At 33.6% G+C, this 123,380-nt stretch overlaps 3 protein-coding genes and 1 long non-coding RNA gene across 14 annotated transcripts; 3 read left to right on the top strand and 1 right to left on the bottom strand.

The window, feature by feature from the left end:
* Positions 1–19,045: 19,045 nt before the first annotated feature.
* Positions 19,046–71,637, top strand: LOC128235244 (uncharacterized protein PF3D7_1120000-like). 11 transcript variants are annotated; one of them, XR_008261163.1, is made up of 25 exons: positions 19,046–19,465; positions 29,369–29,432; positions 31,793–32,551; positions 33,478–33,540; positions 34,552–34,614; positions 36,862–36,924; positions 37,220–37,282; positions 38,134–38,196; positions 38,583–38,636; positions 39,761–39,823; positions 40,027–40,089; positions 41,419–41,472; positions 43,123–43,185; positions 43,546–43,608; positions 47,562–47,615; positions 48,534–48,596; positions 48,876–48,938; positions 54,653–54,715; positions 56,850–56,901; positions 67,697–67,767; positions 68,159–68,247; positions 68,679–68,754; positions 69,909–69,986; positions 70,220–70,334; positions 71,538–71,637. XR_008261163.1 is itself a non-coding variant. In XM_052950027.1 (21 exons), exons 3-21 carry the CDS (start codon positions 31,940–31,942, stop codon positions 63,131–63,133), a joined length of 1,707 nt encoding a protein of 568 aa, XP_052805987.1. In that variant the 5' UTR covers positions 19,046–19,465; positions 29,369–29,432; positions 31,793–31,939; the 3' UTR covers positions 63,134–63,257. The 11 variants fall into 11 exon arrangements, 9 of the variants coding, with proteins under 9 accessions (XP_052805987.1, XP_052805993.1, XP_052805988.1 ...); XM_052950027.1 differs by lacking the exons at positions 67,697–67,767; positions 68,159–68,247; positions 68,679–68,754; ... (1 more) ...; positions 70,220–70,334; positions 71,538–71,637 and adding exons at positions 57,247–57,356; positions 63,119–63,257; XM_052950033.1 differs by lacking the exons at positions 68,159–68,247; positions 68,679–68,754; positions 69,909–69,986; positions 70,220–70,334; positions 71,538–71,637 and having other exon boundaries at positions 56,830–56,901; positions 67,697–67,711.
* A 10,320-nt stretch (positions 71,638–81,957) lies between these two features.
* On the bottom strand, positions 81,958–86,633 carry LOC128233596 (uncharacterized). Its single transcript, XR_008260732.1, has 7 exons — positions 86,232–86,633; positions 85,828–85,898; positions 85,348–85,436; positions 84,841–84,916; positions 83,609–83,686; positions 83,261–83,375; positions 81,958–82,057 (listed from the first exon to the last, which is right to left on the bottom strand). It is a non-coding gene; the product is annotated as an uncharacterized LOC128233596 (long non-coding RNA).
* A 15,447-nt stretch (positions 86,634–102,080) lies between these two features.
* On the top strand, positions 102,081–107,525 carry LOC128235767 (uncharacterized). Its single transcript, XM_052950564.1, has 6 exons — positions 102,081–102,102; positions 104,359–104,365; positions 104,547–104,807; positions 105,188–105,340; positions 105,996–106,234; positions 107,467–107,525. The coding sequence occupies exons 1-6, from the start codon at positions 102,081–102,083 to the stop codon at positions 107,523–107,525; spliced, it is 741 nt and encodes a 246-aa protein (XP_052806524.1).
* Positions 107,526–116,822: 9,297 nt separating this feature from the next.
* Positions 116,823–118,693, top strand: LOC128235766 (uncharacterized). Its single transcript, XM_052950563.1, has 4 exons — positions 116,823–116,849; positions 117,218–117,383; positions 117,645–117,776; positions 117,903–118,693. The coding sequence occupies exons 1-4, from the start codon at positions 116,823–116,825 to the stop codon at positions 118,691–118,693; spliced, it is 1,116 nt and encodes a 371-aa protein (XP_052806523.1).
* The last annotated feature ends 4,687 nt before the right edge of the window (positions 118,694–123,380 follow it).

Genomic DNA, 123,380 nt, shown 5'->3' with positions numbered 1-123,380 from the left:
AGAACAACTTTTCAGTGAATTATAATACAAATGTGAAGTATAAACATCGCAAGGTTATTCCCTTCATATGTTACTCTTATACCTGAAAGTCATCCGGTTGATGCTTGAGTGTATAGTGATATCTTAGGAGTGGTTTGCTGATAATTTTGACAGCTTCTCACACAAGATACATTAAACACCATTAATGTACGTAATTGTTCCCATGAAGTTGGCCTTACACCCTTACATCAATTGCATCTATCTTCATCGTGTGAAACAAATTTACATATATTGTAAATTCTTTTTTTGTACATACCCAGTTCCAATAATCATGTACAAAAAAACTGTAATACCCGGTTTCGCCACTGGTTTTTAAATTTTCATTTTTTAATATCGAGGTTTTCATAGTATATCAGATCTACATTTATGCTCTCAGATATAACTAAATCATATAACTGTGATGACAAATAGCTATTAATACTTTTTTATGATAAGTGTTTAAACGATAGACATTAAATTATTTAACTGTAGTTTTTGAAACGCACTACATAGTTTTAGAACGTAACGTCATTTCGAAAATGACATCGTTGAGCTTAAGTCCAAACATAATTATAGTGAAGCATATCAAATCGGTGAAATATTTTGTTTGGTATGCAAACGATTATTGCAGGTACAAAGGACTTGTTAAATGAAGAAACGTTTAAAATATGTGAGGGAGAACAGGACGACTCAACGCAAAACATAAAATGGCTTTGTTTATTTGTGCGAAAAATGACGTTTAACAGTTGTATGACTTTATCTAATTGCTATATAACTTTCAACTTTTTTGCAAGAATATGTACAATCAAACACCTAAATCAGCCTAGTCTGCAAGTAAGAACATTTGTTAAGACGCTAATATTGATATGTATACATGTTATTATTTTTTAATGAAAATACTTTATAACCTTCTGTAAAAAAAGTGTTAGCTAAGGAAAAATGAAAAGATAAACAAAAAAGTAAAAGATGCTTCTGAATCGATTTGTACCGCTGCCATGACACCATCAAACGATTTGTAGTCCTGTGCTTAACAACATAGGCATAATAATTAACATTAAGTTGTTGCTAGTTCCCTTGATCACCTCAGCAACTCGAAGGTTGATTCGAAGCTTTCTTTTACTATTGCCTTATACAGATTCTCTTAAAAAATATCGCGAATTTCAGGTCGTTGAAATGCCCCATATCCAAAAAAGTTTCCTTAATATCATATTTTGTCGTAAATGGTGAAAAACAAAACTGGAAAGTGTTGTTTTTTTAAATTCAAAATTACTCCATCGACAAATAATTCACGAATGTTATCAAAGGCCATGTTTATTTTCGAATGAACGCTTTATGAATTATTTTTTTTTAAAGTTGTGTTTTTAAGTATCTCACAACGATAAAAGATGAACTGTCCATGTGACTTAAATTTAAAGTTAAACAAATCAATCGAATTGTTTTTGAGATCACCTTCGCCTTTCAAACCTTGACAACACATTTTTGAAAGATGTATATACGCTAGGTCAATGTCACAGAGTGAGAAATGTGTGCAGAAGGACAGGGGCTCGAACCCGGGAACCCTCGCTATCAGGGCGAGTGCTCTATCGTTGAGCTACCGGACCGCTTACACACCACTTCACCACATGTGTAGGTATCGGTACCGTGACATACTTTCCCGCAAGATGAAAATTCGTCCACGAATTGGACGAACACAAGTGCTAAGGAATATACATAATTAACACTGAAAGCACGTTATTCCTCGTTGGGCGCCGAATGTCACAGAGTGAGTGCAGCCAGATCGGGGCTCGAACACGGGACCCCCGCTATCAGGGCGAGTGCTCTACCTACTAAGCTACCAGATCTTGTAGGTATCGGTACCGTGACATAAATAAATTAATCGCTTTGCCCTTTGTAAACACATGAAAAACAGCCATGAAAAGTCCAAGAGCTAAAAGCTAAAACAATATTCAATAACATGTCGCAATAATGTATCATTGATATATAAACATTTTTAGTTTATATCGTTTATATCGCTAAAGCCAATTCAGTGCAATTTTCAGTAAGTGGGTGGAGTTCAATATGGTTTGTTATTTTAGGTTTATCTTTGCTGGAAGCTGCACGGAGTTCTTAAAGGTGCGGACAGTGGAGTTGACAGGGGTATAAAAGAGATGTGTGTACGTTCTAAAGGACTTTTAAAACAAACGTTTATGGTTGATTGTCCATGATTTTCCTTTTGTCACTGTTGTTGATTTTCTCTCTCTTAATGGCCTTATGTTGAAACATATCACGCGTGTAGTATAACATATTATAGAGCGTTGTTAACATATACCAATAATATCATATAAGGTTAACTATAGTTTATCTCGGGATAAAAAATATTGAATTTGAGACTATTGATTTTTAAATGTCCAGACTAGTTAGTTAAATAAGAAGGTAAAAGGAATGCAAAATGTCATAGTATATAAAATGAAATTTATATAGTGTACGCTCAGCAATTTCGGTAGCGATTTTCAATCAATTTCTTAATCAATAGAAACATATATACATGTAAACAATTATAATCATAAGTTGCTTTTGTCTATTGTGTAAAAATTTCTTTCGAAACTAAGCAATAATTTATCTCCTGTAATTTAACTCTCATACTTTTGTAAATATATATTTCAATTTAAGTTCAACCGGAAGAAATACTCACTTCAATGCAAACGTGTAATTTTGCACCGTTTCGATCTATAATGCTTGGCTGTCGACCTATATATATACAGTCTCGGATATAATCGTTCTATAATGTGTTTTTCAAATGTGAATTTGCCTTACGCATTAAAACTAATATAATTATGTTGTTTAAATTTCCAAACTAGCATTTTGTTATGACTTTGTAGTCACTTATCTTACGTATATGTAGTCCTTAAATATCATAATAATTTAAGTTAATTGATCGAAGTACTGCAGAATAAGATTTTGTTAGAATATGCATACTGGGACTAAGTGTAAGGGTGATTGCTCATACTTCACTGACAGTTCCAAGTCGGATACACTAATGTTTACAAATGACTATATTGTGATAGGTGTGCTGCACTGTTTGTTGTCTTTCAGCGTTATACATACTTTGCTTGGTATTTGTTTTTTCGTTGACCTGTATGCCTTTAAACACGGTATTGTCAACATGTACAGCTACTTGGCTGGTATTGATGTTTCCACTTTATCTTTTAAACGATTGCAAGTCAATGTAGAGGTAGCGTTAGCAATTTCACTTAATAAATAGCTTACTATTATGTAGATTTAAATAAAAGAGGCCAAATGGCTATAAAACAAGATAGAAAACAACAACAACAACAAAATCAAAACAACAACAACATTGCTAAGCATGCACTTTATCATAGTCTCTACCTTGTATCTTATTTTGTATTATAAACTGTGGTTTAGGTAGTGCTGTGAGTGCTTTTGTTAACATTCAAACCTGACTTTGCATTTCCTTTAAAAATTATAAATATATTTATTTTCAAGATCCCATTGTTTTGGCTTAACGGTTTCATATTATTGCCGGGTAACATTGTAAAACGTGGCATATCGTTAAATTGGAAACCCCAGGACAAACTTGCCCTCCATTTGGTGAATAAGGGAATAACTTTGTGAAGCATTGCGTACTCGTTATTGTACGTCCAGCCATAATTATGTTTGCCAAGTTTGCCCCTATGTTTCGTTTAGGAATCGTTTTCGAATCTTGGCAAACTCGTAAGTTGCTAAACCAAGGACAACGTTTCCTTACTTTCCTTTGAAAGGTTTCTATTATGACAATTTTCATACTCGCCACTGGCTAGACCTAGGCCAAGTTTGCCCTTGGTTTAGAGGTTAACATTGTGAGATATGCCGTTATAATTTCTTGATAAACCAGGACAAATTTGCTGATGTATTTGTTTTAGGGAATAACAGTGAAAGAACATGGTGAACATCGGTCCTTGCATTGCCAACAAGTGTCGTGCACTCATTTTGATTTAGGAGGTTAACATTGCGAGGTTTGTTTTACTCAAAATGGGCCACACCTAGTTTGCCGAGGCCGGGAATCGAACCAGCACTCGCTTCTCACCGAGGCGACCCTTGTTCGAATATCGTCTGTGTGCATGTGGGTTTGGTTAGTGGACAGCAAGGCGGACAAATGGGTTTCTCTGTATGCTAGGGTTTCCTGCACAACACCAACATCAAACTGTCAACGAGAGTGACTTAGTTATCTTCTTCATAATAGTCGTAAACTTTATTATAAAGCTCAAAGTTTAATTAGTTCGAGTGTGTCCTCATGTTTGTTGAAGAACGAGACATTGTAAAAGGTAGCATTATCGCTACTGGAAAAATACATTGGACACTGTTTGCTCTCATATTATTATCAGGGGTTAACATTCTGTAGCTTATGTTACTCGTTCCTAGCAAAAACAAGTATCTTAATAAAAATGTGCTGTCATTTTGATAAACTTCGGCTACTCGTTATAGGCTAAACCGAGTATAGTTAAAAGAAAACATTGTTGACATTGGCGCACCCAATACTGAGGGCAAAGGGCATGTTTGCCATTGTTTACGTAAAAAAAGAAAATTTGTGTACGTGTAGCTACTCTGATATTATGATACTGAAAGTGAGACAATCGTTCTTCAACAACTCAACGATTGCCTTAATGATATTGTGTTATGGATGACGGAGTTCAAACTAAAGATGAATAACAGTAAAACAGAAATAATTGTCTATGGGACACAGCAACAACTGTCCAAGTTGAACAACATAACCAGTGTTAACGTTGGTGGGATCGAAGTCAACTGTGTAGATACTGTTCGAGATTTGGGGGTACAGATGACCAGTACTCTGAGTTTTGATAAGCATATTTCAAGAAAGTGTCAAATAGCAAATCAATCAGAAAACATCTTACTCAGAAATCCGCAGAAATACTCGTTCATGGTCTGATACATTCACATCTGGACTTTTGCAATGGTCTATTCACTGGTATTCCAAGTTACCAACTGGACAAATTACAACGTGTACAGAATCATGCTGCACGCATTGTTACTGGTGCCACATACGAACAACCCAGTGTGGAGATTCTTAGATCTTTACACTGGCTTCCGATTCGTGCCAGAATTATGTTTAAAGTGATTGTGACTGTGTTTCGCGTTGTAAATGGCACAGCACATTCGAACCTTTGTGACATGTTTATTTCATCTAAAAACCAATACCGACAAAGACTGAGATCATCCTCGTCAAGTCATCTCTTTGACATTCCAACTACAAAAACTAAACTTGCTGATAGATCTCTAGCAGTTGTTGGACCTCAGTGGTGGAAATCATTACCAAATTATTTGAAGGACATTGCTAATGAAAAGCAGTTTAAGTCAAAACTAAAGACATACTTGTTTGGGCGGTTTAACAATTAGAATGTTGTGTAAATGACTATATCAAAGATACTAAACTCAAGAGTGACTATACGAAATGCTTTTAAAATCATATCTCATATAATATTTCTTTAATATCATTGCTAATTTTGTTTATGTATGTATGCGATGTTTTGTTCTGATATTGTACAGCGCAACCGAATATTTTATACATTTTTGCGCCATATAAATGCTTTGTATTTGTATTTGTATTTGTATTTGTACTCTTACTGTAAGCGGAGCTAATCTCACTGTTGAAACGGTAAGTGTAGTTAATCGCACATGTGAAACTGTACGTGTAGCTTATCTCACTTGTGAAACGGTAAATGTATCTTATCGCACATGTGAAAGTTGCATTTGAGTTTTAAACGTATACTTAACAACACATACTCGCATGACAATTTGGAAACATGACGATAAACCCATTATCAAAACGTTGACTGTTAGACCACGTCCAAAGCAGGACGTTATCAACGGGTTAAAACGTGTTATAAAACGTCGTATACTTAAATGTTTTTTTTTATATTTTAACTTTTACTCTTATTCTTGGTGTATTATTAGGTCATGGTCATGAAACAATGATAATACCAATAATTACAGCCATAACACTATACAAGGAAAGGGTTTGTTATTGTTACAAAGAAACAGTATGATTCTTAATACCATAATGTGCTGTATCCATTCCTTTTAACCGAATATAAACAAGTTTTAGTCTGTGTTTTACCTATGTATGAACCAGGTTGTTCTTGCGAAACTACGCCTTCAACAAAGGTATATATGTATATATTATGATCATAAAAGCAAGGTATTCACATGTGGTTACCTATCTTGGAATTATGACTGATAGGATATATATATACATTTGGTAAATACACCGCCCTATTATACCAATGAACGTTACGCATGATCGTTAAGAGTTGTTTTATTTGAACAAATAAGTCTGTGTTATACTTGAACCTATTTTCAAAACAATTGTTTAATTATTAAATATGTACAGACAGTAAGTTTATTTGACTCAAGAAATAAATTTGCAATAACATTTGAAACTGGCAAATACAGTTCAACTGAAAACCATGATCTAAAGATATGTCTACGAACGCTAGTTTGGAAGACATTAAAGAAATGCATCACTTTTACAAAATTCGTTTAAATGTACATCAGAATCCTGTTGGCTCGAGGTCGACTATACCGACATATAACTTCGAGTCATGAACATGTCGAAGCAAGCATACTGTAGACTATTTCATGAAGCGTTTGTGGTGATTTGTGGTATTTAAGTGATGTAACATCATTGTATCAGTTATGCTTCCGCTCAAACAACTACATGTACTGATTGGTTTTAAGTTAGTTTTAGTATAATATGACTATAAATCACAGTTTATAAAGTATTATATTAATTAAAAAGCGTATCAATCGATTTTTCCAGTATAATATCTAGCATATATTTAAAAAAAAATGTTTCTAATAAGAAATTTCACCAAGTTTCAAAAATGTATTCATATATATATATATATATATATATATATATATATATATATATATATATATATATATATATATATATATATATATATATATATAATATTTAACCAAATGCATTTAACTTGTATTTTCATGTATGATAAATATTAAACATTCTTTAATATTCTATGATATAAGTTATACTAATTATTTATCATACATAACATGTAAACTGTTGACTATACGCTCGTCCATATATTAGTTTATGCATTCTAATTTATTGTTTTATGCACGATTTTGGATGTTTTTGCATTGTACATTCAGTGTTATTTTTTATCATTGGTCATATTGCCCTTTATCTTACAAAAAAGCCGGGTAATTGTATACTATTTTATAATAATATTATTATTTTAGAGTTAAACGAAGTAGAAAAAAAATATTTATCCTTGTTTATAATGGAATAATACATATGTTACTATACATAATAACATTTTACTATAGAAATTCGTTCCCGCAATAATGATTCCGCCCGTGAGATTATAACGGCACGTCAGGGCGATTATGGCTTTATTGACTGACGAAGAGGAGAACGTGTACACTGACGTAATTTTCGTGAAAAATATAAATGACCGCCGTATACTTGGTAGGCAAACATTTAAACATTAAACGTTTTAAAGGGATTGAAATGAAACAATGGGTGCAATAATAGTGAAATTAGTTTTACCAATAATGAAACCTTCCGTGTTCCGTAACGAGTACTACCCAAAACCGGATGTTTACGTTCGATAGGGGTCATATAGCAGTGACACAAGGACATGTTTTGTTTAAACGTTTTGATTTTACTTATTTGCTGAGAAATAAGAATTATTCCAGGGAAATGGCTAGGGTCATTCAAGCCGAGATTCTTATGGAACTGCCACTGGCTTGATCGACCCTAGCTGTGCTCAACTATTGAAATGAACATCACAATCAGCCGATCTAAAACAGGAAATATTTGAAGAATGGTAAAATTACAGGCTTATTCTGAAAACACATATGAAAAGGTTTGTTATTTTGATTTCCAATCACTCGTTATTTTTCGCAGCTAATGCCATTCAAACTCATTGTGTTATTTCGCATTTATAAGACTTTCAGATACATGCTATTTATATTACATAAACTTAATTATTCCACAAAATCATGTTTTTAAATCCATTTGAAATCATTGACAAATGAAAAAAACATATGTATTATACAGGATAATTCATGATTGACCATGGCTTTTGGTTGATAATTGCTAAAGCCCTCGGGCAATTATTCCTTCCACTAGGGCAATTATCAACCAAAAGCCATGGTTAGCCATGTATTATCCTGGTGGCGTTTTATATTCACGAGTGATTTATGCGCACGAATATTTCGTGCGCATATGAATGTAAAGGCATCCAGTGCTGGGGAATGGATACTTTAACATCGATTCAATTGATTGTTAACTTTTTACAAGCATTGTTTTAGGTGAACGTTTTATGTTACTATGATATATTTGTTTTTACTTGTATACACAGAACAAAGAGGTGTAATTTACACTTGTATAACCTGATATAATACGTATACATGAACCGTATAAATGTTTTTTTATACATCATTGTTAAGGAGCTTATAGGTGATGAGGCCCGACATCTAGTCGTACAAATCCTGTAAATCGGCAGAGGTTTCTGAGTTTTTCCTAAAGGAGGGTTTTATCTCAGTTTTTCCTCGACTAGTCAACCTCATCCGTAAGGTCCATTTTTGCAAGCATGTTGTTACCTAGACATTATTTTTTTTATTTTGTAAGTATATGCTGTATCGGTTTCCCAAATCGCTCCACTGAGACTTCCAAAATAATCCAAATGGAGAGTTTTGATTTTGTTGTTTATATAGAAGGTAATAGGAATTCAATGTTATTCAGGGAAATGTCAACATAAATCTTGCTGTTAATATTTATAAAGTAAAATCAATTAAGGGACATATTTATACCGTTTTAAGGGTAATGCTGATGCCATTAAATACTTCACCACGTAAAACATCTTGCTGAGATCAAATAGTTGTGCGGTTTGCTTATGTGGTTTATATTGTACCCTGACTATGTATTTTGAAATAATTTGCGTCATTATGTGGGTGATGTCTTGAGCAAGTATTGTGTTGAATAAAGTATCGATCAAACTGAGAGTGTAATTTGCATACTTTGAATAAAGTATCGATCAAACCGAGAGTGTAATTTGCTTACATTGAATAAAGTATCAGTCAAACCGAGAGTGTAATTTGCTTACATTGAATAAAGTATCGATCAAACCGAGAGTGTAATGTGCATACATTAAATAAGTCTCAAATACATTGGGTGAAGTCTCGATCAAACAAAGAGGGAAATGTGCACACATTTAATAAAGTTTTGATCATACCGAGATCGTTTCGTGCATACATTGGAAGTAGTCTCGAGCCTAATGAAAGTGTTACGTGCATACATTGTATGAAGTCTTGATCAAACTGAGAGTGTTACATGCATACATTGGGTGTAGTCTCGATCCATTACGCGCATACATTGAATGCGATCTCGATGCAACATAGAGTATTACGCGCTGACATTGGATGAAGTATCGATCCAACCGTGGTGTAATGGATAAGTCGTTTACAACAGAGAACGAGCGTTGATTGAATGTTAATGACGTCATGCTTTAATTATGTATATTGTATAGGTAAACGCATATGTTTGTAAAGTTTAACAATCATTTAGGAGAGTGGGGGCTGTGAATGATTCAATACAGGAAACTCTTATATATCCTAGAAAAAATGGCTCTTTTTAAAGTCTATTGGTTTGATGCCGACACTTGAACGTGCGTGCTATGTTGTATGCTACCGTATAAAGCGCGTTCTATGATTTATTGAAGATCTTCTATGTACTATATTATGTATTTGTTTAACGTTCTGCCAAAAAAAAATGTGGAACCCAAACTGAGGGAACATAATGTTATAAGAAGTAAAGAGAAGTAACAATACTCCCGGAGTTTTTATTGTACTGTTATTAAAGGAAGCTCAATAAACTACATTCATGAGCCAATATGTTAAATCCATTAGAGACCCTGTTTTATTGTCGATGTTCTGAAAAGAATCGCCTACTTTCGGTTTACATTCTTGGCTTTATACTGTAAATGAACGTTACACTTTCGTTATACCGGTAACAAATTCGCGAACAAATTTGTCTTGCTCAAACAAACATTTTTAGTACAAACTATAACTAGCAACCCGGAACATCAAACACTTAAAATATAACCAAAACAAGTCAATATTTACAACAAAATATACTAGAAGCAGACAACACTTTTGTTTACGTATGAGCAATTGTTACTTTAAACTGGCTCAATAGTTAAACTTCGTAGTCGTTGATTTAATCGCACATGTTTCAGTATATTTAAAGAACTGGTGACAGTAAAACAGTAAGATACATAGAGTAAAATATGTGCTGAACGACACAGATACTGAAAAGTATTATATGTCACACCTTATGACTCCATAATTGTTCATGATCTATAAGAAGTAGTGCATTTGCGATTACTGTGAATCATTATTTAAGTTTATTTAAATATTCTTTTTGTTCTTTCGTTTCTTTTATATTCTAGTTCTCATTGCATTGAACAGCCCTATAAGAATTAATTTAATTATTCAAAATTTTAAAAACAAAATCACTTTCTAGGATCATGTAAAGGATCTGATAATACAGAATGTAGTCAAACATTGAAAGAGGTTGTTGTTTTTTAAATAAGACTTGTTGATAAAAAATATCACTTTCAATTATAAAATCATAATACAAAACTTTAAAATTGTGTTTGTTTTCATGCTTAATAATACGATTGAGTGCAATGGTGGGATACGTTGCTCAACAATATTTCGACGTCAAAAATGAAATATTTTCTAAATGTACTGAATATTGGTCAGCATTAAGTGCTAAGCTTTCTTTAATCATTTATACGAAATAAAATACCTTTCCGATGAAGTTTTGTGCAAACACCAGCTATCTTATAAGGCACCGTAATTTCTTTATATTCATCGTAAAACACGACATAAAATATTTAAATTTCATCGATAAAACATGCAGATTGCTATATATATGCACTGAAACAAGCGCAATCAATTTTTATTTTGATATTTGCACACAAAATAAAGATAAATTTAAAATATCAGAATAACTCGCATTTTTAACATTCATTTTGTTCGATTTCAAACGTACCCTTATTGTCTTCAACGTCATGATAAGTGTTGAACATCGACGTTATTGTTTATAATGAACTAACTAGCATATTCAATCACGTTAAACGTCTATGTACTGACTAATGATATTAATAATAAATAAATGATGATAATAATAATAATAATATTTACTAAACAATACAAATGCGCTCGTTAATTGTACACCGATTTTCAGAATTTTGACCAAAAAAAAATACATATTCATTTCAAAACACTACTTTATTCTGTTCATGCGAAGCAGTTTAACAACCTAGATTAATATTTAACTCAGAAAAATAAGATGATAAAGTCGTGATTGTTTTTGCCGATTTAACTAATCTGTAATCTGCACTACAGATAGTCAATCGCACCCGGAACGGTGGTACGCTAGACCTTATCTAACTCCTGGCAACATTTCATTGTGATATGTCCTGGTGATAGACAGTGGGCATCGTACATCTGAAAGGAAATCATTCATCATCATCGTCATCATCATCATCATCATCATCATCATCATCATCATCATCATCATCATCATCATCATCATCATCACCACCACCACCACCACAACCACCACCATCACCGCCACAACCACCACCAACAACATCATCACCACCACAACCACCACCACCACCAACAACAACAACAACACCAACAACAACAACAACAACATCATCAACATCATCATCACCACCACCACAACCACCACCACCATCATCATTATCATCATCATCATCATCATCATCATCATCACCACCACCACCACCACCACCACCAACAACAACAACAACATCATCATCATCATCATCATCACCATCGAGTTCCGGTTTTGTGATTACAAGCCTTGTGTCGTTTTCCAGTCGGCACTGTGTTGTCAGCCAGACATGACATGCATTCTTTATGAAGAATACTCCCGAGAACGTATTTTGTTTTTGATGTTATGTTAGTAAACGACAACTGTTCCGCGCACTTGCAGCATTTTTTTTTTCAATTCGTCTATTAAAATCTTTTACTCAACAACTCGTCTTTCATCCAGAAGGTCACGCTTGCATTTCTTACGAATCTGTACAAGCTTTTGCACCCGTTTCTTGGTGTTTTCTTTGGTGAACTTTCCATTTTTTGCGAATATTCATGTTGTCTGCATTTGTATTTTTATGACGCTGTTGCCGGGTTTATTAAGCAAGTGCACGGTTTCGACAAAACGCGAACTTGCTCACTCAGATTGCACGTATCGGACTCTTGATCAGATGGTCCCGGGTTTGATCCCCACTCGGAGCATCGTTTGATGATAGTTCTGGTTATCATCCAGGAATGTTAAATGGTTATGATTTCATGTATATGACATATCTTTATAAAGTTATGTAACATGTTTATGTATAGATGATCATCGCAAATTATAATAAATCTTACCTTTACCAATACGTATGCACGTGGATATGCATAATCGCCATCGTTCATACAACAGATACATTTATCAAACATGAATGCAAATCTATCAAAAACACATTTTGTTATAGAAAATCATATTTCTGTTGCATTTGCTTAATATTATTTTGACTTTTTTCTTAGTTATTGGACGACATTACAGTTTCTTTGCATTCCCTTTTCAAAATATCACAATTTAACGCCAGCATTACGACTACGTACATCAAAACAACGTTGAAGTCAGCAATGATAAAACAAACGTTTCTGAACAAATTGTTTAAAATTGGTTGCTTAGTTAGCCCGACAACACATATATGTTATTACATAACACGAAAGGCTAAATATCAGGCTACAAAATGTTAGAAAAAAATATAGGAAATGCCAGGCATTTAAGGAAGTTTTTTTCACTACAGGCCAGTCGTTGAACGTAAATAAACGTGCACAATTATGTAATGACACGCAGCTTATATTCTGCACATGAAATAAAAGACACATTTGTTGAAAATGCATATTGTAATAGTTATATGACTGTAGTAAGGCATCTTTACAGCAATTTTCATAACTTTATAATGACAAACGGCAGTTGAGTGACGCCAAATGTATCAAAATGGTAAAAAGGGGTATGGTGTTAGATAGCGTCTTTTTGCACTGACCGACGCCGCCGATATAAGTCGTTTTAGCAAAAATGAGAAAAACATGCCTGACACATAGTTCTGGCCAACTGTCAAAGAAGTTAAAAGAGATTTGATTTTAAACGTCAATTTTGACGGAGCAACGTATCCCATCACCTTAAGTTACGCCGCCTGATACAGTAAACACAAACGGACGAGCGTTGAGCACCCCATTATGATACTCTTGTTAAATAATTATATTACTTGTTTACCGTCCGTATGTTTTGTGACTTATACCATGTGCGCTTAATGATAAAATGCATATGTTTTTAAACCAGCAGAAATTGTGTTTTTTTGCATATATTGAAACAATATAGCATTTAACCTATGGGTTGTCTTCACGCAAAATATTCATGGAGTGAAATATAAAAATACAAATCTAGTACAGTTGGGTCACCGTATTGTACCATAAAGCTCTATTAATTCAGACTGTGGCGAAGAATTTCATATTTAACATACCTCATGTGTGAAAATAAATGCGGATTAAACTACTTTATGTCATGTCTTTCGATGCAATACGAAGTTATATCAGTGAATAAAATAAGGACTTTCAGAACTTCTTTACAATTACATTGTAGGTACTTCCTCTTAACAAAATCACGTCAGTTTTGAAGCACAAAATGTTGTCAAAACAATTAAAGATTGCATGAGGTTGCATAAGTTTAAATAAAAAATATATTTGGCAATAAACAACTTACCGTTTATTAGGAAAATGGTAATAATGTTATTTCAAACTTTTCATGAACATTGAAGCTAAATTTGCGAAATTTGCTTTCATTAAAACCGACGAAAACAACAGCTCGAATATAAATAGGATCAAATATATTTTTAAATACGATCTTTCAAAGGTTAGCTCAATAAATGCCCACGTAGTAATTGGGTTACGTACTAATGCCCTGTTTTAATTTAAAACTGCTTATTATTTGATGCATTAATAAACGTTCAAAAGTTAATGTTCATAAAAAGGTTTGCACAAACAAAAATGACTGAATTATAAACTATAAAAAATGCGTGAAGTGCGTCCGTTGGGTAGCGGCGGGAAAAAATCATTTTTAAAATGTTATTAAGAAAAAGAAATACTAATTAAAGCCCGAACTTTAATATCATTGTAGCATGCTCTTCAATTTCACGCTTGATCAAAGAAATAGTATAGTTTCACCGTTTGATCGGCACTCTTAAAAATATGTTTTTCTATGAAGCTCATGAAATAAATAACGATCTTACACTAAATTGAAAAAATATCCTTTATTTCACTGTCACAGTTGCTGTGCAATATAACATTGTTTAGCACTGCAGCAATGAATTCAAGGAGTTTCGAAAAATAAATAAACCGCAATGTAGCTCTGTTGTTTAAATGCCTTAAATCATTTCCCCCAGTGCTCGAATAAGCTTTACAAGTTATTGATTTTTATTGTTTTATTAAACGTTTGATTACATTATTATTGGATTGTATTCTGATATATAATGTAGAATGTAGACAGTTTTAAATAAGTCAGAATCAACTATATGTGTACAGAATAATCAGGTTTTTTTATTTGTACGTTGCATTTGAAACAAAGTTCAAATTATCATATAATACGTTGAAAGTATGAGTAACATGTATTTGTACATTATTGACGATACTATTTAACTAATATGACCCGCGAGTCCATCTTCCCAACATAAGTGTGGCCTCAGTTGTTACCTATTAAATAAACAGTGTCTGTATAGTTATAATCTACGGTGAATCTTTCAAAGTTGCGGATCACCTTCGCATTACGTTGAATACACAAATATATGTATTTAAATTATATTTTTAGAGGGTTGAAGAAATACGCTAAATACACACGGACCTTGAAAGCGGAACTGGCTGCCAAGGGCATCACAGAGGGAAGTATAGATCAGACAGAGAAGTTGGAAGAGACTTTCACTGTCAATGGTAGGTAACATTTATTTGTCTTTCCTGTTCGATATTCCATCTCTTCGTGAGAATGTTTTATATTCAAATATATACATTCTGGTTTTGTTTATCACACTCCATCGTTTTCTTACGACCATTCAATTTGCTTATTTGCCTATATTTAGTTTGGATTAGAAGTGGATGATTACTTAGGAATAGTAAATGTTAAATTTAGCTATTTATAACGGTATTTTCCTGTTTTATAATATGAATACTGTTTTAACTATCCAGAAAACGTAGTGTTTTAACAATGTCTTGAATTCGTTATTAATTGTGTTTTCCTTTATATCAATGATTACACGCAGTATTAGTTATAATCTTTACATATGACATGACAATATCGTTTAAACATACAATGGGTTTGTAAACAATTCATATTCGATGTCGATGTTAACCCAGTCAAAATAAATATTACAAAACATGTTATTGAAATGTTCCATCTGTTATACATGATTAATAATACCTGCATTCAGTTGCACTTTGGTTGTCTTGTTGTTGTTTTTGGTAATATTTTGTCGTCGGTAAAATCTTAAATTTCATGTCACAATAATTTTTCAATAATATAGGAACATTTTGTGTGTATATTGTGTAAATCCCTATAGCCAATGGAATGTTATTTTTCAGTATGTTGGTGGAAAATTATGCATGTACAATTATTATACCTTGGGTTGCAGTACACTCAATACGGTTTGTTTTTTCAGATCCATCTTTGCTCGAAGCTGCACTGAGTTCTTAAAAGTGCGGACAGTGGAGTCGATAGTAAAATCACAGAGCTGAATGTTTATCCTAAATTTCTTGAGAAACATAAGCAGCAGTTTTAAAATTTTGTAAAGATGCAATTCCATTTAAGTTTAACATGCAGTTGTAAAACACTTAGTGCAAAGGAGTAGATGTGTAATGTTACCTGATATCTGAAATGGTTTAAGGTATAAAGGTATATAGAGTTTCCTTGTGTTTATCGAACGTGTATAAGCTTAAACAATACTACTAATAAGTAACTTTCTTTTAAATAGCAAGTTAATATTCAGTTAATGAGTAATCTTACGTTAATATATATATATTCCTTTAATATTCTCATAGTTTTAGTTGATTTATCATAGTACTCTATAATACGATTATGGCAGAGCATGCATATAAGGACTTAGTGTAAGGACGTTACCTAAATAATCACTGACAGTGCCAAGGCGGTTACACAAGTGTTTACCAATGACTGTATTGTGTTATGTGTGTACTGTTTGTTGACATTCAGCGTTATACATAATTTGATTAAAAAGTTTAACCGTATGCCTTTAGACACAGTATTGGCTACATGGTGAACTACTGGGCTTGCCCTCCAGTGTCCATTATATTTGTGAAATGTAGAGATATCGGTAATCACTTTAATACGTAGTTTACTGAGGTGAAGGACAGCAGTCAATTTGCTAAAATACAAGATAAAAATAAAATAAAACAACATTTGAAAGCATGCAAGTTATAATTGTGTATACTTTGAATCTTAACTTGTCTTGTAAACTGTTGTTAAGGTAGTGCCATGAGGTGTTGGTCCGTTCTGTCCTTACATCACATAGTATCGTACTGTTGTAATAAATGTATTATAATTGTGCAATTATATGAATTATTAAAATTGATTTGTTTTCAATTTGTATAATTGTATTTCTACATTGTATTTGGAAAATAAAGACGAACATGCAGACCATGTAAACTCTCAAATTGACATTGCATTTCCTTTAATAAATATTTTAAATCTATTTTAATCCACTTTCTTATGTTTTACCCTTTATACAAATGGTTTCGCAATGCTGCAATTTCCAAGGTCGAAACTGCTCTATAATGTATAAAACTACAACATTGTGCAACATGGCGTACTCGTATTTGGCTGAATCTGCTTCTGCATGTGTTTGTTTTAGGCGGTAACACAGTGTTGTATGTCCAGTCACAAATGTGCACTCTAATTCAGCCATCATTTTGTTGGTGTAGAACGTGCAATGTCGAGTACTAGCGTACTCCTTAGCCATTAAACCGAAGACAACTTCCAAATGTTGCCTTTATTGGTTCCCATTATGACAATTGGCAAATTTGAAACTGGCTGATCCTATGACAGGTTTACCTTTGTTTTGTTTAAAGGTTAATAATATAAAGCATGTTGTTATCATTTCAGATAAACCATGACAATTTGCTTATATATTTGTTTTGTTTTTGTTTAATAGTGATATTTGGTGTTATCGCTCCTTGCTAAGCCCACGCTAATTATGCACTTATTTTGTTTTACGAGGTATCATCTTGAGTATTGTTTTACTCATGTTGCGCCATATGTTGTTTGCCTAGGCCGGGAGTCGAATCTGCACTCGCTTCTCACTTAAGCTCCAGTGTTCGATTATCATATATATACATGTTGCCTTTTTATAGGATTCGTTTGCCTACATAATTACGAGAGTAACATTTTGAAAATTGACGTACTCTTTAGTTGCTTAACCTTAGAAAAAATTGCCCTCATTTTTTTGTTTTACCGCGAAATATTGTAAAAATCGGCGTTATTGTTAAAGGCTGAACAAGTCGGCCCTCGTTTTGTGTGTAGAAGGTCACCGTGTCAAAGCGAGGTCGTAAACGGGATAATCTTGGACAATTCTGCCCTTGTATTTATTTTCGTTTAAGGGTGTAAGTTTGTGAAACTTGGTGTATTTGTCACAAGCTAAACATCAAGTTCGACTCATGTAGTTTGTCATAACTGTGGCTTCAAGGAAATAATAATGTGTACATTAGCGCACTCGTTATGAGTTGGCCTACAAGATAACAATTGTTTTGGTATCAGGGAGACGACAAATCAGAGTTTTTCCATATCACTAATGACATCTAAACATACTTGAAGTCGGATGATAAAACCGTGGCGTCAAGACATAATATACCATTATTACTACTTTTTAATTTTTTGTCTTGGAAAGAGCAAATTTTTGCAATTATATCTGCAAACCAACGATTTAAGTTTGCTGACAAAAATCAGATCGTAGATTTTCATATTTTTGTTCGAAAATTAATGTTTTATGGCTTAAACCGTTACTAACGGTTTAAGAAAAATGCACAAAACATCATTTTTTAACTTTATTTAAAATTCTTCGATCTATTTTATTTTGTCAGCAGTCTTATATAACTGTTTTCCATGGATTATCACCAAAATTGTTTAATAAAACAACTGCACAAAATCGTTATTCAGAGTCACTATATAACTTGCAAAGCCCATGGTAATAAGTTAAATATGAAATATTAGACGATTGTTTTATATAAACCTCAATAGCAATACTAACATAACAGAGAATTGTTTTGTATTGATCTAAGAGCTATATGCATGGTCCATATTTGCATAGTTACCTAACCTCAATGATAACATTCCTTCAATTTGCTTGCCTTGTCAAGTATTCTTTCATTCGGGCATATTTTTCATCATGTGATAGATCTAGTTCTTTTTAAATTAGAGCAAAATCCGTAAATAGCTTTATTCAACACTTAACGCTCATTCTTGGAAACATGGAACTAAGACGCTGCCACTACGAAAGCTTGAAGTATTATTGCCGGAAACGTTATAGTAAATGTTTAATGAATGACTAAGTGAAACTTACCAAGAGTTTATGGGACACGTTTACCAACTGTTTAAGGGACTCGCGCATGTTTATGGTACAGCACTTAGTTTTAGTTGAATGGTTCCAGCGTTGGATACTTTACTTACAACACTACTATCCTAATGATTTGCAACAATTAATTTAACAATGCATTTTATCTTTCGTCTGATAATTTTGATTTAAAGTAAAGTGTTCAACATAAAGCCATACAATATTTTATTACTGTACCTTTAAGAAGAAATGTTTAAACAAGGACGTTAATTGTTACGTGTCATATTGAAAACAACGATCTGAAATCCACTATTGAACATATACAATTCTGATGTAAAATAGTTTAATGTGAAAAGTTAAAATGTCATCAAAATAACTTCTACATTCGGATCATTTTTCATGTGTCAAGGAAGATGTTGATTTGTGTAAAGAGGCCACACAAATTAATTGTGATCAGGCTAATGATACGACCGCAGCTATAAATATAATAAGGGAGAAAAAGGATGACATAAAGCGCATGAAGGAAAAAGTTGATAAAAAAAATCTAAACAATTAATACCAATAAGGTAATAGGCAATAAAGAATTGGATCATTTGGAAATCAAACAGAAACAGAAAGTGAAAGATTCGAACAAAAGTTTCTGGCAGGGAACATGTACGGCTAACGACAAAAACAAAGACGAAAATTCACGGGGGAATGAGAGACCGAGTCAACAAATGCAAATGGTATGCCATGATTTTGATTACATCATCTTTATGTGAATGCCATGCATCTTACGATAGCGTGATCCATATTATATATGTATCCCATATTTATTTATTTATTTTTTTATTGTCCGATAGTTAATTTTGTAAATATATTGCTTGCTAACTCCGTTTACTGTTATGTTACAGTCTGCTTTAACATACTTTCCTTTCTTAAAGATGTGCCTATTGTGGTAGGAACTTTTGTTGACTAACAGGGTGTAAAGAAAGGTACAATACTCACTCTGCTAGCAACTTATCATTTACACCTAATCATTTTCATTTGTTTTTTTTACTCGCGATATTCGGTTTCGTCAATTACTAACGTAGAACGTCGAGTGTCTATGACATGAAAAGTTCCAATGTACGGTCGTATGCACAATGTCCTGAATGATTCATTGCAGCATAATTAAGTTCAATTTCCTACACTACTTACCAGAGCACACATGGTACACATAACGTTTAAGACAACGAACATAACAGAACTATCAACATATAGTGACTTTGCAAGAATTGGGTGATCGCCTATGCTGAGTCTGATTGTGTTTGGGTTCACGGTTATAATTTCATTTGTATTTCATACATGTAGCATATACATGAAGATAGTAATTCTATGTTTCGGTATTATTTCAATTTATTATTATATCAAAGAAGCAACGATGAAGCAGATCTTTAATAAAAAAGCGACATTCAAAACCCATATTAAGTATATCCACTTATAAGCATATATAAATATAACATCATTAAACATTAGACGTGTGTTTTCGGCGTCTGCATATTTTCCGCAATCGGCAAATATTTCTGATGTTGCTGTATTCCTTTTTTAGGTAGTATTTGCCTATAAAATTCAATTTAAAAACAATAGATTTATCTTTAAGTTCACTTAAATTTGTACATGTATATCGATGTGAGTACGCCTTTATCCAGACCTCTTTTTGATTAACAAAGTGATATTACATTATTTCTATAAATAAACAAATACATAGAACAACTTCAGAATAAATTTCCTTTGTGAATTTTACTTATTGTCATATTCATTTATTTAATTAGTTAATAATATTTCATAGTGGTTTATAAGGAGCTCCTACTAGGTTTAAATGGTATGATTAAGTGTTCCAAGCCATACCATTGTTTGTTGTCCCGTATGTCCAAGTGTAGCTAATTGTCTCTTAATGCTATATAAGCGAAAGTTGTGACTAAATATGAGTGGAAGTGCTTTAGATACACTCTTAACAGAATTCATCATCCAGACAACCCCTTGTCGTTCCCATTCTTTGGTTAAAGGGAAACTCTCGTAGGCCGATACTAAACTGCAGCATCCTTTACATTAATGCGCAATGCCAATAAGCTATGAAATCAAATAACAAAATGTTTATAATTTCGAAGATTTCTAGGTAATGAACAAGCTTCAATTTCATCAATGAAAAAAGCTTTAAAAAATATAAACAAATAACAAAAAAAACCATGGATAAATTGGAGATAAAAAAGTTTCGAACCTGAGCAAATATTGTCAACATTAGAGCTAAAGTTGATATCATACATAAAGGATCTATCACGTGTCATCAACTATTTTATGCAAAACACAGAATTCAGAAGGCGAGCCACAAACTTTTCCTCACACTTTATAAAAGTATTAGTATGTTTACTGTTCCTTCTGATGTAGTGATGTTGGTCATGATATGGAATTTCTGTCTCTAGATGTCATGACGTTGACATACGATCAGCTTGCTGTAAATCTGATGCAAATATGTAAGGGAACACCTTATGTTTACATAAAAACGTTGTATGTTAATGCGGTGTTTCTGTACCTATCGATCAAACATATAGGTATAATATATACTCTTCCATCATGCACGTAAAATACGCATCATTCTACTATTTTAAACATAAGTGTAGTTATACATTAAAACACTAAAAAAATCAAAAAAAAATCGATATCCAATATCAAAAACGCAGGAATTCATATAAAGGTATAGCTTTTTGCGATTGAAACAGAGATTGATACGGAGTTAGACCGTTAATTATCTGTTAAAACGTAATTTAATCACAACTTAACATGCCTTTAGCTTATTAAACACTTTATTATCTTGTTATCCTCGTGATCTTGCTCATTATATATGTATTTATATTTTCAGTGATAAATGTATTCATATGACAAATATGATGTTTTATGATGATATGGTGTGCTTTTTATTAGAACACCTGCATTTGTTACACACGTTTCTATAAAATTTGGATAATATGAATTTTGCCAAAATTAAGTAACCATTCTTACTATTTTATCTCTAGTTTTCTTTATGGCTCTCACTAGTCATTCTAAATTCGGTCGGTTAAATATAAGTTATCGAAAGAAAAAGTCACATTGTACCTTTCACATAAGGTTAAAGCGTAACAGTTGAAGTATACGTGTAGCGCAAGCAACAGCACTATGAAATTCATTAACACTTATTATGGTATAATTATGATATACTAACACAATCGTAAGCTATATATGTTTATACACAAATCACGGTCCAAAGGGATTGAGGTAAAAACGTTTAGGAAAGCCAATTATATCCAGTTACCCAGCATGACCCGCTTATGTCTACAACTCAACAAAGATCATCTCTGTTGTGTCTATAATAACAACAGTACCAAAACAGCTTATTGTTGCCTTATCTTTCGTTTGACAGAAAATTTAAGCTGTTGCTTAATTCAAGTTAACTTTTCTTCTTTAGATAATTACTTATATACGGTTAAAAATGGGCATACCTGGCCAAACATTTGGTAGCCAGCCGATATCCCTTCCTCGAGTATGAAACACTTCAAAAAGGCGGGTTGTGTATTGCATATTGACATGCACAGCAGGCGAGTCATGTATTAGTTAGCGGTGTTTTAGCGTGATAATTTGATATTGGTAATGATGAAGTATCAAACATGTTCGAATCGGTACGAAATATATACTGTTATAAAAACCTACCATAACTACACTCAATTATATATCAGTTCTGGGAAATAATTGAATACCTGTCACACCAGTATGAACAATTAAACTCCGACAAAGTGAACTTCCCTGACAAGCTAAGTGTTTTAAATACAACGGAAATGCGAAGGGAAATCAGGGGTGTGTGGTGTGTACTATTGATTAATTTCTCCGCTATACATCAAGACTATCGTGCATGTAAAATATATATTTTATTAAATGTGCCAGTTCACTTCAATATTTTCCATTATAATGTTTTAAATGAACCGTAGTGGACAATTTACTTTACAGATTATCATAAGGAGGTTAAATAAAGTGGGGTTTAACGATAAGTGTAGATCTTATCTCCTAACCAAACTGTTAATGGTAATCAGTCTTTCCTCTAGTGGGACCATGAAAACCCCGGAGTTCAATATTCAACGTGTTCAGTGAGTGATCTCTATGGGTTGTAGTGATCCTTTACAACAAAACCAAGGTGGAACTCTGCCTTTAGCTCTGCATAAGAACCAGAAGTGACCAGGAAACGCATGTGCAGCGATTCATTGCCAGCTGAACAACTGTTTCAACGAATTAACGAATTGTCTATTTTTAATGGCATATACTTGACATGTCCTCTGGTATATATTCCAGGCTGTGAATTGCTTGTTTCATTCAATTTATTTAACGAGTTTTCTCAAATTGGTGGTCTATATGGGGTGGTAGGTGTGCCTCACGCCATTCAAACAGCTTATTATAGATGGTACCCCGCCTCCTCCACGAGAATGTGCCACAGAAAGGATCGTGTGGCAATTTTTTACCGTCTCTGCGTGTTATTTTAGCTGAAGTGTGGTAAGTTGACGTGTCGTTCTGGGTGGTATTCTGAACCAGTTAAACTCGTTCAGCGAAAATTAATTCCCGTGATATGACTAAATAGAATAAGAAAACAATATGTCTAATAAGAATAATTTTTTCTAATAGCAGATGGATTCCTCAATTTTCTAAAAGAGGTAATCATGTTTTTACCATTTTGTAAGCAAATTTGAGAGTAAAATTTATTCAGCATCTTACGTGGTAGAATAAAATACAGACTTCAGCGAAATATTACTTTAGTTGAGAAGCTCCTTCAAACGCTTCAACTTCACAATGGATTTGTGGATATCTGAAGTAGATACTTCATCGACAATTTCCTAAACTTATGAAAACGGAAATACAGCCAATTCTTTACTTTGAAACACTTCATTATGTTGTTAGTCATACAGGATCCTGCTAGAAGCTGGTATGAAAATCGTACAGGTTCTTAGAACATTATCTAGACTAGATGTAGTTTCTAAGAACATCATAGAACAATCACAACGAAATTAAGCAATGTAAGGAAGTTTATGCGGAAGGTCTTCCATGTATTTGTGAAATTATAGAAAAAACATTTTTTATGAGATATTCGGTCGTATGTTGTCAAATCAATATATTTATAGCAAATGGGTCTAGATTAGGCATTAACAAAATATATACTGCTAAGTTATCTTTCGGTATTATAGTTTCAAACTCATGAAATATGTAAGCATTAAAGTAAGATGAATTCATCAGTTTATGTCCTCCGCCCGCTTCATTCTAGCATGTAGCAGACCCTGTCGTATCGATTGTATTTAGGATTGGTATTTTTAGCACCCCACCTACCTTCCACTAGTGAGTAAAACTCAAAATCATTAAAAATGCACTGATAACACAAAGCTTGATGCTCAGTATATATTTATATTTAATCTGAAGATACATCTTTGATACGTCAGATTTTATTTTCAGTATTCAGTGATTAAAAATATAATGGTTCATACAGGAGAGAAAAAAATCAATAAATTAACGAATTTATAGACTGTTTAATTGAAAACTGAAAGCGCTTTTTATTGCAATAAAACATCCGTTAATAATTCTGTATAGTTACGTCAAGAAACACAGGTCGTTAATATATTCATTAGCGTCATACGTATACGCAACTGCTACGTCTGAGTCTCATGAAGGTCGGTTTTATGGTAAGTTTAATCCGATCAAATTGAAGTTTTAATTATTATTATTATTATTATTATTATTATTATTATTATTATTATTATTATTATTATTATTATTATTCATGTATACAGTCGAAGAGGTCCAATAGATCTGACAGCGGATAAGCCCGCCTCTTTGAGTTTCTTATACACCTTTACTTTTTCCCAAACCTGCGTATCAATATATTATGATAAAAAGAGTATGCGCGGCACGCGGATTTTTTTTTTAAATATTTGGTATGCAGGTTCGAAATCAGTTTGATAGTATTTGTTGCACAGGATTTGGGTTGAAGAAAATCGAAACATATTGGTACGCTAGAGGGGGTGGGGAACACATCACATACACAATTTAAATTATCAACATTAATATTAATGATAGATGGAAGCTTTATATGTCATAAACTAAACGTTATTATTTTGTTATGTAATTTCATTTACATGGAAATCATTCTTTAATTACATCATAAAAATTGCAAATGGTTATATCATTCGAATATCCTGTTCACTATCTTATCCTTGACAAATATACATTGGTCCCTTTTGTCAATAGTTGTGACAATTGAAATAAACATCGAAAACATATTCTACACAAGGTATATGCAAATTAACAAAAATCTTACGTGAAATCTTAACAATTTAAGACAAAAGAACATCTTCACCTGATGCGAATTTGTCACAGGTTAGATATTGTCGTGGTTTTTTATAAGAAGTACAAACATATTAAATTGTTAGAACACTAACTATAAACGATATACATATAATGGCAAAATGAAATGCAAGTTAATTCACATATTATTAAAAAAAATGGTAAAATTATTTACAGATAATCAAAATAGTCAATCGAAAGAATATGTTCACCCTGTAGAGCAACGGAATATCCATGATGTGTTGTTCAAAATTCTTTAACGGAGCATCACGACAATATTTAACCGGTTCGAAGTTATGAATATATCATACAAAATATAACATTGCAAAACACGTACTTTTCAACGAAATAGATATATAATAATAATACAAGGGACTATTTATCGATATTCATCAAAGGTTTTTAACGAGTACATTCACCTTGGATAGAAACGAAATATCTTGCGTTTCAGAAAACGCCTAATGTCCGTATTAAAATATCCAATAATGTAAGGGTTGATACTTGTATTGACCATATACGACCTGAAAAGCACTCTCTGCCAAACAGGTACCTCATCCGATTCCCCAACATTTGTTGTAATCAATAGAGTTAAGCAAGGAACGTAAGATACAACATTTGTTGTAATCAATAGAGTTAAGCAGGGAACGTATGATCCAACATTTGTTGTAATCAATAGAGTTAAGCAAGGAACGTACGATACAACATTTGTTGTAATCAATAGAGTTAAGCAAGGAACGTACGAAACAACATTTGTTGTAATCAATAGAGTTAAGCAGGGAACGTACGATTACATTTGTTGTAATCAATAGAGTTAAGCAAGGAACGTACGATACAACATTTGGTGTAATCAATAGAGTTAAGCAGGGAACGTATGATACAACATTTGGTGTAATCAATAGAGTAAAGCAGGGAACGTACGATACAACATTTGGTGTAATCAATAGAGTTAAGCAGGGAACGTATGATACAACATTTGGTGTAATCAATAGAGTAAAGCAGGGAACGTACAATACAACATTTGTTGTAATCAATAGAGTTAAGCAAGGAACGTACGATACAACATTTGTTGTAATCAATAGAGTTAAGCAGGGAACGTATGATCCAACATTTGTTGTAATTAATAGAGTTAAGCAAGGAACGTTCGATTCAACATTTGTTGTAATCACTGGAGTTAAGCAGGGAACGTATGATCCAAAATTTGTTGTAATCAATAGAGTAAGGCAAGGAACGTACGATAAAACATTTGTTGTAATCAATAGAGTAAAGCAAGAAACGTACGATACAATATTTGTTGTAATCAATAGAGTAAAGAAAGGAACGTATGATCCAACATTTGTTGTAATCAATAGAGTTAAGCAGGGAACGTACGATACAACAGAGGCGACTGTTATCCAGCACATCATTTTTGTAATCAATTGTTGAATGATCCTGTTCTTGTTCATTATTTCCTTCCACTTTGTTGTCACTGTTTTGAGATGGTAGCTCATCTATGGGCTGTTTGTACATGTCCAGTGTGGACGTATCTAATTCAAATATGTTGCCATCGCTTTGTGGTATCGTTTTTTCCACCCTTAGCTCTAAACTTGTAGCTTTCTCAATGGAAACGTCTGTTCTTCCAGCAGGGAAGGAATGCATGGTCATTTTATACATGACCTTGGGTTTCTTGAAAAGCATCCAGTATATCAAGCAGTCCATATGTCTAGCAGTTAGGTGAATCGTGTAAATGAGGGCATTTGTATTGAAAGTCACACACCTAATAAAGATTTATCTTAGAATGGAAGCCGTCCAGCAGTAAGGTCGATCGTGTAAATGAGGGCATTTGTATTAAAAGTCACACACGTAATAGAGAGTTACTTTAGAATGAAAGCCGTATAGCAGTTAGGTGGATCGTGTAAATGAGAGCATTTGTATTGAAAGTCACACACTTAATAGAGATTTATCTTAGAATAAAAGCCGTCTAGCAGTTAGGTGGATCGTGTAAATGAGGGCATTTGTATTGAAAGTCACACTTAATAGATATTTATCTTAGAATGAAAGCCGTCTCGCAGTTAGGTGGAACGTGTAAATGAGGGCATTTGTATTGAAAGTACCACACTTAATAGAGATATATCTTAGAATGAAAGCCGTCGAGCAGTTAGGTGGATCGTGTAAATGAGGCTTTCTTTATTAATGTGGCGAAAATATTTTACACTGTAGACATTGATTATATGTGTTTGTTTCAATAGTTTAAAATAAAAATAATTAAAAGTAAAACTGATGTACCTTTTCACAATATATTTAAGCTATTCAAATCGTACCAAAATAACTTAAACTCCATAGTTTAATGTTCTTTGTTACGTTTTAAAGCCTCACTTCAATAAATTGTCTTGAGTAGTATTGTAAAACCTCAGTCATATGAAACTTTCTTGCGTAACTGTGTTACGCCTCAGTTTTATAAAACAGTTTGCAAAGTTTCTACAAACATCTCTTTCGTAACATTCCAAAGCATCAGACATATTCAACGATCACGTTTGACGTTTTAAAGCTACTCTTTGATGACAATGGCATGTGTAAGGTTCTAAAGTCCCACATCTAGGAGTCTTTACCTATGAATTACTCTCCTGCTTCGCCTCATTTCATTAATGCCTAATCACACGAAATAAAGCTATATTGCTGCATTAGGTAATAAAGTACCTATTCTTTAAAACGTTCATACATAACGTTTCAAATCTCAGTATAATATTTAAAATGACGTTACTTACTAAACCGCAGACACATTAAACTTATCGTCGTTTCTTTCTAAAGCATAAGTAATATGAAACATCACTGCTTAACATTTGAAAGTTCTCATTCTTTCAAACTCTCTTGCTCGCTGTTCTTAAGCCTCAGTTTTATAAACTGTTCCTGCATGGGGTTCTCGAACCCTCAGTTCTGTGAACATGACCTTCGTAACATTCTAAAGCTTTAGTTCTACTAACAGATTGTAGCTTGTCGACTCACTTCGATAGCGTAAATGGCGTTAACTACATAGAACGTTAATTGTACGTTTTTAACGTAACTTTAATTATGTATATTGTATAAGTCAACGCATATTTGTATTATGTTTAACAATAATGTAAGACACTGGGGTCTGTAAAATGATTCAGTATACGACACTAGTATATCGTAGAAAACAATCCTTATATTTACAGTTCATTGGTTTGACACTTGATGGTGCGTGCTAACTTGTAGACTCCAATACGGTATTTCTACATTATGAAACGATAGAAGATCACAGTAAACATTTTAGCATCACCAATCATTTAATTTTTTTTTTTCAGGTTTTAAAATACACTTGTTTTCAGTAATTAAAATTTTCTGTTAAATGCATTTTTTAAGTAGTTAAAGCTTTACCATTAAAAATTCATGAATGTTATGCACTTGTATGTATTGATTTTGAATCAGAGTGTCACTTTCAATGAATTAAACTAGAAATGTACATTGTCGACTTTCAGAAAATACGTCTACTTTCGGTTTATATTCTTGGCTTTTTGCTGTAAATGAAAGTTACACTTTCGATGTACCGGTAACAAATTCGTCAACATGCTGTGTAACTCACACTTGTATAATACAAACTATAACTAACAATACCGTACAATCTAACACTAAAAATAGTACGAAAAAACAGGTCAATATTTACTGCAGGATAGACTAGAAGCAGGCAACACTTTTGTTTACGTAGGAGCAAGTATTACTTCCCTATGTGGGGAGCTGTTCGATCAATAATGTAGTAGCGGCGTTACTGATGAGTGACAAGTATAAAACGCATGATTATTTAAACTTGTCGTGCTATCAAAATGTAAACTTGTAAGACTTTTAACGTGTCCGTGTTTCATGACTGTCTATATTTTGACGTTTGAACATCGTGTAATGTATATGACTTTTGACCATAACTTGTGATAATGTAATGGGCATCATTCTCAGAGGAAAACTTGTACATTTGTTATGGCCGACCAAGAAGAAACACACACAAGAATAAACCCTTCGTTTGGGACAAACTGCTTCTCTCTACACGCAAGGAACAGGCGATTTGGGTTATGATTTTGTATCTTTGCCAGATACAGGATTACATCTGCTGCTGTTGAGTTGTCATTTATAGAATACTTGTGATCAGTATTTCAGATTTATATATGTTTGTGTTTCGACCATCCCAAAGACAAAACGTAAAAGCGAGAATCGAAAAAAAGATTTATAAATATTAAACAAAAAAAAATTATGATTTCATTTCTTTTCATTTTCAGAACAAGTGCAAATTATTGTCGAACGTTCAAAACTGGATCAAACGCGAGGACAATTGAGTTCAAGGTTAATATGTCACATCTACATTTGCCGTCCATAGCACTGTGTTCTGACAGTTAAATGAGTAATGCTACCAAGAATGAAATAGTGCTTCAGATATTATGGCTATTTTGAAGCTCGATTGCCTGAATTTCAACATACAATGTTTCGATTCATTGTCATCAAGAAAAGCATTATAGTTATTTCCACCAGACACATATTCATTAAAATTGTAGTCTATTTGTTTTCATCGGAGGCATTTGCTGTTTCTTGTTCCATTCTTTTCCGTCTTCAGACGTTTTCTCACGAAGCGAAAAATTACTTAGAATAATCAAAACATGAATCCTTCAAAATAAACAAATAATACATCTTAGTTCTTACTTTTTGTGATCTATATCTTAAGGACATACATTGAACATACATTGAACTCACTAAGCCTTTGTAAAATATTTAAAAGCATTCCTTTAACGTCAAGTAGACACTCATCATTCTCTCTTACCCATACTGTTGACTGCTTTCTCAGCAATTGACCTCAGTTGTTTAAATTGATATGCGTGCATGTGTTAAACCGTAAGAATGTTTGTCAATAGGTTTAAAAAAATATCTTAGTGTTGCAATGTTTGGATACATGTGTGTTTAAACGATATCAAATAAGTGTTTTAAGCGTGTATTTTTTATCAAAAAGATCTGAATTAAACAAGGAATTAATTTACTTCTGATTATAATGCACGTTGGATTTCCTCGGTCTTCCCCGGAGATTTAAGGGTTATTACAATTAAGAAATCCATTCAAATCATTTGTTTATAACCTTTTAAATTCAAACTTAAATATATTTCACTAAGCTGTGACAACTAAAGTGACTTTGGCTTACGTTGGGATTATAGTGATAAATTTTTGTTATATTTACTAAGATAGATGCAGAAGCATTAGTTTCGGGTATGCACAGTAATTAGGGTATATCCTTCTCATCTCCGGACGACCCGATCTCGATTTCTGGCCGGACCTAGCCTAACAATTGGGTTATCTTCTGATACTCCGGATTCCCACAGAACACAAACAACTCTCGCATAGCATCGTGCTAATGAAAGAGAATAATACAATTTTGTTGAATATGTGCAAGTTTTACTACACATATCGTTGGTTTGAGCCTCAGTAGGGGAACATTCTCGCATCTCAAGAAATACGTATTACTGGTTTCTGACAGGAAATAAACTATTCATATCGGCGTACATGTGTAAAAAAAATATATAGAATATTAAGTAAGTTAACTGTTTCTGTTCAGTTAATATAGTTAGTATCATGTTAAAAAACTTCTGCCCCTTGTCAAACGCATGGGAAACTAAATGTTTAAATAATAACATTGTATGTTTACTCTTGTTTTTCTGTACATCTCAATCTGAAATATATTTTTATGTATAATACCCTTCCACTATGCACATTTCACACGTATCATTCTTATATCTTGATACATTGGCGTAGCTTAACAAAAGTATGAAAGAATCGATCGTTAAAAAATACAATGTTTAAAACGCCTAAATCCCTATAACGTCCTTTTTTAGTAGTTTGCGCTTGAATCAATTGCTACGAAGTAAAATTGTTAATAATCGGTTTAAACGTTATCTCATCGACAGCTTAACATAAATTTATAATCTTTATTATATTGTTCAAAATCCCGGGAATGCAAATTAAGCATAAGTGATACGCGATTGTAAGAGCTATTGAGTCAAGTGGATAACAATCTGTTTGGTCAAGATTTCCGAAGCTGGGCTATGCTGTAAATCTGCCGAGCCCTATGTTCTTGGTGTTTATATCGGTTTGGCCGTCAAGTGTCGGTGAGGTTAGTTTTAGCAGTACACACAATACATTGAGTTTGAAGCAAATATGTCTCTGCAATCCCAGATCGATGCCGATGTAATGTGTGTATCAGAACGTCTATGACTTGTGCCGGTCGTCTCCTGTAAATTTTCAAAGCGCCTCTAAAACCCCGATGACGGGAACACTAGCTATCCGTGTAATTACTTTACGAAACGCAATGCTTCCTATGTCATGCACTGATACTTCGTCACTTATTATTCGCTCCATACTGCTTGCAATGCTCTGAGGGTAACTTCAGCGCTTGCAACAGTTGAACCGTACCATGCCATTGTCTTCCTATTAACTAGTATACATGAAGAGTATATTTACATTAGTTGTGATTGCTAAATCATCTAAACAATACACGATAAAGGCTACTTGCTTTCTGTACTACACTTACATCAGTAATGAATAAAACATCAAAACAAATGTCATCGGTCATAACTTATCTCAAAACAACAAGTCTATTTCTATACAGTTCCTTTTTGTTATTCTGGTGACCTTGCTTATCATAAATGTATTTCTATTTTCAGTGATAAAGGTACTCATATGAAGATCAAGTTATACAAGTGAAATAATTAACTGACAAATGGTCATATATTCATCCCACAAATAAAACTTGCGCATTTAAAAACGTTTTAACTTCATTCCTTTTATCTTAAACTGCATTTGCAAATGACATGGCATCAAATCAGACTCAGTGTGAAATGTGCTGTAATGAAAATGCAGTCGGATATTGCAAAACCTGTGGGAACATTGGTGAAACGTGTGTTGAAATTCATAAGACAGGAAGAGCATTCAAAATCCACATTCTTAACATGTATGAAAAGGATGGGTGCAATCCAAGGAGCATTTTGTGTGATATCATACAGGCGATGTGTACACACCATCCGACTGAAAGAACGGCATTATTTTGTAAAACTCATGAAACTTTGATATGTGGTAGATGTCTACAATCCGATCATGTTTCATCATGCGGTGGATATGATGTTGATATGTGTAAAGATGCCACACATATTAATTGTGATCCGGCTAATGATACGACCGAAGCTTTATATATAATAAGAGATATTGCAGGTGACATTAAGCAAATGAAGGAAGAGATTGATCAAAGAATTGAAACAAATAATACCAACGTGGTAAAAGGCAATAAAGAATTGGATTCTTTGGAAATTAAACTAAAAGGAAAAATTAAAGATTCCAAAAGAGGTTTTAGTCAGGAAATATGTACGACTAACGACTTTAACCTAGACGCAAACTCATTGGGAAGTGCGAGTCAAGAAATGCAAATGGTATGTCATAGTATTGATTATAGCATCGTAACGTGAATACTTTGTATAATACAATATCGATATCTCATTTTAAAAGAGCAATGTATTGGAGATGGATTATAGTTATCGTCTTAAATTTAATCCGTTGTGCACTGTCTGTCCATATCCACACTACCTAAAGCATTTATCGACATAAATATCAATGGAATTTTTCTCTTCAATAACAGTAACAAAAATATGCACATGTACAATAAGTGTTTCCTGTGCTTCCTAAAACTGCCATTGATCATTTTGCCGTTTTTGACAACAACGATCACAAATCAATGTTATTCTCGATATCCAAACACGTAGCGAAACCCATTGTTCACACTATATGTTCCTCAACAAGCACATTTTTTGCAATAATTTCTATTTTCTCAATTAGCACATTCTTCAAAAATTTAATATAAACTTTCACAGAAATAGTTTAATTTGGCTCAGATTACTGGTGATTTTTACATATGATTAAGTATTTCGAACCTAAAATAGAACCTTAAATGTGAACTTGATCTTAAGGATTGAGCATAGGTTTTGAATGCAAAATACCACGCGTAACTGTGGACCAAAGGATAGTGCTACCAGTTGCAACCCTCTCACGTTAAGTGCCGATGTGGAAAATGATATGATATTCATGCAATAAGTAAATACGCCAGAATGCATCACTTTTTAATCAATGTTATTATTACATAACTGTGTAAAACTAAGTAGTTCCTTATCATGATCGCTTCTATGATGGAATCGTTCAACCGGCAAATCCACTGTTCACCTACCAACGCTTTAAACAAACAAAGTTTAACATTTTATTTTCGTTTAAAATTAATGAAAACATGTCGTAAAACAGGTTCAAAACAAGACACTTTGGTTAGAATTTTTAACTATTAATTGATCATATCATTATACTTTTCCAGACGCGTAATGAACTCATCGAAGCATTTATTAAAGCGAAACTGGACGCAGAAAAAGCAGAAATAGTGAGTAGATTAGAGAACAAGAATTTAACTTTAGAGTTGTAGATACACATGGCGTAGACGTCTTGCTATGTCAAAAAAAAACAGGGGTTTCTCTCCTAACTTAATACTTTTGTAATAATCGATTAAATCAGTACTATGGATGCATATATATGTTATTTTATCCAACATTTCAAAAATGTTTTTAAAGGAATTTGATGTTCATGAAAACTACGCACACTACTTGTTTCGAACACATATTGACGTCATTAGACGTGAGCTACAGAAAGCTCACGTTTATAAATGATTCTCAGAAACGTGGTATGGATTTTTTTCTTTTTTTCTTTGCGTTTTACTAATGATATAAGTGTTATCTGTCACAAAGTCTGGTAGGATCAAAACCATGTATATATAAATATATATATATATATATATATATATATATATATATATATATATATATATATATATATTAAATAACCTAAGGGCTGTTAGTGGTCTAGTTTTTTATAATTGTCTGCCTCTCATCAAAGAGGTCGTGATTTCGATCCCCAACTAGGGTTTCTCTTTGATGGCATCTCATAAAGGACACTACTGGTTTATGCCCAGGAAACGGACTCGAGAATAATTCTTTAAGATTTCGTCACATTCCAGTTAAAAAGATTAGTATATACTAATCACTCACGCATTTACATACAAACCATGTTATGCCGTGTGCTCGGTCTTCAGATTATCTGGTTACAACAATAATCAAAGAACCAAAAGGTCAATGCACTTTTTTTCTTTTCTTTACATTAATGTGTTTCAGACCGTTTATCATCTATACATATGCATACACGGGCCCAGACTATATGTATAATCTCGATTAACCTTAACCTGAATTTATTTATTATTATAAACAACAGTTCAAAGAAACATACATTGGTAATTATTATCTCATTTTCGGCTTTTTGCCTCCCTGTTTGTCTGTAATCAATGATTATAAGTGAAAAGCTAACTTTCCTTTTAAGAATGTCTTAAAACTTTTGATTGCAGGCACGAAAGAGACTCGAAAAAGAATCACTGCAAGCAAAACAGAGCTTAGAAAAGACTGAAAAGGTAGGATCAATAGTAAACAAACGGAAAATATGAAAAATACAATGATCCATTTAAAAATGCTAAATGTCACAACAGTATTTATCTTATTTAGAATTGTTAGATGTGGTATAATTAAGTAAATCTAACTAGAAACCAGGTTTTGTATATGAGTAATAAAGAAATATAGCCAATCAAATTCTTGTATGAGTGAAAAAATAGCAGCCTAAAGTAATTGGGCGATAACCATTTTTATATTGTAAGATACACTGAACTTAACCTATACCACACGCCCCTCAAACGCAATTCGAAGTTAGCTATTCACAAGAGCAACGTTCTCCTCAACTTTCAACACTATCCATCAATTCTAAAATAAGTAATTGTGCGGATAACATTTTTCTCTATTTTTAGTATTTGTGACATCGACCTTGACCTGCCGACCCCTCCCCAACACCTCAAAAGTTATCCCAATCTAGCTTTTCTCATAAGCTTCTTATAATCAAACTTCCATTAACATTCATCCGTTCTTATAAAAGTTAGTAGGTATAAAACATTTTTATTTCATTTATAGTAACAGTGACCATGACTTTGACCAACCCTAAACAGCAATACAAAGCTTGCTCTTCACATAATTAACCTATTAACCCGTCTTTCATTACAGTACATCCATTCTTACTTAAGCCTATGTTTAGGAACAGTGACCTTGACCTTGCCCGAACCCTGTCAAAAATCACGATTGCAAAAGCTCTTCACCTCTGCTTCCTACACAACCAACTTCATCACTATGCATTAACTATTATTTAAGTAATTCGGCAGAAACCTTTTTTATTTTCTAAGTTTGACTGTGACCTTGGCCCTTATCCCATAAAAGGCTTTTTAAAGCAGGTTATTTATATGAGCTACTAACACTACAACTTCCATTACTAAATTCATTAGCTTAAGTAATTTGGAGAAAAAAACATTATTCTTATTTAAGTGACAGCGTCGATGATGACCTCTCAAAACATTCCCAAGCTAGTTCTTCAAATAACATAACTACACGCCATTTTCCTCACTATCCCATCAAAAGCAATCACAAGCTAGCAATTCATATAAGCTATCTACACACAACTTATATTAATATCCATCAATTTTTTACTTAAGTTGATAGCTGAAAACATTTGTTTTTCTTTTGTTGGTAACACTAAACTTGACATTGACTCCATCCCCCTCAAGCTAGCTAGCTCTTCACATAAGCTAGCTACATATTAACCTTCATTACTTTCCATCAGTACTTGCTTAAGGGTTTGGGCCGAAACCAATGTTTTTGCCATTTTTCATTTAATAGTAGCATTGGCCTTGACCCCTCCCCCTATTCCAAACAGTCCCAAGCTAGCACTACATATAAGCTACCTACTCACTAACTTTCACTTCTATCAGTATCAATTTTTACTTAAGTTATTGGTCGGAAATCACTTTTTTACTTTTAGTTTCCTTTACCTTGACATTGACCTCAGCTCCCTCAAAAGCAATCTCAGTCTAGCTCTTTACATACGAATCCTCCAAACCATTCAGCAGCATTACCTTCCAATTATAACTGAAGTTAATGGAAAGAAACCATAATTTATATTAAGAAACACTGACATTGACGCACTCCCCCCTGAAAAGCAATCTAATACTAACTCTTTCAATATGCTTCCTATATAGCAAGCTTCATTACAATACATCAATACTAGCTTAAGTTTTAAGACGAAAACCATTTAGTTCTATCTTTTTATTAACAGTCACACTGGCATTGATCTCGACCCCTTCAAAAACAATCTTAAGATAGCTCTTAACAAAAAGTACCTACTTACTAACTTTCACTGCTATCCATCAATTCTAACCTAAGTTATATGGTTGAAACAAGTGTTTAGTTTTAGTTTCACTGACCTGAGCCTCCTTTACCAATATTAAGCTAGCTTTTTACATAAGCTTCAAACACAACAACTTTAACAAATATTATAATAATAGCTTACGTTTTGGTCGGAATTATTTTTTTAGTATTTTTTTTTTTCAAATTATATCTATTTTTATTAACAATGACTCTAATTGCCAACAAAAAAAAACAGAAATAAAAATGACATATTAAACTCTGTAAATATTTACTTGTTCTTTTCTTTCGATACTGGTTTCATTTTCTGAGCATGTTAATACTTATAAGGAAATGTTTTGACGACACGCTCAAATAGAAAGTCCTCATTTATACTTATAGCGTTTGTAAGAAAATACCCAACCCTCCTACTTTTTCAGACAAGGAAGGAGCTGTGTGACGAGCTAAAACATGTGAAACATGACCTTGAGACGCCCGAAAAGGTGTTGTATTTTACGAGCATATCGATTCAACTTCCCACAGATAATTACAGGGCTATATATATATATATATATATATATATATATAATATATATATATATATATATATATATATATATATATATATATATATATTAAAGGTCCAGTAAAACACTCATTGATCCTGGCATATAGCAAATGTGTGTTGTTGTGTAAGTATTCATTTCAATGCATTAATAGCTCGTATGTGATTTACAATTCAATCATTTTTAACATTGGTCTATATGTTTAAACAAAATTTCGCCTATTCCATTTCAGACAAGAAATAAGTACGACCGAGAGTTACTGCAATCAAAGAATGTTATAGAACAATGTGAAAAGGTAAGAGGTCAAGGATACGTAGTAATATTGTATGTGTATAAGTAGATACATTTCAAAATGAAAATTTTAGTTTAAATTCAACAAATTGTAATATTCTCTACGCTTTGATGCATATTTATAAATGTTAATTGACATTCTCAATATATAATGCTCAATTCAAAAACCTTTACCACTGTAGTATATTTTACGCTAAAATATTTTTTTCTATGTGAAACAAAATACATTATTCAAAATGAATTTTAGATTACTGTATTAATATCAAATAACTTTAATGAAAATGTTAGGGAAAATTAGTATGATAAAGACCCGTTATATGTACCACCATACTTTTTGATTTGAAAATATCATTATATTAAACTTATTAAATATTATCAAAATAAACCTTAAAATATGCTTTTCTTTGTAGAACACAATAAATAATTTGAAATGATTTTTTTTATTACTGAAGTCATGTCAAATAACTTAAATGAAAACTATCAGCGAAATATGTATATGATATTGACCCTTAAAAACTTAACGCAGTAGATTTGATTTTATATGTTGATATTGTCCCGTAGTACGAGTACCTGAGAAAAACGAGATAAAAACACGGTAATGGAGCCTTTTTGATGTATACTTGTAATTGCATTGAAATATTTAGATATAAGATGTAACACAAAAGTAATGTTAACATGTTAACAGACGAGGCAGGAACTGTGTGATCATCTGAAACTAGTGAAAAAATACCTAGATACATCAGTTCACTTGCTATCATTTAACATTGTACTGTGTTTAGCTGTAATTGTTTAGAAAATCTAGTGATCGACCTCCATACAGATGTAAGATGTAATACAGTTTGAATACGTTTACAGACAAGGCAGGAACTGTGTAATGAACTGAAACTAGTGAAACAAGACCTGGAAAATTCAGAAAAGGTGAGACCTTACACATTTTTGAATTTTATCGTAGAGATTTAAAGGCAGAGACGTGTTAACAATTCACTTTAGTCCTCGCTATCAAACAAATGCCTAGGGATACTTATAATATGATGATAAAAAGTCAATTTATATATGCCATTTTTATATAATCACTTATTAAATCAAAACTTTAAGAAACACATTCAATTAATAGCAACACAATGGAAACAACATGATTTACAAGGGTAAACAATTTTACTTGGTTTTGAACTACAGTCTTCATAAATTATTATATGACACTAGACTTTCAACTAAATTGGTAAATTTATAGATTATTCATTTATCAAGTAAACATTACTCACACAGATACCATATGCATGTTACAATATAATTTGCTTCTTCAGACTAGGAAGCAACATTGTGATGAGCTAAAACAAGAGATTGATACTTCGGAAAAGGTGAGACCTTTTACAAATTGGTTAAACGTTTTATCTGATAGATGTATCGATATGAAACTTTAAACATAGTATTTATGAAAACAGAGAAGGAAAAACAATTATTATAGTTATCAAACGTTTCACATGAGAAAATAAATTGCTTTAAAATTTTTGAAGTTTACTTGATCTTGATAATTTTCTTAATACTTATTATATATATTATTTCATTATAAAATCAGAAATGATGTTTTATATCACAATCAATATTAATGTTATTATATTTATGATTCTTGTAATTAAAACAGGTTTAGTTTTTAATAGGGAATATTTCTATTTAATTTACATACAGGTTGTAAATAATATGTCGTTCGAAATTGGCACGTTAATACTTTATAACTTCGAACATTTCGACGTTTCAACTTTTCATATATTATCGATGATTAAGAATGGTAATGACTTATTCTTTTTTGTATAAATGTTTTCAAATCACACTATCTGGCCTTATTTGCTCAGATTTTAAACAATCTAACAACTATTTTGTGAAAACAATATGATAATGATTAGAATCATGTACAATGAACGTGGCAATTTTACATATGAACCGTTTTGTTGTTTTTGAATGACAAAAAAACGTGCATTAGTAGAATGACCACGCACCTGTTCACATCAACCAATAACATAAATGCAATTAATCCTCGTGCAAGAACCAGTGGTGAGATTCTGTCATTCACGACAAAAATGGAATTAACTATCGTTGACTGCTGCACTGTTCACAGCATTTACGGGTGGGTAAAGATTTTCACATCACATGAAGATGTTCTGGTCGATTGTTTTGACAGTGTCAATATTATGCAGAGTGATGGGACTCTATGGGCGAGTGGTTGTTGGGGTCGGTTGTCGGCGGACTATTGATTAGATACTAAAACATTAATTGTGCTCTTCCTCTCACATTTGAGAAAAGAAAAAGTCCGTTTTCGCGGTCACATGACCAACTGATTGTAGATCACGTGGTCTACTATCTTATCATAAACTAAAATTTACACGGCACCTTGTTATTGGACCGATTTGTATGCAAGTGACAGGATAATATGTATTATCGTAATTCATACTGATTACTAATGTACTAATTTCATACATGTTTACAGACAAGACAGTCACTGCGTGATGAGCTGAAACAAGTCAAACATGACCTTGAGACGTCCGAAAAGGTGTTGTATTTTACGAGCATGTCGATTCATCTTCCCATAGATAATTACAGGGCTATATATATATATTACAGGTCCAGTAAATCGCTTTTATTTATCTTGGCATATAGCAAATGTTTGATGTTGTGTAAGTATTCATTTAAATGCATAAATAACTCGTATGTCATTTACATGTTTAAACTTAAGTTTCGCCTATACCATTTCAGACAAGAAATACGTACAACAAAGAGTTACTGCAATCAAAGAATTTCATAGAGCAATGTGAAATGGTAAGAGCTCAAGGATACGTAGTAGTATTGTATGTGTATGAGTAGATACATTTCAAACTGAAAATTATAGCTTAAATTCAACAAATTAAAATATTCTCTACGATTTGATGCATATTTTAAAGTTGCTAATTGGCAATTATAAATGGTAATTGACATTCTCAATATATTATGCTCAATTTTAAAACCTTTCCCACTGTAGTTTATTCTACGCTAAAATATTATTTTTCTATGTGAAAGAAAATACATTATTCAATATGAATTTTAGATTACTGAATTAATATCAAATAACTTTACTGGAAATGTTAGGGGATATTAATATGATATTGACCCGTCATATGTACTATTAGATTTGAAATTATCATTATTTTATGCTAAATATTAAATCTTATTATTGAAATATACGTTAAAGATAAACTTTTCTTTGTAGAACACAATAATTTTCAATTAATATTTATTACTGAAGTCATATCGGATAGCTTAAATGAAAAGTGTAAGGCAAATATGTTGTGTATGATATTGACCCTTAAAATCTTAACGAAGTAGATTTGATTTTATATGTTTGTATTTTTCCCGTAGAACCTGAGAAAAAAACGAAAAAAAAAAAAAAAACGATAATGAAACGTTTATGATGTATACTTGTAATTGCAATGACATATTTAGATATAAAAGGTAATACAAATGTTTACATGTTAACAGACGAGGCAGGAACTGTGTGATCATATGAAACTAGTGAAACAAGACCTAGATAATTTAGATCACTACGGATTATTTGACATTGTACAGTATTTAGCTGTAATTGTTTAGAAAATCTGGTATTCGGCCTTCATACAGATGTAGTATGTAATACAGTAATACGTTTACAGACAAGGCAGGAACTGTGTAATGAGCCAAGACCTAGATGATTCAGAAAAGTTGAGACTTTACATGACCATTTTTTTTTAATTTGTTAAGGCAACGAACGTGTTAAACATTTACCATAGTCATTGCTATCAAACAATTGCCTAGGGATAATTATAATATGATAATATTAAGTCAATAAATACATTCCATTTTTATAAAATCACATAATTAAAACTTCTAATTTTAGGTCTCGTCTTCAAACCCTTTAATATAGGAATCACATTCAATTAATAGCAAGGCAACGGCAACAATATGATTTACAAGGGATAGCATTCCTCACAATTGTACTTGATTTTAAGGATAGTCTTCAGAGAGTATTCCAAGCCACTGGACTTTCAACTAAAGTGTTAAATGTATAAATTATTCATTTTAAAGTAATCATTCCTCACAACGATACCATAAATATGTTACAATATATTTGTTTATCAGACCAGAGAGCAACAAAGTGATAAGCTGAAACAAGAGCTGGATATTTCGGAAAAGGTGAGACTTTTTACAGAATGTTTAAACGTTTTATCTTATAGATGTATAAAGATGAAACTTTAAACATAGTATTTCTGTTAATTATTTTTAGAGAAAAGAAAAACAATAGTTATGGAACGTTTTTAAATGAGAAAATAAATGTCTTTATTTTATTTTCGAAATTTACTTGATCTTGATAATTTTCTAAATACTTATTATATATATTCTATAAATCTATTATCACAAATGACTTTTTATATCACAATGAATATTAATGTTATTATATTTATGTTTCTTATTATTAAAAAAGGTTAAGATTTTTATACGGAATATTTCTATTTAATTTCCATACAGGTTGCAAATAATATATCGTTCGAAATTGGCACGTTTACACTTTATAAATACGATCATTTTGACGTTTCATTTTTTCACATATTATCCAGTTTTAAGAACTGTAATGACTTGTTTTTTCTTTGAATTAAATTTTTCAAATCACGCTTTCTTGCCTTATTTGCTGAAATATTAAACAATCTTACAGATAATTTGTGAAAATAATCTGATAATCATCAAAATCATTTACAATGAACGTGGCAATTTTACATATGAACCGTACTGAAGGTGAAGGTGAATAAAGTTTGTAATTTTGTTGTTTTTGAATGACAAAACATGTATATTAGTAGAATGCACCTGATCACATCAACCAATAACATATCTGCACGAACCACGTGCAATAACCAGTCATCATAAATGACGGCTTAAGATTATAAGTATCTTCCATGGCCGAGAGTGTAAGATAGGTTCATTCCGACCCGAGCGTAGGGTGTTTTGCGGAAACAAGGTTTACCGATGGGATGAACCTATCTGACACGAGCGGCTATAGTAGATGCTTTTTCTCCCACCTCAGGTAAACAAAATTAAGTAAAAATGTTTTGTTTTTTTTGCCGGAACTCTTTTGTGCTTAGTGAAAATAATTGCGAACGGATTTGCATTAATTCGTGGTTGTCATGGATATTCGCGCAGTGATTCAGAGTATGTAAATGGTCTGATCGGTCTTTAAATAGTTCTAAGAAGAGTGAAACATTATTTCTTGAAAGATGCGTGAAAACTGTTTTCTGGTGACATTTGAAGCGAGAAATAATAAGCTCGCGTTCTAAATATTGCCACCAGACAAGGTTTTCATGATGCGCTACAAACGGCAGTCTTTAACAAGGGAGGTTATTACAATGTGGTGACCATTAAAAGAAGTTCCATACGGGCATTTTATCTTCGCCCGTGGGCGAGATAATAATTTCTAGCATGGTTAAATTAATGGATCTACTAATCTGAGGTGGGAGAAAATTCGTTCTTCCTTATCCTTCCAAACGCACAAAAATGAATATAGTCTATCATACAAACAACACGTGTAAAAAACCCACAATAGCTCTACCTTTTACTGTTTGGTGAGCTAAAATAAAGTGAAGCAAGACCTTGGCAATGTCAAAAAGGGGAGACCTTTAATAAACATGCACATATTTACAATGATGTCACACAGCATATGTTATGTATGGCAATGTGTAAAGATTTATATTCAAATAAATACATGAATATCTTTTTGGAAAAAAAACGTTGGGAAGTGTCTTCGTGAATTGTTTTCGATATTTTCAAACATCATTTTCGCCTTTTTGCTTACAGAGAAGAAAAACGTTCGAAAAAGAGTTACTGCAAGCGAAGGTGGTCATAGAACAATCTGAAAAGGTAAGAGCTATAATATCCGTAGCAATGCTATATGTCATATCAGTACATGAAATTGAATAATTAGAGAGTACAATTTTAACATTTGAAAAAAATCGCAAACATTTCATACATAGTTTAATGTATTGATGTTAAATGATGTGATCATTTGTATTCAGTTAAAAAAAAAATTGAATGTACAATGTAACCATTGTCACTGTTGGTTTGTATGTTCCGTTATTTAAGGCGATTATACAATCTGAGAACGATGCGTTAAATAGCACAGTATTTGAAAGTATACGATCTTTAGTTGCAATTGTATAGCATTTTAGTAATCGTCTCACATACAGATGTAAAATGTAATAAATGTTTATACGTAAACAGACAAGGCAGAAACTGTGTGATGAGCTGGAACGAGTAAAAAAAGACCTTGATAATTCAGAAAAGGTGAGGAATATTAAATACATGTTCTTGAAAATAGGAACAAACTAACAGGGAGTGCACGTGAAGTAAATCATTAAATGTATCGCTGGATATTTATCAAATAAATAGCGGTTCGTTAGGGGATCTTAACACTGCAGTGCAATACGGCCGTATTTCGCTCTTCTGACGTCACATCATAACAAGTATCGTTGCGCAATGTTAAAATGAGGTCATAAAACAAAATAGTGCGTTGTTAAAATGGCATTTATTATGAAAACGTGTTGCTTTAAAGTTATTTAACCAGTAATGTATATAATACAAGGGTTATTAGTACTGCATTAAGATCCAGAATGTCGTATTCGAATACAACCTCCCGGATCCAAACGCAGTACAAATAACCCTATTATACCTAATTTGTATGACACTTCGTACACACGCGTTCATCGATTGATAAACGCAATTGCCGAAAGGCAGTTCATTTAAGGAATGGAACTTAAAGTGTAAATATATGGAGATGTGCATTAAGGTTGGTGCAAGCATTTCTGTTTCTTGTATGGTAGATATTAACTTTGAAAATATGTTTCCCACAAGTTAATATTTCGGAACAATTGAGACCTTGTTTGTATCTTTAAAAGTCTCTAAAATTCGTTTAGCGTGTCCTCAAATCTGTGGAAGATGGAATTGTTAATTTCGAATAAATACTTAAACGTAAAGGTATGGTTACATAATTATGTTTGTTTCGAAGCGGAACGTTGGTTATTTGTTTAATTGTTTGTGGTGTTTGATCGCAAAGATACTGTTGCAAGCTACCGATTATTTGAAGTATTTTAACACATAACTATTGCATTGCCCTGCGTCATTAAGTGGAATCCAACCAATTTCAATCAAACATCTGTGATTAGAAACTAATCGTGTTAACACGAATACAACGCTAGCAGCTTAATTTTACACTTTGTCTAATTATTCCTTCTCATAGACGGCACAATTATATCAAACTAAAATGAATATGCAAGCAAAGGTCGCAGAAACGTGGTGTATACTTTGTTACTAAGCGTTTTTCTACCAAAGGTATATTTTAACAACCTCATTGACCCAAGCCATTTAGAGACTGTTCGGGCCATGTTTTATATGCTGTTAACCAAGGACCTTTAAAGTGGCAAAGTGTTTAAAGTTTTCAACAAAGTTAATCAAAGTGCCGTCAAACATAATAATTGGTAGTAATTGATTGCATAGCGTTAAAAACTTCAGTCTTTAGGAGAAATAACAGTAAAAACAATTGTTTTTTACCAATTTAAAGTCTTTTTGAAATATCTATTTAGTGTATATTAAAAAAAAACGGTTAGCAAGCTATCATCTGCAATAAGTCGCGTTGAACTTACAAGGGAGTCGGCAATGACATTAACATAAATAAGGAAAGGTAATGGACGGATTACAGACCCTTGAGGTACAAAAGCACTGACATTGCTAACTTCAGATAACGTTAGTCACAAAATTACTATTTGCGACCTTTACGACAAATAATGAGCAATTCAATTGTTTACATTGTGTTGAATGCCATATTCTTGTATTTTGAAAATAACACCTGTATGCCATAATATGTCAAAAGTTTCGCAAAGCTCACGGAAGACCATGCATCTATAACATTAGAAGTAAAAGTTTCAAATGACGAAATTTAAGTGAAGGACCAATCAGTTGTCATAATCAGATGTTTTAAAAGTTGATTATCTCCTCTTTTATAATTTTAAACAGTTCGAGTGTTAGTGTTTTCAGGATCAGAACTACCTTTAATGAAAAGGTACGTTTCAAAATGATAGCTTATTTAGCTATGGGTGTTTAAAATATCGACTTCTAATGAAGCCGTCACCCTGGTTGGTGTTGAAATTATATTTTGCATAGCAGTAATTGCTTGAATGTCGCTAAATTTGTGATTCCTTGAATAAAGTTGATCTTCATTTAAATCAACAAGGAGAATACTTTTATAACATTTATCGCTTATATGTTCCACAGCTACGCTCCCAAAATTCAACATATTAATGTGGAGGTAACGCGAATTAATTTCCATCAATCTTACAAAAGTAATTCGTCGGAAAATATTTTTCTACTTTTAGTAACACTGACCTTGATCTCAGCACCCTCAAAGGCAATCCCAAGCTAGATCTTCACATAGGCTACCTACACAACAACAATCACTACTTATCCATCGATACTAGCTTATATATTTGGGGGGAAATCAATGTTTCTGCCATTCTTTATTTGTTAGTAACAGTGACCTTGACCTTGACCCCGCCCACCTCAAACGGAGTTCCAATCTAGCTCTCCACATAATCAATCTTTCATTGCTATCCATCAATGCTAGCTCAAGTTGTCTAGCGAAAACAAAAACTTGGCGAAAGGATACCCGTCAGTCCGCCCAACGAAATCCCCAATCTTATAACTAAGTTTTCATTTAATTCCTAGTTAAATAGTTAGTTATGCAAAATGTATAAGCTAAAGATCTATTAAATATGGTTTGACATTTCATGACCATCAGCTTGAGGTATAACGTTTATTTTTTGAACAAAAATGCCCGAAATGGTTAATCAAACTATGGTCTAGAATGTGAGAGTGGTCTAGTGGTATAAATATCCACATCTCATTCAAAATATTGTTGGTACCTTCCAAAGTCCAAACCTTTTGAAATGAGCATGCCAATCAAACAGACAGGCTTAAAATATAATAAATGTCAACACTTTAGATGAGTATTTGATTATTTCCTGTGATATTTAGCGTCTACTGAACCTTGCTAGAAAGGTTTTAATAACACGTCAGCTAAAATAGTTGGTGTCCAGTTACAATCGTTTGAAATATAGTTTTAGCTCTACTCAAATAAAAAGAAACAATCATTATAAAATGATTTTACCAGACGTGCATTTTTTTTGTTAAAGAGTATGAAAATGTAAACATTGTTATACCACGATACTAAACAAGTTTCCTCACAATATCTGATGCCCAATTCAAGTTATGAAGCAGAAACCATTTTTCTATTTTAGTAACAGTGACCTTGACCTTGGCCCCACCAGCCCCAATATCGAACTTGACTTGTATCTTCTGATGTTACACCTGTGTACCAAAAAATGTTCAAATCTGTCAAGCCTTTCAATGAGTTATCGTCCGGGAACCATTTTTCTATTTTTAGTAACAGTGATCTTGACCCCACCTGCCCCAATATCGAACTTGATCTTTATCTTCTGATGTTACACCTGAGTGCCAAAAATTGTTCAAATCCGTTTAGCCTTTCATGAGTTATCGTCCAGAAACCGTTTTTCTTTTTTTAGTAACAGTGACCTTGACCTTGGCCCCACCAGCCCCAATATCGAACTTGACCTGTATCTTCTGCTGTTACACCTGTGTACCAAAAAAAAATTCAAATCTGTCTAGCCTTTCATGAGTTATCGTCCGGAAACCATGATAACCGACCGACCGACCGACCGACCGACAGACCGACCGACCGACCGACCGACCGACCGACAAGCTCCCTCCTATATACCCCCTCAAACTTCGTTTGTGGGGGTATAATAAACATACATAAAGCACTCAGCTATGACTCGAGTCGCCTATGAAAAGTAAGAAATAAAAAAATTGAACTCCAGAAATGTGCGCTTGTCATTTTTGTCGATATATTTTTCAAGGCACGATATTCGAGTATATGTATCTGAGTATATATATATAAAAATAAGCAGACTTGCCTTCTTAACGCTCAAAAATAAAACAACTGTAAGTTATGCTGATAACGTGTGTTTCAACATAACCAATCCTTCTATTTTGTAGACAAGGAAGGAACTATTATATAAAGTCAATTTATATATGCCATTTTTATGTAAAGTCATTGCCATTGGTCCATGTGCTGTGATCACATAATTAAAACTACTAATTTTAGGTAGACATTGCTCACACAGATACCATATGCATGTTACAATAATTATAAATTGCTTCTTCAGACCAGGAAACAACAATGTGATGAGCTGAAACAAGAGCTTTATACTTCGGAAAAGGTGAGACTTTTTACAAAATAGTTAAACGCTTTATCTTATAGATGTATAAAGATGAAAATTTAAACATAGTATTTATGTTGATAGAGAAGAGAAAAACAATAGTTATGAAACGTTTTAACATGAGAAAATAAATGGCTGAAATTGTTTTGAAATTTGCTTGGTCTTGATAATTTTCTTAATACTTATTACAGATATTCTTTAATTCTATAATCACAAATGCCGTTTTATATCACAATGAATACATAGTTATATATTTGGTTCCTTATTATTAAGAAAGGTTTAGATTTTTAAAGGAAATATTTCTATTTACTTTCCATATTCCAGGTTGTAAATAATATATCGTTCGAAATTAACGTTAACATCTAAAAAGTACTAGCATGTCGATGCTTCAACTGTAATATATAATCGTTTTTTAAGAATGGTAATGAGTTTTTCTTTGGATTAAATATTTCAATTCACGATGGCTGTTCTTATTTGCTGAGATTTTTAACCATCCTACATATAATTTGTAATGAATAATCTGATAATAATTACAATTATTTACAATTTACGTATTACATTTTACATATGAACCGTATTCAATGTTCATTTTTGTTTTTGTTGTTGTTTTTGAATGACAAAAAGATGTGCATTGAATGATATGAGTAGAATGACCACGCACCTGTTAACATCAACCAATAACATATATGTACGAAATCCTCATCCCTTATTTCTTCTTTAAACTGTGTGTTGAGCTAAAATAATGTAAAGCAAGACCTTGACAATGTCAATAAGAGGAGACCTTATAAAACATATGGATGAATATTATTGCACATATTTACAATAATATCACACTGTTTCGTGCATAAATCACATGTAATATATGATAATGTGTAGAGATTCAATTTTATATGAATCTTTTCGCCTTTTCGCTTCTAGAAAAGGAACACGTTCGACAAAGATTTACTGCAAGCGAAGCTGGTCTTAGAACAATATGAAAAGGTAAGAGCTGAAGTATCCGTAGCAATGTCATATCTGTACATGCATTTGAATAATTATAGAGTACAATTTTAACTTTGAAATCAAACCATTGAACTTATCTCATTGCATACATATTTTAATGTGTAAATGTTAATTGATGCGATAATTTATATCAAGCTAAGTATAAAAATTATATGCAAAACATGATCATCAACCTAATAAATTTGAATCTACTTAATGTGCTTAAATATATATGTTAAAAATAAATAATAACATTTGTCACTGTTTTACACATAATAGACAATGCAGAAACAGTGTGATGAGCTGGAACAACAGAAACAAGACCTTGATCATTCAGAAAAGGTGATGAATATTAAAAACATGTTTTTAACATAGGAACAAACTAACAGGGAAAGCACGTGAAGTAAAACCATTAAAAGTAGGGCTGGATATTAATCAAATATATAGGGGTTCGTTAAGGGATCGTTATTTTTTATCTTATTTGTAATGAGACTTCGAACAAACGCATTGTCATAGGTGTATTTATACTGATTTATAATTTAATCTAGATCTACAAGCCTTATGTTTCGCCAGTATGCCTTACGTCGAGAAAGGGGGTTCGTAGAAGAGTAACTGAACGCGACACAGGATATAGAAGAATTTTAAAATTAAAAACAAATGTGGTATTTAAATAAGTGTTATTTGTCAACAGCGGCAACACGTTGTATAAGACCATTGTTATAGGCTTACATAGTTCCATGTGTCCACGCGGAATGAACATAAATCCGCATTTCGATGTTTATGACTCATTTGCTAACTATGTTATCTCAAATGAAATATGTTATCGACACTTTCATTTATTTTGAGGTGTTTTTTCTTTTATTTCTGGACAAGTTGTGCATTGTATACTAATACTATGTATATCATGATTAGGCCATGAATGCAAGTTTCCGTACACTAAAAATTCTTAATCCGATAACTAGGATATAGGTTAATAATTATAATAATTAGTTTCACAGTATTGCGTGTAAGCTCTCTCGAAAGCATGTTTAGTAGGCAAACATTGCGGGTTCCAGGGTTTTAAAGCGATTTCTATCGATGGCGCGAATTTGCCTTCTACTTTGTATTGGATAGCTGCTCATGTTTGATAATGCTACAGTTTTTGAACTTTGAAATTGCAAACAACAGCTCTCTAGTCTTTAGATAGTGTTCTCTGCTTCCTGCTTATCCTCATGTTTCTTTGAAGAATCACGTTCCTGAATATTTACATGCTTCTGGGTTGTGAGTAAAGTTAGATTAATTCATGTTTTTGAAAGTTGGCAGGTGTTACCATTTTTTTTTTTTGTCACGAAATTTTTAGCAACACAAAAGTAGTTCCGACACTACACACGCTATTCGCATGATACGGAATCAGAAAACGTCAGTATGGTGATACGGATTTTTACAATACGGCGTGCTGTATTTTCACTGTATCGTATGGAAACGAAAATTGATGGGCATATGATATATATAGAGAGGATCTCAAATGAGTGTATTTTTTATGAAAATATTTCTTTTACAAAACGATAAAAACGATGCTTTGCCAAGTTGTTATTGTTTTTAAATGACGAGTTTAATAAATTTGATACAAAATAATCACGACTTTGGGGTAATATTCTCGTGTCCTAGAGCGAAGAAAGAACATTGAGTGTTATGAGGATGCCTCATCCGCATGTAAGAAAATATTCAAACATTAAAATATTTCATTTACAATACAAAACGTTCATGTCTCAATTATCAACCGATTTTTAAAGGTTTCACTTAAAAACAAAAAAGAATACATATTTCAATCTATTTAAATTAAGCAAATCAATAATAAGTTGTTTGACGTTATAAGTAATCACGCGAGTGTGTACATGTCATTTGGCGTTTGAAGTTTGAAAAGACCGTTAGTCAGCGTCACAGTCGCTTTCAGTTGTGCGAATTCGCTTTGAAGCTGTTGGATTGCATCATGGAGTTTTGTCATTTTGATGAATATGCACAATGAATTTCACCTCCGTGTATTGGAGCACCAAGAAAATGTAAAATCCAACAGAAAAAGTGAGATTTCATGTGGAATCAGTGGCTGTGTGAACTTGAACATTGCTGGAGAACTGTTTGCATAGACTGAGCATTGTGCAGGTATTTCCACTGGGGTACAGGATGTTGGATATTTCCTTGTGTTGATTTGGATTTTTGTGGATATGGTTGTTTAAAGATGCAATGCTCTTGTGTCCCGTTGTTTGCATAATCTGGTTTGCAGGAACATTGTTGTCATTCATGATTAAATTCCTGTAAGAGGTATTTCTTTTTGGCGCTGTTATCAGGGGGTCGTTTGTTTGGATTAAGCCCAGCCTTCTTCACCATTCGTTTCATCGTGGAGCTGAGTTTGTTAAAACTGACAGGATTTATTTTGAAACATTGTTTCTGATGTTTGTTTACGATTTTTGACAGCTTGTACGAATACATTTTTTGTGATGCGGTTACCGCATTTGCATAGTTATTACACTAGTTATATATGAAAAACATTGCATGGAATCACTCCTGTGCCGTAAGTTATGTTATAAATATATGTATATATATATATATATATATATATATATATATATAACAAAAAACACTGTATATAAGTATATAAATATCAATTATTATGGAATCTTGCCCATGTTATTAATAATTGCTCAATTTTTTTCACGTTCTTAAGGAACACATTCTGGATTTATGTCATCAGGGTAATAACGTTGGGCTTGTCAAATGTTCCGCGCGTACTTTAACCAGCCCGACTGCATTTATATCCCAGACAATGACACAAATATCGCAACTCATTCCTTATATTAACACCAACAACTCAGTATTTCATTCAAACATTGTTAACAAGATACTTCATTTTATTTAAGAAAATATTTAATTATTCTCACCCTTTCTGTAAGCTGCACGATCCGACACAATAACGCGGTAACAGATCAATCAATTGAAATAAATAAATGTGAATTTGAATTATTTATTATAAGAATGCTTTAAACATATCATAAATTCATACTTTCTTTATTTGGGTATGTTACAAAAATATCCGAAGATGTTGCACACATCGGAAAATAATTGCAATTGCCGAAAGGCAGTTCATTTAAAAATGGAAATTGTGGTGGAAATATTAGTAAGCAGTATATTCTTGTGTTGCCATTAAAAATGTAAACATTTCCATGATAAATAGTTGAACAAGTCACGGTGATTATGCAAAGCGGATTATTGCCGTCCACATTCTTCATGTGCTGTCTTTATCCGGCACCGATACGGAATCTATTCGTCGTGTTAACATTAAAAAATGAAATGCCGGAATATAAATCGATTAAACAAACAGCAAATGCTTTGAATAAAACGAATAATCAAAAAGAAGGGAAATTCAATCGACATACCAAACATTATTATGACCCAAATCTCAAAGATATACTTTATATCTTACTAATATAATCATTACTTATCCAACGTTTGTTCGTACTCGAAGTCCTGAAGAAAAATAACAAAATTGACATCAGGAAATCAACTATTGTAAAATCTTATTTTTAATATGAATTTCATAATTCCTTTTAACTGCGAAACTGACAAAATGTGTGATGCTAAAACAATTTTAGGATCGTGGAAAACTTTTAAGGGAAGGTCAGCAAACCGAAAACAAACATGTTAGATCATGCCGTATGCAAACAAATAAATTAGTTTATGTTAAAACATCGGTGGCGATACTGGCCCATGGTACGAGCAGACTTCAGGATCATTATCGCCTAAGGCACTCCCAGACACGTTATTAGAATGAACAACAAATATACTAATAACTTGTTACTAAATTCGTCTTGGATGAATAAATATAAAGCTAAAACCTAATTACCTAATTCACATACGAACGGTATAAAGTAATGTGAATTATCTGCATAACCTCGTTGGCTCGAACTCATAGGGACCGACGCAAACGCCTCGAGTCTCGAAAAACTCGAGCCAAACGGGGTTGCTTTCGATCAATTTAAAGTAATTGGTCCCTTACATCCAGTTCGAGCCAAACATAATTCGAGCCAAGCAAGTTCGAGCCAACGGGGTTCGACTGTACATACAATTTCAAGTTAACTATAATAATTTAACTCTTCTTTGTTGTTGCCTGGCACGAATGTTTTTGTTTGGTTTCGATAGGCGATTGTTGCAACAAGCCGTTACTTTTGAATCATTTTTCTCAATAACTTAAGTCCTGATAAAACAAATTGTTGGTTAGTTCTAATATGTTTTCATTAAGTCATTTATTGGTTTTATAATGTGAATTATTTAGAAGCTCGCGCATGCACATATGTAGTGACAAATATAAAGGCATCCACGAGGCATGTACAAAGTTCCATATTACAATACTCCTTGGGCCGAATCTGTAAACTAAAGTAGAGCATTCTTAACTGCAGTTAAGCACTATAACTAACTACTTTCATTTTGCATAATTTTTATTCATCTTCTCTTTTTATGACTGTTTCCTATATCAGGAAAAGCAGATTATATAATTCTAGTTACCATTTATCTGCATATATAACTCAAACCATTGCGACAAAAATGAGAAGTAAGTTAAACTTATATTTAAATACACTTCTAAGTATCCGACTAAGACCAAAAAATTGTTTATGTGTTTGAGGCAACCCGATAACCTAGCATCCCCACTCTGGAACAAGGAGTGTCTCTTTGTATGTGATAAATAAATGGGTTGCAAACCTGATACTTTTAAAGAATTTCTGTGGAAAACAAACCTTGTCACAATCATTCTCTTTTTATTTTTAAACCGTTACCATAAACACAGAGTTTGCTTTCTCGACCTGCTTTAGGCCCAACCTTTTATTCAGTCGAGAATAAAAGAGTATACTCCAATTCAATACACACAAAATCAACTAGCATTTACTAGTAACAGGCTCCAAAACAATAACATTTAGCGCGCTTAACCTGTAGAATCCGGTGGCCACAATGGCTAGATCTATTTTCAATATGTAAACAAAAGTAATTCACGATCAAACAATGAATTTAGATTAACTTTTAAGCATGAGATTTAGGATAAAACTGTAATTAGTGATAAAAAACACTGTTTCTGCTCGTCGCCTACGTTTTTCATGTGAAATTTCTTCTTTTTTGTTATTTGACACGGTCGTAAAACGACATCCACTAAACACCAAGTAATTAACAGTCACCTAAGATATGGTAATTCTTCAAAATAAAGATATTTTTTTTAAAAGATAACAGTAAAAATGCGAAAAATTGCTGAGATGTACCCAACTTTTTAGCGATATTTACGAATATATTTCGCATATACCGGATAGAAGCAGGAAATGAAAAATGCGGACAAAAAGAATCCGCTATGAATCATTACCGTGCAATCCGATAAAGTAAAAGCAATACTTTATGACAATTGTATGTAAATAAAAACAAATGTATTTCCTTGCTAAAGTAATTAATGATTTTTCATTTTACTAGATATAATTTTGATAAAAAAATGTGAAAATGATGTTGAATATTTATGTGGTAGTACACGCTATTAATTTTCAGTTTCATTGCACCACTTATAATTAATGATTTGGCATAATATGGCGGAAAAAAAAATGGTAATAAACATCAAACTGTAAAAGCAAATACTGTTTAATAAAGTTAGAAATGTGCCGCATTTGAGTTAACACGCTAATATTAACATTGGCTTCTAGAAAAAAAAATGTATGCAAATTGTTTGGTACTTATTTGTTTTATTTATTATCTACATCGTGCAGAGTTGAGTTGATATTACAAATACTTTAAACGTTAGGATAAACCGAGTGGAAAGTTTGAAATAAGTCAACATAAGTTTTTCTAGGCCTGCTACCCCAGTTTCACACAAACCTAAATCCAAGCAAAGACGTTTTGGAATGCTAGTATCACCGTTCATCTGATAAGAGGATTCCAAGACGGAAAATGGCTTATCGTATCGTTCGTAGGTGTTTAGTTTTATTTGTATGCAATATGTATTATCATAATTATTACGGATTACTAATGTAACAAAACCCCATTCATGTTCACAGACAAGAAAGTCACTGTGTGATGAGCTGACACAAGTGAAACAAGACTTGGATAGATCAGAAAAGGTAAGATGTGCACAAAAAAGGATCTGTTCATACGAAAAAAATGGCCTTACTATCATAAAGATTACAGAATGTCAGGTTTCATCTAAAATTAATTCATTGGCGTTAAGAGAGAAAATAATTGTAGGAATCAGATGAGGATACGTAAAGAACATGATACATTTTAAGCTTATCGAACATTGAAAGATTATACATAATACATTCAAACGTGTGAATACTTATAAGTCACAGAGTCGAGACTGTACCTTAAAACTTGATATATTCCTGTTTTTTTTGTACCCCAACATAGGTAATCCGATCTTTTGCATTTAGGGTTATAACTATACTAATTGTTATCAATTTGATGGTTAGACATGATACCAAGCCTAATGGATATTTAGACAAGATAAAGGAATAATGTTAGTTCGCTTTACCTGGGGTAGACATGATTACCGAATACACAATTTGATTACATACGTATTGATACAAAATTTCTTTCAGTAATGGCATTAAAACACAGTTATTATTCTGCTTGATTTTTGACATTGAAATTTTAGGTAACCATCCAAATAATATTATTTGTGTACAAGTTTGATATGATAATTATTGTGGCGAAAATTGACGGTCAATCTAACCTAGTAAAATCAACTATGTAGAATTGGATGTATAGTGAACCTTTTCAAAATGTCCCTTCCGGCATATACGTTGATAAAATTAGTTTAAGGATTGCCCGTTAATCTTTGCATGCAAGTATAATACTCGAATCTGTATGAAAAAGAAATTTACAACTATTTCTTAAATGTAATTCAATAAATGGCTTCTGACAGGATTATTTACATCTAAACTGTTACTGTTAACTTAAGGGTGATATAATATCGCCTGTTTTTTCTATCCTATTGTATCATGTTTAGTGTACACATAAAGACGCTGTCTGCACTTGTGGCAAGGCGTTTTAATAGATAAGATTTTTCCAAAGTGAATGATTTTTGTAGAGATTTTTAAAACTTAAAAACGAACATCTTTCGGACCTAAACAACGCTCGGCATATTATTAATTTCATTCAATATCTTTTCGAAAATAAGCTACCAAAAGTTTGGATAAGTATATATTTTTAGATTGGAATCATGAAATAAGTGGTCATATATTATATACCTCAAGTTGTGTAGACTTGTTCATTTAAGAAACTAGTGAACTACATGAAATTAAAATAATTAGTTTGATGTTAACTACATCTTCATCATCTATACAATAGTGTGGCCATGCAGTAGATGTACAATAGATTTAACATTTGTAGGTAGCATAGGTGTTATCGATGCGGAAAAAAGAAAATAGATATTACACATAAATACTTAAAATATCTTGAAATATTTTGAACTTGATGCGTTATACCTTAACTAACACACTTACTGGGTAAATTGAAATATCGTCCAGTGTTAGATTAGTTTCATCATAGTGTTTCGGAGAAGAAAACAGCGAAATATATACATAGGTTTAAAATGCGTTGCTGATTAGCCCAATACCACAAAACAATCCAATGCTCTCACTACATGCATTGTAGAAATGCTGTACCCTGATATATATTTACTACTTTAATTTCGTTAATAATAAAGATGAATACAAATAGTAATAGTAAGCCTAATATTAGCACTTTACTTTTAAAGATGTTTGATATCTATATTGTGACTTCACTTGTTATATGTTCATGACGTCGTTTTCCTGTTTAGCTCACTAAGTACTGAAAATCTTAAAAACCGTGTAATGGAATCGAGAAGAAGTATCACGTTTAAGATAACCACTTCATTCAAATCAAACAAAATGAGCATTAAACGTACGACTTGCTGGATAATGTCCAGTATGCAATAAATAAAATTCCGTTAATAAACCTACTGAAGGATATAACAGCAATATGAATTACAAATAATGTTCTTCTCCTCGTAAACAGCAAGACATGCACTTTCTCAAAGTAGCCCACTCTTTGTTAACGTGAATCAAACATACGGCGAACAATGGATACACATATATTAGGAACGATTACCTTTCAAAGCTTATAACTGTACCGAAACCTAATTGTATATTTTTGCCCAATCTAACCTTAATACCTTTTTAGGACATTCTAATTTTGCTTTATAACATTGCAGTGTGTTTCTGTTTCTCTAAGGAAAGAGCTGTAGTTCAGGCGCAGTTTCTACAAGCCAAAGAATCCTTCAACTGTAAGTTACCCTTAAATGACTACGTTCTCTACAAGTACATTGACATCAGTAATTGACAACCGATTGTAACATTTTAATATTTTATGAATGCAAAATGAATACAAAAACATTGCTTTATGATACTTGAAAGTTATAATAGGTTACTAATATTAAACTAAATGATACCGGGTACGTGTTGTTCTTTTAGTCAATAATGATATGAATGTTTAAGCAATAAGACATGCGGTGCCTTTTAGTCTGTTGTTGAATGGACATTTTTGCTATTAAAAGAACATTTTCGAAGATACAAAGCGTGTTCGAACCCTTTATTTAGAGGGCCGTTATTTATGCAATTTTGTTTCTAAGGGACTCAACCCACGGGGACACTTGAGGTCAAAGCCAGCACAGAAGCATGGCTTTTGGTCAAAAGACCTAATATCTGGTTGGTTTTTACCTTCCCGGATGGCATTCAGACGGTAATCATTTTTTTGTAATTTGTTTTATTTTATCCTTGATTTTTGTTTCAAGCTAAGATATATTTTCAAAACAGCAGATTGGCATTCCTACAATGTAGCATCATAAATGTGTGCACGTTCACCAGTGATTTGTACATTGCATGGAAATCCTGCAATTTACAGACTGATTCTCGTCTCATAAAACGTGCCATGTTTTTAAATAGTTTTCCTATTTAAAGTTAAAGGTATCTATTTTAGAAAGAAAACAAATTATGTAAAAGACTAGTGTTATTAATCGAGGAGACTCCTATGCAATCGGAAATACAGGCAGTTGGGACAGATCAGATAATATGCCTGGTGTTACATCGTAAACGGCAAAGTGTACGCTTATTTATGTAAGACATAGTTTCAATATTGTTCCATTTCGATTAAGGTCAGTTTATAACTTTTAGAGCCACGGAGATGTTTTTGTGATAAACATAGTAATTCAACCGATATGTTTGTGTATTAAATTCACTCATCTCGGACGGTATAAATATTTAGTATAGTAAAACGCTAAACCCCTACTTAAAGTGAGACAGTGCAGTGAGTATTTAACACCGTCGCAATATCCATTTAGGAATTTTAAACAATAGAATGTTAGTGCAAAGTTTAAACGCATAACAGGCCCTTTAAGATTCTTAGTGTTGACACTTCAGTCCGTAAAATAAAGACATCAGTACAGATAACGGTATTCACAATGTGTTGTTTTTTTCATATATTATATATAAAAAAATCAAAACATTAAATGCCCCAAAAATGATTATCGTGAACGAAAATATTTGTTTGGGTCTACAAGATTTGTCACGAAAAATTATATATTACATACGTTTATGAAAGTAAACTATCGTTTTATGATGCTACGTACATATTTCCTGCAATGTAGTGTAACAGTGATGAGTGTTAGATATATTTTACCTTATGTGCGTCCGGTAATAAATAGTAGAACTACCTGCCTGTATAACAAAGCAATTCAAGTATCTTAGCTTAATGACTAGCACGCCTAGAAATCTGAATGGAAATAAAGAACGTTGAACGGTTTTTGTCTTGATTCTAATTGTGATGTAATTCAGATAAGATGACGTCATAACTTGTAAAATTATCATGACGTTATTTCATGTTGCAATATGTGTGGACCGAGACGTCATTTAAACCGTTTGCGTTACGAAAACGTTTCATATGTGTGATCTTTGGAAAGAAAATAAGTCAGTTTATCTCCGTCCCCTCCAAGACCCACAATGAAAGAATGGAATGTCCCTAACTTTAAAAGAACAAAATTAGAATCATGGTCAAGTTAATATACATCAATTTAGTTACAATGCTTTATTATTTACATTGATTTTGAGACACAAATGGCATTATTGCAACTGATCTGAAGTTGTGTTACTTAAAATGTTATGGACAATGCCTTAAAGGAACTAGAAATAAGAAAATCTGGTCCGGATACAAATTACAATGAGAATTTTTTCAGTTAATTTAAACTTTTTATGTTATAACGTCAGAGCAGTTCCTTTGAAACAACACAAGTGTGTGTTAACTTCAAGATGTGACCAATGGATAATCATGACAAAATAGGGTTATATGAATTATGAAAATTAAAATATGTGAAAAATATATATGAAAAAAATGGCGTAACTAATAAGTCCCCCCTATAAGCAGATATGTTTTCAACAGTAATACTATTCCAACCATAAACACTTAAACCTGATTTATAATTGTATGAATGACAAAACGAACATTTACAGTCCTAATATGGCTATTACAATAGTTGCTAATATTTACAGTATATATCGTAATATGCATTCATGGTTTACTTGTATGTACGACTTTTGAACAAAATATACAAAACACCTTACGAGAATAGTTTGCAATTTTATACTGCGATTATTAAAAAGCGTGAATTAAGTAAAGTACACTGAGTGTACAATAAGAGTAACATAATTTATATTGAGTGATTGAATAACGTTCACTACTACTTTTAAATTAAGTTGTAACTACTTCTTTTCGAATAAACAGAATATATCCTTTAAGCCATCATATATAACCAAAGAATGTTTTCATCAAAAAAAAAACTCATCACGTTTTAAATAATTTATTTTGAAAATAAAATCAACCTGCATTTATAAAAAAATATGGCAAACCAAATTTTAAACCTATTGTTGAAGCCTATGGCTTCAGTACTAAATATGAGTTGGCGAAAAAAATTGTTAAAACAAGATTCGATGTTATAGCATTTTTTGCTATGTTTTAAAACTGGCAGACTTTTTAACACCAACTTCCGGGGAAATTAACACAATTATTAACTAATACACTTATAAGCCTCCAATCATCATGCCAACTGTATAGCGTGGTTATTAGCCTCCAATCATCATACCAACTGTATAGCGTGGTTTTCAACCAATCTTGAAAACGACCCGTCTACAAACGAAAAAGAATATTCTCTAAAAATGACTGTTATTTGACATTTACGTATCATGAACCGATGTTCTATCATGAAACTATACAACTGGTAGAACGGTTTTTAATATAATGTTAAACAAATCATGATTGGTTTCGTCTTATAACCTTTCAAGCATTTCAATAAAAAGTGACCACTGGATATTTATGACATCTTATGAAGGAATGACAGTCTACGTCATTATTGATTGAATGTTTATGCGAGGAACGTCCCTCGGGTATAGCAAAAGGTTATTCAAAAACGGAGTATTTAGAAATTTAAATAAAATACCAATACAACTACAAAAATAAGTATACAAGTAATACTAACAGATTTTTTGAGAGTTCAGTGTAGGATTGTAATCCATTAAACTCGTGAACAGATGTTTTTCTATAAAACTTGAGAAATAAAATACGACCTAACACTGATATCATGAAATATTCACTGTTTACATCACCAAACAGCTCTGTGTACCGTTATGTTATGTAGTTGTAAAGCTAAAAATAGAAATGTGTTGTTTTAGATTAAGATTAGACACAACATTTGAATATATTGAATCACATCTATTAGTGCATGTATGGGATGTGATATAATGTGCTAGTAGCCTCATAACCTCATAACATAAAGCAATAAATGTATAAACTGTAAAAGTAGCATTACTTTTCAGTAAGATAAAAATAAAATTGGTTTAAGGACTATCGTGTGATACAAGAATTCAGTTGAATTCAGTTCAAGCGGCATCGACAAGCTAAGTAATCGAAAAATCAATTCCCTGAATGACATTCTATGAGTTCCTATATAATTAAAAAAAAGCAAAATTATGTCAATGATATTAATTAGGAAGATTCTTCTAGGAAGAAGCAGTTGGGCAACCGATTAACACATACAGCGTGAACTTGCAACATGATAAAAGTATGTCTATATAACAACATGCTTGACAAAATGGAGCTTACAGACGTGGTCGACTGACGGAGAAATAAAACTGAGATAAAACCCTCCTTCTTGGGAAAAACTCAGAAACCAGTTTGGCATCCAGATTTACATGATGTGTATTGTACTACTAGATGTTGGGCCTCCTTACCCATAAGCTCTTCAACAATAAAGTATAAAAAACATATCATTTACACAATTCTTGTATACATACTATGTCAAGTTGTACAAACGTATATTACATCGCTTTTTTGTAGACAAGTGAAAACAAATAGATTATTTATATACTGAATTTGCATAAAAACATAAACCTTTCACAATAAACATTTGTTTATAAAATTTAACAAACAATTGAATCGATGTGAACGTATCGGTTCCCCAAAGTTGAATTACTTTACATTCACATGCGCAAGAAATACGTTTGAATGAATCACTCGTGCTTATAAAACGCCACCAGTCGGTTATTCCATTATAAACGAGGGAAATAAGCTTTCTTCTAATTCGTTTTACTCAAACGTCTTTCCCTGAATAACATTCTATAACCTCCTATAAAAAATAAAAAAATCCATACTATTTCAATAGTATTATTTTGGTCTCAGATAAGCACCCGGGAAACCGATGAAATTAAAAGAACGGGAAATCTGATGTTAATAATCATTTTTTTTATATGATGGACGGTTTCAAATTTACCCAATGTTGACTGGTAATGACATTTTAAACTTCTGTTTGCAAACTTAATATCGAAGACAAAGTTTAAAGAAAACTTTACACATGTCGATTTTGCTAGATTCACTTATAAACAAAATCCATGATTTTCGACATTCTGTCCTTAACTCCATCGTTGACAACAGACGTTTCAGCAGCAGATCTTTATAAATGATCACTATATTTCTAAATATCGTCAATATGAGGAGCAAGTGCCAGAATAAATTCATCTCACATGTTCGTATAAGATATCAATAAACACCTTATACGAATAATCCCCCAACAGAGCTATTGAAAAAGTGTCTTCGGCTTCTTACGTCTGTACGAGGACACTTTTGAACAAAAAACTCGTAGTGTACCCTGTATAGGTGAGAGTTTTTGCAGTAACTTTTTCGCGAACAAGTAACCTAAGGAAGCGGAGCGCAGTGCAGTGAAGCGACCGTAGTTTCTTATTCACGAATAAATTATTTAATAAATCTAGCGTTAGCCCCACCCCCCCATAATAGCATCAGCCATAAGATTAAACCGTGCGCCTGTTTAAAAGACTTGTCAATCAATTCATTATATGCGCCTGTTTAAAAGACTTGTCAATCAATTCATTATATTGTGACGTTATTTAAATTAGCGTTGACTCTGAAAATGCGCCTTTGCATATGCAAATATTAGGTGTGGCTATATGCGCATGCGCAGTTATAGTAATTAATTTAATCCTAAAGGGTCGTCTTCAGAAAAAAGTAAGGATTCTTCACAAATAAGAAACGAAACATTTTTAAAAATCTAGCGCCCCTGATTGTCTGACATTGTAGGGCAAATACTAATAAAAAATCATGTAGAGACACTATAAATTTGGATACACGCATCCTTCATTTTATATCAATGAATCGTTAGTAAATCTTGACACAACCTGTAAGTTCTAGCTGTGATAATCATCGAAATGTCTCAGCAAACTGGGAAGTTTTGTTTTGATGTTTGAAAAATGAAAATGGAAATGGAATGGACTTGGGGAAATAGGCTGATAGAAAAGGCCCCCCCCCCCTTGTTGAAAATCCCCCCCCCCTTATTTTCACCCCCGTTTTCTGTATTCCATTATTTGTGGTGGCTACAAAGAACTCATGCACACATACAAACACACAAACATACACTATGACAGCCGATACAGCCGATACAGATCCAAACATGTCAAACATGTCAAACATGTCAAACACGTCAAACTATTCGTATGATAAGAGATTCGGAAAACGTTTTCGATGTTGTGAGTGGTGTGGTGGATACAGTAACATTGACTATCTCCTACTCGTTATGAAAAACTGTGTGTTCGAACATTCCGCGTGTCCAAGCTGTTTCGATAAATACAACGGCGTTTGTCCTGCTTGTTGGTTGAGCCATCCAGTAGCGTTAAAACACATTAAAGAAAGGAAACGATACTACAAGAAATTGGGTATCTCAGAAGGAAAAGATTATCTGACTAGAATCAAGCAAAGCGCAAGAAAACAGTTTAAGCGCTACTGGATGTTGAGATATGCATTATTTTAGGGCCACGGTTTTGAATATATCTTGCTGAAATCAACAAATGTCAAACAAAACGCATAATGACAAGCAATTGTATTGAGAACTGCCAGTGTGACGACTGTAAGTTTTTCAGATTGAATTATTATGACTGTATCCTTTTCAGATTGAATTATTATGACTGTATCGATAACTGCCAGTGCGACGACTGTAAATTGTACAGACAGAAGATGGATTTGAATGATTCCAATGCCATGAACTGTGAGATGGATGAGCTGGCTAACACCGTAAAAACACAGAAATCAGACAACAGCAATACCTTACCGCAACAAACCGAATCGATGAGTGTTGATATGTTGGATAAGGAAATGTTCATGAATTATTATGAAATGTTCAAACCGCAGATGGATTTAAACGATTCCAGTTCCAATGCGGGAATGAAAAGAAAAGTGGAAAATGGTGAGATGGATAACATTGTAAAAAGACAGAAAATAGAATACAGCAATACCTCCCCCCAGCAAACCGAATCGATGAGAGTTGGTATGTTTGACAAGGACAATGACTGTATGGATCTTGTTTGATATTTATGCAAAAAGCTACAATGTGCTTCTATTTGAAATAAATGAACATAAAACCAATATGAAAGTTTTGACGATGAATAATATCGATGAATTATTTTTTTGCTATTATAAGGTCTCCAAATTGTGCACTGGTTACAAACAATCTACAATCTACAACATGTCAAGCAAATCATCTCCTCAGCACTACTCAACTGAAGACGAAAAACAACAAGCAATGGCAGAAGACTATTTGCGAGATGCGGCAGAGTCTTGTATGGATGTGAGCATGGATGAGAAAGAATTCAGCGCAGTAAAAGTAAAAGCAGACGTTCTTACTCCACCTGCTAGCCCGATAAGGAAGAGGTTCAAGGCATGGGAAGGAAAAGATGAAGCTACAGCTGTTGTCCTTTCAGATGATGACGATATCGAGGATGGGAATTTTAGCGATGATCTTGAAAATTCTTCGCCGGCTTCCCCTTTGGATCATGATAAAGTTGCGAAAATACTTGAACAAATATACACTATTCAGGAGTCAAAATATGAGGCAGACCAGATCAGGAGGTGCGTTGAAATGTACAGAGAGATCAAGTATTGTGAGACGGAAGAAGCGAGGACAGCACTGAGACACAGTTCAAACGATTATGCTGAACCTGAGATTCTAGACGATTTTCTGTTGAAGCACATAGGCTATATGTGGGAAACGATAAAACCATACTTATAACAATGAACCTGGGGACTCTGAGTATCAGGACTTTGGAGACATTTAGTGTGTTATGATGTTTCAAGTTTTTGTAGATAACGATTCAATTGTAAAATAAACATGAAAAAATGAAATATTCTTTGTCTTGTGTTTTCGTAAATGTGTAAAACGCAGCAAATATAGACAATAGTTTATTGTGTCACCAACGGTTAAGACTTGCCATGTTACTGTTGTCAAAACATTTGAATTACATAAACTGAATGAAATTGACTTGACACTATATTAGTGAAATATTTTTGAACCTTTTAAATAAAGTATGGCTCACAACAACGGTAAAAAAAACTCAAAATGTATTTCGTATGATAAGAGACTCGGAAAACGTTTCAGAGCTTGTCATTGGTGCGGTGGCTACAGTAACATTTACTATCGCTTGCTCGTTATGAAACAATGTGCATTCGAACATTCCGCGTGTCCAAGCTGTTTTGATAAATACAACGGCTTTTGTCCCGCTTGTTGGATAAACCACCCGGCACGAAAAATGAATAGAAGAAACATTAAACGTTACTACAAAAGATTGGGTAACTCAGAAGGAAAAGATTATCTGGCCAGAATCAAGCAAAGCGCAAGAGAACAGTTTAAGCAAAACGTACTGAGATTTGCGTTTCTAAGACTTAGGATAACAAAATATTAACATAAAAAACGAATGCTTTGAAATTGCTTTTTATTGAACTTCGTAATATTCACTTGTAAGTGGCAGAAGTAAAGTAATTCATGAAAAATCTTGAGTGTTTTCGTTGAATAGTTCCATACAGGCAGCTTCGTCTAAGGATTGCAGGTTGTCTGTTTGAGATTTCAAGCGCAAAACTTCGTCTTCCAATGCCGTGTTATTTTGCTTAAGCTGATTGTTTTCCGCAGTCAGCTGTGACAGATTCAATGTCAAGCGTGTAACTTCGTCCTGCAATAGTTGACTATCGTCCGTATTCGAGTTGTGCACATGAGTTTGCTTATACCGATCGTTCTCTCTGATCAACCTGAACACCTTTTGCTGTAGTGCGCCACATTTCTTGCGATACTCGGTCGTTTCCAGTTTGTTTTGCAGAAATGTTTTTTCGATATTGTCAAGTATCGAGACGATTTCTTTGAACGTAGACTCGTGCTTGTTATCACCCATACATAGTCTCGCTACGAAGCCGGTAATTTGTAAATTAAGGTTGCTTATGTCCGTCATATTTCTATGGTGAGCGAGTTCAATGTCAGTTTTATTTTCGATTTATATCATGGAATGCGATTTACTAGTGAATTATTTTTTTCATATTATAAGGCTTGAAATTTGTTACTTGTCATACACATTCTCAAACAATTATGTCAAGTCAAGCATCGACACAGCAAACAACGCCTTGTGAGAATACAAGTGAAAACGAGCAAAAAAGCGAATCTTCTTCTCAGCAACCCATGGATGATATCAAGGAATATGAAAAAATGATGGAGATGGCAGAAGATTATTTGCGAGATGCTGAAGAACAAAAATCGAGCGAAATCGAATCCATGCAAGTTGACAACCCAGACGGGGCAGCTTGTTATATGAGAAATTGCTGCGTTTGTGACGGATACTGTTATGATAGTGATAATTTTGAAGACATTGAGAACGTAGACGAGGAAGTAAAAATTGACGAAATTGAACCAAGCATTCAAGTAAATCAATTTCAGTTCACCGAACGACACAAGGAAAAACTAATAAAAGCTATTGATATTTTCTCTGAAGGAAGATTAACGAGAAAACGGAACACTCGCCACCTGAAACATTTGCAAACAACTCCTATTCAGACAAGTGGAACAAGAGATGTTTACAACTGGGTATCAGGATTGAAATTTTGCGCTATCTCGGAACACAAAAACCCAGTCGGCTACCCGTGTACCTATTACATCAGAATCAAACAGAACGAGTCAAATAAATCCGTTCGATGTTTTTTGTATTGCCATTGCTTTAGCACGCGATGCCAGAATCTTGTTGTTTCAAAATGTATATGGAATTTTAACATCGAAATACAATGATAATAAGCAGATCATGTGTTGTTTCATTTAATTTCAAAAATATTGCATATGTTCACGAAACATTTTTTGATTACAGTAAATAGCTTTCAGTATATGGTCATACTTAGCCATGCTTGAAAAGACATTTGATATAGCCGCCCTTAAGACACGATTAGGTAAATGCATGGTCCATGGCTTAAAATAATGCAATGAGTGGAACGAATATAGTTCATATATAAACTTATCTTTTCTTCTCATGTCATACTTGTCAAAACCTACTGATCTAGTATATATACAAATTATGGGAATCAAGAAAATCATCAAAACGTGTTTGAAGAAGTTGCTCAGAAGGTCTGATGCAAAACAGAAAAACATGGACAGTGTGCAATTGAATGCAAACATCAATATGGCAATTGAAATCCACACGTGTCCGAAACTATATCCGTGTTTGATTTGTTTCAAAAACGGAGAGGCTGAACAGAAAGCAGAACAGAGAGCCCCAAGCCATCAGTGCCCTGAACTGTACCCCTGTTTGGTGTGTTTGGTGCAAGAAGACTCGTCGAGTGTTGACAAAACTTACAAAGTTGTTGAAAAGCTCAGTAGCAGAGACTTAGAGAGAAATGAGAATCACGAAGCACTTCGCCAGTTCTTCGCCAGGCGTGGGAGGCAATTTGTGCCAAAACAGTGTTAACAATAAATTGAGTGATGAACAGACAATGATTAGTAACAAAATAAAATGTATGAACTGTTCGTGTTTTATTGTGTTTATCTATAGTAATCTAGTTGGAATCACTTAAGCTTCAAGAACAACTATGCTTGCTCATTGTTATCAAACGAGTAATGGTCATATAGTCATATATATATGTGCAAATCGCTATGCATAACTCCTCAAAGATACACAGAATGTATCGTAAAATGCTGCAAAGTACGATACTTAAGCAAAATAAAACATGAAATAAAGTAAAACAATCACAGAATAATGTTACGATTTTCGGTACAAGCTATACTGAGCTGATTATTATAAGGGAAAGTGTTGTCTGTCGTATTCACTTGGATACGGTTGAACCATGTAAACAATACTCTTTGTGTGTAAAATTTGGGATATTTTCTGTGTTTGAAGGTACGACCTTGGTAGTTATAGTTTCTATAATGTGTTCGCGATTGAATCAAGCCGGGTTTATGCATATACAAGAGATATAAATGATTTTACGAGGTTTTAAACATTTCCAATTTCAGAAAATATTTCTACTTTCGATTTCGTTTTTCTGAAAATGAACAAACTTTTTTTTTCCTATTGTTTAATTTCATAAAACGATACATAATACATGATTAAGATAATTTTAAATTATTTTTAATGAGTGTATTTTCTTTATTTTCGTAAAAGTTTAAAAAATAAATAAATAATGCAATTCATGGAATGATATGACGTGATATGTATGACGTCATATTGCAGAGTTCTCGCTGTGCGCTGGTCGGCCATCTTGAAAAATAAATTGTGAAGGTCGTATTTCCAGCTTTCCTGCGGTAAGTATGACATGAATGTTTAAAAGTTTTATGAGAAATTGTGTCTAAATATATGATGTATCATATTACCAACAAGTTTTGTCGATGTGTGCATTGAATTACGTAAAAACTTATGTCAAAAGAAATTGCTCCCAGCTCGTTTTAGAATGTTTCGAACATTCTCGAAGCCGATTTTAGAAACTTTAATTCTCGGCTAGATATGTTGAAAAACATAGTAAGCGGTGTTAATTCATATCTCTTGTCTTGTTTATGTCATATTTTGAATGATTTTAACTTTGTTTAGGGACCAAACTGACAGAAATAAGAAATGACAAATCATGCGAGATTGATAAATATCTTCTTCTATTTCTTTGTTTGAAAAATATGTTGAAAATTATTTTTTTTAAACCAGAGACGGTAGTTCAGATGCAGTCGTCCTGTGTGTCAGAAAGCTGGTGATCAAAATGGTTGAAGGCAGTACCCAAGAAAGTACATTTACAAGTAAGTAAAATCGCTGAAAATTAATTCCATGAATTGAACTGTCATATCATAATCTCAGTGCTTAGTCTGTTTGGAAATATGCTTGGAATAATTTTTATAAACTGATAATTTATCTAATAACAGACACTGTGTTTGATTTATTACATTGAACTGAGATAAATTTTCAGTTTGTGTTTGATATCTACCAATGCCATAAATGCATAATTTTGTTCCTGTTGTGAATGATAAGAAATGTTGGGAACATAATACCTTCTGCATGTGAACAGTTTTTCTGTTTCTGTTTGTATGTAGGAAGTATTTTGTTTTCAGGATTATTTCAACATTGTTGATGTGGATGAAATGTGCACTTAGCCATGCTTTTAATGGAATGAAAAAAGTAAAAAACTAACAAGCAATATGTGCAGTTTTGTTAATAAAATGTTTTGTTTCAGAGTTGTGAGGAGTAACCTAGCCTATATAACCTGAAGCTCACCCAATATGCAGTGTGTTCTGCTCTGTCAATAACAAGTAAGTAATTTCACCAAATTTCATCAGAAACAAATCTCAAAGTTGCAATGAACAGTAAAGTTAACTCATCTTGGTACTTTAATATAATGAAACACTGAACCAACATGATTTGATTTTGCTCTTTGTACTTATTTCACATTATGGTAGCAAAATTACAGCTATGTGTCAGATTCATGACATTTAGCATTTGTCATACATTTCACTCTTTCAGTTGTCAAACCAAATGCTAAGTGTCAAATCCATTCATGATATTTAGCATGTGTCATACATTTCACTATATTATTTGTCAAACCGAAAGATGAATGTCAAATTATTTACACATGCTTAGCAGTTTATCATACATTTCACTTTATTATTTGTCAAACCAAAAGATGAATGTCAAATTATTTGAAGATGCTAAGCATCTTATCATACATTTTACTCTTTTTATGACAAATCGACTCACAAATTTAAGCAAACCAGGTGACGATGTACAAATAATTTAGGGTGACGAGCTTTTTGGTTACCTCGCCCAGCCCAACTGAAAGACTTAAAGTATATCTATAAGTCTTTTAGTTTGGTCGGGCGAGCGAGCCAAAATCTCGTCATCCCAAAATATTTGTACATCGTCACTTTGTGTGCTTAATTTTGAGATTCAAATAAATCGTTCTAAATTCAATGTAAAAAAAAGTTTCATAAGGGGGGTACTCAGCGTGAAAAAACTACATCGCTTAAACGCAAATGCGCTTTGGTAGGTATATAGCTAAAAAACGAATGCGCTATGGTGAAAATCCAAAGTCAAAAATTTTGAAAAAAATGAAAAGTTGTCAAAAAAATCATAATTTTAAGCACGTTGTTAGTGTACTGCTCTGTCATTTGTAAATCAAAACTGAGAGAATGGTTAATATGTTTTGAGACTAAGCATTTACAACTCACTGCAAATATTCTTTGGTGGTCAAAGACTTAATAGAAGTTAATTAGCCAGTGTTCATATTTAGTAAATGAAAATTAGTGAGTTAAAGCTTATATTGTTAAGTTTTATTGTATATCATCTGGCAGGGAAAACAAGATCATTTAAGATTCATGTTTTTGGTGGCAAACAAATTGAACAAGTATTGTTCTTATTTTACTCATTGATGTTTTCATTTTTCAACAGAAATGTTTTGTTTTTTCAGCTCTGTATGGCTGGTCTGACCTCAGTGGAGGTTGTTCGTTTAAATGGTTTCGGGACATTGAAGTAAAAACAACACGAGGTAAAATACAAAGTGCTTATTTATTTTTTAACTTGTTTATCCAGTAGTATATGATAAACAGTTTTTGAACTTGTTCATCCAGTATTATATGGTACATACAACAATAATGTAGAATATTAAATCACTGAGTTGCGGCTTCTCTGAACAAACATCTGTTCACTTTATGTCCACAGTTTTTTGAGAAACAAACAGGGCATCTGTTTTCCCAGTTTGTAGATTTTCTCGTTTTGCAGAATGTCCCACCAAGAGTGAAGGGCTGCCTGTTTGCTTCAGATTCCCAGTCCTCCTCGCTGATGATTTCTGAAGTCCTTACGCAGTCACCCCAGTCTTCAACCTCAGTTTGTACAGGTGATAATGTTTTTGAACCATAGTTCATTGTCATGTCATTGGAGTTGTTCAGCTGCTCCAGTTCTGACTGTAACTCTGTTTTGAGTACAGCAAGTCTAGCCTCAAGAATGGCAATTCTCTTAATTTTGCGATTAAGTCTCTCCATTGTACAGATCATAAATTGCTGTAGTTTTCAAGTTTTGTAATGATATTAAGTATGCGTTACATATTAAATATGCACAAAAATAATGCATTCGATCTGCATTTCACAAGTGTAAAACATCACAAATGAATGGTATTTCAATCTACTTTTTTGTCAAACCATATGACATTATTTGTTCATGACATTTAGAAATAGTCATACAATGCAAATTCTTCTAGTACACAATCGCAAATAAATAATTCTTTCAGTTGTCAAACCAAATGCTAAGTGTCAAATCGATTCATGACACTGAGCATTTATCAAACATTTCACTCTATTATTTGTCAAACCAAAAGATGAACGTCAAATTATTTACAGATGCTAAGCAGTTTATCATACATTTCACTTTATTATTTGTCAAACCAAAAGATGAATGTCAAATTATTTGAAGATGCTAAGCATCTTATCATACATTTTACTCTTTTTATGACAAATCGACTCACAAATTTAAGCAAACCAGGTGACGATGTACAAATAATTTAGGGTGACGAGCTTTTTGGTTACCTCGCCCAGCCCAACTGAAAGACTTAAAGTATATCTATAAGTCTTTTAGTTTGGTCGGGCGAGCGAGCCAAAATCTCGTCATCCCAAAATATTTGTACATCGTCACTTTGTGTGCTTAATTTTGAGATTCAAATAAATCGTTCTAAATTCAATGTAAAAAAAAGTTTCATAAGGGGGGTACTCAGCGTGAAAAAACTACATCGCTTAAACGCAAATGCGCTTTGGTAAGTATATAGCTAAAAAACGAATGCGCTATGGTGAAAATCCAAAGTCAAAAATTTTGAAAAAATTGAAAAGTTGTCAAAAAAATCATAATTTTAAGCACGTTGTTAGTGTACTGCTCTGTCATTTGTAAATCAAAACTGAGAGAATGGTTAATATGTTTTGAAATTAAGCATTTATCATTTCTGTAAAAATCCAATGTTATAAATGAAACCAAAATTTACCAGAGTAAACATTAATGTGCTATTGTATGTAAGAATGTTTCGTCTTTTACACGTTTCATTTCTTTTTTTCAGATGAGATGCCATACACAGGGGATCCGACAGAAGACAGCAGACAGAATTCGTCGATCTATTTGAAATGTCATTGTTTATTTGAAAAAAAGATACCTATCCACACTTGTTCGTTTTAAAATATTGTTTGTATTATATGTGCTTTGTACCGTTGCTTTTTGTTTATCAGTAATTCTCCAACACTTGTATTTCGTGTTTTACATGAACATTGAAAATTTATCATACAGTAAATCATTTCAAAAAATAAAAATCAAATGGAGAAATACTGATTTATCTGTTTGCTTTTAATGTTTGTGCTGTCTTGCTTACCCCAGTAACGCGGGTCTTGTTTGCTATTGTGAGTACTGTTGTTATTTTTTTTGGCCATCCAAAGTATTGTTCACGAAAGATAACACATTTTTTCATAAAATTGGTTACATTTTGGTCTGTCGATTTTTTTCAATGAAACCACAGTCAAACGGTTTTTCACTATATTTTTTTATGAGAAACAGCCAGACTTGGTCACGGCTGAAACCGAGGAACATTTGTGATTGAACAAAATTTTAGCAGTAATGCTGCTTGTAATTCATAAATTTATTAAGCTTTGGTCTTGTCATATTGATTACGATATTGGTTGGAACATAACTTGGTAAAATGGTAAACATTTTGATAGTGTGTACAAGAGCAAAATTTGCACTGCATTTCAAAATGTTTCATTTTTGTGAAATGCTGTTGACAAAATGATTTGTTTGCTCGTGCCAGCATGGGTCGACGAGATTCGTTTCTCACCGTCCTTTATGCGGCGGTTTAAGATGCAAGCCTGTTGTTTTGTCAATGTCTAAAGTTCAGCTTGAATGAAAATTGAAATCAATATTGCAAGATCAAGCAATTTTTAAAAAAAATGTTAGAATGTAGATGCGTTGTGAAATACAAGTGAAATGTACTAGGCTCATTGCATTCTTAGTTTGGTTTCGAAGTGCAAAACTTCATTCATCACAAACATTCCTCTTGAACGACCGAACATTGATATGTGGCAATGTTTTCGTTCAGCAAAATGATTTGGCAAAAGTAATTTAAAGGCTAGCATGAGTATGGAGGTGTCGTTAGACCAGCTTAGTATTGGTGTAAGGTGGTGTACAGTGCCAATACTAGGAACCGCTCATGTTCACCATGTCACGCTACAGGCAATGAAAAATAGGGAGTGGCAACCTCTTTGTATCGCCGTGGTCCGACAGTCCACACAGTCTTTACAATGAGAGGGGAAATATAGGCAATCGGATGCTTCTTCCTAAGTGTGCCTTGTCGAGTAACTGCCTTTGGCGTTGCCTTTATTTTCAAATTTGTGAACAAATAAAACTAGGTTAGGACCACATAATAGGGTTACGATGAAAATTAGGTTTCCCTTTTAATGTTTGAAGATAACAGCCACTGGCGTTATACTTCAAAAAATGGCTCGAAATACACATATCACACAAACATTCAACATTTTGTCAGCAGCATTTTTCATTTTTCAAAAAAATACTCAGATGTACAAAAATAATGCAAAACATGAACAGCAAATTCACAAATTCTGCTGTGTTGAAATTTAAAAAATCAAACATGAGATTGTATGAAAAAGCTTCTTTTTTATTTTCAAACAATTGAGATCTCACGATCATAAGCCATATGTACAAAAATAATGCAACTCTGAATTATAATTTCATGCTCTCAACAAAAAATATGCATCGAAAATTGTGAAAAATTGTGAAAATCTAGAAGTAGACGAGAGTTCTCAAGATTTCAAAAAACGAACTATAGGCTTTATTTCACACAATACTTCATGAAAAAAAATCAAATCTTCATAATGTTCATAATCTAGAAATTAACGAGGTATCTCAAGATTTCATAAAAAAATTATAGGCTCATGCAACTCCTTAAGCTATATGCACAAAAAACACCAAGTCCATGAAACTTGAAAAAATTGATATCTTACTGAAACTGGCGTTCACACAAGATCTCATGAAAAAAAAATCAAATCTTCATAGTGTTGAAAATTATAGGTTTCATTTATTCAAAAAATTATAGGCTCATGCAAATCTCTCAAAAAATTACAAATCTCACAATCATAAGCCATATGCACAAAAAAATGCAGCTAAGTCGATGAAACATGAAAAATTGATATCTTTCTGAGGCTGGCGTTCACACAAGATTTCATGAAAAAAATCAAATCTTCATAGTGTTGAAAATTATAGGCTTCATTTATTCAAAAAATTATAGGCTCATGCAAATCTTTCAAAAAATTATAGGCACATGCATATCTCTCAAAAAATTACAGATCTCACAATCATAAGCCATATGCACAAAAATGCAGCATCAAGTCCATGATACATGAAAAATTGATATCTTTCGGAGGCTGGCGTTCACACAAGATTTTTCATGTAAAAAATCAAATCTTCATAATGTTGAAAAAATTATAGGCTCATGCAAATCTCTCAAAAAATTACAAATCTCACAATCATAAGCCATATGCACAAAAATGCAGCATCAAGTCCATGAAACATGAAAAATTGGTATCTTAGTGAAACTGGCGTTCACACAAGATTTCATGAAAAAAATCAAATCTTCATAATGTTGAAAAAATTATAGGCTCATGCAAATCTCTCAAAAAATTACAAATCTCACAATCATAAGCCATATGCACAAAAAATGCAGCTAAGTCGATGAAACATGAAAAATTGATATCTTTCTGAGACTGGCGTTCACACAAGATTTCATGAAAAAAATCAAATCTTCATAATGTTGAAAAATTAAAGGCTCATGCAAATCTCTCAAAAAATTACAGATCTCACAATCATAAGCCATATGCACAAAAAAATGCAGCTAAGTCGATGAAACATGAAAAATTGATATTTTACTGAAACTGGCGTTCACACAAGATTTCATGAAAAAAAATAAAATCTTCATAATGTTCAAATTCAACAAATCAACATTTGCAGCAAATCTCACAGATCTCACAATCATAAGCTATATGCACAAAAAACACCAAGTTCATGAAACATGAAAAATTGGTATCTTACTGAAACTGGCGTTCACACAAGATTTCATGAAAAAAATAAAATCTTCATAATGATCAAATTCAACAAATCTACATTTGCAGCAAATCTCTCAGATCTCACAATCATAAGCTATATGCACAAAAAACACCAAGTCCATGAAACATGAAAAATTGATATCTTACTGAAACTGGCGTTCACACAAGATTTCATGAAAAAAATAAAATCTTCATAATGATCAAATTCAACAAATCTACATTTGCAGCAAATCTCACAGATCTCACAATCATAAGCCATATGCACAAATTCCACCAAGTCCATGAAACTTGAAAAAAAATGATATTTTGCTGAAACTAATTTCACATAATCTTCATAGAAAAACTACTTCATTCACAGATTTCAAAATCTCGAGCCATTTGTACAATAATAATGCGGAATCAAGTGATAATTCTGGAACTATTTCATATGAGCGTATAAATAAAAACGGTAAAAAAAATAGTCCTAACCATTTATGCACAATTATAATGCGATGCGCATTAATTTTGGCCATCGGGTATATAAGCTCCACATTTTTCAATATTCGTCATTCCAGTAGCAAGCTCTTAACTCAGAAGTGCTGTTAGTCTGCTGGGAGCCCAAAGTGGGTTTGAACTTCTCAGATTTCTCCTCGCACTATGAACTTGGTGCATCAGAGATACAGAGAAAATATCTGAGAGGTTTTTTGACCTTCTGGTTTGAACATGAGAACCGTATGTCGCGATACCTCATAGTTTTTCGCTCTTGAGTCTGGCCAGCTCATGTTGTCGATCACTTTGACATCGCCTGACGAATACGATCATTCTCTGTGATAGCCATTAGATCATATACAAAAAGCGAATTTGGCAAGTGATTTGTTATTTGCGTCTGGTAGCATGAGCATAGAAGTATAGCTTCGACGAGATTTGTTTCTCATTGCTCAATATGCTACGGTCTTGGATGCAATGCAATGATTTTGTCAACTTCGCAAAAACATTTTGGCAAAAGTAAAATTTGAGAGGCTACCATGAGTATGGAGGTGTCGTTAGACCAGCTTAGTATTGGTGTAAGGTGATGTACAGTACCAATACTAGGAACCGCTCATGGTCATCATGTCGCGCTACAGGCAATGAAAAATAGGGAGTGGCAACCTCGATGTATCGCTGTGGTCCGACACTCCACACAGTCTTTACAAAGAGAGAGGAAAACACAAGCAATCGGATGCTTATTCCTAAGTGTGCCTTGTCGAGTAACTGCCTTTAGCGTTGCCTCAGTTTTTTTCAAAATTCAAAATTCAAACTTCAATCGCTTCTTTGCTCAGAAGTTGCGATACATAAAAGGAAATGCTTTCTGAGATTAAAGTTAGCATTTCCTGCCTGCAAGTAAAGCGAGCAAATATGCCTCTATGTGCTTAAGAGGTGTGTTTGAAAGTGAACTCTGTAGCCTTCTCTTAGATCAAAAGAGAAATAAGTCTACGAGTTTTCGAGCCTAGCTTGTGGTTGAGGTACTTGAAGTTGATCGCAGAAATCCCTTCTTTGATCGGACAATGCGGCTGAGGCACTCGATTCTTGCCCCAGTACAGGCCTTCTTGTATCAGACATCACTTGTTCGGCGTTGTACCTACAACGAGTCAGCAATACCCCGTTTGTTACACCCGAGTAGTCCAGCACTCTACATTATAGGTGTAACAAATTGTAGAAGGTCGCCTGGAAGGCCTCTAATGGGTGCTGATTTTGCGTAGTGTATGACACTCGGAAAATAGGTTTCTGGCTCAGAGTTACCATTTTCCGACCTCGCTGATGCCGTGGGTAACCTGACCAATGCCAGTCACAAGTCTGGATGAAAAACAGGGAGTGACCACATTGCATAACAAAAATACTTTTCACATTGAATGTTTGACATTATAACAATTGTAAACATTTGCTTGTGTTTGATTTCATGAAAACAATTGTGTATAATTATGTATATTGATATGTTTGCAATGTTATGAATACTATGCATGTTTGTACTTTGTTATCTGCTTACATTTTGAATAAAACATAAACTGAAATTAGAAGCATTAGTTGTATATGAGAAATTTTCAATAGTTATGCAACGATTGAGTGAAACAAAATTTAAGCATCATGAAGACTTTCGTCTTTTGAAATGCTTCAAACTGCAAAGCTCACTTCACTTTCACGTGAAAGCAATTTTTTAAATTTCATCTCATATTTTTCAAAATCTTCAAACATAAGAAAAAACTCATGTTTGAAGATTTTGAAAAATATGAGATGAAATTTAAAAAATTGCTTTCACGTGAAAGTGAAGTGAGCTTTGCAGTTTGAAGCATTTCAAAAGACGAAAGTCTTCATGATGCTTAAATTTTGTTTCACTCAATCGTTGCATAACTATTGAAAATTTCTCATATACAACTAATGCTTCTAATTTCAGTTTATGTTTTATTCAAAATGTAAGCAGATAACAAAGTACAAACATGCATAGTATTCATAACATTGCAAACATATCAATATACATAATTATACACAATTGTTTTCATGAAATCAAACACAAGCAAATGTTTACAATTGTTATAATGTCAAACATTCAATGTGAAAAGTATTTTTGTTATGCAATGTGGTCACTCCCTGTTTTTCATCCAGACTTGTGACTGGCATTGGTCAGGTTACCCACGGCATCAGCGAGGTCGGAAAATGGTAACTCTGAGCCAGAAACCTATTTTCCTAGTGTCATACACTACGCAAAATCAGCACCCATTAGAGGCCTTCCAGGCGACCTTCTACAATTTGTTACACCTATAATGTAGAGTGCTGGACTACTCGGGTGTAACAAACGGGGTATTGCTGACTCGTTGTAGGTACAACGCCGAACAAGTGATGTCTGATACAAGAAGGCCTGTACTGGGGCAAGAATCGAGTGCCTCAGCCGCATTGTCCGATCAAAGAAGGGATTTCTGCGATCAACTTCAAGTACCTCAACCACAAGCTAGGCTCGAAAACTCGTAGACTTATTTCTCTTTTGATCTAAGAGAAGGCTACAGAGTTCACTTTCAAACACACCTCTTAAGCACATAGAGGCATATTTGCTCGCTTTACTTGCAGGCAGGAAATGCTAACTTTAATCTCAGAAAGCATTTCCTTTTATGTATCGCAACTTCTGAGCAAAGAAGCGATTGAAGTTTGAATTTTGAATTTTGAAAAAAACTGAGGCAACGCTAAAGGCAGTTACTCGACAAGGCACACTTAGGAATAAGCATCCGATTGCTTGTGTTTTCCTCTCTCTTTGTAAAGACTGTGTGGAGTGTCGGACCACAGCGATACATCGAGGTTGCCACTCCCTATTTTTCATTGCCTGTAGCGCGACATGATGACCATGAGCGGTTCCTAGTATTGGTACTGTACATCACCTTACACCAATACTAAGCTGGTCTAACGACACCTCCATACTCATGGTAGCCTCTCAAATTTTACTTTTGCCAAAATGTTTTTGCGAAGTTGACAAAATCATTGCATTGCATCCAAGACCGTAGCATATTGAGCAATGAGAAACAAATCTCGTCGAAGCTATACTTCTATGCTCATGCTACCAGACGCAAATAACAAATCACTTGCCAAATTCGCTTTTTGTATATGATCTAATGGCTATCACAGAGAATGATCGTATTCGTCAGGCGATGTCAAAGTGATCGACAACATGAGCTGGCCAGACTCAAGAGCGAAAAACTATGAGGTATCGCGACATACGGTTCTCATGTTCAAACCAGAAGGTCAAAAAACCTCTCAGATATTTTCTCTGTATCTCTGATGCACCAAGTTCATAGTGCGAGGAGAAATCTGAGAAGTTCAAACCCACTTTGGGCTCCCAGCAGACTAACAGCACTTCTGAGTTAAGAGCTTGCTACTGGAATGACGAATATTGAAAAATGTGGAGCTTATATACCCGATGGCCAAAATTAATGCGCATCGCATTATAATTGTGCATAAATGGTTAGGACTATTTTTTTTACCGTTTTTATTTATACGCTCATATGAAATAGTTCCAGAATTATCACTTGATTCCGCATTATTATTGTACAAATGGCTCGAGATTTTGAAATCTGTGAATGAAGTAGTTTTTCTATGAAGATTATGTGAAATTAGTTTCAGCAAAATATCATTTTTTTTCAAGTTTCATGGACTTGGTGGAATTTGTGCATATGGCTTATGATTGTGAGATCTGTGAGATTTGCTGCAAATGTAGATTTGTTGAATTTGATCATTATGAAGATTTTATTTTTTTCATGAAATCTTGTGTGAACGCCAGTTTCAGTAAGATATCAATTTTTCATGTTTCATGGACTTGGTGTTTTTTGTGCATATAGCTTATGATTGTGAGATCTGAGAGATTTGCTGCAAATGTAGATTTGTTGAATTTGATCATTATGAAGATTTTATTTTTTTCATGAAATCTTGTGTGAACGCCAGTTTCAGTAAGATACCAATTTTTCATGTTTCATGAACTTGGTGTTTTTTGTGCATATAGCTTATGATTGTGAGATCTGTGAGATTTGCTGCAAATGTTGATTTGTTGAATTTGAACATTATGAAGATTTTATTTTTTTTCATGAAATCTTGTGTGAACGCCAGTTTCAGTAAAATATCAATTTTTCATGTTTCATCGACTTAGCTGCATTTTTTTGTGCATATGGCTTATGATTGTGAGATCTGTAATTTTTTGAGAGATTTGCATGAGCCTTTAATTTTTCAACATTATGAAGATTTGATTTTTTTCATGAAATCTTGTGTGAACGCCAGTCTCAGAAAGATATCAATTTTTCATGTTTCATCGACTTAGCTGCATTTTTTGTGCATATGGCTTATGATTGTGAGATTTGTAATTTTTTGAGAGATTTGCATGAGCCTATAATTTTTTCAACATTATGAAGATTTGATTTTTTTCATGAAATCTTGTGTGAACGCCAGTTTCACTAAGATACCAATTTTTCATGTTTCATGGACTTGATGCTGCATTTTTGTGCATATGGCTTATGATTGTGAGATTTGTAATTTTTTGAGAGATTTGCATGAGCCTATAATTTTTTCAACATTATGAAGATTTGATTTTTTACATGAAAAATCTTGTGTGAACGCCAGCCTCCGAAAGATATCAATTTTTCATGTATCATGGACTTGATGCTGCATTTTTGTGCATATGGCTTATGATTGTGAGATCTGTAATTTTTTGAGAGATATGCATGTGCCTATAATTTTTTGAAAGATTTGCATGAGCCTATAATTTTTTGAATAAATGAAGCCTATAATTTTCAACACTATGAAGATTTGATTTTTTTCATGAAATCTTGTGTGAACGCCAGCCTCAGAAAGATATCAATTTTTCATGTTTCATCGACTTAGCTGCATTTTTTTGTGCATATGGCTTATGATTGTGAGATTTGTAATTTTTTGAGAGATTTGCATGAGCCTATAATTTTTTGAATAAATGAAACCTATAATTTTCAACACTATGAAGATTTGATTTTTTTTTCATGAGATCTTGTGTGAACGCCAGTTTCAGTAAGATATCAATTTTTTCAAGTTTCATGGACTTGGTGTTTTTTGTGCATATAGCTTAAGGAGTTGCATGAGCCTATAATTTTTTTATGAAATCTTGAGATACCTCGTTAATTTCTAGATTATGAACATTATGAAGATTTGATTTTTTTTCATGAAGTATTGTGTGAAATAAAGCCTATAGTTCGTTTTTTGAAATCTTGAGAACTCTCGTCTACTTCTAGATTTTCACAATTTTTCACAATTTTCGATGCATATTTTTTGTTGAGAGCATGAAATTATAATTCAGAGTTGCATTATTTTTGTACATATGGCTTATGATCGTGAGATCTCAATTGTTTGAAAATAAAAAAGAAGCTTTTTCATACAATCTCATGTTTGATTTTTTAAATTTCAACACAGCAGAATTTGTGAATTTGCTGTTCATGTTTTGCATTATTTTTGTACATCTGAGTATTTTTTTGAAAAATGAAAAATGCTGCTGACAAAATGTTGAATGTTTGTGTGATATGTGTATTTCGAGCCATTTTTTGAAGTATAACGCCAGTGGCTGTTATCTTCAAACATTAAAAGGGAAACCTAATTTTCATCGTAACCCTATTATGTGGTCCTAACCTAGTTTTATTTGTTCACAAATTTGAAAATAAAGGCAACGCCAAAGGCAGTTACTCGACAAGGCACACTTAGGAAGAAGCATCCGATTGCCTATATTTCCCCTCTCATTGTAAAGACTGTGTGGACTGTCGGACCACGGCGATACAAAGAGGTTGCCACTCCCTATTTTTCATTGCCTGTAGCGTGACATGGTGAACATGAGCGGTTCCTAGTATTGGCACTGTACACCACCTTACACCAATACTAAGCTGGTCTAACGACACCTCCATACTCATGCTAGCCTTTAAATTACTTTTGCCAAATCATTTTGCTGAACGAAAACATTGCCACATATCAATGTTCGGTCGTTCAAGAGGAATGTTTGTGATGAATGAAGTTTTGCACTTCGAAACCAAACTAAGAATGCAATGAGCCTAGTACATTTCACTTGTATTTCACAACGCATCTACATTCTAACATTTTTTTTAAAAATTGCTTGATCTTGCAATATTGATTTCAATTTTCATTCAAGCTGAACTTTAGACATTGACAAAACAACAGGCTTGCATCTTAAACCGCCGCATAAAGGACGGTGAGAAACGAATCTCGTCGACCCATGCTGGCACGAGCAAACAAATCATTTTGTCAACAGCATTTCACAAAAATGAAACATTTTGAAATGCAGTGCAAATTTTGCTCTTGTACACACTATCAAAATGTTTACCATTTTACCAAGTTATGTTCCAACCAATATCGTAATCAATATGACAAGACCAAAGCTTAATAAATTTATGAATTACAAGCAGCATTACTGCTAAAATTTTGTTCAATCACAAATGTTCCTCGGTTTCAGCCGTGACCAAGTCTGGCTGTTTCTCATAAAAAAATATAGTGAAAAACCGTTTGACTGTGGTTTCATTGAAAAAAATCGACAGACCAAAATGTAACCAATTTTATGAAAAAATGTGTTATCTTTCGTGAACAATACTTTGGATGGCCAAAAAAAATAACAACAGTACTCACAATAGCAAACAAGACCCGCGTTACTGGGGTAAGCAAGACAGCACAAACATTAAAAGCAAACAGATAAATCAGTATTTCTCCATTTGATTTTTATTTTTTGAAATGATTTACTGTATGATAAATTTTCAATGTTCATGTAAAACACGAAATACAAGTGTTGGAGAATTACTGATAAACAAAAAGCAACGGTACAAAGCACATATAATACAAACAATATTTTAAAACGAACAAGTGTGGATAGGTATCTTTTTTTCAAATAAACAATGACATTTCAAATAGATCGACGAATTCTGTCTGCTGTCTTCTGTCGGATCCCCTGTGTATGGCATCTCATCTGAAAAAAAGAAATGAAACGTGTAAAAGACGAAACATTCTTACATACAATAGCACATTAATGTTTACTCTGGTAAATTTTGGTTTCATTTATAACATTGGATTTTTACAGAAATGATAAATGCTTAATTTCAAAACATATTAACCATTCTCTCAGTTTTGATTTACAAATGACAGAGCAGTACACTAACAACGTGCTTAAAATTATGATTTTTTTGACAACTTTTCAATTTTTTCAAAATTTTTGACTTTGGATTTTCACCATAGCGCATTCGTTTTTTAGCTATATACTTACCAAAGCGCATTTGCGTTTAAGCGATGTAGTTTTTTCACGCTGAGTACCCCCCTTATGAAACTTTTTTTTACATTGAATTTAGAACGATTTATTTGAATCTCAAAATTAAGCACACAAAGTGACGATGTACAAATATTTTGGGATGACGAGATTTTGGCTCGCTCGCCCGACCAAACTAAAAGACTTATAGATATACTTTAAGTCTTTCAGTTGGGCTGGGCGAGGTAACCAAAAAGCTCGTCACCCTAAATTATTTGTACATCGTCACCTGGTTTGCTTAAATTTGTGAGTCGATTTGTCATAAAAAGAGTAAAATGTATGATAAGATGCTTAGCATCTTCAAATAATTTGACATTCATCTTTTGGTTTGACAAATAATAAAGTGAAATGTATGATAAACTGCTTAGCATCTGTAAATAATTTGACGTTCATCTTTTGGTTTGACAAATAATAGAGTGAAATGTTTGATAAATGCTCAGTGTCATGAATCGATTTGACACTTAGCATTTGGTTTGACAACTGAAAGAATTATTTATTTGCGATTGTGTACTAGAAGAATTTGCATTGTATGACTATTTCTAAATGTCATGAACAAATAATGTCATATGGTTTGACAAAAAAGTAGATTGAAATACCATTCATTTGTGATGTTTTACACTTGTGAAATGCAGATCGAATGCATTATTTTTGTGCATATTTAATATGTAACGCATACTTAATATCATTACAAAACTTGAAAACTACAGCAATTTATGATCTGTACAATGGAGAGACTTAATCGCAAAATTAAGAGAATTGCCATTCTTGAGGCTAGACTTGCTGTACTCAAAACAGAGTTACAGTCAGAACTGGAGCAGCTGAACAACTCCAATGACATGACAATGAACTATGGTTCAAAAACATTATCACCTGTACAAACTGAGGTTGAAGACTGGGGTGACTGCGTAAGGACTTCAGAAATCATCAGCGAGGAGGACTGGGAATCTGAAGCAAACAGGCAGCCCTTCACTCTTGGTGGGACATTCTGCAAAACGAGAAAATCTACAAACTGGGAAAACAGATGCCCTGTTTGTTTCTCAAAAAACTGTGGACATAAAGTGAACAGATGTTTGTTCAGAGAAGCCGCAACTCAGTGATTTAATATTCTACATTATTGTTGTATGTACCATATAATACTGGATGAACAAGTTCAAAAACTGTTTATCATATACTACTGGATAAACAAGTTAAAAAATAAATAAGCACTTTGTATTTTACCTCGTGTTGTTTTTACTTCAATGTCCCGAAACCATTTAAACGAACAACCTCCACTGAGGTCAGACCAGCCATACAGAGCTGAAAAAACAAAACATTTCTGTTGAAAAATGAAAACATCAATGAGTAAAATAAGAACAATACTTGTTCAATTTGTTTGCCACCAAAAACATGAATCTTAAATGATCTTGTTTTCCCTGCCAGATGATATACAATAAAACTTAACAATATAAGCTTTAACTCACTAATTTTCATTTACTAAATATGAACACTGGCTAATTAACTTCTATTAAGTCTTTGACCACCAAAGAATATTTGCAGTGAGTTGTAAATGCTTAGTCTCAAAACATATTAACCATTCTCTCAGTTTTGATTTACAAATGACAGAGCAGTACACTAACAACGTGCTTAAAATTATGATTTTTTTGACAACTTTTCATTTTTTTCAAAATTTTTGACTTTGGATTTTCACCATAGCGCATTCGTTTTTTAGCTATATACCTACCAAAGCGCATTTGCGTTTAAGCGATGTAGTTTTTTCACGCTGAGTACCCCCCTTATGAAACTTTTTTTTACATTGAATTTAGAACGATTTATTTGAATCTCAAAATTAAGCACACAAAGTGACGATGTACAAATATTTTGGGATGACGAGATTTTGGCTCGCTCGCCCGACCAAACTAAAAGACTTATAGATATACTTTAAGTCTTTCAGTTGGGCTGGGCGAGGTAACCAAAAAGCTCGTCACCCTAAATTATTTGTACATCGTCACCTGGTTTGCTTAAATTTGTGAGTCGATTTGTCATAAAAAGAGTAAAATGTATGATAAGATGCTTAGCATCTTCAAATAATTTGACATTCATCTTTTGGTTTGACAAATAATAAAGTGAAATGTATGATAAACTGCTAAGCATGTGTAAATAATTTGACATTCATCTTTCGGTTTGACAAATAATATAGTGAAATGTATGACACATGCTAAATATCATGAATGGATTTGACACTTAGCATTTGGTTTGACAACTGAAAGAGTGAAATGTATGACAAATGCTAAATGTCATGAATCTGACACATAGCTGTAATTTTGCTACCATAATGTGAAATAAGTACAAAGAGCAAAATCAAATCATGTTGGTTCAGTGTTTCATTATATTAAAGTACCAAGATGAGTTAACTTTACTGTTCATTGCAACTTTGAGATTTGTTTCTGATGAAATTTGGTGAAATTACTTACTTGTTATTGACAGAGCAGAACACACTGCATATTGGGTGAGCTTCAGGTTATATAGGCTAGGTTACTCCTCACAACTCTGAAACAAAACATTTTATTAACAAAACTGCACATATTGCTTGTTAGTTTTTTACTTTTTTCATTCCATTAAAAGCATGGCTAAGTGCACATTTCATCCACATCAACAATGTTGAAATAATCCTGAAAACAAAATACTTCCTACATACAAACAGAAACAGAAAAACTGTTCACATGCAGAAGGTATTATGTTCCCAACATTTCTTATCATTCACAACAGGAACAAAATTATGCATTTATGGCATTGGTAGATATCAAACACAAACTGAAAATTTATCTCAGTTCAATGTAATAAATCAAACACAGTGTCTGTTATTAGATAAATTATCAGTTTATAAAAATTATTCCAAGCATATTTCCAAACAGACTAAGCACTGAGATTATGATATGACAGTTCAATTCATGGAATTAATTTTCAGCGATTTTACTTACTTGTAAATGTACTTTCTTGGGTACTGCCTTCAACCATTTTGATCACCAGCTTTCTGACACACAGGACGACTGCATCTGAACTACCGTCTCTGGTTTAAAAAAAATAATTTTCAACATATTTTTCAAACAAAGAAATAGAAGAAGATATTTATCAATCTCGCATGATTTGTCATTTCTTATTTCTGTCAGTTTGGTCCCTAAACAAAGTTAAAATCATTCAAAATATGACATAAACAAGACAAGAGATATGAATTAACACCGCTTACTATGTTTTTCAACATATCTAGCCGAGAATTAAAGTTTCTAAAATCGGCTTCGAGAATGTTCGAAACATTCTAAAACGAGCTGGGAGCAATTTCTTTTGACATAAGTTTTTACGTAATTCAATGCACACATCGACAAAACTTGTTGGTAATATGATACATCATATATTTAGACACAATTTCTCATAAAACTTTTAAACATTCATGTCATACTTACCGCAGGAAAGCTGGAAATACGACCTTCACAATTTATTTTTCAAGATGGCCGACCAGCGCACAGCGAGAACTCTGCAATATGACGTCATACATATCACGTCATATCATTCCATGAATTGCATTATTTATTTATTTTTTAAACTTTTACGAAAATAAAGAAAATACACTCATTAAAAATAATTTAAAATTATCTTAATCATGTATTATGTATCGTTTTATGAAATTAAACAATAGGAAAAAAAAAGTTTGTTCATTTTCAGAAAAACGAAATCGAAAGTAGAAATATTTTCTGAAATTGGAAATGTTTAAAACCTCGTAAAATCATTTATATCTCTTGTATATGCATAAACCCGGCTTGATTCAATCGCGAACACATTATAGAAACTATAACTACCAAGGTCGTACCTTCAAACACAGAAAATATCCCAAATTTTACACACAAAGAGTATTGTTTACATGGTTCAACCGTATCCAAGTGAATACGACAGACAACACTTTCCCTTATAATAATCAGCTCAGTATAGCTTGTACCGAAAATCGTAACATTATTCTGTGATTGTTTTACTTTATTTCATGTTTTATTTTGCTTAAGTATCGTACTTTGCAGCATTTTACGATACATTCTGTGTATCTTTGAGGAGTTATGCATAGCGATTTGCACATATATATATGACTATATGACCATTACTCGTTTGATAACAATGAGCAAGCATAGTTGTTCTTGAAGCTTAAGTGATTCCAACTAGATTACTATAGATAAACACAATAAAACACGAACAGTTCATACATTTTATTTTGTTACTAATCATTGTCTGTTCATCACTCAATTTATTGTTAACACTGTTTTGGCACAAATTGCCTCCCACGCCTGGCGAAGAACTGGCGAAGTGCTTCGTGATTCTCATTTCTCTCTAAGTCTCTGCTACTGAGCTTTTCAACAACTTTGTAAGTTTTGTCAACACTCGACGAGTCTTCTTGCACCAAACACACCAAACAGGGGTACAGTTCAGGGCACTGATGGCTTGGGGCTCTCTGTTCTGCTTTCTGTTCAGCCTCTCCGTTTTTGAAACAAATCAAACACGGATATAGTTTCGGACACGTGTGGATTTCAATTGCCATATTGATGTTTGCATTCAATTGCACACTGTCCATGTTTTTCTGTTTTGCATCAGACCTTCTGAGCAACTTCTTCAAACACGTTTTGATGATTTTCTTGATTCCCATAATTTGTATATATACTAGATCAGTAGGTTTTGACAAGTATGACATGAGAAGAAAAGATAAGTTTATATATGAACTATATTCGTTCCACTCATTGCATTATTTTAAGCCATGGACCATGCATTTACCTAATCGTGTCTTAAGGGCGGCTATATCAAATGTCTTTTCAAGCATGGCTAAGTATGACCATATACTGAAAGCTATTTACTGTAATCAAAAAATGTTTCGTGAACATATGCAATATTTTTGAAATTAAATGAAACAACACATGATCTGCTTATTATCATTGTATTTCGATGTTAAAATTCCATATACATTTTGAAACAACAAGATTCTGGCATCGCGTGCTAAAGCAATGGCAATACAAAAAACATCGAACGGATTTATTTGACTCGTTCTGTTTGATTCTGATGTAATAGGTACACGGGTAGCCGACTGGGTTTTTGTGTTCCGAGATAGCGCAAAATTTCAATCCTGATACCCAGTTGTAAACATCTCTTGTTCCACTTGTCTGAATAGGAGTTGTTTGCAAATGTTTCAGGTGGCGAGTGTTCCGTTTTCTCGTTAATCTTCCTTCAGAGAAAATATCAATAGCTTTTATTAGTTTTTCCTTGTGTCGTTCGGTGAACTGAAATTGATTTACTTGAATGCTTGGTTCAATTTCGTCAATTTTTACTTCCTCGTCTACGTTCTCAATGTCTTCAAAATTATCACTATCATAACAGTATCCGTCACAAACGCAGCAATTTCTCATATAACAAGCTGCCCCGTCTGGGTTGTCAACTTGCATGGATTCGATTTCGCTCGATTTTTGTTCTTCAGCATCTCGCAAATAATCTTCTGCCATCTCCATCATTTTTTCATATTCCTTGATATCATCCATGGGTTGCTGAGAAGAAGATTCGCTTTTTTGCTCGTTTTCACTTGTATTCTCACAAGGCGTTGTTTGCTGTGTCGATGCTTGACTTGACATAATTGTTTGAGAATGTGTATGACAAGTAACAAATTTCAAGCCTTATAATATGAAAAAAATAATTCACTAGTAAATCGCATTCCATGATATAAATCGAAAATAAAACTGACATTGAACTCGCTCACCATAGAAATATGACGGACATAAGCAACCTTAATTTACAAATTACCGGCTTCGTAGCGAGACTATGTATGGGTGATAACAAGCACGAGTCTACGTTCAAAGAAATCGTCTCGATACTTGACAATATCGAAAAAACATTTCTGCAAAACAAACTGGAAACGACCGAGTATCGCAAGAAATGTGGCGCACTACAGCAAAAGGTGTTCAGGTTGATCAGAGAGAACGATCGGTATAAGCAAACTCATGTGCACAACTCGAATACGGACGATAGTCAACTATTGCAGGACGAAGTTACACGCTTGACATTGAATCTGTCACAGCTGACTGCGGAAAACAATCAGCTTAAGCAAAATAACACGGCATTGGAAGACGAAGTTTTGCGCTTGAAATCTCAAACAGACAACCTGCAATCCTTAGACGAAGCTGCCTGTATGGAACTATTCAACGAAAACACTCAAGATTTTTCATGAATTACTTTACTTCTGCCACTTACAAGTGAATATTACGAAGTTCAATAAAAAGCAATTTCAAAGCATTCGTTTTTTATGTTAATATTTTGTTATCCTAAGTCTTAGAAACGCAAATCTCAGTACGTTTTGCTTAAACTGTTCTCTTGCGCTTTGCTTGATTCTGGCCAGATAATCTTTTCCTTCTGAGTTACCCAATCTTTTGTAGTAACGTTTAATGTTTCTTCTATTCATTTTTCGTGCCGGGTGGTTTATCCAACAAGCGGGACAAAAGCCGTTGTATTTATCAAAACAGCTTGGACACGCGGAATGTTCGAATGCACATTGTTTCATAACGAGCAAGCGATAGTCAATGTTACTGTAGCCACCGCACCAATGACAAGCTCTGAAACGTTTTCCGAGTCTCTTATCATACGAAATACATTTTGAGTTTTTTTTACCGTTGTTGTGAGCCATACTTTATTTAAAAGGTTCAAAAATATTTCACTAATATAGTGTCAAGTCAATTTCATTCAGTTTATGTAATTCAAATGTTTTGACAACAGTAACATGGCAAGTCTTAACCGTTGGTGACACAATAAACTATTGTCTATATTTGCTGCGTTTTACACATTTACGAAAACACAAGACAAAGAATATTTCATTTTTTCATGTTTATTTTACAATTGAATCGTTATCTACAAAAACTTGAAACATCATAACACACTAAATGTCTCCAAAGTCCTGATACTCAGAGTCCCCAGGTTCATTGTTATAAGTATGGTTTTATCGTTTCCCACATATAGCCTATGTGCTTCAACAGAAAATCGTCTAGAATCTCAGGTTCAGCATAATCGTTTGAACTGTGTCTCAGTGCTGTCCTCGCTTCTTCCGTCTCACAATACTTGATCTCTCTGTACATTTCAACGCACCTCCTGATCTGGTCTGCCTCATATTTTGACTCCTGAATAGTGTATATTTGTTCAAGTATTTTCGCAACTTTATCATGATCCAAAGGGGAAGCCGGCGAAGAATTTTCAAGATCATCGCTAAAATTCCCATCCTCGATATCGTCATCATCTGAAAGGACAACAGCTGTAGCTTCATCTTTTCCTTCCCATGCCTTGAACCTCTTCCTTATCGGGCTAGCAGGTGGAGTAAGAACGTCTGCTTTTACTTTTACTGCGCTGAATTCTTTCTCATCCATGCTCACATCCATACAAGACTCTGCCGCATCTCGCAAATAGTCTTCTGCCATTGCTTGTTGTTTTTCGTCTTCAGTTGAGTAGTGCTGAGGAGATGATTTGCTTGACATGTTGTAGATTGTAGATTGTTTGTAACCAGTGCACAATTTGGAGACCTTATAATAGCAAAAAAATAATTCATCGATATTATTCATCGTCAAAACTTTCATATTGGTTTTATGTTCATTTATTTCAAATAGAAGCACATTGTAGCTTTTTGCATAAATATCAAACAAGATCCATACAGTCATTGTCCTTGTCAAACATACCAACTCTCATCGATTCGGTTTGCTGGGGGGAGGTATTGCTGTATTCTATTTTCTGTCTTTTTACAATGTTATCCATCTCACCATTTTCCACTTTTCTTTTCATTCCCGCATTGGAACTGGAATCGTTTAAATCCATCTGCGGTTTGAACATTTCATAATAATTCATGAACATTTCCTTATCCAACATATCAACACTCATCGATTCGGTTTGTTGCGGTAAGGTATTGCTGTTGTCTGATTTCTGTGTTTTTACGGTGTTAGCCAGCTCATCCATCTCACAGTTCATGGCATTGGAATCATTCAAATCCATCTTCTGTCTGTACAATTTACAGTCGTCGCACTGGCAGTTATCGATACAGTCATAATAATTCAATCTGAAAAGGATACAGTCATAATAATTCAATCTGAAAAACTTACAGTCGTCACACTGGCAGTTCTCAATACAATTGCTTGTCATTATGCGTTTTGTTTGACATTTGTTGATTTCAGCAAGATATATTCAAAACCGTGGCCCTAAAATAATGCATATCTCAACATCCAGTAGCGCTTAAACTGTTTTCTTGCGCTTTGCTTGATTCTAGTCAGATAATCTTTTCCTTCTGAGATACCCAATTTCTTGTAGTATCGTTTCCTTTCTTTAATGTGTTTTAACGCTACTGGATGGCTCAACCAACAAGCAGGACAAACGCCGTTGTATTTATCGAAACAGCTTGGACACGCGGAATGTTCGAACACACAGTTTTTCATAACGAGTAGGAGATAGTCAATGTTACTGTATCCACCACACCACTCACAACATCGAAAACGTTTTCCGAATCTCTTATCATACGAATAGTTTGACGTGTTTGACATGTTTGACATGTTTGACATGTTTGGATCTGTATCGGCTGTATCGGCTGTCATAGTGTATGTTTGTGTGTTTGTATGTGTGCATGAGTTCTTTGTAGCCACCACAAATAATGGAATACAGAAAACGGGGGTGAAAATAAGGGGGGGGGGGATTTTCAACAAGGGGGGGGGGCCTTTTCTATCAGCCTATTTCCCCAAGTCCATTCCATTTCCATTTTCATTTTTCAAACATCAAAACAAAACTTCCCAGTTTGCTCTGTGTAAACGCGCAGTTGACTGTGGTTTGGTCCCATCCGATGTAGCCATTTAATGTCATCACAATAGAGCCTGTACTCTGCCTGTGATTTTCTTCCGACATATGGAACAATTTGACAGGATGTTGGCACACACTCTGCAGCAAAACAGATGCCCACAAGGCAAAAGTACCATGTCTACGAGACCGTCAAAACAAATTTTGCACTGTCTTCGTTCATCAAGGTTTGTGTCTTGTTCATGGTTTTCAGATGGTCCGTGCTTTACATTCGTTTCGAGCAAAATGTTACAAATGTCATTGATTTCATAACTCTTTTCACTGCCGTATGTTCTGCGAAAGACCAGTTTGGCGTTACTAATTTCCTCGATGCGAAACCCAAATTCAAGTAGGATTTTGTCAATATTTTGTTGTTCTGAAATGCATACCAGAGGTACATTTCTTGTTTCAAATCCAGCAGCAAAGGGACATTCTGGGCTGAAACGATAATGAACATTTGGGATTCGGTCTTCTGGCTTCCAGTCAGAAAAACATTTTCGACAAAACACACACTGAACGCGATCCCCAGTGTGTTGGTAAATAAATCCATTTTTTGCCAACTCTTCTTGACTTATCACAGATTTCCAATCTCTATACGTTTCGAGTCGTGCTGACTCGCTGAAAAATTGTCTGTAAAAGGGATCAGGATCATATGCATCGTCATCTTCTTCGTTAATAAGATCTTCAGATTCCATGTTATGTGTTAACTTACAATTGGGGAAAAAACGTGCATGTTCATTTTCTGGGACTTCTCCTCGCTCCCACGAGTGTAAATGATTTCCGCAAAAATAACAAGTTACTTCATCACGAAAACCGGTAAAAAACAATCCTGCTTTTGCCAAGTCAACTGGATCAATGAAATCGATCGACCAAGCACTATATGTTGCTAATCGAGCAGTGAAATTATCATATTCTTGATGTTTTGGAATCGATACTTGTTTGAAAGAATACTCCATTGTAACAAATGATACGTTCTGTTTATAGCCATATATATATAGTGTTATTTTTCTCTCTTCATCATCTGATAATGAGACAAAACCGAAATATCAGGTTTATTGGTTTATTATGTTTGAAAATCACAAACAATGGAAAAAACAACAAATTTGTGAATAATATCAAAGCCATGGAAATTTATCAGGGTATGAACCTCCTACTTTGCGTAGAGCAATGTGCTCTGCGAGTTGACTGATTGATTGAGGATAGTCAGGTTGTTCAGCCTTAAGCTTCCGTGATTCTTTATATGCTTTTTTCATATCGAGATATTGGTACAGATACTTCAATTGACACATACGATTGACAATCCATTCTGGAGTTTGTTCTTTGATTTCCCCTCTGATATACCTCTGACAGAGAGTACTGTCGTCTCGGAGCTCGAGGCCACTCTGAGATAAAAGATATCTCAGATGTGAATGTCTCTGTTCTTGTCTCTGTTGTGATTTAGCTTGGCGGATAGCGATGCGTTTTTCTCGTTTATGCTTTAATATTTTCAAGATCTCGGTCGGGTCATCAGAACCATATTTCTTACTCACTATTCCCTGTATATCATCTCGATTGTATAGTTTTTGTGTCGCGAACTTGACGAATGGTACTTTTAAAAGGTCTGTCACAGAAAGGAAAAAGTCTTGTTTAGCTTTGGTAGCACACACATATTTATCATCATCGAACTTAGGCTTCAACGATTTTACATTTGTTTTCACCTCGGACGTGCGAACTTCATTTTGTCTCTTTTCCCTTTGAGGTAATTTACTATTTTCAAATATCACTAATCCTCCATTGCTACAATGCATTTTGCTCTTCACTGGTGTTTCCTCCGCTGGTTCGATATGTGCTTTATCTCCTACATCTCTTTTGACGCCAGTGAAGGTTTTTCCGCTTCCCTGGTAGTAAATATAACCTCGTAACCGTACTTCATTATCTCCAATTACTTTGCAAATGATGATATATTTACATTTAATATCTTTTAGTTTTTTTAAATCATCTTCGTTGTAATCGTTCATTGTAAAGCAATATCCTCTTTTTTGTGTCATTCTGATTACAATTGACAATCAAAAGCAATTGCACTAACCTTACATACCATTTCTGTTAAATACTTTTTGAAAAAACAAACATAATTCATATCATAATTTATTTCACACCAATGTGACACTTTAGCATTTGTCATACATTTCACTCTATTATTTGACATTCCAAATGATGAATGTAAAATCGAATAATGACACTGAACATATATCATTTATTGCTCTTTATTTATTGTCTAACCAAATACTAAGTGACAAATCGATTCATGATACTGAGCATTTGTCATACATTTCACTCTATTATTTGTCAAAACAAAAGATGAATGTCAAATTATTTACAGATGCTAAGCAGTTTATCATACATTTCACTATTATTATTTGTCAAACCAAAAGATGAACGTCAAATTATTTGAAGATGCTAAGCATCTTATCATACATTTTACTCTTTTTATGACAAATCGACTCACAAATTTAAGCAAACCAGGTGACGATGTACAAATAATTTAGAGTGACGAGCTTTTTGGTTACCTCGCCCAGCCCAACTGAAAGACTTAAAGTATATCTATAAGTCTTTTAGTTTGGTCGGGCGAGCGAGCCAAAATCTCGTCATCCCAAAATATTTGTACATCGTCACTTTGTGTGCTTAATTTTGAGATTCAAATAAATCGTTCTAAATTCAATGTAAAAAAAAGTTTCATAAGGGGGGTACTCAGCGTGAAAAAACTACATCGCTTAAACGCAAATGCGCTTTGGTAAGTATATAGCTAAAAAACGAATGCGCTATGGTGAAAATCCAAAGTCAAAAATTTTGAAAAATTTGAAAAGTTGTCAAATAAATCATAATTTTAAGCACTGTGTTTGTGTTGTGCTCTATCATTTGTAAATCAAAACTGAGAGAATGGTTAATATGTTTTGAGACTAAGTATTTACAACACACTGCAAGTAAATCATCCAATATGAATAGAGTATTCGTCCATTTGTAGATCAACTTGAAAAAATGTCCAAATGTAAACCATCACAACTCATTGATGTTTCACTTTATTTTTTGTCATGCCAAATAGCTACAGATTGTCTCATAATTATCAATATGAAGATTTTATTTGTTTTCAAATCTTGTGTGAACGCCAGTTTCATGGACTTGATTCCGCATTATTTTTGTACACTATGTTAGTATAAGTAATATAAATATGAGAATGTTTAGTATCAATTTCAATATAGCAATGAACAAAAAAACAAAAAGAATACCGAAAAGTAAAATTGATTTCTTTTCTCTTCTGCCAGAGGTTCTCGAAAGAAATGAAGAGACAAAACTCAAATGTAATCAGTTTTGTAAAAAACTTGATGAAGAAACATTTGGGTATCCTGAGCTGCGGAATCCTGCCAAGGAACTCAGTGAATGTCAAAATGAATCACTGGAGATGCTTTTGAGACATTGCAGATTCGCGGAACATAAAACAGATAAACAGTTCAGTCTTGTGGAGTTTTGCAACTTTGACAAGAATACTATGGTTTCGACAATAGCCAACGATATCTCGTCAATAATAGACTTTGGAAGTAGGCTCGTTTGCCTTTACTCAAAGTTTGGAGATGACAAAGAGGTGTTCTTGATCCTAAAGGCTATGGTACAAAGGCAGCAAAAGGCAGAACAAATCATAAGCACCATTCAAAGCTCATTTGGAATCAGCGAAATTACCACTCAGAAGTCAAATGATGTACTTAACATGCCACAGTCACTAGGTTCAGAAATGAATAAAAAAATTAACAAAAAAATACCCTATGAGACGAAAATAAAGATAGACACTAATCGAACTTTGCAGGATTTGGCTTGTGCTCTGGTTAATGAATTGAAACATGCGCTCGTTAAAGCGAACAATTTGTGGATGCGGTTAAAACTGGAAGATATGAGTCCTGACACAGATATTTTGACAAGATATGTCAGAACAATCTGCTGGAACAATCAATTTGTACAGAATGGACTTTTGGCGATGTTTCCCGAATGTGCAAAAAGTACAGCTAGCTCATGTGATATTCAAACTAGCTCAAGTGATATTCACACAGACATTTCGTCGTTAAAACAAGAATTAGAATCAATAACAAAACATAGCCAAATTTTGCAAGATAAATCTCGTTTATTCGACAGCAAATCAGTGTTTGATTGGATGAAAAAATTTAACTTAAAGTACAAGAATTCTATTCGATCAATTGAAAAAATTGAAACAAACTTGAAATGTTTTGAAAAATAGGATCGCGCATTTGTAGTGAGCAAAAACGTTACTGAAATATTAAACATGTGTATATGTATGTGTATAGACTCATAAGTTCGATAATAAAAGTTTGAATGATAACACTTTTGCATTATTTTTTTGTTCCATTTAACACTTTAGGTTTAATTGACAGAAAAATAGAATGAGATACTATTCATTTGTGAAAATTTAGAAATCGTCGCAAATGAATAAATCATTTTTTTTCACAAGTAAAAAAAAATGATGAATATCAAAGCGATTCATGATACTGAGCATTTATCAAACATTTCACTTTATTATTTGTCAAACCAAATGCTAAGTGTCAAATCGATTCATGACATTTAGCATTTCTCATACATTTCACTCTATTATTTGTCAAACCAAAAATTGAATGTCAAATTATTTACAGATGCTAAACAGTTTATCATAAATTTTACTCATTTTATTTGTCAAACCAAAAGATGAATGTCAAATTATTTGAAGATGCTAAGCATCTTATCATACATTTCACTCTTATTATGACAAATCGACTCACAAATTTAAGCAAACCAGGTGACGATGTACAAATAATTTAGGGTGACGAGCTTTTTGGTTACCTCGCCCAGCCCAACTGAAAGACTTAAAGTATATCTATAAGTCTTTTAGTTTGGTCGGGCGAGCGAGCCAAAATCTCGTCATCACAAAATATTTGTACATCGTCACTTTGTGTGCTTAATTTTGAGATTCAAATAAATCGTTCTAAATTCAATGTAAAAAAAAGTTTCATAAGGGGGGTACTCAGCGTGAAAAAACTACATCGCTTAAACGCAAATGCGCTTTGGTAAGTATATAGCTAAAAAACGAATGCGCTATGGTGAAAATCCAAAGTCAAAAATTTTGAAAAAATTGAAAAGTTGTCAAATAAATCATAATTTTAAGCACATTGTTAGTGTACTGCTCTATCTTTTGTAAATCAAAAGTACATCATCCAATATGAATAGAGTATTCGTCCATTTGTAGATCAACTTGAAAAAATGTCCAAATGTAAACCATCACAACTCATTGATGTTTCACTTTATTTTTTGTCATGCCAAATAGCCACAGATTGTCTCATCATTATCAATATGAAGATTTTATTTGTTTTCAAATCTTTTGTGAACGCCAGTTTCATGGACTTGATACAATGAGTAAAATCTTTGAAAATAAAAATTGAACATGAACATTTTGTATTTCATGAAATTTTCAGCACATAAAAAAAATCAAAGGACTGAAAGCAATATGACAATGTTACTTGTTTTTAAATCTTGTGTGAACGCCAGTTTCATTGACTTGACACAATGAGTAAAATCTTTGAGAATAAAAATGGAATATGAACATTTTGCATTTCATGAAATTTTCATCTCCTTGAAAAAACATGCAGATCATTAAGGTTTATCTGACAGAAAAATAGAATGAGATACTATTCATTTGTGAAAATTAAGAAATCGTCGCGAATGAATAAATCATTTTTTTCATTAATAAAACGAATTGATGAATATCAAAGCGATTCATGATACTGAGCATTTATCAAACAGTTCACTTTATTATTTGTCAAACCAAATGCTAAGTGTTAAATCGATTCATGACATTTAGCATTTCTCATACATTTCACTCTATTATTTGTCAAACCAAAAGATGAACGTCAAATTATTTGAAGATGCTAAGCAGTTTATCATACATTTCACTCTTATTATGACAAATCGACTCACAAATTTAAGCAAACCAGGTGACGATGTACAAATAATTTAGGGTGACGAGCTTTTTGGTTACCTCGCCCAGCCCAACTGAAAGACTTAAAGTATATCTATAAGTCTTTTAGTTTGGTCGGGCGAGCGAGCCAAAATCTCGTCATCCCAAAATATTTGTACATCGTCACTTTGTGTGCTTAATTTTGAGATTCAAATAAATCGTTCTAAATTCAATGTAAAAAAAAGTTTCATAAGGGGGGTACTCAGCGTGAAAAAACTACATCGCTTAAACGCAAATGCGCTTTGGTAAGTATATAGCTAAAAAACGAATGCGCTATGGTGAAAATCCAAAGTCAAAAATTTTGAAAAAATTGAAAAGTTGTCAAATAAATCATAATTTTAAGCACTGTGTTCGTGTTGTGCTCTATCATTTGTAAATCAAAACTGAGAGAATGGTTAATATGTTTTGAGACTAAGTATTTACAACACACTGCAAGTAAATCATCCAATATGAATAGAGTATTCGTCCATTTGTAGATCAACTTGAAAAAATGTCCAAATGTAAACCATCACAACTCATTGATGTTTCACTTTATTTTTTGTCATGCCAAATAGCCACAGATTGTCTCATAATTATCAATATGAAGATTTTATTTGTTTTCAAATCTTGTGTGAACGCCAGTTTCATGGACTTGACACAATGAGTCAAATCTTTGAAAATAAAAATGGAATATGAACATTTTGCATTTCATGAAATTTTCATCTCATAGAAAAAACATGCAAATTCTTCATAAAAACATCAAATGAATGAAAGCAATATGACGATTTTACTTGTTTTCAAATCTTGTGTGAACGCCAGTTTCATTGACATGAAACAATGAGTAAAATCTTTGAGAATGTAAATTGAATATGAACATTTTGCATTTCATGAAATTTTCATCTCCTGGAAAAAACATGCAGATCATTAAGGTTTATTTGACAGAAAATAGAATGAGATACCATTCATTTGTGAAAATTAAGAAATCGTCGCGAATGAATAAATCATTTTTTCATTTGTCAAACCAAATGCTAAGTGTCAAATCGATTCATGACATTTAGCATTTCTCATACATTTCACTCTATTATTTGTCAAACCAAAAGATGAACGTCAAATTATTTGAAGATGCTAAGCAATTTATCATACATTTCACTCTTATTATTTGTCAAACCAAAAGATGAATGTCAAATTATTTGAAGATGCTAAGCATCTTATCATACATTTTACTCTTTTTATGACAAATCGACTCACAAATTTAAGCAAACCAGGTGACGATGTACAAATAATTTAGGGTGACGAGCTTTTTGGTTACCTCGCCCAGCCCAACTGAAAGACTTAAAGTATATCTATAAGTCTTTTAGTTTGGTCGGGCGAGCGAGCCAAAATCTCGTCATCCCAAAATATTTGTACATCGTCACTTTGTGTGCTTAATTTTGAGATTCAAATAAATCGTTCTAAATTCAATGTAAAAAAAAGTTTCATAAGGGGGGTACTCAGCGTGAAAAAACTACATCGCTTAAACGCAAATGCGCTTTGGTAAGTATATAGCTAAAAAACGAATGCGCTATGGTGAAAATCCAAAGTCAAAAATTTTGAAAAAATTGAAAAGTTGTCAAATAAATCATAATTTTAAGCACTGTGTTCGTGTTGTGCTCTATCATTTGTAAATCAAAACTGAGAGAATGGTTAATATGTTTTGAGACAAAGCATTTACAACACACTGCATACACGATGTACAAACATTTTATTCATAAAAAAGTAAAACACATAATTCACCCAACAACTCCTCAGTCAAAAATGTAGCTTGAGTCCTTTGTAATTGATGTTACTATTGCAACAAAAACCATCCTTGCAGAAGCGGTTGGTCGTGTAGGTTTGTAGTCCATATTTTGATTGAAATAAAACACATAATTGGTGTTTCGAAGTATCAATGTAGCAATCTCGGTAAGTCCATGTATCATTTGCAATATCTTTTATAACTGTGTTCAATTCAGCACACTTTAGAAGTCTGTTTGATTGATCAGATCTATACAAATTATCTCTCTGAGATTTTATCGCAAGAAGTGCTTGTTCATGAATGTCCTGTATTCGTCGATCTAAAAAGTGTACCATATTTGTAGGGTAGAGTTCACTTCCAAACCGCTGCAGTAAATGTTGGGCAATTTTCAATCTTGAGAAGACGCTGAATTTTGTAAGGAAGTCGAGTTTGATTACCGAATAATAGGCTGTGGCTGCCATGTCAGCTGTACATCTATCGGAAAAAAATATCTTGTTTGCGTATCCCTTATGTAAATGATCCCGCTCACTAACATATTCCTCAGCTAGGAGAAAATCTGAATCGTATCCATCGTTATGAAATTTGATTCTGACAATTTTCTGTGTCAACGCACTGTCAAGCGTAATTTCGATGGATTTCACATGTGTTGGTGTAAATTCTATGGGTACAAAGTGTTCCTGGCGCATTTCAACCAGAAATTCATATCGCATATCACCGTGTTCGTTTACGATATTGGCAATCTCAGAAGATTGAATTTCCTTAGGTAAGGTATAATCGCTAAATATGTGATATACCATATCTTCGATAGGAATGTGTCGTTCTTGATTAAAGTGTCTGGCTAACATAATGTCAATAAAAGTAACGATACAAAGTAATTCTGCAAGCATTTATTTTTTCAAAAATAATACAATAATCTTATCGGAATAGTAGCTCTGGGCAAGTTAATTCAATTGCCATAGCAAGAATGTCTACAGTTGATTTTCCGTCTAAGGATTCATCAAATAAGTCTAACCACCATTTGTTGTCATCATCCCGGTTACCACAATATTGTGTGTCATTGTCGTTTAAGTCATTTTCGGAATGTTCCACGCACTCCTTCTTTATGTGTGTGTGGTTCGCAGTATCCGACGAATACTCTGCTAACATCTGAATTACCGATTGTTCAAGAGGAATTTCTGTGTTTAGCGAGGTAGCGTTATTTAGCCATTTCTTCTCCTGGGTACCACAATCTTGTATGTCATTGTCATTTGAGTCATTTTCGCAATGTTCCACGCACTCCTTCTTTATGTTTGTTTTAGTCGCAGAATTCGACGAATCTTCTGCTAACATCTCAATCACCGATTGTTCAACAGGAATTTCTGTTTCTAGCGTGATAGCATTTTTTCGCCATCTCTTTGGTAGTTTGGATTGATCTCGTGGCGCTTCCACATGCTTTCGTTTTCTGTTGGGTTTAGCATTCGATAATATTCCTTTGCCGTCATTTATAAGTTGCGTTTCCAGAGTAAGCGCATCTTGGAACTGTGCAAACATTGGGTGTAGTGCAAACAAACACTCAAGTGCTTGGCAAAGGTTTGAGTGAAGACATCCAAACAAAGGCTTCACAACCATGCCACTATTTTCTATAACCTGAAGGCGAATTCCTATCCGACTTAGTATTCCACTAGTTTGAATCTTCCTGAATGCATATGTTAGCTCTTTCTGTGTGCATACAAGATGAAAATTTTTACTGGGTAAAATGTTTTTTCGATGCATAACATCTATGATGTCCGATTCTGTACAGTTCAGTGTCCTTATCAGAGCGACGAAATATGTGTTTAGGCGAAGTCTGATCTGAGTTCTCTCCAGAGATTGGTTGTTTGATTTAACTCCATAAATCCTACTGTAGTCTTCAAGGGCTGCGAACTCGGTTACTGGTATGATGCAAATTGGAATGCTCGTTCGCACCTCTTTGTCTACCCTTCTGCTCAGATTTGTATTTTCCAGAGTGTCTGTGAGTTTGCTGAAATCCATTGGAGAAAGCTTCTTCAAAATGTTGAAATACGACCAGTCACTTTGTTCGTTCTTGAATATTTCATCTATGTATTTTTCAAAGGCTTCCAAGGTAGGTTCTGTCAAAAAGAGATGCTGGGCTGTTGGGATGTAGTCCAAAAAATCATATGGACTGTTCGTTATCGACGTGAATCGAAAACCTTCGATATCGGTGAAAGGACATGTTACATTGAACATGTTTTTTCGTTGATGGCCAGCCCCTTCAAAGTTTCTTTTCTTTCGTATAAATGTTTCACACAAAGCATGTAGGTCTGGGTTGACAAGTTGAAAAGTCATCGTGAAATGAACAAAAATAATGAATGTGTCGCCCTTATATACTCAAAAATGCATGCGCGCGCACCAATCAAATGTTATACATATAGTCGTACAAACAAATCAACCATTAAAATGATGTCATTTGCTACACATACTTCAATCGTCACGCTTGACAACAAAACCAAACAATCTTTAATTGACGAAATTGATTATCTTAATTTAGGTAAAAGCATATCAGCTAAAAAATGGATCTGTGTTTTATGTAAGAAAAGTGAAGTCAACGTATTCTGTAAGAAATGTCGTTATAGATTCGCCTGCCGATATTGTTTTTTAAATTCTATGTTGAAGGGTGAGACATTTACTTGTAACACATGTAAGGATCCATCAGGGCTTTTTATAATGTAACACGGAATGATTCTGAACGGTTTCGCGCTGTCGTCCTAAGGGCGAAATCGCGAAAACACGATACCTTGACGCGAAAACACGATGCGATAAAGCGAAAACACGATAAGAGATCGCGAAAACACGATGCGAAAAATATCGCGTTATCGCGCTATTAATATCGTGTTTTCGCTTTTTCGCCTTCACAGTCAGTAGGGCGAAAACGAGAAAACGCGATATCAATGGCGCGAAAATGCGATATTTTTGGCATTTTTGCCCTCTCAACCGCGAAGGCGAAAGCGCGAAAACACGATGTTTTTATATCGCACTTTTGTCTTCCGGTTGGACATGCGTAAACCACAACAACAAGAGAGATGGCGTCTGAAGACGAGACACGTTAGTGTGATATTTATGTATACTTTGTTTGATCCATTGGCAAATTAATGGATTAAGCTGTTAAATTGTGCTTAGTATTAAGGTATTAAGTATTAAGGTAGATCATAATAGTTTGAGATGAACCCGAACGCCAAGCAGGAAAATCAAATATTCATTATGCTTAGGAAAACCGATTTCGAAAGTGAAAGTAGAACTGTCATTGACAGTGTCAAACACAAAAGAAATTGCTCTTTTTTTGCACGACGCTATTATTATTGCGGTTGATCACTCGGACTACCCGGCTACGTATATTGCACATGTAGTAGAAGCTTTATGCAGTAAATATTTTGTTTGGACGCATTTTATTTGTTTACACGTGACTTGACCTAGTTTGAGTACATGCATGTCAGATCTGTACAAAGTCTCAAACTTCCGTTCAGTTTGTTGTCAATATTTTTCTTCAAATTGTGATCATGTGTAATACTTATCTAGGTAGTTTGCTTCAGATGTGTGTAATTAGTTATTTTGCAGTGCTGTTGTCCTCGAGGGGGTAGGGGCGGGGGGGGGGCTGCTCTATATGACATCACCGAATCTGTATAAATCTGTGATGACATAACGAACTTGCGTCTGGAAAGACCCTGTTTTTCAATGCTGCCAATATTTGAATAGGTTGTATTTTCACTGTGAAAATATAAAAAAATCGGTCACTTTTCCCATTTAAAATACATGTATATAAATGGGATGCATTGTCACGGAAAATATATGAATGGGGTCTATTTTCAGGCTTCAAATATATGAAAGGATCTTGTTGCAAAGAAATGATATGTAAATTAGGACTGGAGTTTGTTTTCTGTTTCACTTTGTAAACAATCAGGGGTTGAAATAAACTTATTTTGCAACTAGTGAAAATTGCAAGTGGTAAGTTTTCCAAGTAGCAAAATAGTATTTTAACTAGAAATTTTAAATTTTCACATTGAATTCAAAGTTGTTTGCAGCACTTTTGCATGATTTTACATTTCAAGAACAATGAAAACCAACATTGTTAAAATAAAGTGATGTCTTGATTCGTCTGTACGTAAAAGATCAGTGTCAATTCCGTCGAATTTTGTACTAGCAAAATATTGCTTGTTGCAGCATTTTCAACTGGCAATTTTCAAAATCAACTAGCAAATTGCCAGTAAACATTCTTTATTTCAACCCCTGACAGGGTTTTTTCTTACTTTGAGGGGTAGGGGCCCCGACTGTTCATTTTAGGAAAAAAAGTGTGAAATTAGACATATTTTGGAACAAAGTTTAGAGCTAGAGAACAGAAGCCTAAGGTAAAAGTCAGTTTTAAGGGAAAAGAGCATGATTTTAAAGAAATATTCTGAGGGGAAATATAAAGAAAAAAGCTCTGCCTGACAATATCTGAATAGGACGTGTTTCCTATGTCTTTGTAACAAATATGTGAAGGGATATGTTTTCCAAAGAAAGATGTATGAATGGGGTGCTTTTTGAAAAATCCTGACGCACGTCCATATCGAAGTACTTCAAAGTGTCCCCTCCCCTGATCAGTTCTCACGGCAGTAAGATCATATTCTCTTTTGACCAAGATGTGCAGTGTATGTTTGAAAAGACAGTTTGCTAGGCTGGAACCATTGTTCGTAGAGCTCTTTTATCTCTTGTAGAACTGAAGACAATTTTGGAATTACTTACCGAAATTGGACTTGGGCCATATGCACAGATCTTCCAAGAAAACGTGGTAAGGCCATCATTGAAAACTGTTTGTTTGTACAACCCGACCCAAGATTTGAAGAGTGGGTCGGAGGGTTAGGATCTTTTGCACCTTAAAGGCCTCGTACGACCTATTTTTTTTCTTACTATTTATTTTAGTTAAGGTATTCATTGTATTGCCGTATGGTTATTGTGTGAGAGAGAGTTGAATGAAAGCTCATGCATGCTCACCACTATTTCTCGTGCATGCACTTTAACCCTTTTTCTATGCAGTCCAACTTCCCGCCTTACACCCATTGTCTCGGCGCAGAACATATTAGGTATTCATAGTGAGAGGTTGGTCTCCCGACCACCTCTTTAATACAAGTTTGGTACCTTACCATTATTCCAATATATAATGGTATATTGACGATTCTGGTAAGACTTATTCTATGATAATGTAATTTCTTTCTCGGAATCGTGTACTGTGATATTTCATATTTTTACCTTCGTATATTTGAAATGATTGATGTTGGTTAGAATGTTGTATTATTTTGTCTTATGATTGTATTTGTATTGTTCCAGGCTTCATGTATACGTCCGTCTCTGTGTAATACAACTATCAAAACTATACAAGACTTCATATTTGATATAACCCCCGGTTACATGACATATCCTGTTAAAATATGAAAAATGCTTTGTGTTGAATAATTCCGTTTACTCTTGAACAGATAAACAGATAATTGTAATAAATGGTTGATCTATTATTTCAGACTTGCCATGCAGGAACTCCATTCATCTGATCTGTTTGATGGTCCTGAAGGTTGTCGGTATTTCACACACAACGTTGAGTGCCTCCATAATAACCATTACTTCTTAGCTGGACAATTGTTGGCAATGTCTATTGCCTACGACGGCCCCAGCAGTCTTCGTCTGAATGAGCAGTTGTACTTCATGACGGACACCAGTAGTCCAGCCTTTGAAGATGACACTTGGAGAGTCCTACCGATTGATGCTCGAAGTATATTCAAGAAGTAAAGGTCGAATTTGTATTAGTTACTCCGACGTTAAGGCGCTTCCATCCTACAAACTAACAGTGTTTATCAATAGCCTATTGTGTAAGGATGTTCTCTATGAAATGTATAGTAATTAAATTTTAAAAAGGGAGATCCTTCGAAAGCACCGAAGTCAAAACAAACAGCGAAAGTTGCAGTTTGATTTAGTCAAAATGATAAATGTATAATGGCTTTCAGGATTAACTTGCATTCCGGTAAATAAATACAAAATACAATAATGCATTTTTATTTTCATTAATGCATTTTTGATACAGAAATATATACATTACAACGCACTACCCTTTTTACTTGCACAAAAATACTATAGAGAATGTTAAATCAGTTATTGCTTCTTCTAGCTCCGAGGTATCATCACGGAATGCAATAGAGAGATTTCTCAGCAACCATGGGGACAGCCTCGTTGAAAACGGCATTGTTAACATATACCGTTTGACCCTGCAAAATAAAGAGGAATATGCAGTGTTGATACAAAAACAGTTTCTTTTTTACAGGTAAAACCACTCGATGTCCTCCTTAATGTTACAAGGGACGTTCATTTAATTTTGACTCTAGTGCATTTATATACTCAGTACCAATACTAAACAAGACGAAACTTTTCCACGTTAAGGAACGATCAATTATTTACTTTGTTAGATTCTGACCAGTTGTTGCGAAGATATTATCATTTGAATCGGACACATTTGCATGTACTGGATGAAATTGTCGCCATTTGGCTTTGGCAAAGACACAGTCTCAGAACGGTCTTGGTACAAAATGCAAAATATTTAAATTCTAGTGAAAGCTGCAAATCAACATGAGTTATAAACGGAAAGTCATTGTTTTAATTACAAGCAGAAAGGTTACGGTAAGCGAGATATCGCACGTCAAACATGACGATTAGTACGACGTCAGCGGAAGTTAACATGCCGCTCTAGCGCACTGACATCTTTCTTTCAAAATATTGGGACAACATTTTGTTCAGAAGTATCACAAATACAGATTCGATGGAAGTAGTGAGTCTTTAAATGATTGATTGCTGACATCCATACTTGTAAATGTGAATATCATGTATACAAAACGGAAGTTTTGTACAATCTGTAGATATCAAAATCTGACGATGGACACAGGGGCAAAGTTGGTGAAGTTACAATACTTCGTGTTTTTCAGGACGTCTGCCGAAATCCAACAGTTCACAAGAGGAATGGACTCCCTTGGGACACTCTGGCAAACAGTGAAAGAAAATGCAGCTAAGTTTAAACCACTGCTATGCACTGCTCCTCAGGCACTGGACAAAGCTCAGTTTGAAAGGTTGTGCGTCTATGATAGGTCACCTGAGGGCTCGAACAATAGGATTGCCGAAGAACAATTAATATACTCATGGGAGATGTTCCTTCAGGACATCGAAGGTAGGACTCATTAGCCCTTTAGTCAGAGAATGCTTACACCAGACAAAGTCAGACAGACAGAGGTGTCGTTCATATCTCAATAATAGAGAGGTTGAGATTAAAGACGTGTACGCATACTTGTACGTGTAGCACAATATTCCAAGAACTGCGGATTTGTTGCGGAAAGTGAATATATTTCCTTAAACTTGTGATTCATATAAACAATTTTTCACTTGATTTTTTATTTTGTCAAGCGCTCTGGCCGTAAAATGCATTTTAATTGTTTTCCATCCGTCCAGAGTTCTTTCTCATACACTGTAAAGAAAGAAAAAAAATCAAATTCATAAGTACTATACGTTAATATCGATTTTACACGTCGCTTATTTACAAAACTGAGTTAGATACGTGTGGATTTTGTGGGGTACCTTTCGAATGAAAAGCATTGCTAGAAAACTAGGTACGTGTGGGCGGTATTTGATCTATAAGCTTACTGGAGAATCAACGATAGAGAACCGAAGGAAGTTTGAGTTATTTTAGGCAACTGCGTTTGTGTTTATGACTATAAATACACGTACGTGTACACGTCTTAAATCTCAACCTCTCTATTAATTGAATTTTACCTTGTAGGTAAAAGTAGAGTAAACTTCTGTCATACGAGGATTGTTGGGAGAATAATGACAATTGTTCTGGCGTTTGATTAAAAATAGTCACAAGTAACAACAAAAAAACCAATTTACCAGCATAGTCTACTAAAAATCACTGAAAGTTTCATTGGAATCCGTTGAAAAGTAAATTTACAATTTACGTTTGTTTACAACTTATTCGTATACACCGGACATATTTCGGGTGAAAATCGTTGACACTACTAGCATTGGGGTGACTATAAGATGGCTGTAAATGAATTAATTAACAATATCTTTATGGCTGGTCTCATACATTTCCAGCAAAGTTGCCCAAAATACACGGTCCACTGCATTTTGTTATAAGTTTGCTGAATTTGCTTGTTACATTATAACATTGCGTATAGTTGTTAGCCGTCACGAAACATCGTATAAATGTTAACATTTAATAATGTTACATTTTTCTTTGGACATTTGATTCATTAAAAATGAGTATGTTCATATCATTTTCTTTTTTCAGACAAATTGGTACCTGCCACATTTGGTGAATTATTGTTTTTCATCACATGATCAGACATTATACCATACCTAGGATTTCAAAAAACAAATGAAATAAAGTTCTTCACCGAACAGGGACGCTCGCCAAATGTGTCGACCTGCAGTTTGGAGCTGTGGATTCCAAGAGGCATTGAGGATCCAGAGAAACTAAGAGAAATCATGATTCGTTGTCTTAAGGAATCATGTGGCTTTCTGAAGCGTTTTCTTTGCATGTCAGATTTATACAGTTAGATGAAAGATTATTTGCCTTATTCAAGTGGACTTGGTTTGTTACACTGGAATAGTGTATTCAGATATACGTGGTACAAGATTACTGGTGACATTAGTTCAGCATGGTCAAGCTGTATTGTATGGGATATATATATCAAATATGTGTATTGGATGGTATATATGCATTTTTGGTAAACATGTATATGTATTGTATGGTTTACATGTACTGTATGACTACCATTTCTTTACATGATGCATTTGTACATTTGGAAGTGGTAAATTTGTTTGTTACAAGATAGAAGAACATGTTTTGGATATTACAAGTGATTTTGCTTTGTTCATTGCATCGAAAAGATATGTTTATATGTTGAATTTGTTTAATCTCATGACATCTATTCTTTATGGCATTTTACAAAGAATTTCAGTGTTCTGGTTGAAGGACAAAAGTCAATACTGCCACGTGTTAGTTATGTATGTTTTGAAATCGTCTTGTTGAGATATGGTTGAAATCTAAATTCTGACATATTTTTGTAAAACCAAGCCCTACTGGACATGTCTAATCTACTTTGCCAATCTTGAATAAAAGTATCTTTTAACCTTTGTTTAACAAGACACAAACATATCTTAACATTTCCAATTTCTTGATAAAACCAGGCATCATATAAGCCTAACTACAAAGTAGGTCTTTTGTGAGTGAACACCAATTTGGTTTGTTGGGATGCTCAGTTCCATATCTGTTTTCAGCATGTTAAAAACATTTTTATAATATTTACTTTCATTGTCTTAAAGCTAAGCCTCCCTAACTCTCCATAAATGAAGTCATTTTGTGTCGTCTTTTTTACACCGAGAAGACGTTTACAGAATTGTAAATGAACTCGTTCAACATGATTGCATTGAGCAAATCCCCAAACTTCCCAGCATAATTTAAAATAGGCGCAACAAGTTTGTCAAATAAATCAAGTCTATGTTTAACTGATACGCTAGTAAATTTATAAAGATATTTGTTCATTTGTAATATCGCTTTAAGTGCTTGACCAGCTAATGTTGTTTGAGCATCAGAAAACGATCCTCCATTGCTAAACACAATGCCAAGGTACGGAAACTTGTTTGTAATTTCTATTTCAACATTGTTGTTATAAAACTTCATATCCCCCCTTAATCGTCCACCCTTATGAAATATCATAATTTTAGTTTTATTAGTATTTACTACGAGTTTCCATCTATTACAATATTCAAACAAAGCATTTTAGCTTAACTGTAGTTCATTTTCAGAATTTGCAATTAACACTATATCATCAGCATATAAAATCAGAAATATGTTAGACATATATGCCATCTAGGCCTTTGTGTATAAAAACATCTTCTTAATCATTTAAAAACATAGAAAATAGGAAGGGCGACAAACTTTCGCCTTGCCGTACACCTAACCTACAGTCAAAGCCTTCTCCTAGTAAATTATTATGTTTAACTTTCGATTTGACATTATCATACATTGATTTAACTATATTTAATATCTTACACTCATTCTCAGGAAAATTGGGATATTGGCAAGAAAAAATGTGAAAATATAAGTTCTCCAAAACTTATATATTTTATTGAAATCTGACAGAAAAATCATTGAAATATAAGTTTGCAAATTATCTTGAACTTGAAATAAACATTAAAGTTGTGGTGAGCGCTGAAAGAAACAGTACAGTTTTTGCTATTTTTCAATTTGAAATGTACGATACCTCATCCTTACCATAAACAACCATCAAGTAAAACTGTTTTCAATGGTTTAATAAAATATAATCTATCTCGAAGTAAACACATGATATCTCAAAATCTTAGTATGAAGAGTCTTACATGTTTTTCATTTCATATGCATATTTTTTAATTGTGAAATCAAATTACATAATGCATAAGTAGATTGGAATACACTGTCCATAGGATCACTAGGTTAGACTTTTAATATTGCTGAGCCATTCCTGATTTAAAATATCTGTTCTTGGGTTTATCTGTAAGATGAATGTAGTAATATTCTAGTAATGTCTGATGACATGTTAATATACTAAAATTGGTACGAAGCTTTCAAATAATTGCAAACATGTAATTTGTATCGAACATTACATACCGGGGTAGGCTTTGATTAAAGATATGTGAAAACAAATACTCTGGAATTTAGAATTAAAACTTTGTCCCCATAAGTTTACTTTTAACATTATTTTGTTTTAAGATACTTTGCCAGTAATTCATTATTGATAAGAAAGATGGCAACTTATTTTATCAAAATCTTTGGACCTAACAGCAATAAAACTGTTAATATGCATTAATCATCTGTTTCTGAGCTTCTGAGCTTAATGCCAATAAGAAAGGGTGACCAATTTTAAACAAATACACCATATCTTAACCATTAAAACATAAAAGTTATCTATTGGTGCATTGTAAAATCATAACTTGCAAAATTGAACATGTAGCGAACATTACATTTTTAAACATACAGGTGACAACTTGTGTGTGTTTTTGCAAGTATTTAAATCGTATCCGAATAATAAAAATATTAATACAAGCTTTAACATCATTAAGGACAAAAATTTACATTTTTATTGATAGAAATGCTATGTTAACTTAATATTAAACAAAGACTGTCTCGAACATTACATACTGCATATCAAATTGATTTTTTTATAAAATTTTGGGAAAATGGACAGTTTTTCGCAAGGGGAACAGCCTTTAGAAGGCAGTAAATTGCACCAAAAAGTCATTATATCTTTTATTAGCCGCAACTCCTCAGATGAGTTTCCGAGTTTGCTTGCATTCTCTGAAAGCTGTGTCCGGAACAAATCACGTTTACAAAGGTAGATTTCTCTATCGCCCATGTGAAGAAGTCAGACGCATTCTGAATCATGTCCATGACAGTATTATTGCAGAGGGCAGACCTACATTGATATTGACCCAATATCTGGCCGGCTAGTATCATGTGCAGACCACCTATTGTTTCTTTTCTCTTTTCACGGATCTGATCAGCGACAACCTTTCCAAACACTAATTATTTTCTTACTTTATTTTTCTGTACCTCTATGAGTCTTTCACCAAAGCTTCTGTTTTGCTTCTTGGTGTGTTTGGAGAGCTTTGGAGTCTCTAATTCACCCTTTGTCGCCATCTTTGTTTTGTTTTCAGGTTTCTAGCTAAGTTAATATTGGCATGCTTCAGTTCCAAAACCATCTCATTGGCATGTTTAAGATCGTTAGCAGGCCTTTATTCTTGGTCATGCTGATCTTCTCGGAAATTGCATTGTCACTACCAAATTGTTGTTGCTTTCGTTTGGTACATTAACACTTTCATAACCACTTGTGTCCATCGATTCATTTTGAACGTTTATATTGTTTCTTGTATTTCTTTCGTTCACGGCATCTTTTACAACCTCTCGACAATTTCGCCGCCTTTCAGCTTTTTCAAATTCACTTTGTTGTTTTGTTGGCACATAGGTTCTTTGTCTTCTTACTCGTTCCTACGTAGGTCAGATTAATTGTCCTTCTCTTTTAATCATTTTCGGTAATATCTTCAAATTTCTGATCTTGATTATACCATTGTATTCTGTGAATAAACAAGTTAAAATGGGGTTTAACATTATGTAATGTTCGCTACATCTATATGTAAGGTTCGAGACCAAGATAATTAGCATTGTATCATATATGTAGCATCATAGGTTTGTTAAAATTATATTCAAATGAAGTCTGATGAGTGAACTAGTAAAATACATCAGTTCCAGAGTATTTAAGTACATGTATCACCAGAAGATGACATGATAAATAGTGTAAGTATGTGTCTCCTTAACTTTACTTCTCGTTAGGTTTCTAATTCACATAACCGACGTATAATTATTTATGATGTTTTAAGTAATTTTAATGTAAGAGAACAGTATTAAATAAATAAGTGAACAGTTTTCGTCATTTGGAACCACTTGTGATAAATAAAAACAATTGTACAAGATACATTCCAAACTGTGTAATGTTCGCTACCATTGGTAGCGTACATTACAAAACATGATAATCATACATGTTTATTTATTTTTACAACTGTAGATATCTTAAAACGTTGTACACTATTACTGCTTTCAAGAAAGTATGCACTTTAAAATACATGTATCTCATCAACTTCATAACTTGTATGTTAAAATACAAGTAAAAAGTACTTACCAAATGTATGTTTTTGTTTTCGGCAAAACTGTAACAACTGTTCTAATATAGCCGAAATATATGATGATGTAAATTTATATTCGGAAATTACGTAGATTAAAGCGAGAATATTGCAAATATTGGTGGTGTTATAAAAATGGTATTGAACATTACAGTCTCGTACATTACACATCAGTGAATTTTGTTCAATATTAAAATGTGTACGATTAGAGAATCTTCGCCGCGTGATTGTTCTAATGTCTATTATTATTACTATGTGATAATTCAACAATTATTGCAAACAGATTAGGAGAAAAGAACTAAACTGACGTAGCGAACATTACATTTTTGTTCACATAAAAATAGGTTGTACGTTTGGATGCATATTTTTCACATACATGATAGTTTAGTATATAAATACCCACTAAATCGTATAAGAGTGTCATTCTAGACTTGATCTTAACAATGATTGTACAGGCGACATCACATCGTCATTAATAAGTGTTATTGTGCCAGAATCGCGGAGATTACAGCAATATACCAAACTCAGATGACAACGGTTTTTCACATATTTTTAAGCGTAAATGGCAATTATCGTGTATAAAAGTCACAAAATTAAATATACATGAATTAGTTTTATAAACATATGTACAATATAGCATCAGATGCAACAGGTTTTTAATGAACATTTGTTCAAAGTTGAAGAAGTTAAAAAGCGACAGTCTCGAACATTACAAAATGCGGGTAAAGTCCGCATGTACCAACGTTGACAATGCAACTCTTCCTAATATTATGGTGTTAACTTTTTGTGGTAGTTAGTACTACACATTCACCATAATAGTTTTGGATCATAAACACAATATACAGAATTGATACTGGGCGACATCAATATCCCAATTCTCCTGAGAATGAGTGCTTACCTCTAATTCCAAGTTTAATCAGTTTGTACCAAAGATTATCTCTTACAATATAATCAAAAGCTTTTGTGTAGTCTATAAAAGCACAATATATACGTTCACCTTGGTTTAACATATGATTAATAATACCATATAATACAAAAATGTTGTCAGCAGTTCCCATATTTGACCTGAAACCTGCCTGTGCTTCGATATACACATTGTATAGTTCTGCCCAATCAGTCAACATATTATTTAATATCCGCGTAAATAATTAACCAATTGTGCTCAACAATGTTATCCCTCGATAATTATTTTCATCATTAACATTTCCTTTTTTATGGATTAAATGGTATAATAAAACCCTCAGACCATGTCTTTGGAAAATATCCAATATCAAACAACTTATTAAAAAGTGTAAGTAGATGCGGTAACAATACAGACTTTCAATGAATGAAAAAATCATTTATATACATATCTGGTCCACTACTTTTATTTGTGTTTAATTGTGAAGTAGCCTTTATCAAACAATTAGAGGTTATCGGTGTATTTAATTCATTGAACATAACATCGAATTTATTCTTCTAATATCTATCTATGAAATCAACAACATCCTCATCGACAGAGAAAAAAGGGTCATTAGGGTTATTTACCGTTTTAAAATACCGTTCAAACGTGTCTAATGATATATTGGTGGCTTTTATATTAGCACAGCCTTTTAACATATTCCAATATAACTTTGCATTTTTAAACCGCGATTCATTTAACTTTTTTGTTTGCAATTTATCATAAGAAAGCTTATTTCTACGAATGCACATTTTATATCGAGATCTTGCATTTACCATATTTAATCTATTTTCTTCGGAGTTGTAATGTCTAAAAGTATTTAATGTGCTATAAAATAGTCTCCTATTCTCATAGCAATCTTCATTGAACCAAGGCTGGTCATTGCTAGAGCTATATTCAAAACGATTTGTGTCCGACTGAGTAAAACATATACGCATAAATGGTTGTGCCGAATTATGAATAATAGCAGAAAACTCAGAAATACAAGAGTCCAAATCTTGGGCTGTTGTAGCATTTTTTATCCTAGTATTACAAGATTGTAAATCATCAAATGTATCTTGGCATGATAAATTTTGCATAAAAACATCTTTTTTACTACTATCCCACACGTATTTACCTTTAACGCTAATACGACTACTCTCATTACACGTTACATCTGCTGTATGTTTACTAAAAGACAATGCAAAATTAACAGCACAGTGGTCTGATAATACGTTTGGTGAATCAACAACAAAACTAGAAACATGCTCAAATAAATTGTGTGTAGTTAAACATAATCTACAACAACACTTGACCCTCGACAACCAACATGTGTATAATTGCCCACTTTATCAAAACGACCATTTAAGATACGTAATCCGGTTTGTTTACACAAATCTAATAGCATTAATCCGTAATTATTTATCCTGCCTTTATCCTTCGAACATCACGCAATAGGTACATCAGTTATATAATTATCGGGTAAAAAATCATTTATATGCGTACAATTATCATCTGTAACATAATAAGGGTAATCCAACGTGTGTGCATTCAAGTCTCCACAAAGCACAAAATAAAAGTTTAAATTATTTGATTCAAGATCGGTTATATGTGAAAGTAACCTATCAAAAGTATGTCTTTCAATTAAACTTTGTCTACTACTATTTTCCGGTACAACATACGATAAACAGAAATACAAATCATTATATAACCTCAAGATCGTTCGTTACATAAGTATCACTCAAATAGATAATTATACCACCAGACGATCGTTTACTATTTGGCTTATTTTCTTCCCCATTTAAAACATAGCATTCAAAATTATTAACATGTAAATCAGAAAATTCGTTAGTCCAAGTTTCTGTTAATAGAATAACATCATTTGTCTGAAAAATACTAATTAATTCTGGAATTGTAATTTATTAATAATTTTTAGTTCGTCTACTTATAAGTCCTTGAACATTTAACACCGTACATCTCACCGTGATCTTCTCATTATTGTTCTATGCTGTAACGGTCTGACTCCTTTCCGCCAGATTTCCACCGCTGTCAATATGACCTGCATCACTGTTACTTTTTTGGGCGATGGGGAAAACCGGGCCATTTGCAGTCCGCGTTTTGCTAAGACTTTGTTTCCTAAACGGTTTTGCGGATTGTGACATTTTCTCAGATCTAGCCACGGAGCGAGGTGTGCCACGGGTAGCGACATTGGAAATAGTTTTTAACACTGTCTCGTCAGTGTCTGACGTCTGTAAAACCGGACAGGCGACGGTAGCACCTGTTCTCTGTAAAACCGGCTTTGGCATCACGAACTTAGCCGGTGTGATGATCGACTCTGTAAGGACTTCGGCCTGGTTCGCAGAAGCCGCGATATGGGTTTCCATGGTGACGTGATCAACCTGCTCGGGGTTACCAGCGTTAGAGCTAACATGGATAGCGGACACTGTCGGTGGGTCGAATGTCACCGGGGACATGCTAGGGACGGCATTTGGTAAAGTGTTTGCATCGGCGGAGTTAACACCACTGTTACCACATATAACACCAGGCATGCTATTCGTGCTGTCAGTATTGAGCAACTGCGCTGACCGATTCAAGTGTGTATTGCTGATTTGCCCTAGAGCGTTGAGTGACGTGATCCGATTCGCCCCTACGAGACGATTCCATTCGGGAAGCTCATCACCTACCACCCTTCCGTCATGGATAAGTTTTGCCGGGTAAACGATTTGGACTCGTGATCTTGGGAAATCCCTTCTAAGCTCCTTCATACGCGGCCAAAGGCGACCGCATGCTTCTTGAATTTCACGGGGGAAGTCCATGTCAATTGAAAAGGGGCTCCCTTTAAGAGAACGGACGTTCGCCATAACTAATTCTATAACGCCGTATTCTCTAAAGTTTACTATGATGGGCCTGTGTTGAAAACGTCTATTTGAGTTGGGCCTGCCTAACCTATGAGCCCGATGAACATAAATGTGCCCAGAGTCTATAGACTTATAAGCCAGCGTCTTCATAAAGTCCGTTTGTGAATTAGCCACTTTAATCACTTGGTTCAATTTGTCGTTTACACCCATGATGTTTTGTTGAAATGCACGCATTGAAAGGCTTGAATATTACCTGTTCAGTACGTATGAATCGTAGTTCATCAAACATACACAACAGTTTATTATCCATGTTCCCTTACATAAAGTCATCTCTTGAATGATGTGAAACTTCTTTGTTCGATTCATTATCCCGCGAAGATAAAACCTCAAACCGATTTTTGGCTGTTAAATCCATTTTCTCCAGTTTAAATAACTTATAAATGCAATTTTCTTAAAGCAACTTTAAAGACATTCTAAATGCCTTTTAATCCAGAATATATATCACTTTTAATAAGAGATTAACACCAAAAAATGAACTTTTTCAGCACAGGTAAATAAATCTGACCATACTTGACGCCATCTTTAATCTCGTTATATGGTACATTACTGAACTCCGCTATTGTATAAATCGATCAACCATTTACAGCGACCAACTGGTGTCACATCATTAAATCAACAAGTTTTTTTTTACCCTCGAGTCTAAGGTAATTGACGCTTGATGCGTAGAGGGGATTTCGGTATTATTATAAATTTCCCATAACATAAATCTTGCCTCTATCTATGTAACTGCATATAATGTTTTCAATATCATTAATGCAATTATCAAATGGTGCTATATTGTGGTTCTTACAAGGTACATAAACCTGAAATACAAATACATAATGCCCAACTCTTAAATAAATTTCTATGCCTATAAGATACTTCGAATTAAGGCGAATATTAGGCTTAGGCGAAACAATATCATTAAATCGTTTGTTCCATAAAATTGAGAGTCCTCCTTTACAAACATGTCTCTTACTTACAGTTAATAAATCTGGATCTGCCATTTAAGTATATTTGATAGTTTATTAACGTCTCATCAACACAACATATATCACGTTATAAATATACCTTTAAACATGTATTGCCACTCAGTGAATGAGTAATAAGAGACTATATCTATTTACAAGTAAGAAACCATAAACTATTGCTAATCTTGTTTTAAAACTTATTTTACTCAAACAAACTAAAATACAAAAGACATTAACGTGCGCAATACTTAAGAAATGGGTGTAAAATCTAATATCACCCCGGTCAGACCGTAGATAAAATGATTGGAATTTATTTCTAGCTATAGATACATAAAATACTACAATAGTTTGTTTAAAACTACAACAGCGTTACTTTTACAAAAAAAACGTCCTATTATTAAGAGTATCATTGCAGGTTTGGCACTAAGTCTTGACAACATACACAGGAAGTGAAACAAAAGGGGTTGAATATCGAACGCTTAACAATGGACGGAGATTCAACCACTTTTACTCGCGTCAAGCGGTCTTTATTTCCAGAACTTGAAACATCAAATGATAAAAATCATATTGTCAAAAATTTCGGAAATGAATTGTATAAGCTAAAATCAAAACACAAATCATTATCAAACAATAATATTGCCCATATTCAGAAATGCTTCTCTTATGGAATAAGTCAAAATAAGGGCAGCACGCATGGAATAAAGACCAGTTTAGACGCCCTGCCCTCCCACATGTTCAATGAACATTCCTCATGCAGCCCAACCTTGTGTAAGTCTCTAAGAGACGAGAATTACCGACAGGCGCACATACTGCAGGGTACCGAATTGAGAAATGATTTCCAGAACGTGATACACGGGTACGCACTATATATGTCTTACACATTTTACGTGTTCTTCATTTTTGTAGCAGGGGTCATGCAAATGATAGTTATAATAATAATGATAATCAGTTTCGTAAAACGAAGTTTATTCAAACCTGAAATGTTTGATGTTAATTTTAGCCATCAGGACTCGTGAAAAAAAGGCTTTTATTTTTAATCGAACAGTATTAAATCTAATCATTAAACATACGAAACAGCGGTTGGCGTCTCTGACATCGAAATTGAGCATATTGAAGACATCCCACCCTGCCCTGCTGAATGCAGTGAAACGCCCCATGCGTACGGGCAAGATGATGTCATCGTCTTCGACCTTGAGACTACAGGATTAGGTAAATAATACATTTTAAATAAAGTCAATTCTACAAATGAGAATACATGTGTTGTATGAATGTTTGTCTTAGCCACTGGTATTTAAAAGTTTATCCAAACAGTTACAGAGAGTATTTTGCTTTCAGGGACAAATAGCAGCATTGTACAGATAGCAGCTTTGCACGTGTCCTCGGGACAACACCTGAATTTATTCGTAAAACCCAAATGTGGATACATTCCCACTACTGCCTCCAATATAACAGGTCTCGAGTTCCATGGTGGGGTATTATACCAGCACTGTAAAGAAGTGACGAGCGTGGCAGCCAGCGAAGCACTTCTTGCCTTCAAACGCTGGCTTGAGGCATTTGGAAGTCATATTTTGCTTGTGGCACACAATGTCATGTTTGACGCAAGACTGTTAGTAGCAAAATATCAAGAAGAAGGAATAACTGTCCCAGAAACTATAGGCTTCGCAGACAGTCTGCGTTTATTTAGAACAGTTTACCCCGGGAGACAGAATTACCGCCTGGCAAGTTTAGTTCACGATATTGCAGGTGTAGACTTCGGAGTTCATGATGCCTCTGAAGACGTGTACGCGCTTTCTTCAATTCTCCAGTTGCAAACAAACCTAGATAAACTGTCGAATTATGCTACTACTGTGTCCTCCGTGAAATTCAAATTTCAGGAATTAAACAACGAAAAACTATACAAGGGATCATATACAACTTTTGTTGAGTCAAAAATAATATCAAAAGCACAGGCCACGCGCCTATCTAGGAGTGGAATTTCAATAGACCACTTGAAAAAAGTATATTCAAGATCGGGCCTAGATGGTATGCAGGCTGTATTGAAAGATCGGGGTGCAGGGAAATTTTACACAAAATTGGCATCAGCGCTTGATGCAGTTTTTAGCGAGAATAAAATTAATTTAAATTAGAATCGATCATGGCTTCTGAGTTTATCCCAGTTTTAATAGGTTCATAATAACCGTAAATTCTTGTTTCAATTCTGTAGATATATTTCAGGTAGTAAGAATTTGATTTTCCTACTATTTTCTGATATTCTACTTAGTTCCGATACTGGAAAATATTTGATTAAAAATAAAAAAGATACAGATACCATCGTTTATGGACGAATACAACGTTCCATCCACAACTATTCTCATGCATCAAACAAACCAATGGCGTCACTAACTTGACGTGTTTTATATTGACGTTGGCGTTGAAATCACGCTAACTCTATCAATTTTCTTAGGTTACTTATATCTTTTAGCAATTAACCTCACCGTCAATTTTTTATTTTTTTACATAATTTTATTCATTATTCCGTTCCGTTTCCTATGACTAAATAAAAACATACCCTACCCGAGTTCGTTTTCGAGATAAATACGTCAAATTCACCGATGGGTATCTGTTTTTGGCGATTTCTTATTAAAGCCTTTTTGTCATAAAACTAAAAATTAATTATTTTTTTCTTAAATACTTATACTAAAATTATAGGATTATTTATTCATCGTACAATAAATTATATTCCGATTTTTTTTTGTAAATAAAAGCCGTAAAGTTTTATTTTTTTTACGGTTTTATCAATGTTAGCGCCAAATAGCACGTGTCCGCTAGGTGGCGCTGTAAATCAACAAAAGACGGGATTCAAAAAAAAATTATTACACCTCGTTAAAGTAGAGTCATTGACGATTGTTTGTTCCAAGTTTCATTGAAATCGGCCGACATTCATATTTTTCGGAGTAACGTGGTCATGTACCTTAAAATACTGGATTGATTGTGTACGCCTTTTTAAATAATGGCATTCGTATATTATAGTATAACAATAGAAAAACACATGCATTTCTGATTCAATAGAGTTGCAAAAATGGCAAAGACGGTCATTAAGGGCCCGTTTCCACTCGAATAATGGCTCCACATCGAAATTTACTTAACGCTGCCCTATGTTTTGATGACAACAGAATAATTAATTTTATACTTACAATAGTTCTTAACTTATTTCCAACCCTTCCATGTATACCTTATGTTCTATTTATAGTATCGAGTAAATCATTGACATACGCTGACATCATTATATCATATAATTGGCTAACAATGGTGGTATTTAGTAATTGTCATTCATATTAGTATATACATCTAAGTCAAGGCTTATCAATTTCTTATTTACATAATAACACCAAGATTTGTATGAACTACATGCCTTGTTGTTTGCTCAAAGTGAAACGTGTCTCAGGTGTATTTTCCGATATACCAATGACCGGCTATATCCTTTCACTGACGGATCATCGGTGGAACCCATGACATTTCGCCTGAAAAAGCATCAGTAGGTATATATTTCCCAACGTCGAGAAATAATCGCATAGCTCTATTAAGCACGGCGTTGATGCAGGAAAACGATTTAACATCTCAGATAGATGCACCGTAACTTATAATCGCCCAAACAAAAGAGTCATATAATTTAGTTTATGCGTCATACGGGATACCACCAACGATTCTACATTAGGCAATGAAAAGCCCTAGTTTACGGCTAGAGTTCTGAGCAACAGCTTAAGCAGTTACAGTATAATCAAGAAATTGATTGATAACAATGCCAAGGTTAGTACACTTATCAACTGTAGATAAACGGCCATTGCCACATATAACGTTCAACTTTCGTCCTCAATCTGTACAACGTACACATTTCAACGGTTGAAATGTGTACGTTGTACAGATTGAGGACGAAAGTGAAATATATATTACTCTTTGTTGTATTAATAGTCATGTCATTATGTTTACACCAATCAGCTAAAGCATTTAAAAGTACTTTAAATCAGATTCGCTTGAAGCTAGGAGAACAATGTCATCTGCATATAATAAAACACATATTTTCTCACCCCAAAAAGAAATCCGAACATCTGAACTTTTTAAGTACTTTACTAGGTCATCTAAAAATAGAATAAACAATAATGGTGACAGGATGCAACCTTGCCGTAGGCCACAAGAAACATTGAACCAGTCTGTACAAAGAGAGTTAACACGTGTACAGCAACTGACGGAGGAATAGAGCGACAAAACAGCCTTAAGCATTTTACCAGATAAACCCAGTCAACATACTATTGTCTACAACTTTTCTCTATTAATAAAATCATAAGCTTTTTTAAAATCAATAAAAGATGTAAATCGACAGTTTGCGTTTTTTCTGGTATCAGTAATACTAGTAAGACCAGATATTTGGTCTATTGTACTTCTGTTTTTGCGAAAACCGCCCTGTTCGTCTTCTTTTAACTTTTGATATTCAACCCAATTACCGAGTCGATCATTTAGCACAGTACAATAACTTTTATACACCGAGGAAGCAAGACTAATTCCTCTATATGAGGACGGATCTCTAGAGTCCGCACTTGATGACTTCGGTATTGGATTGATTTTACACTTATTCCAAATACTTGGCACCGTGCTAGAATTGAAACAACTGTTAAATAAGGAATGCATGAACAAAATTGCAGAATCATTTTTAAGCTTTACAATATACATTGTCCGCACCAATAGCTTTACCAGTTTTAGCTTTATTTACAGCCTTTTCACAAAATAGCATCATCTCTAAGAGTATTAGTGCTGATCGCAGGGACATCATAATTATGCGTATTGAACAAAGTACTAAAACTTGATTTCCAATTATCAAGAACAGAATCGAGAATCGTTAACATCATGACATAAAGAACCATCTTCAAGTATTATTTCCATTGGAATACGTTTCTTCATTTCTAGGTTAATTCCTATTTTACCAACATATTTCCCGAACCTGTCATTATTTGAAACAGCCTCGTTTAAAATTTTCATTTTCATATTGTACCAGAATAATCGTTCAGCTCTCTGTACCTCTCTGTCAAAATATTTTCTAGCAGAAATATTATCAGTCTTTAATACGCATGATTCACTTTTGGTAACAGAAGCCAAGTTTTCCAGCAGTACACATATTTCACCATACATCAGAGAATTTCTTACTCCACAAAGGATTGCCTGGTCTATGATTTTTGTTACAACTGCTATTACTATAGCTTATCTTAACAGACTTATATGGAAGTGTATTATACATAGAGTCCTTAATAATTAAATCAAACCATTCATAATATAAGTTATCGATATCGCATTGTCGTTGCATTCCTTGCTCTAACTTGTCAGTTAATGCATTTAACTTACAAAGCGTTTCAATGCCACCCATAAAGTTACCTGATTTTTTTTCAAAAGTATTTGACGCATTTTCTGAACAAGAATCAACCCGCTCTTCAACACTATCACAAATCACAAGTAGAGAGGGATCATGAACTCCTTAATTGGTAATATAATTCAGTGTTTGTATGTTATGTATCATAGATGTAACGTGAATGACTGAAAACTTTTAGAATTAATCAATACATTCGTTTGGAACGATACAGTAGTCTACTACAAAACTTCCCTTCCTCGAAACAGAGGTAGATTTATTGCGAGGGCGCATCGGCGCCTGGCGCATATATTGATTGTTTTAGAAGTGTCCCTGGTGCAATGGGCTTGCGCATGCGGCGTTTTCATTGTTTTGATCGCGCATGCGCCGTTTCTTACCGTCCGCTCTCGTATAATTCCGAATCAGTTCGCCATTTGACTGGTTCCTGTTCGATTTTGCAATAGAAGATTGGTAATCTTCTAATATGTGAAAATATAAGGCAAATTAAAACCAGAGATTTTTTTAAATAACTCTTTTAGAGAAAAAATATCATAAATGCACAGTTGTTGAGAAAACTTCTCTTTTTTATTTAAATATTTTTACATTAAAGAATAAACCACGAATGCGCAGAATGTATCTTACAATAATCTTAGAAAATCGGTGAACCAGTCTATTATCTGATTACCCGGTTATGACATGTACGGGTCAGATGCAAGTGTTCAGTAGACTAGGGATATCGAGGTCAAGCTGGCGGTTGGGGAAAGGTATTTTCATATTCTTTTTACGTAGTGAACTGAAAAACTATTGTTATTTTATATTTATCATTTTAAAAGCAGGTTTCGTGTCTTCCGATTTAAACAGTAGCACGTTTTTTTGCGGTATTCCTACTTTCATTTTGGACAACATTTGAAGGCTTTTCCAAATTGCGTCATTAAGACCAGGAATGATAGCCGTCCAATGAAAACGCTTCTTGTATTTCAGATATAGGCGAGTGTGCGGTCAAGGTCAAAATTGCGAGAGGGTGATTTGAAGTGAAATACCGCAACAAAAACGTTCGATTTGGACATTAACGCGTCTAACTGAATGAGCCATAATGGTAGGGATGATATTTCAAGCCCTTCTTTGTAATGAATGCGCAAAGTTTGCATGTCAGTCTGTATGTAACGAGTTTAAGGTGATTTGTTCGTAGTCATTAAATTATTGCATCGTTTTCATTATGCACCAGTTATTATTTTAGACTAATGCATCAGTCAATTGAAACCACGGCCCCCCCCCCCCCCGGTCAGGGGAATAGCGAGGACCCTGATCATAGGTCCAGCCAATCTTGGCTAAAATCACGTTATGCGGGGATGAACAGTTGGTTTAATCTCGCCAAATGCCCCCGCACCCCAGGGGCCCTAGGTAAGGCCCATTCCCTGCTATATTTAAAGCGAGACATAACC

This window comes from Mya arenaria, chromosome 5 (assembly GCF_026914265.1).
Source record: "Mya arenaria isolate MELC-2E11 chromosome 5, ASM2691426v1".
Lineage (NCBI taxonomy): Eukaryota > Metazoa > Mollusca > Bivalvia > Myida > Myidae > Mya > Mya arenaria.
The sequence above is the reverse complement of the archived record's forward strand: the minus strand, read 5'-3'. Positions and strand labels throughout refer to the sequence as shown.

Excerpts from the sequence above, each read along its gene's own strand:
- LOC128235244 (XM_052950028.1), top strand. The coding sequence starts at position 31,940 with ATGGCATCAAATCAGACTCAGTGTGAAATGTGCTGTAATGAAAATGCA. Across the intron at positions 41,473-43,122 it reads AGCTGGATATTTCGGAAAAG|AGAAGAAAAACGTTCGAAAA; the intron begins GTGAGACTTTTT and ends TTTTGCTTACAG. Across the intron at positions 48,597-48,875 it reads TCTTAGAACAATATGAAAAG|ACAATGCAGAAACAGTGTGA; the intron begins GTAAGAGCTGAA and ends TACACATAATAG.
- LOC128235767 (XM_052950564.1), top strand. The coding sequence starts at position 102,081 with ATGGCGTCTGAAGACGAGACAC. Across the intron at positions 105,341-105,995 it reads AAACAGTTTCTTTTTTACAG|GACGTCTGCCGAAATCCAAC; the intron begins GTAAAACCACTC and ends CGTGTTTTTCAG. Across the intron at positions 106,235-107,466 it reads GTTCCTTCAGGACATCGAAG|GGACGCTCGCCAAATGTGTC; the intron begins GTAGGACTCATT and ends TTCACCGAACAG.
- LOC128235766 (XM_052950563.1), top strand. The coding sequence starts at position 116,823 with ATGGGTGTAAAATCTAATATCACCCCG. Across the intron at positions 116,850-117,217 it reads TAAAATCTAATATCACCCCG|AAATGCTTCTCTTATGGAAT; the intron begins GTCAGACCGTAG and ends GCCCATATTCAG. Across the intron at positions 117,777-117,902 it reads CCTTGAGACTACAGGATTAG|GGACAAATAGCAGCATTGTA; the intron begins GTAAATAATACA and ends TTTTGCTTTCAG.